A 144,179-nucleotide genomic window follows, 5' to 3' on the forward strand; every position below is an offset into this window, starting at 1 on the left:
CTAAAAAATTGGGTTTGAATCGAATCATAAAGTCTTGAATCGATTAAATAGTTCTAAATATGAAATTCAGGTAGTCATGAAGATTGAACAGATTCATAATCTTTGAATCGATTCAAAGAATTTCAGACGAAGATTGAATCGATTTAAAGAACTTTGGATCAAATCATAACTTCCAGAAACAACTTTGAATCTATTCAAAATATTTTGAATCGATTCAAATGAATAGATTCAGAAAAACTCTGAATCGAACCAATACTTTCCAAAACATATTTGAATCTCTTCAAATGGAGTTTTCATGAGCTAAACACCTAAGAACATTAATGAATCGATCAACATATACATGAGTCGATTCAAAACATTAAAAATAGTTTATTTAACAATTTTTCATGAGTCAAAAGCCCAAGAGCTTGAATGCGTTATATGAGTTGAATCAAATAACTAAAAATGAATTTTGAACACAAAACTTACTCCAACCATCACAACCTTTCTAACAATACACTTATGCTAAGTATGTGATCTAAACTGAGAGGGTGTTGTACAAAAACTAATGGCATCACTCAAAACAAAAATACTATACTTAATCAAAAGTAATCAAAGGCTTAATCAAAAGTAATAGGATATAAACAACTTTCATTTTTATTATATTTAGAGGTTGCAGCACCTTTAACTGTGAATCTTATGCTTCTAAATTGGTCTTGATGTTGAACGCTCATCAACTATGTCAGATCTATTATTGTGGATTGTATTCATTTTAATGTCTGTTTTGATAGTTTAAATTTTTTACATCTTAAGCGTGAGCCAACCAAGATGCCATTCATTTAGCTAAATATGGTCTTTATAATTTGGAATGTATAAGATTGAAGAGTTCCAACATGTATATTTGTAGTTTTGACATTTGATTTATTGCCCAACTTTCATTAATGTACAAAGGACGATTTGGTAAAATACACATATCTCAACAACCTTTCCTGATTATGTACCAAAAAACAACTTTTCCTCAGTAAAAGGGAACCGAGGAAGTAGAAAATAAGACACGTATTTACTCAGTTGGAGTTTGGGAAATGCTGCTCTCACGAAATCTTCTTCGTTCTTCTTCGGTGACCAAATCCTTTTCTTAGCTTCATCAGGTAACCTCGTGCATTTTCTTTTCTTTTTTAGATGGACACTCATTTAATAATAATATGTATTTGTTGGATCTTTTGAAACACACTTTTTCTTGTGTTGTGGAAACATAACACCAAAATAATGGAAACAAAATTAATTCCCTGATTATATTTTCAAGAAAAGTAATATCCGAAACATAGATTATGTTAAAAAAGTAATATCCAAATCATTATTTAAGATGAAATGCAAAAGATAGTAGCAATGGTAACATGATGATTGCAATTAGGTGACCATGATGGTTAGAGATGGCTGTTAGATTAGATCATGTGGTGTTTAGGAAATGTTTGGTGTATTGAGGGTTTTGAAGGACTAAGTCTATAACATATTGACACGCGGTTGTAAATATCGGTCATGGGCTAGGGCGGATTTTTGGCAACGGCCGTGGCTTAAAATGACAGATTTTTTTCTTTCTGCCATAGTCCAGCGTCTGCAATCGATAACACGAAGTAGCGGGTGCTAACTAGTTTATTGTATTTCAACATTGTCCCAGAAATTTTCAACAATAATATTAATTAATATTTCCTTATGCATACATATTTATATCCATTGTTTGTTCCTATTCCATTTAGGGGTTTAGGGCATTGAACAAGGTTTCCACTTAAGTGACTTTGGTGATTTTGTCTCTATCTCTCTCATTGTTGAAAAAAAGTAGGCATTGAAGAGCTAAAAACAACAAGAGTTCTACAACTTGCTGCCATGACTTCTCAACAACAACAACAAGAGTCGAAAACGTTTCCCCTCAAAATCACGGTAGACAAACAAAGCAACAAAGTTGTTTTTGTGGAAGCAACAAAAGACTTTGTTGAGACTCTTTTCAGCTTCCTATCTTTGCCACTTGGTACCATCGTTCGCCTTTTAGCAACCACCAACAACAATGATCGACAAAAACTCTCAGAATCATCACCATTCTTTGGCAACATCAAACACCTTTACCAAACTGTCCAAAACCTCAACTCAGACGACGTTTGGAACAACCCTTTATGTAAGCAAATGTTGCTGCATCCGAGGAATTCATGTGAATCACTATGCAGGAAGTTGTACTTGAATATTGATGATTCTGAACCATCAAGTAAGTTTTATGTCTGTGATTCTTGTAACAAGTTCACTACTTTTCGAAACCTTGACTGCACCTGCGGAAAACCTCCTAATAGACAACCTAAGAATTTGGACTCTGAGGGTCAGGGGAATCATGCCTCTAATGGGGTGTTTGATACAGAAAGTGAACAAATGTTTCTAGTGTCTGATGATTTGAATATTGTGCCAAGTTCCTTGCTGAACTCAATGCAGATGTTGCTGGAATCAGGGATTTCAGACTCAACGCAACTAGAGGAAGTCACACAAAGCATTGGCAAGAAGGAGGTAACTAAGGATGTTGTGTTGTTTTTGTTTGTTGTGTTTCCATTTTTGGCCATTATGCACCCATTCCATTGATTTTTTTTCCACTTGCAAATGACCTTAGGTCATTGTAGAAACAAGATCCTTAACCTATGATTTTAAATTTAGGTGCAGTTTCGTTGTGAATCTATATTGGGGTAAAATGCGGTCGTATTTGCAGTTGCCATTAATGTCGTTGTCGAGGTATCTAAAACCATTACATTGTGGCTGCAATGACAATATTTGTTAGGATATATATAGTTAATACTTGGATTTGACATAGTATGATGTTATCTGTTAGTGATAGAGGTGTCATTAGGAAAGGGAACTAGTTAGAACTTAGAGGAGACTGGTAAATATACAATTTACTCTTGTTGTGTTCCATTGTTCCACCCTACCAAAGTTCTATTTCTCTTTATTCAAGACTCTCTCAAGTATAATTTCTAAACTCCAACTTTCATTCTAACCATTTGTGTTTTAACATTTTATACAGATATTGAACCTCCTGAAGTATACCTTAACCTCTCATGAGCCTCTTACGAATACAATATTGGAAAGTAGCTCAAAGAACAATGATGAACCACGGAACCAATATGTTGATGGAGAAGAATTGGGCAATTATAAGATAAATAAAATGGATATTAAAGTATTGCAAAGCAAATCTCAGAATAAGATCATCATTGCAGAAGCTGATGGAGATTTTATTGACTTCATTTTTGGTTTCCTTACCATTCCATTAGGGTCCATTATAAAGACTTTAATACCCAACAATTTTCCTGGATGCGTTGGTAATTTGTACAACAGTGTGAAGAACTTGGATCCTGTGTCTGAGTTGCTCCATCCTTGTATAGCACCACACTTTGGTTGTCCAAAGCAACCCCTTGACATTCATCCTTTAGAATCCCCTACTTATTATTATGGTATTCATCACAATGATGACGACGATGATTATAATACAATAGAGGAAGTGATTTCTAATTCACATGTATCAATTGTCAATGGGAGAAACGTGATTGAACTCGACCCAAGAGAAGGTGCTGTAGGATTTGTTAAGAGAGCAGCATTATATGTGGTAGGAGATGATCTAGAAGTAAAACCACTTGCTGCTAATTCTTTCCTTTCATATCTGAAAGAATTAAGCCTTCCTCTTGATGATCTTGAAGTGACCGTGATTACCATTGATGAAAGGGAGGTAAGGTGGCTATTATTTAATTAATTACTGAATTTATTACCTTTTTTCTGTTTTTTTTAACCTCTTTGATTCCCTTTAATTGTGGTGTAGGCTTTGTGCTTCCTTCGAGCATTCTTCACATCAAAATTTACCCTGACTAGTGGACTGAGACGTTTTTTACCAGCTTTCAAATGGAAGAGAATTATCTATGAGTTTTAGTTTCTGCTTGTATTTTGAATAATATCTAGAAATCTTGGACCTTGGTTTGTAATATCACTAAATTGTGGTTTTTCTATTCAGTTTTTCTATTCCATGAATTCTAGTTCTGTTACTTTATAGTCTAGTCATGAAATTATCTTGTTCTATATTATCTACTACTGGAAACTCAATCTTGCACTGCTTCTTTGATATATATCCATTTCTTAGAAGGCTTTCAGGAGTAACAATTTTCACTTCTACTTCTCAAGGTTTAGTAAAGCACCTTACTCTTTCATTTTATTTCAATTACACATTTGCCTTTTATTTCTATACCCTGGAAGAAGAAAAAAAAAAAAAAAAAAGAGGAAACGAATTTAGCATTTTACACAATTTGGTTCCAAATGCAATTTATTTGGTAGTATAGATGATATACATTTGCCAGAAACTGATTTTTTTTTTTAGGAAGACTTTCATTATCATTATCATACGACTCTTCGTGGTTGTTTTGTTGAAGGATTAATTGAAGCATAACCCGGAAGTAATTATGCAAATAGAAAAGGCGATAAACTAATAATATTACCTGCATCAATCAAGTTTTATGTCTCTTTCTGAACCATTATGTGTCATTTGTAGTTCTTTGATTTGATTTTAGTATTTGGTATACCATTTATATGCCTGCAATTTATTTAAAAGAAAGAAGATAACGACCATATATCAGTAGTAGAAGAGTTTCAAAACAAAGCAGTAAAACCAGTAGAAGAGTGGCAAAAGCATGTGAAGCTTTTATTGAACTAGCTGATAAAAGTGCTTATCCATGTTCAGTCATGCCATCTTCTGAAGGACTAGCTACTTAGAATCACCAACATATCATTGAAACATTTTGGTGTGCAGCGAGCTATGCATTATGCGCCAAGATAGTCGAATTGGTGGACGCCTAATTATTTGCTGGACCAATTTTCGATGATTACAGTTCTGTTGGTTACTCACTTTTGAAGAAAGAAAAACTTGTATTCTTCAGCCTGATAGGGTTGTGATTGGAAATGGACATGCGTTTCGGTGTGTTTTGACGAAGGATTTTCTTAGTGTGCTTGCGAAGTGCGTCAACCGGAATAAAACCGCTTATGAGAATTATTTTTGGATATTTGTTCCTGAAGGTTTGCCTGTTAAATCTGAATCGACGGAGCCTACGAGGGCTAATGTTCTTTTTTATCATATTCAAATTATGTTGTCTAGTGAAACTGTTGTTATCCCCGAGCCATGATGGTGACCGTTATAGTTCGTTTGAACTGGTCAATGTTGCTCCGAGCACCCCCTCGCGGGGAAGAGGTGTGTTGCGAGTAATGTTGTCAAATGCGGAGTTTGGCCTATATTTGTATTGGGCCTAAGTGTTTTAGCCGATCTAGAACACTTTGTATATATTAATTGTTCCACAAGTTGTCCCAAAAATAGTCGATCAAATAACATTCCCTTTATATCTTTACCTTTTATATGTTTTCACTTTGTTTTCAAAATTTCTTTGATAAAGGTATTTTCTCAAATGGAAAATAAAGTTTTTAAAGAAATTTGTAAAAATATTATAAAACAATTCAAACCTATTTATGGTGTTTTCATGTACCTCTAGTATTAACTTTAAACCTATTATTTTTTTACATTTTTTTTTTTATCCTATGATACTTTTAATTTAAAATAAATGTGTTATTTCCTCTTTAATGCTTTATTTTATTTTTACATCGAATTTTTTTCACCATTCATCATCATCATTATTATTACTACCAAAAAGACGGGCACTCACATGTCAATCTTTCCGTTCTTTTTATTGTGCTAACGTTTGAAAATTATGAGCGGTGTTTTTTATAAAATTTTGATTTTGATTAAAACTGAAAATATAAATGTTTGTCGCTTTCAAATTATAACAAATCAAACTAACCATGATTATCAATGACACCAACAATATAACAAAAAAATATAATCTAAATTCTTATTTTTTTTAATGACACAAACAACAATTTTTATTATAGAAAAAGTTGTTTAAATGTATAATTGGGATAATGAAAATGTATGTATGAATATACTTATCTAGTCTGTTACATTTTTTAAAGGATAAAGAAAAAAATGGAAATATATATACGCATATCGTATTTGTTACACTTTTATTTTAATATTTGAATTTACTCTTATCTATTTGTTATATGTGTTATTTGTATTGAAAGTCGAGGGTAATTTTGGAAAGAGAAAAAACATGCCAAAAAATCCAAAAGAGGCTATTTTCTTTATATATACTATAGAATAAATTATTATTATTATTATTATTATTATTATTATTATTATTATTATTATTATTATTATTATTATTATTATTATTATTATTATTTCTGTTTAGGTACTTTTTCTCCTGGCTATCATGAAAGGATAAAATAAAAATAAAAATAAAAATAATATTAAAAGTTGAACAAACAAATAGAATATTATTTCTATTTAGGGATTGGTTATCCTTGTCTATTATGAAAGGATAAAAAACAAATAAAGAAATATGTTGCAAGTTTAAAAAACAAATAGAATTAGTTAACTTGTCAAAAAAAAAAAATAGAATTAGTTAAAGGGATAGACACGACACATTGATATGCTTTTAAGAGCAACTTTGGTGCTTGTTCTACACACTGTTCTTACAGCACAAGAACACAACAATTTTGTTCTATGCATTGGAGGAGGGTGACCTGGAGGACAGGTTGGAGAACGGTTCCAGTGGGGGAACACGTTCTTGCAGGTTCTGTGTCAGGCAAAAGAAAGCAAAGAGAGAGAAAAGAGGAAAAGAAAAGGAAAAGAAGGGTGGGGAGTGTGGGAGAGTGAGTGACGCTGGGGAAAGAGAAAACATGGGAAATGGAATAAAAATATGTGGGGCCAATTGTGGGACCCTATAATATAAATTAAGAACATAAATATTGTTCTTTGCATTGGAGTAAAAATGAAAGGATGTTCTTAATACACATGTGGCACCTTTGGACCCCACCAAAATGCTTCAAGAACACAAATGTGGTTCTAGCATTGGAGATGCTCTAAGACATTTAACAATAATTTCATTTTTTATGAATGGCGTCATGCAACTCTAGGTGCTGAAACCAATATAAATAAAGTTAACACAGCATGAAACTTTTACTTTAAAAACTATCAGAACAATTTTTTATTTGTTACATGCAAAAGGGGAAAAATATGACTCAAATTTCCAACTGTTTTTACACCTTGATCATATTACTGTCCCTATTTGTTGTTGTAACTAAAGGAAGTAAGTCATTATTTGAACCATTTCAAATTTTCTTCTTTATCTTATACAAACTATTTCATTGTCTTCTAATAACATTTCTTTTGTTCTTTGTTTACATCTCAGGTATTAATGACCCTGTGCCAAGTAAGCGATTTTTCACACCATTTCAAAATCTCTACTTTATCTTATACATAATTTTACATAAAATTTTAATAACATTAATTTCGTGCTATAACTATATAAAGTAAACAAAGCATGAAAAATTAGTTTGAAATTGATCAAACAATTTGTTACTTGCAAAGAAGGACAAATATTGCTCAAATTCCAAATTTGTTTATTAACACTCCCGCAAGTGCATGAGTTCGTCGTCGTAAGAAAGGGAGTATTGTATCCACATAGACCTGTGAATCTCAAGGATACCTTTTTCTCATAAAAACGCAACTAAAAATATTTTGGGTTTTAGAAAGATTAGTGATTATACTTTGATTGAAATATATGGGTTTTATACGTCGATAAAAGGTGTGGGTTGCCTCCCACGAAATCCCTTGTTTAAGGTCATTAGTTTGATCTTTTTCCCTAGGTTTTAAGGAGGAGTTTTAAGGGGAGGATATTGTTATGAAACATGGCATCCATGGATGAAGGAGAGAAAAACTATGAAACTATTGTATTGATAGTAAAGAGTGATATTACAAATGAGTGAAATTATCCCACTAATGGGGTGGTTACAACTATATATATTACTATAGGACTAGTACTACTTGTGAGTAAACTATATCTCTAATATTTTTTTTTTTTTGAATCAAAAACTATATCTCTAATAGATATCCCTTCTTTTTGATTTTTTTTTCCTATCCTTTAATTTCCCAAATTTTTTGTTGCTCTTGGCAGAGTTCTTTTCAAAATCCATGACATATGTACCCACATTTTTCTTTATTCCCTCACTGTTTCCAATTTCAAATGTGTGAACACTTCAACACTTTTGGCGTTGATGATTCTATAAAATTTCTTTAGTATTTTCATTGGAGACATTTTTGGATAGATAAACATTCTGAGGGTTAGTATTTTCCATAGGCCAAATATTAATATTGAGAATGTTCACACTTTATAAATATTTTGAAAAACAAACTATTTTATTAATAATATTGTTCATACAATTGTTATCATACCTTCCTCCTGCATCTGAGGTTGTCACTTGATTGCTTGTTGTTTTTTAATTTATTTTATACATAGTCCATCAAATTTTCCCAAAATGTTGTCACTTGTCATGATGATTAACAAAACAATACAAAGAAAATATAACATAAAAAATTAATAATTATATACTAATAGAGTTAAGGAAAGAAAAATTCCAGTCCCCAACAGTGACACCAAAAATGCACATGTTTTTCGTCGTATTAAAAAGAGTATCATATCCACGTGAACTTGTAAATCTCAAGAATACCTTTAGGAATACAATTAAAAGTATTTTTGGTTTTTAGAAATATTTATGGTTATACACTTTGACTGAAAATATGCAATTGATAAAAATGCACTAGAATGACAGAATTATTGTAGTTCATTATTACAATGAGCAACTCAAATCTTATTCCTCTTTTTTCCCTTGGCTAAACAAACCTAAGAGTTAGAAAATCTCTTTTGTATCAATTAATATATCTCTTGTAATAAAAGAAGTGTCTCACCAAAATGACGCCCTATTCTCATGATTTCTATGTTGGCTCCATCAATTAAGCCTTATACCCATTTCATCCACAAAAAAAAAAATAATACTATGTCATTCTCATGCTTCAAACCTTCTATTTTCTACAACTACCTTCACATTAAGGATATATTAGGTTTAGAATTCTCATAACAAAAGAAAAGAATAAGATTATGGAAGGTTTCTTAATTTGTTGTCTAACCGACGTTCTTAAGCCATTTTTCACACCATTTAAAATTTTATTTATTTTATTTTATACCCAATAATATTTCATTATTTTAATAAGATTTATTTTGTTGTTATTTGACATCCCAGCTTTTATCTCTTGCCAGTATACATCTGACTGTCCAGACAATATTTGTTGGCCTCCTCGAAAAGCGAGGTGCGTTGAACAATATTGTAATTGCGTGTATGCATAACAATCAAGGACATAAAAATTTATTTGATTTATTTTTCACGAAGCGAGCCAAAAGTGTATTGTTACATATTGCATGTACTTTTACCATATATAATTCATGTATCTTATCATAATGTTGCACTCAGTTTCATTTATAATGTTGTAGTGCTTCATTCATCGTAGATGATATAAAAAATAACAATGTCCCTTTATAATTACAATTATGTATTTCAATAAATAAAAGCAATATGTGTTTGTGTATTTATTTTTTCTATTTCTAAATTTAGCATAACATTGTTGATCTATATAAACATTAATCAGTATTTAAAGAATCAATGAGAAGAGGTAAATTAAAATTATTAAAAGCAAATTTTTGTAAACATTTTTTTAGTCTAAAAATGGCACTTAAGTGTCTCTTAATATTGCATCATGAGGAAAATGTACTTATAGTTTAGTTGATGACTCACCATAGTTACCATGTGGTGCTTCACTACTATAAGTATGGTACTAAAGACTCATGTTTAATCAAGAAAGATCACTTTTTCATTCAATGTTAAACTTGGATTATTTTGTTAAAATCTATGTCTGAAGTTTCTCTTTGTTGAAATTTGGGGTCTAACTCATCCTAAGATGAGGATTGCCTCCTCTATATAAACTCTTATCAAGAGTCTTATCTATCCAATGTGGGACTTGGGTTTTTCCCAATACACCACCTCACGCCCCTTGGGTTTTTCCCAATACACCCCCTCGCGCCCAGCACTCTTATCCGATGTGAGACTTGGGTTTTTCCCAATACCCAATACGCCCCCTCGCGCCCAGCACTCTTTGGGCTTGATGCGTGAATCGGTTCTTTGGGCTTGATGCGTGAATCGGTAGGTGGCCCTTGAATTCGACAAGCTCTGATACCATGTTGAAATTTCGGGCCTAACTCATCCTTCTAAAACCAGTTTTTAAGGTGAGGATTGCCTCCTCTATATAAACTCTTATCAAGAGTCTTATCTATCCGATGAGGGACTTGGGTTTTTCCCAATACTCTTCATGTGAAAAAATGTATCACATGATTGAATCAGCATAATGTCACCCCCTAAGATTGTCAAATCAGATAATGATCCTGAATTTTTTTATCCCTAATTTCTATGCTTCTACGAAAGGTCATGTGTTGAAACACCTCGAGAAAATGGAAGAGTTGAGAAAAAGTGTTGACGCATATTGAATGTAGGAATTGCCAAGTCTTTTTGGTCATACGTCGTCTTTCATGCAGTTTTCTTATCAATAGAGTCACTGCTCCCCTTCTCGACCACAATTCACATTAATTATCAAATAGTTCATGACTCTATCGCTAACATAAATACTTTGAAAGTTTTTGACTATTTATGTTATGCATCCATTTTTCAATCCCATAGAACCAAATTGAACCCTAAACACCATATATAGTACCGGCTAGAAGAATGACATTTATACCAAGGTTCAAAACTAAGCTCTCATTGGAATATAGAGCAAAAGTATGAGTAACTTAGCCTCTCAATTGAATAGAATGCTGATAAGCTAGGGTGTTACCAATTAATTAGCGAACCACTCAGCTCAATTGATGTTTGATTAATTTGAAAAGTTAATTGATTGTCACATATTCTGGATAATGTTAAAAACGACATATTGAACTGCTGACTTATGCAACTGCTTCTAGGGCTGACAATGAACCATATCAACTCGAAAATAGTTCGAGACTCCATTTAATAATTTGTTCCCTGAATTAAGTTCATGAACCTAATGAATTGAAAATTAAGTTCGTTAAACAAATGCGTTAAACTTGAATTTCATATAGTTTGACTCGTTTGGTTCATGAGTCAGCTCGATATATCATTTCTCTTAAAAAAATGTGGACCCTGAAAAGAATTACTTATCGATCACAAAATACAAAATGTACTGAAGCGAACCTGCACACCAACAAAGGAAAAAATAATTACAAGAGAAAAAACTGGCCACCCAAAAACAACAAAACAACACGACACCAAAAAATTCCCAACTTGGAGTAGAGATGTCAAAATGGTCCTAATCAATCGGGCCAAGCTATCGAGCCTATATTTCATTAAGGGTAGGGTTGCAAAAGAAACACACGAAAAACGATGTTATATATTTTGGTTAGTCCACCATACTTGTACTTTACAAGGGTCAGTGTAGGCTGGGACACAAGGCATCGAGCCATCTCATTAAAAATATAAAAAATTGTTTAAAAAGAGTTTTGAACGAACATTTTTTAAATATAAATAAATGGCACTAACAAAACAATAAGCCCTTTTCTTATTCTCTCACTTAGCAACCCAGTCTTATGTAGAGGTGTAAGTGGTTTGGACAAAACCAACGAAACCGAAAGTTCAAACCGAACCAAACCAAAAAAATATCCGACCTTGTTTGGTTCGGTTTGAAACCGATCCGAACCAATCGAAACCGATCTAGTTTGGATTGGTTCATGGTTTTTCATTTCGAGATCCGTGAAATCGATGAACCAATCTGATGATAACCACACTCCTTGTTTTACTAATATTATCCTACCTCACACAAACTTATGGTTAGGCCCAAAATTAAACATAAAATACTTTTTAATCCATTCACTCTCTCTCATCTTCATCTCATCTCATCAGTCAGACTCTTTCATTTCTACTAAAAAAGAAACCCTAGTCGTCAACCACACCAAACCCATTGTTCATTGTCACTGGTCACCGCTGAGATCGTTCATCTCTTGGTTAGTTTTATCATGTTTATGCAATTGATTTATACTCATTATATTTCATTGTTTTCCATGTTCATTTTTGTGAGAATATGAATTTTTTTAATTGTATTTTTAAATAAACCGATCAACCGAACCAATCCAAACCGAACCAAACCGATTAGTTTGGTTCGGTTTCTTTTTTGAAAAACAGTGAAAACCGAACCAATCCAAACCGATGAAGGTTTCATCGGTTCGGACATTTTTTTGACTGAAAACCAATCCAAACCGAACCGTTACACCCCTAGTCTTATCTGTGCAACTCTCATTTCTTCTTGTTTGTACTAGATAGCCTATGAGAAAGATATGGCTTCTACTTTGCTAGAGGAGAGATCTTGTGTGTGTGTGTGTGAGTGGGAGAGAGAGAGAGAGAGAGAGAGAAACACATTGTCGTAATCACCGTTCATGAGTTCTCTCTTCATACTTTTGACAGACTTGTCCTCTCTGGGTCGCCACTACTAATAAGAAGACAATAGATCTATAAACCCCTCCACAACCCACCCCACTCAACTAGTAGGAGAACGTATGAAGGTTGTGAAACACCAAAACCCCCAAATCAGATCCATCACTACCAATAACATCAAACACTATTAACCCCTACAGAGAATTAGTTCTACCACCCACCCATAAAGAGAACAATAGTGCCCAAGTTGTTTACGAAAGAACCATTATAAGAAAAGTATTGGATCCTATTAATTAACATTTTACTCAACATCAACCATCTAAGTGAGAACATGTTATCATTCTAGAATTTCAAGTCAGACAATAGAGTTGATTGCCAGACTAGAATAAAACCTAGCTTATACCTACTCCTCACCCCTCAAGAAACAAAAACCTGAAACAACCCATTCAAACTCCTTGGAAAAACCATCTTCCAACCTAACCACCTAGAAACCTGGTCCTCCTAGACACTAACTAACATGTGAAAAACATATGATCCCCAAATTCCATGTTCCCCCTACATAACACACGACGTACTGAACCCCAGACACTAATCTCATGACATATTTGAGAGCACCTTATAGACATTAATTTTATGGTTTACTTGTTCTTTTTTTTAGCATAGTTTATGTATTTTCTTAATATGTTCAGATTTGTTATATGTGTCATTTGAAGATTTGTTTCAAGAGAACGTAATAGATATTTAATATGCAATGAGTGTGTAGCAAGTATTTAATAGTGTTTTACATATATAATTAAAAAAATTAATAGAAATATTACATTGATCTTGATATTTTTAAAATATTCATAATTTTTCAAAAAAAAAATCACATTAACTTTCTCATATTTTTGTGGATTCTAGGGTGAGGGTCCAATTAGGTCCCTCACCGGTGGACCACGAGAAAAAAACCGATAGATGAAATAGATGGTTCTGATTTATTCTATTAAAAATAAGAACATGTACAACTACTCATATCAATCTTATTGGTTTCAACCTATGTTACAATTCATGTTTGTAATTCTCCGTTCGCAATCAGACATGACTCTTTCCTGCAATCATTTGGACACAAACAAGAAAATCTTAAAATTAAATTATGAACTCTAAAATTAAAAAATTTCTTCTTCTTCGAAACAAGAAGGAAAAATGGAACTGATATGGAAGGGAGATTTTTTCGACACAAGCCGTCTTTCTTTCTGCTACTGATTCTTATCACAATTGTGGCGTGAAGTGAAGTAAAGTGAGGGAAACAACGTATCCATACAATTTGATGTTGGGGGTGATTGCAAATGCTTTCAATTTGATGATTTTTTATTTTTACTTTACATCATGAATAGGACTGAAAATGGGAGAATTACCGTTTGTTGAAAAAGAAGAAATTATTTAATTTTAGGATTTCATAACTTTACTTTCAGATTAGATGCAAGATGATTTGAGGGGAAGAACCGTATTTGATTATAGAAGTTGAATTGAAACACCAATTGTAACATAAATTGAAATTGTTCCGGAATAGGATTGAATGTGAGTAGTTGTATATGTTCTCACTTTTAATTTATATAAATCTGAACCATCTATTTTATCTAGCGGTGTTTTTCTCGTGGTCCACCGGTGAGGGACCTAATTGGACCCTCACCCTAGAATCCACCCATATTTGTAGATAAAAAGTTTCTTCCACAAGCATAAATACAGAAAATCCGCAATGGACGATGCAAATTTGTAACATTTGTTTTTTTATTTCAAAAATGTGATGGAGCAACCTAAATTCTTTTTTTGAAATAGGGGGACCGAATATGCAAAATGTTGAACATGGAACTAGGGTCTAGTCCAATCCCACTTCGGACTAATTCTAACACAACTGCGACCCACATACTAACTTAGTGGGGTCTAGAAAGAGTTAGATTCTCTTGCTTGGTCGTTTCAGCATCACCTAAGCTTCCATCACCCACATACTAACTATATATACTACTATAGGACTAATACTACTTGTGAGTAAACTATATCTCTAGTATTTTTTTTTGAATCAAAAACTATATCTCTAAGGCAAATGTTAACTTGTGCCCTCAAGGGCACATGTTAAGGAACTTATTATAGAATTATACGTATCAAAAGTCGTGCATTCAACTTTTTAAAAGTCAAAATATTATGATTTCCAATGCAAAGTTGCTCTTTTTAGGTTCATTAACATGTGCCCTTAGGGCACAAGTTAACATGACCCTATCTCTAATAGATATCCCTTCTTTTTGACTTTTTTTCCTATCCTTTAATTTCCCAAATTTTTTGTTGCTCTTGGCAGAGTTCTTTTCAAAATCCATGACATATGTTCCCACATTTTTCTTTATTCCCTCACTGTTTCCAATTTCAAATGTGTGAACACTTCAACACTTTTGGCGTTGATGATTCTATAAAATTTCTTTAGTATTTTCATTGGAGACATTTTTGGATAGATAAACATTCTGAGGGTTAGTATTTTCCATAGGCCAAATATTAATATTGAGAATGTTCACACTTTATAAATATTTTGAAAAACAAACTATTTTATTAATAATATTGTTCATACAATTGTTATCATACCTTCCTCCTGCATCTGAGGTTGTCACTTGATTGCTTGTTGTTTTTTAATTTATTTTATACATAGTCCATCAAATTTTCCCAAAATGTTGTCACTTGTCATGATGATTAACAAAACAATACAAAGAAAATATAACATAAAAAATTAATAATTATATACTAATAGAGTTAAGGAAAGAAAAATTCCAGTCCCCAACAGTGACACCAAAAATGCACATGTTTTTCGTCGTATTAAAAAGAGTATCATATCCACGTGAACTTGTAAATCTCAAGAATACCTTTAGGAATACAATTAAAAGTATTTTTGGTTTTTAGAAATATTTATGGTTATACACTTTGACTGAAAATATGCAATTGATAAAAATGCACTAGAATGACAGAATTATTGTAGTTCATTATTACAATGAGCAACTCAAATCATATTCCTCTTTTTTCCCTTGGCTAAACAAACCTAAGAGTTAGAAAATCTTTTTTGTATCAATTAATATATCTCTTGTAATAAAAGAAGTGTCTCACCAAAATGACGTCCTATTCTCATGATTTCTATGTTGGCTCGATCAATTAAGCCTTATTACCCATTTCACCCAAAAAATAATAATACTATGTCATTCTCATGCTTCAAACCTTTTATATAGCCTTATATTTTCTACAACTACCTTCACATTAAGGATATATTAGGTTTTGAATTCTCATAACAAAAGAAAAGAATAAGATTATGGAAGGTTTCTTAATTTGTTGTCTAACCGACGTTCTTAAGCCATTTTTCACACCATTTAAAATTTTATTTATTTTATTTTATACCCAATAATATTTCATTATTTTAATAAGATTTATTTTGTTGTTATTTGACATCCCAGCTTTTATCTCTTGCCAGTATACATCTGACTGTCCAGACAATATTTGTTGGCCTCCTCGAAAAGCGAGGTGCGTTGAACAATATTGTAATTGCGTGTATGCATAACAATCAAGGACATACAAATTTATTTGATTTATTTTTCACGAAGCTAGCGAAAAGTGTATTGTTACATATTGCATGTACTTTTACCATATATAATTCATGTATCTTATCATAATGTTGCAGTCAGTTTCATTCATAATGTTGTAGTGCTTCATTCATCGTAGATGATATAAAAAATAGCAATGTCCCTTTATAATTACAATTATGTATTTCAATAAATAAAAGCAATATGTGTTTGTGTATTTATTTTTTCTATTTCTAAATTTAGCATAACATTGTTGATCTATATAAACATTAATCAGTATTTAAAGAATCAATGAGAAGAGGTAAATTAAAATTATTAAAAGCAAATTTTTGTAAACATTTTTTTAGTCTAAAAATGGCACTTAAGTGTCTCTTAATATTGCATCATGAGGAAAATGTACTTATAGTTTAGTTGATGACTCACCATAGTTACCATGTGGTGCTTCACTACTATAAGTATGGTACTAAACACTCATGTTTAATCAAGAAAGATCACTTTTTCATTCAATGTTAAACTTGGATTATTTTGTTAAAATCTATGTCTGAAGTTTCTCTTTGTTGAAATTTGGGGTCTAACTCATCCTAAGGTGAGGATTGCCTCCTCTATATAAACTCTTATCAAGAGTCTTATCTATCCAATGTGGGACTTGGGTTTTTCCCAATACACCACCTCACGCCCCTTGGGTTTTTCCCAATACACCCCCTCACGCCCAGCACTCTTATCTGATGTGAGACTTGGGTTTTTCCCAATACCCAATACGCCCCCTCGTGCCCAGCACTCTTTGGGCTTGATGCGTGAATCGGTTCTTTGGGCTTGATGCGTGAATCGGTAGGTGGCCCTTGAATTCGACAAGCTCTGATACCATGTTGAAATTTAGGGCCTAACTCATCCTTATAAAACCAGTTTTTAAGGTGAGGATTGCCTCCTCTATATAAACTCTTATCAAGAGTCTTATCTATCCGATGTGGGACTTGGGTTTTTCCCAATACTCTTCATGTAAAAAAATATATCACATGATTGAATCAGCATAATGTCACCCCCTAAGATTGTCAAATCAGATAATGATCCTGAATTTTTTTATCCCTAATTTCTATGCTTCTACGAAAGGTCATGTGTTGAAACACCTCGAGAAAATGGAAGAGTTGAGAAAAAGTGTTGACGCATATTGAATGTAGGAATTGCCAAGTCTTTTTGGTCATACGTCGTCTTTCATGCAGTTTTCTTATCAATAGAGTCACTGCTCCCCTTCTCGAGCACAATTCACATTAATTATCAAATAGTTCATGACTCTATCGCTAACATAAATACTTTGAAAGTTTTTGACTATTTATGTTATGCATCCATTTTTCAATCCCATAGAACCAAATTGAACCCTAAACACCATATATAGTACCGGCTAGAAGAATGACATTTATACCAAGGTTCAAAACTAAGCTCTCATTCGAATATAGAGCAAAAGTATGAGTAACTAAGCCTCTCAATTGAATAGAATGCTGATAAGCTAGGGTGTTACCAATTAATTAGCGAACCACTCAGCTCAATTGATGTTTGATTAATTTGAAAAGTTAATTGATTGTCACATATTCTGGATAATGTTAAAAACGACATATTGAACTGCTGACTTATGCAACTGCTTCTAGGGCTGACAATGAACCATATCAACTCGAAAATAGTTCGAGACTCCATTTAATAATTTGTTCCCTGAATTAAGTTCATGAACCTAATGAATTGAAAATTAAGTTCGTTAAACAAATGAGTTAAACTTGAACTTCATATAGTTTGACTCGTTTGGTTCATGAGTCAGCTCGATATATCATTTCTCTTAAAAAAATGTGGACCCTGAAAAGAATTACTTATCGATCACAAAATACAAAATGTACTGAAGCGAACCTGCACACCAACAAAGGAAAAAATAATTACAAGAGAACAAACTGGCCACCCAAAAACAACAAAACAACACGACACCAAAAAATTCCCAACTTGGAGTAGAGATGTCAAAATGGTCCTAATCAATCGGGCCAAGCTATCGAGCCTATATTTCATTAAGGGTAGGGTTGTAAAAGAAACACACGAAAAACGATGTTATATATTTTGGTTAGTCCACCATACTTGTACTTTACAAGGGTCAGTGTAGGCTGGGCCACAAGGCATCGAGCCATCTCATTAAAAATATAAAGAATTGTTTAAAAAGAGTTTTGAACGAACATTTTTTAAATCTAAATAAATGGCACTAACAAAACAATAAGCCCTTTTCTTATTCTCTCACTTAGCAACCCAGTCTTATGTAGAGGTGTAAGTGGTTTGGACAAAACCAACGAAACCGAAAGTTCAAACCGAACCAAACCGAAAAAATATCCGACCTTGTTTGGTTCGGTTTGAAACCGATCCGAACCAATCGAAACCGATCTAGTTTGGATTGGTTCATGGTTTATCATTTCGAGATCCGTGAAACCGATGAACCAATCTGATGATAACCACACTCCTTATTTTACTAATATTATCCTACCTCACACAAACTTATGGTTAGACCCAAAATTAAACATAAAATACTTTTTAATCCATTCACTCTCTCTCATCTTCATCTCCTCTCATCAGTCAGACTCTTTCATTTCTACTAAAAAAGAAACCCTAGTCGTCAACCACACCAAACCCATTGTTCATTGTCACTGGTCACCGCTGAGATCGTTCATCTCTTGGTTAGTTTTATCATGTTTATGCAATTGATTTATACTCATTATATTTCATTGTTTTCCATGTTCATTTTTGTGAGAATATGAATTTTTTTAATTGTATTTTTAAATAAACCGATCAACCGAACCAATCCAAACCGAACCAAACCGATTAGTTTGGTTCGGTTTCTTTTTTGAAAAACAGTGAAAACCGAACCAATCCAAACCGATGAAGGTTTCATCGGTTCGGACATTTTTTTGACTGAAAACCAATCCAAACCGAACCGTTACACCCCTAGTCTTATGTGTGCAACTCTCATTTCTTATTGTTTGTACTAGATAGCCTATGAGAAAGATATGGCTTCTACTTTGCTAGAGGAGAGATCTTGTGTGTGTGTGTGAGTGAGAGAGAGAGAGAGAGAGAGAGAGAAACACATTGTCGTAATCACCGTTCATGACTTCTCTCTTCATACTTTTGACAGACTTGTCCTCTCTGGGTCGCCACTACTAATAAGAAGACAATAGATCTATAAACCCCTCCACAACCCACCCCACTCAACTAGTAGGAGAACGTATGAAGGTTGTGAAACACCAAAACCCCCAAATCAGATCCATCACTACCAAAAACATCAAACACTATTAACCCCTACAGAGAATTAGTTCTACCACCCACCCATAAAGAGAACAATAGTGCCCAAGTTGTTTACGAAAGAACCATTATAAGAAAGGTATTGGATCCTATTAATTAACATTTTACTCAACATCAACCATCTAAATGAGAACATGTTATCATTCTAGAATTTCAAGTCAGACAATAGAGTTGATTGCCGGACTAGAATAAAACCTAGCTTATACCTACTCCTCACCCCTCAAGAAACAAAAACCTGAAACAACCCATTCAAACTCCTTGGAAAAACCATCTTCCAACCTAACCACCTAGAAACCTGGTCCTCCTAGACACTAACTAACATGTGAAAAACATATGATCCCCAAATTCCATGTTCCCCCTACATAACACACAACGTACTGAACCCCAGACACTAATCTCATGACATATTTGAGAGCACCTTATAGACATTAATTTTATGGTTTACTTGTTCTTTTTTTTAGCATAGTTTATGCATTTTCTTAATATGTTAAGATTTGTTATATGTGTCATTTGAAGATTTGTTTCAAGAGAACGTAATAGATATTTAATATGCAATGAGTGCGTAGCAAGTATTTAATAGTGTTTTACATATATAATTAAAAAAATTAATAGAAATATTACATTGATCTTGATATTTTTAAAATATTCACAATTTTTCAAAAAAAAAAATCACATTAACTTTCTCATATTTTTGTGGATTCTAGGGTGAGGGTCCAATTAGGTCCCTCACCGGTGGACCACGAGAAAAAAACCGATAGATGAAATAGATGGTTCTGATTTATTCTATTAAAAATAAGAACATGTACAACTACTCATATCAATCTTATTGGTTTCAACCTATGTTACAATTCATGTTTGTAATTCTCCGTTCGCAATCAGACATGACTCTTTCCTGCAATCATTTGGACACAAACAAGAAAATCTTAAAATTAAATTATGAACTCTAAAATTAAAAAATTTCTTCTTCTTCGAAACAAGAAGGAAAAATGGAACTGATATGGAAGGGAGATTTTTTCGACACAAGCCGTCTTTCTTTCTGCCACTGATTCTTATCACAATTGTGGCGTGAAGTGAAGTAAAGTGAGGGAAACAACGTATCCATACAATTTGATGTTGGGGGTGATTGCAAATGCTTTCAATTTGATGATTTTTTATTTTTACTTTACATCATGAATAGGACTGAAAATGGGAGAATTACCGTTTGTTGAAAAAGAAGAAATTATTTAATTTTAGGATTTCATAACTTTACTTTCAGATTAGATGCAAGATGATTTGAGGGGAAGAACCGTATTTGATTATAGAAGTTGAATTGAAACACCAATTGTAACATAAATTGAAATTGTTCCGGAATAGGATTGAATGTGAGTAGTTGTATATGTTCTCACTTTTAATTTATATAAATCTGAACCATCTATTTTATCTAGCGGTGTTTTTCTCGTGGTCCACCGGTGAGGGACCTAATTGGACCCTCCCCCTAGAATCCACCCATATTTGTAGATAAAAAGTTTCTTCCACAAGCATAAATACAGAAAATCCGCAATGGACGATGCAAATTTGTAACATTTGTTTTTTTATTTCAAAAATGTGATGGAGCAACCTAAATTCTTTTTTTGAAATAGGGGGACCGAATATGCAAAATGTTGAACATGGAACTAGGGTCTAGTCCAATCCCACTTCGGACTAATTCTAACACAACTGCGACCCACATACTAACTTAGTGGGGTCTAGAAAGAGTTAGATTCTCTTGCTTGGTCGTTTCAGCATCACCTAAGCTTCCATCACCCACATACTAACTATATATACTACTATAGGACTAATACTACTTGTGAGTAAACTATATCTCTAGTATTTTTTTTTGAATCAAAAACTATATCTCTAAGGCAAATGTTAACTTGTGCCCTCAAGGGCACATGTTAAGGAACTTATTATAGAATTATACGTATCAAAAGTCGTGCATTCAACTTTTTAAAAGTCAAAATATTATGATTTCCAATGCAAAGTTGCTCTTTTTAGGTTCATTAACATGTGCCCTTAGGGCACAAGTTAACATGACCCTATCTCTAATAGATATCCCTTCTTTTTGACTTTTTTTCCTATCCTTTAATTTCCCAAATTTTTTGTTGCTCTTGGCAGAGTTCTTTTCAAAATCCATGACATATGTTCCCACATTTTTCTTTATTCCCTCACTGTTTCCAATTTCAAATGTGTGAACACTTCAACACTTTTGGCGTTGATGATTCTATAAAATTTCTTTAGTATTTTCATTGGAGACATTTTTGGATGGATAAACATTCTGAGGGTTAGTATTTTCCATAGGCCAAATATTAATATTGAGAATGTTCACACTTTATAAATATTTTGAAAAACAAACTATTTTATTAATAATATTGTTCATACAATTGTTATCATACCTTCCTCCTGCATCTGAGGTTGTCACTTGATTGCTTGTTGTTTTTTAATTTATTTTATACATAGTCCATCAAATTTTCCCAAAATGTTGTCACTTGTCATGATGATTAACAAAACAATACAAAGAAAATATAACATAAAAAATTAATAATTATATACTAATAGAGTTAAGGAAAGAAAAATTCCAGTCCCCAACAGTGACACCAAAAATGCACATGTTTTTCGTCGTATTAAAAAGAGTATCATATCCACGTGAACTTGTAAATCTCAAGAATACCTTTAGGAATACAATTAAAAGTATTTTTGGTTTTTAGAAATATTTATGGTTATACACTTTGACTGAAAATATGCAATTGATAAAAATGCACTAGAATGACAGAATTATTGTAGTTCATTATTACAATGAGCAACTCAAATCATATTCCTCTTTTTTCCCTTGGCTAAACAAACCTAAGAGTTAGAAAATCTCTTTTGTATCAATTAATATATCTCTTGTAATAAAAGAAGTGTCTCACCAAAATGACGTCCTATTCTCATGATTTCTATGTTGGCTCGATCAATTAAGCCTTATTACCCATTTCACCCAAAAAATAATAATACTATGTCATTCTCATGCTTCAAACCTTTTATATAGCCTTATATTTTCTACAACTACCTTCACATTAAGGATATATTAGGTTTTGAATTCTCATAACAAAAGAAAAGAATAAGATTATGGAAGGTTTCTTAATTTGTTGTCTAACCGACGTTCTTAAGCCATTTTTCACACCATTTAAAATTTTATTTATTTTATTTTATACCCAATAATATTTCATTATTTTAATAAGATTTATTTTGTTGTTATTTGACATCCAAGCTTTTATCTCTTGCCAGTATACATCTGACTGTCCAGACAATATTTGTTGGCCTCCTCGAAAAGCGAGGTGCGTTGAACAATATTGTAATTGCGTGTATGCATAACAATCAAGGACATAAAAATTTATTTGATTTATTTTTCACGAAGCTAACCAAAAGTGTATTGTTACATATTGCATGTACTTTTACCATATATAATTCATGTATCTTATCATAATGTTGCACTCAGTTTCATTCATAATGTTGTAGTGCTTCATTCATCGTAGATGATATAAAAAATAACAATGTCCCTTTATAATTACAATTATGTATTTCAATAAATAAAAGCAATATGTGTTTGTGTATTTATTTTTTCTATTTCTAAATTTAGCATAACATTGTTGATCTATATAAACATTAATCAGTTTTTAAAGAAACAAAGAGAAGAGGTAAATTAAAATTATTAAAAGAATTTTTTTGTAAATGGTAGTTAAGTGTCTCTTAATATTGCATTATGAGGAAAATGTACTTATAGTTTAGTGTACAGAGATAACTTGCGTAACAAGTTATCGAATTAGATAGATAGCTCCAAGTATTCTTTAGTTGATACCTCACCATAGTTACCATGTGGTGCTTCACTACTATAAGACTAAACACTCATGTTTAATCAATAAAGATCATTCTTTCATTCAATGTCTTGGACTCACCTGTTTATGTTAAACTTGGATTATTTTGTTAAAATCCATGTCTGAAGTTTCTCTTCATGTCAAAAAATGTATCACATGATTGAATCAGCATAATGTCACCCCCTAAGATTGTCAAACCAGATAATGATCCTGAATTTTTTTATCCCTAATTTATATGCTTCTACGAAAGGTCATGTGTTGAAACACCTCGAGAAAATGGAAGAGTTGAGAAAAAGTATTGACGCATATTGAATGTAGGAGGACTCTTTTATTTCAATCTAAATTGCTAAGTCTTTTTGGTCATATATATGTCGTCGTTCATGCAGTTTTCCTTATCAATAGAGTCACTGCCCCCTTCTCGACCACAAATCAAATTAATTATCAAATAGTTATGACTCTAGCGATATAAATACTTTGAAAGTTTTTGACTATTTATGTTATGCATCCATTTTTTAATCCCATAGAACCAAATTGAACCCTAGACGCTAATCTCATGACATATTTGAGAGCACCCTATAGATATTAATTTGATGGTGATGACATGCTGTCATTACGTAATTTTTAGGATTTATTTTGACATTTTGATAGAGTTCTAAGCAACATTGAGTGTCCAGGAGCAGTTAAAAGCAACAAATTTGGAAGAACTGGAATCAGCCAATCGTACTGCGATTTTCCAATCGCAATGCGATTTCTTGAAGTCAGAAAGCATGTTTTTGAAGGAGCTGGATCGTAATACGATCCATATAATCGTGATACGATTTCAAGAAGGGCTTTAAAGGAAATTAGGGTTCAAAGATGCAATCGTGGTACGATTTCTCTAATCGTGGTACGATTTTGGGCGATCAGAACTTGCCTATTTAAGCTGAAGTCAGTCTCAAACAAAGGGGATTACGATTTTGGAGAGCTAAAGTGCGATTTTAACACCCAGAAGGCTGCAGCGGAGAGGATTTCATCATCTCTAACCCATTTTATGTATGTTTTAATTCTTTCATTGATTATGCTATTTGTAAACTCAATTATGAGTAGCTAAATCTCTTAGACATTAGGTCAGAGATGAATCTATGTAACCCTAATTGATCATATGTTGCTGTGAAACTCTATTGTTTATTAATGAATTTCTAGTCTTTATTCAATTCAATTGTTCTTAATGCATTTTATATCCTGATCAAATATAAACATGATTTTGTGAGAACGAATGACTACTGACCATAGCTTTCGACTTAGACCTAATTGAATTGTTCTAATAAACATGGTTAGTCTAGGAATGGATAATCGTTTATTAGTGATATTAGGTTAACGTTCATAAAGCCTTCAAAGATTATTAGACCACCTAAGGAATTAGGGGCTGTAGTTAAAGAAGAGGGTCCTAACTCAAGGGATTGATTAGGGCTAATTTGTTAACTATCGTGAAACTAGAAAATCGTTAGTAATAATAGGTGCAGTAACCAATTAGGGGAAACATAGAGGATTCGACAGACCTGGTCTCATCTCTCTCATATTTTCTTAATCAAATCTTTATTTTCTGTTACTTGATTTAATTAAAATCAAATCAAATCTACTGCTTAGTGGCAAAACAAAATAAACTTTTATACATCCTATTTTTATAACGCGATTGAATTATTGAAGTTAAAAACAGTCCTCGTGGGATCGATATTTTTACTACTTCGATAGTATTTGGTGCACTTGCCAAACTTCTATCAAGTTTTTGGCGCCGTTGCTGGGGACTGTTGATTTATTTCAACAAGGCAATTACGTTATAATTTAGGATTTCTGCAATTTAATTTTCTATTTTTAATTTTTATTTTTCTGTTTTAGTATTCATTTGATTACTTTGCGTTGTGCAGTGCTACTAAGGTATTTTGCTGTTTATGCGAGGTAAAGTGAGCGCCGACGATCTCGAATTTAATCCAAAAATTGAAAGGACTGCTAGAGCACTCCGGAAAGCTGCCCGTTTGCGAAGGTTATCTCATTCCGTTCCACCGGGTGTTCGAGAACAAATACTGGAGTCACTCTCAACTGAATCTGAAACATCTGCTTCTCCTAAATCTGCAACTATGGAAGGTGAAGGAGTTGTACCACCGCGACCTAAGCTAGGAGACTACGGGTTAGCAACTCATCGCGGTCAACTGACCCATACTTTTCAACCAGCTAACCCTGTTGCTTTCGACATCAAGACAACTGTCCTCAACGGTTTGAGGGACAAACAATTCGATGGGACTGAAGCTATGAGTCCTCATGAACACTTGAGCCGCTTTGCTGAAACTTGCGAGTTTTGTGTGCAACCAGCCACCGTGACTGAAGCACAAAAGAAACTAAGGCTATTTCCTTTCACCTTGACGGGAAGAGCAAAAGATTGGTTGCTAACAATACCCAACAGGACTGTCCAAACATGGGAAGAGTTAGAGCTGAAGTTCCTTGAGAAATATTTCCCTATGTCTAAGTATTGGGAAAAGAAGATGGAGATCTCTAACTTCAAGCAAGGAGAAGGTGAGTCATTATATGATGCTTGGGAGCGATTCAACTTACTTCTTAAGAGATGCCATAATCATGAGTTCACCGAGAAACAGTACCTTCAAATCTTCACTGAGGGGGTAACACCAAACACTAGGATGTTCTTAGATGCTTCCGCGGGAGGTAATCTCAAAAGCAAAATTGATCATGAAGTCCAAGCTTTAATAGAAAACATGGCTGGAAATGAGTATCGTGCTGAAGCTAAGAAGAAGGAAAGAGGAGTGTTTGGGGTGAGTGAACAAACTGTTATCCTTGCTAACCAAGCAGCTATGAACAAACAAATCGAGGCTCTAACTAAGGAGTTTCAAGGCTTCACTTTGGCTCATAAGCAACAACAAGTGGCTGCAATCAAGTGTGACTTATGTGGTGAAGAACATCCCAATGGTGAATGTGTACCAGAAGGTTCTAATGAAGAAGCTAACTACATGGGAGGATATCAAAGGCAAAATCAATACTACACTCCAGGAATCAACAAGCATCCCAATCTAAGCTACTCAAATAACAACGCTTTGAATTCTCAGATGCTTGCTCCTCCACAACAACAACAAAGAAAGCCATCAGCTCTTGAGGAAACTATGATGAACTTTATGAAGATGACTCGAGGAAACTTTGAGGAGATGAAGAAAAGTCAAGAGGCTGAAAGAAAGAACAATGAAGCTTCTAGGAAGATGCTTGAAACTCAATTGGGGCAATTAGCTAAGCAATTGGCTGAACAAAGCAAAGGCGGATTCTCAGGTAACACTAAAGACAACCCTAAGAATGAGTCTTGTAATGCTATTGAATTGAGGAGCAAAAAGGTTTTTACACCTTTAGTTCCAAAAGCTCCAAAGACGGTTGATGATGTAGTAGTTGAGGCGGAGGAAGATGGTGAAGTTGAAAAAAATGATGAGGGTGTAGTTGAAAAAGAAACTGATCATGGAGTAGTTGAAAATGAAAGGAAGAAAAAAATAGAGGGAGAAAAAAGTGAGAAGTTAATTGATGAAGATTCAATCTTGAGGAAGTCAAAGAGTCAAATCTTGAAAGATGGATATAAACCACAAGTTGTTCCATCATATGTGAAGCTTCCATACCCTCACCTTTCCAAGAAGAAAGAAAAGGATGAAGGTCAATTCAAGAAGTTCATGCAACTTTTCTCACAACTTCAGGTGAATATTCCTTTCGGTGAAGCTCTTGATCAAATGTCGTTGTATGCTAAGTTCATGAAGGACTTATTAACTTAACGAAGGAAGCCTAAGGATGATGAGAACATAGCACTTTCTGAGAATTGTAGTGCTATTCTTCAAAAGAAGCTGCCACCTAAGCTGAAGGATCCTGGTGCTTTTACTATCCCTTGTTCCATTGGACCGGTAGATATTGGTAGAGCTTTATGTGATTTGGGAGCAAGTATCAACTTGATGCCTCTTTCAATGATGAAGAAACTTAAGTGTGGGGAGCCAAAACCAACAAGAATGACCATTACTTTAGCTGATCGGTCAATCTCTTATCCTTTCGGTGTGCTTGAAGATGTGCTAGTCAAGGTTAATGACTTGGTGTTTCCGACAGATTTTGTGATTTTAGATATGGCTGAAGATGAAGAAATGCCACTCATTCTAGGAAGACCTTTCCTTGCAACTGGTCGTGCTTTGATTGATATTGAGAAAGGAGAGCTAATGTTGAGATTCCACAAGGAGCAAGTAGTGTTTAATATATTTGAGGCCATGAAGCACAAATATGAAAACCCCAAGTGCTACCGGATTGATGTTGTTGAAGAAATAGTTGAAGATGACTCTTGTGAACATCAACCAACACAACCTCTTGAACGTTCAATTGTGAATTCTATAGTAAGTTGTGAGGATGATGAAGATCTTGAAGTGAGTAATTGTGTCAAGCAGCTAGAAGCAAGCAAGCAAGAGTTGGGACCGGTAAAAATAGAAGAATTAATGGGTAAGTACTCGATGGATGCTCCTATTTTGAGTGGAGAAGGAGAGAAAAATCCAGAATTAAAAGAACTCCATTCTCACTTGAAGTACGTTTTCCTCACCAAAGATGCCTCTAAACCAGTAATCATCAGAAATACCTTGACACCTTTGGAAGAAGAAAAATTAATGAGGGTGTTAAAGGACAATCAAGGAGCTTTGGGGTGGAACATTTCTGATTTGAAGGGTATTAGTCCAGCTTATTGCATGCACAAAATACACATGGAGGCTGAATACAAACCGGTGGTTCAACCTCAAAGGAGACTTAACCCAACAATGAAGGAAGTGGTGAAGAAAGAGGTGCTGAAGTTACTAGATGCAGGTATGATCTACCCTATCTCAGATAGCTCATGGGTGAGTCCAGTTCACGTGGTGCCTAAGAAAGGAGGAATGATGGTGGTGGCTAATGAAAAAATGAATTAATACCCACCCGTACCGTCACTGGTTGGAGAATGTGTAGAAGACTACCGGAGGTTGAATACCGCAACAAGAAAGGACCACTTTCCATTACCATTCATGGATCAAATGATTGAGAGATTGGCTGGCCAAGCCTTTTATTGCTTCTTGGATGGGTATTCGGGGTATAATCAAATTGCAGTGGCTCTGGAAGATCAAGAAAAGACTGCCTTCGCTTGTCCATTTGGTGTGTTTGCTTATCGGAGGATGCTCTTTGGGCTGTGTAATGCGCCGTCGACCTTTCAAAGGTGTATGCTCTCCATCTTCTCTGACATGATAGAGAAGAACGTTGAGGTATTTATGGATGACTTTTCTGTTTTTGGTAAGTCTTTTGATCAATGCTTGTTCCATTTAAATGCTGTACTTAAAAGATGCACCGAAACTAACCTTGTTTTGAATTGGGAAAAATGTCATTTTATGGTAACTGAAGGTATAGTTTTGGGGCATAAAATAAGTGCTAAAGGCATTGAGGTGGACCAAGCTAAGATAGAGGTTATAGAGAAACTTCCACCACCAGTTAATGTTAAAGGAGTAAGGAGTTTCTTGGGGCATGCCGGTTTCTATCGGCGTTTCATAAAAGACTTTTCTAAAATTTCCAAACCCCTCTGTAACCTCTTGGTCAAAGAAAACGAGTTTAATTTTGATTCTGAATGTCTAAATGCTTTTTCTTTGATTAAAAACAAGTTGGTGACTGCACCAATAATCATTATTGCAAGAATTTGATCTTGAGATTCGTGACAAGAAGGGAGTCGAGAATGTGGTAGCTGATCACCTCTCAAGGCTGGAAAATGATGAGGTGACAAAGAAGGAGAAGGCCATCAAGGCTGAATTCCTCGATGAACAGCTGTTTGCTATTGGAGAAAGGCCCTGGTTTGCTGACATGGCGAACTTTAAGGCCGGTAACATAGTTCCTGATGATATGACCTATACTCAGAGGAAAAAGTTCTTCAAAGATGCAAACCACTACTTGTGGGATGATCCTTATCTGTTTAAGGTAGGTACTGATGGTTTGATTAGACGTTGTGTTGCAGGTGAGGAAGCACATAGTATCATGTGGCACTGCCATAGCTCAGCTTATGGAGGCCACCATAGTGGAGAAAGGACAGCTACAAAAGTCTTGCAAAGTGGATTCTGGTGGCCCACACTTTTCAAGGATTGCCACGACTTTGTCACAAGATGTGACAGATGCCAAAGGACAGGTAACATATCAAAGAGGAATGAAATGCCCCTAAAAGGAATCATTGAAGTTGAACCATTTGACTGTTGGGGTATTGATTTTATGGGACCATTCCCTTCCTCTTACTCTTATCTCCATATTCTAGTATGTGCTGATTATGTCACAAAGTGGGTTGAAGCGATACCATGTGTTGCTAATGATGCCAAAACTGTTGTCAACTTCCTTCAGAAGAATATTTTCACTAGATTTGGAACCCCTAGAGTATTGATTAATGATGGGGGGAAGCATTTTTGCAATAATTTTCTTGAAAATGTGCTAAAAAGGTATAACATTAAGCACAAAATTGCAACTCCCTATCACCCACAAACTAGTGGTCAAGTAGAGGTTTCAAACCGACAGCTGAAATAAATTCTAGAGAAAACAATTGCGTCAAATAGGAAAGATTGGTCTAGGAAATTAGATGACGCACTGTGGGCATATAGGACAGCCTTTAAGACTCATCTTGGGTTCTCACCCTATCAGTTAGTCTATGGGAAGGCATGTCATCTTCCAGTCGAGCTAGAGCATAAAGCTTATTGGGCCAATTAAGGCCTTAAATTTTGATCAAGTAGCCGCTGGTAAGAAAAGACTTTTGAAACTTAATGAACTTGAGGAGATGAGGCTTAGAGCGTATGAAAATGCGCTCATCTATAAAGCCAGGACAAAAAGGTATCATGACAAAAACTTAGTGTCTAGGGATATTAACTGTGGACAACTAGTTTTGTTGTATAATTCCAGGTTGAAGCTGTTTCCTGGGAAGCTCAAGTCAAAATGGTCTGGACCATTCTTGGTCAAAAGTGTGTCACCATATGGAGCTGTTGAACTAGTGACACTTGAAGGAGATCGAAGTTTCAAAGTGAATGGACAAAGAGTTAAACCATACCTAGGTGGCGACCTACCAAAAGGAAGGGTGGGACTCATTCTGAAGGACCTCTAAGGATCCTTAGCAGTCAAGCTAGTGACGATAAAGAAGCGCTGTGAGCCTTTTGAAGCCTACCCTGATTTTAATTGTTATATATTATCCATTTCTTAGCCAATTTGAGCCGGTAGGATTAGAACTTTTTGTTCGGTGACAAACTACATTACAAGCCGAGAGACTTTTAGGATTTGTCCCTTAATGTATTTTCTGAGTTAAGGCATTGTAGAATGTTGCTAAAGATTAAGTTTGGGGTTGCTATTGGAATTTGCAACCAATTAAGTTTGGGGTGGGGGTACTAGAGAATAAGAGAACAAAGAATGAAGAATGAACATTATCAATGAAAAATATACACAAAAATGGTGTATGAAAAAAAAAATGAAAATGAATGATGAAAAGAAAGGGACAAAACATTGAAAATCCGAGTAACTTCAAACTCGATTGTCCCTAAGGTTAAAAATATTCTCTAGTACCTTTACATTAATTGTTGTTCCACAAGGTGAATGAATGAAGGATTGAATTTTGTGCTTTAACTTTCGTAGGAATGCCTAACTCAAATTTTGTGTAGCCTACTTATCCAAATATTATCCCACCTTCACCTAAGCCCCGTTATAACCCTTAAAGACCTCAAAGTGTGCATTGACATTGATTTTGATTGACGTTTAGAAACTTTTCAAGCGTATGGTAATATCTAGATTGCATGTCGACTGTGAACCCTATTCAAATTGTTGCGTGGAGTTGTGAATTGGTGGATGCAAACAAGTCAAACTAGCTCATCTTTAGCTAGTAAGGTGATTGAACTTTTTGGATACTATTACTTGATCAGGTATTTGTTATTTTACTGTCGACTGTCAATTTTGCAAATGAATTCCTTGAGGACAAGGAATGGTTTAAGTTTAGGGTTGTGATGACATGCTGTCATTACGTAATTTTTAGGACTTATTTTGACATTTTGATAGAGTTCTAAGCAACATTGAGTGTCCAGGAGCAGTTAAAAGAAACAAATTTGGAAGAACTGGAATCAACCAATCGTACTGCGATTTTCCAATCTCAATGCGATTTCTTGAAGTCAGAAAGCATGTTTTTGAAGGAGCTGGATCGTAATACGATCCATATAATCGTGATACGATTTTAAGAAGGGCTTTAAAGGAAATTAGGGTTCAAAGATGCAATCGTGGTACGATTTCTCTAATCGTGGTACGATTTTGGGCGATCAGAACTTGCCTATTTAAGCTGAAGTCAGTCTCAAACAAAGGGGATTACGATTTTGGAGAGCTAAAGTGCGATTTTAACACCCAGAAGGCTGCAGCGGAGAGGATTTCATCATCTCTAACCCAGTTTATGTATGTTTTAATTCTTTCATTGATTATGCTATTTGTAAACTCAATTATGAGTAGCTAAATCTCTTAGAGATTAGGTCAGATATGAATCTATGTAACCCTAATTGATCATATGTTGCTGTGAAACTCTATTGTTTATTAATGAATTTTTAGTCTTTATTCAATTCAATTGTTCTTAAGGCTTTTTATATCCTGATCAAATATAAACATGATTTTGTGAGAACGAATGACTACTGACCATAGCTTTCGACTTAGACCTAATTGAATTGTTCTAATAAACATGGTTAGTCTAGGAATGGATAATCGTTTATTAGTGATATTAGGTTAACGTTCATAAAACCTTCAAAGATTATTAGACCACCTAAGGAATTAGGGGTTGTAGTTAAAGAAGAGGGTCCTAACTCAAGGGATTGATTAGGGCTAATTTGTTAACTATCGTGAAACTAGAAAATCATTAGTAATAATAGGTACAGTAACCAATTAGGGGAAACATAGATGATTCGACAGACCTGATCTCATCTCTCTCATATTTTCTTAATCAAATCTTTATTTTCTGTTACTTGATTTAATTAAAATCAAATCAAATCTACTTCCTAGTGGCAAAACAAAATAAACTTTTATACATCCTATTTTTGTAACGCGATTGAATTATTGAAGTTAAAAACAGTCCTCGTGGGATCGATATTTTTACTACTTCGATAGTATTTGGTGCACTTGCCAAACTTCTATCAGATGGTTTACTTGTTCTTTTTTTTTTTTAGCATGGTTTATACCTTTTCTTAATATGTTGAGATTTGTTATATGCGGCATTTGAAGATTTGTTTCAAGAGAACGTAATAGATATCTAATATGCAATGAGTGCGTAGCAAGTATTTGATAGTGTTTTGCATATATAATTAAAAATAATTAATAGAAACATTACATTGATCTTGATATTTTTAAAAAATTCATAATTTTTCAATAAAAAAAATTCATATTAACTTTCTCATATTTGTACATAAAAAGTTTCTTCCACAAGCATAAATACAAAAAATCCACAATGGACACGGTGCAAATTTGTAACAGTTGTTTTTTTTATTTAAAAATTGTGATGGAGGGACCTAAATTGTTTTTTTGAAATAGGGTGACCAAATATGCAAAATGTTGAACATGGAACTAGGGTCTTTTCCAATCCCACTTCAGACTAATTCTAAGACAGCTACGACCCGCATACTAACTTAATGGGGTCTAGAAAGAGTTAGATTCTCTTGCTTGGTTGTTTCAACATCACCTAAGCTTCCATCGCCTAAAGTCTAATCATCTATCTGCCAAGGTGTTATCAATCCCATCAATGAATAGAAAAATATGAGATAACTCCTAGGGATTGATCTAGTGGTAAAAATACAGGTCTTGAATCTAAGAAATTCTGGTTTTAAACCCCACTAGTTCCTTTAAAAGGATATAAATATAAATACCTTAATAAATGTTCTTATAGCACAAAGGTCTTTCACCCAAAATATCTTGGATTGGGACACGATTCTCTCACCCAAAATTTTTGCAACAAAAAAACATAGAAAAATATGAATTGAGTATTAAATAATAAGAGTAAATTAGTTGAATGGTGAAATTTAACACATGAAAGGCATACAAGAAGGAAAAAAAATTAGGGTAGCAATATATTTGGACAAAACTTAGGTGCACTTTTAATGGTTCTTATTTAAAAATACTTTTTTTTTGTTATCACAAATTTTGAGAAAATTATAAATTTGAGAAATTTTAATTTAATTAAAAACTATAAGAAAAGAACCCACCAAAGATTTGCTCAATATTGTGTAAAAAAAAAAAAAAAGATTTGCTTGGCATCCACGTTTCATAGCAACCCTATAAACAGTGTGCTTTCTCCCTCTCCCAAGTGGTTATTCTCATCAATCACTTGTTATCCACGCAACCCGTGATTTCTTCTCCCAAATCGTTATTCTCATCGATCACTGGTTTGTTGACGGCAAAGAGATGGAGCTTAGGTCGGTGGTTGAAACCGTTTCTGCCGCTGATGTTGGTGGCGCTCCTCTTTACAACGTTGAAAGCTTACAATGCATTGAAAGCCTTTGCATGCATTGTGGTGAAAACGTATTCTCTCTTTCTCTTAACTTTTTGTTTTCATTCATTGTTTAATTTTCCCATGTCTCACTCAATTCAAATTCTTTTACCATGTTTCTTTTAGGGTACTACAGATTCTTTCATCACTGTCATTCCTCACTTCAGAAAGGTATATTTCCTACTTGTTTGAATTTTCATTCTTTTTTTTTTTTTTTCACTTCATCAAACGCTCAAGCTTTTTCAAAACATGGGTTGGGTTTTCCGGTGCCGGCCCGGTATTCGTTCTTTTAATACTAGGGCTTTATCAAGTTTTCCGCATATTATGAAATTGCGGGTGTTGAACCTAATGTTCAGATTTATAATTTTAACAAAGTTCTTTTAATACTAGAACTTTGATAACTTTGTTTGTGAAAAAACACGATTTGAATTCTGCGTTTGAGGTGTTTGATGAAATGTCTAAACAAGGTGTTGAGCCGGATGTGACTTGTTATAATAATGGATGTTTTTTTCTTACGGGGAAGGTGATTTGTGAGAGGTTATTGAAGGTGGAGATGGTTTTTCCTGGTGTTAGTTATAATGTGAGAGAGGGAGTGGGAGAGGATGAAGATGAATTATTCTCATCTTAGATACTTTCAATAAATGAATTATTAGCATTATCAAATCACATATTGTTGCTGTCTCCTTTTCTATTTCTATCTTTGAAGCACATACACTAGTACTTACACTAGACACGTCAAAACTGGTTAGAATTTAAGAAAATGACTTAATTCAATGTAAACATGTATCTAAGTCGTGTCGATGTCATACACCGACACCTCAACATATTTAATCCGAAGAGTCTCCGTACTTCATTGAATTATATCCATTAATTAATTACTTATGCCTTTTATGCAGACTTGGCTGTCCACTTTCAATTGTCCTCACTGTGGTGAACAGTAAGTTTCTCCCTTAATCAAGAGTTATTTTTTATCTACTTTATAATATTGTTATTATTATTAAATAACCACTTTGAAAGCTTTTAATTGTTTGATATAGCTTTCTAAAAATAAGAAGTGATTTTTATTATTATGGTAAACAAACACAGCTTTAACTTTTCTTAAAAATCCTTAAGTACCAATTTTTTCTTTAATGTGTAACAAATGAGTCCTAAATTGTGTTTTCATTGCAATTCTGTCTATTTGATGTTCCTTCAAGATGTCATATTTCCCCTTTTGTCTTTGTTTATCAATTAGGAACAATGAAGTAATGAATGTTGACGAAATTCAACCGCGTTGTTGTTCTTACACCCTGATGATCCCATTTGGCAATCTAGAGGTTATGTTGATTCAAATTATCTATTATATTATGCTCTCTCTATCTTTCATATTTTGGATTCATAAGTGTGGTTTTAGTTGTCTATTCCACATATTTGTTTGTAAGAGTTCCTTATTGATGACAATTGCTAATGAATGCAGCTGCTCGATAGACAAGTGGTAAAATCGGAGCATGCTAGCATTAAGGTACGTAAGTTAATCTTGCTTAATTGTCTATACATTTTGTAGTTGTAATGATTAATGCATGTAACAGACCTCACATAGAGAAGTATGTTTCTTGTTTGTTTTCATGCTACCAAGTTATGTTTTCAGTTATTGGTTGTCCCCGATTAATCGCAAAGGTCTATTTTATTGATCTTTTATGGATGAGCCTAACTTTTGTTGTACTTTTATCTAGTTCTAAGTAAAGAGGCTAACAATGGCCTAGTTAGTCATTTCTATATCCAGTTTCTCTAACAAAGTGTGCTAAATTTATTTGAATTGTTTATATCTTGGAGAACTTTAATTGCGTGCATGATTGTGCAGATACCAGAATTGGATTTTGAGATCCCGTCAGAGGCTCAACGTGCTAGTGTGTCAACGGTACTTCCATTTTATATATCAATTTTTATTTTCCTACATACCATTGACAGTGTCCATTTGTTTTGCTTGTTCATTTGCCACCGAATACCACTACAGTTGGTTTTGGCCTAAAAGTTATCTTGTACAAAATCATCTAGAATATAATAAACCTTCAATAGATCTGATTACGATTGAATAAAATGTAATGTTCCGTTGTTATTATTTGATTAAAACTTTAGCTCAGGAAAAGAAAAAGATATCCATGTTATACCCCTATTCTATAATTTTTTGTAAGTATCAATCAAAGGAAAGAATCTTGAGTAGATTTCAGAAGCTATAGATTTTCCTTGATTTAATCATATCATAACGTAGGTTGCTTCCTTTCGTTACTTGTTATTTTGTTGCAATGATAATGTGCATATAGTACAATAAACATGTAATTGTGACTTCAAGTAGAATAAACATGATTAGTTTAACATTATTTTTCATATGATTTGACTATATAGCTTTTGGTGTAATTGTAGGTTGAAGGGATACTGATGCGAGCTGCTGATGAACTTCAAGCCCTACAAGAGGAGCGAACAGTACTATTTTTTTTCTGTCCTATACTACTGTTTGGTATAATTTTCTATTTTAATTATTTAGTTCTATATTTTTTACTTTACAGAAAGTGGATCCAGAGACAGCTGAAGCAATTGATCAGTTCTTGGTGAAATTGCGAGCCTGTGCAGCAGCAAAATCATCATTTACATTTATTCTTGATGATCCTGCTGGAAATAGCTCAATTGAAAACCCGTAAGAGATATTTCTTATAAAAAGATTAAAATGTGATTATTGTGTTCTTTGAGTGGACGTTATTTTATACTCGTTTGATTAACTTTTGTATCAGATTGGTTCTCTTCAAATCATTGTATGCATCTGCTAGTTTTTTTTTTTTTTGTAAACCAGTTGGGCCTGTATATGGTGTGTTTTGATATTTGATGAACCTTTTAGTTGCTATTAGTTTATTTAAATGTATGGCATAACTATGTAAATAGGTTTGCACCATCATCTGATCCATCGCTGAAAATCAAGTTTTATGATCGAACTCCTGAGAAACAAGAATCATTGGGATATCACGTGAGGGGAGAACCACACGGATCACTAGGCGCAGCAAAATGTCGCCAAGCCATTGCACAGAGTGATAGTGCAGAAATTGCAGAAGCCTTATTTCGATATTCTTCACCAGAAGAGGTATGATGAACTGTATGGTACTGACTACTTTTTTTCTCAACATTCAGCGTCAAACTAGTGCTTATTGTTTTCTTGGCAGGTGTTTATTTTCCCAGTAACTTGTTGTTGCGGAAGTGAATGTGAGACGAAGATGTTTCCAATTTGTATCCTTTTACCATCTCTTATCTTCCCCTTTTGGTTTATTCTTAACAGTGTTTTACATTTGTTTAGAAGATTTATCCTTCGTTTTAGCATCAATGGAAATCATAGATTAAGATGATTGGCTTGAAGGGTTCGTATTTTGTCTATGCAAGAGCGTACTGTTCTTTTACACGAAATTGAAATCATAAAAAGCGTTGTTCTGTTACAACAATTAAGCTGTTTGCTCTTTTTCTATGTTTCCACCTTTCAAATTTGAAACTTCAGGCACCCTTTTGGTGTGCAGAGATTATTTTTCTTATTACTATGTGTCAGATGAAAAATATCCTGAATTAAATTCTTTTATAATCTATCAAACATCGCTATATATTGAAGCTACTCATTATTACTCAAAGAGCGTAAATAATATTCATTTATGTACCTTGTTATAACAAAGCCTGACACCTTTATATTTTGCTACCAGCCAGTGCTATATTATCATTTTCAGAGTCGGATGAAAAATGTGTCTTATAATTCATCTGTACACGTTTTTGAGCTTAACGATGATGTATAGATATTCCGTACTTCAAAGAAGCAATCGTTATGGCATCCACTTGTGATGTTTGTGCTTACCACAGCAATGAGGTATATCCTGATTTCTTGAGTGTAATTCTTTCTTTCAAGGCTTGATTAATTATTGTTCTTCATCATGCAGGTGAAACCCGGTGGAGAATTTTCAAAAAAAGGAAAATTGATTACGCTTTGTGTGCAAAACATCAAGGACCTAAACCGTCTTGTAATTAAGGTGTGTTGTCTCTATCATAATTTTGACAAATCTCAACACATGTAGTCCATTGATTAATGTTACTTATGTTTTTTTTTTGAAGAAAATTAATGTTACTTGTGTTGAATGGTTAAGTTTGGATCTCATTACAACTAAAAAGGGATCTTTTTCAAGTTTTGCACAGCTATAAGCATCATAACAATTTGTTATTGATCATTTTGGAAGGAACCATGAGAAAACAAACTGTTTGTACGGACTTTTCCTCGGTTGTTTAAATTAGTATGGCACTACATTTGGACGAAACTGTATTTTGTGGTAATTAGTTAGATGCCTAAAATAGCTGGTTAGAGAAGTTTTGTAAAATAAAGATATCCTGATATCGGTGTATGCTGTTTTCAACAATAAACTCAGGGTAATAGTTGTGAAGATAAACTCAGAGGAAATAATTGCATTGATGAACCTGTAAAAAGATGCGGTGTTGATGCAAATTAATGCTCGCTTCATTCTTTTTCCTCCTGAATTTTTGACCCTCTAAATACTATTTATATGTCATTCAACACCTAGAAATTTGTTTTATATCTTTCCATATTTGTCTCTATTCTTATTTTCAAAGCATTGACTAAGTATTTCTTTGGTTTCCCAAGTCTGATACTGGCAGTGTAGAAGTTCCTGAACTTGACTTTTGCTGTCCCACTATCAAAGGAGTTGCAACAACTGTTGATGGTTTAATCAAAAAAATTAGTGAAAGTAAGTGTGCTCTCCCCGTCTCTATATTTTCACACACACATTAATATCAAGTTGGTTTATCCTACAAACAATTTAATTTGAAGTGCTAACCTTTTGCGGAAATGAAAAGGAAAAGACAGGTGATAGTATCCTTAATACTTTTCGTGCTGCACATGAATTGAGTAATCTAATCTCTTAATTATAGTGTTTTAAGTATCATCCACCTGAGCAATCGTTATATCTTCCAATCCAAATTTTCTATATTAAATATGTTGGAACAACCTTCTAAAATGCAAATTCTTATTTATTTTTGCAAAGAAGGATTTCATGTCGTTCTCCTTTCATGCAGTTGCTTATGTTTTTCTTTCTCATGTAGATTATATTATATATCTTTGATTATATATATACATGTGCAGGTCTTGAGACGATGCATTTGTTTACATTAGGAGACAGTGTTGATGAACAAAAAAATAGTAGAAGCAAGTTGCTTGACTTCAAAGACAGGCTAAACAAGGTACCACGTGGATTATACTAAACTGACTTATTGGCTTATATTTATTCCCTTGCATGTATCTCTGGGAAGAGTCGTAGTTCCACATATTTAGTTCATTTATTAGATTACGATAATCTGCCCGTATTTATTACTTATTATGTGTGAATTTCATCTATATTTTACAACTAGGTGAATTTATAAACCTCTCTTATCACATTATATAGTCTTCGAGACCATTTCTTTAATATTCATCTATTCATTATGTGCAGCTTCTTAGCTTGGAGAAACCTTGGACCTTAATTCTCGATGATCCATTAGCTTATACTTTTGTAGAACCTGTGACTGACGATGTTGAAGACAACAAACAATTAACATGTAAGTTTTTCTTCTACACTCCCAGACTACAAGTTTTACTTAATGCGAAGCGGTTTCCATATTTGAAATTGAAATTATTGTCCTTGGGTCTCGTCTCTATTGCACACTTACTAGGGTATTCATATGAAAAAAGTAGGATTAAAACTTTGTTTGTTGAGATAATAGCTTCCTGTGTTTTCTAAGGAGGATTAAAAATAAAAAATAAAAAAATATATACACATTCATACCACTCTTGTTTCATTACCTTATATGCATTTTTCTTATTTAGTGATGGAGTTCTGAGTTTTAACTTTTAACTTCTAGTAAAATTCCTTCATTAATGTACCATAGATTTGACATATCTTAAACTGAAGTAATAAAAATCTAATATACCACCTTGAAGTCGGTGTATAGTATTTATACTTAGCCGCATTGTTCTTCATCCTAATATTATATTCATATTTATGGTTTTCTGTTTTGTCAATTTTATGAACATGCATGGTATCTCCAGATGAGGAGTATGACAGGACATGGGAGCAAGAAGAAGAATTAGGTCTGCATCAAATGGACACCTCTTCTGCTGATGCTGCTTATGATTCATAACATAGGAGTAACCTTGATGAATATGCTTCAAATACCCATTTTTTTATTTTTCTTTTTTTTTTTATTTTTCTAGCAAACCTGATCTCTTAACCCCTGTGGTGTGATCATAATCATAATTAGATTAGGTTGTCAAAAAAGATTATAAAGTTAAAGCTTACACATGAATGTGATGACATGAAACATGTTATTTTGTGTGAATCAGAAGCTGTTTTCTATTATTCGGATTATGGTTTTACGTTAATATAGTTGGTTGATTTTATATCATTTGTTTCAGTTATATTGTATGTGTTACATCGATGTTTTGTATGACTATCAGTGCTTAATAGCCTCATCATCCTTCTACAATACTTCTCTTATAAAGACAGTAATATTTTATAAATTGGTTTATCTTTTAGAAGTTGAGAACTTAAGATCTTGTACAATATTTGTACCAAAAAAAAAAAAGATCTTGTACAATACTGCATTCTGTGAATTTTCAATTTTAGATGCTTAGATGATTTTGTTGTTTCTTTCTCAAGTTTTCTTCAATGCAATTTGTTTTTCAGCAGTGGTTATTTTTCATATGGATATCAGCTAACCAGGTGGATCCCTTATAAATTTTGTGGTATCATATGAATTATAACTAGGTAAAGAGTGTGTTGAAGAATATGTTGCTAACATTATTTATATCACTATTTCGTCTGAATGTTCATGTATATTATTATCTCACCCTTGTTGCATCCAATTTATCAAACATCAACAAAAATAATTTTCTAGTTCTAGATCCTTTTTATAGGTTACCGTGCATGAGGTATAGAACTTTTTTTTTTGGTTTGACAAAGTCATCCATTTTATTATTCTTATTATATTGCATTATTCAATTCAATTAAAATGGATGTGATCATTATCTTTATTTTTACTATCTATCTTTGCTAATGAAGAGTATTCACATCAAACTATAGTTTCCTATACCTTTCTAAAATACTCCTATATCTTATGAATCGAAAGTATGAAGACCATTACTTCTTCAACTGAAAGTTCAGCTAACCGGTTGTTCAGACGACAAAAGTTATCTAACTCTTACAACTTCTCCCTTTTAAAATAACTCAAAATTCAAATAAATGTCTTTGTAAAATGAAATATTTTTCAACGCCTTCAATCTCAGTTCAACTCAAAGGTAACATAGAAAATAATAACCGAAACATTTTCCAAAATGATATTCATCCAACTACCTCATAAGATACTTAGTCCTCCAATAACCAAAGTCGACAAAACAAAGAAGAGTATGCAATTAAAACTTCCATTGATAACTGAGTATGGATTCTGGGGATTTCGGTCACATATATGGAACCTTTGAATTCCACAAAAAGTGAATTTTACTCCCTCCGGTCCTTAAGAAAAAGTTGACATTTTAGATTCATAGAATAATTAATGTATCTTATTATAAATATAGACTAGATACATCAATTACACAATGAATTTAAAAGTCAATTGTTTCTTATAATAAGGACCGGAGGGAGTATTATGGAGTAGGGAAGGGGGTTACCAAATGCAGATATTTGTCTTCATTCTGAGACGAATTTTGTGAACCGATGACATCCACTCCTGGGTTGTAAAAATGTAAAATATTATTGGGAGCAATCGGGCTTGTGAAATGCAGTATGTACAGTCATGAGCAGTGCATCAGATTTTGGAAATTTATTTTGCCTCGATTTCCAGCTTCCTAAGGCAGAACGCTTACGAATTGTAATGATTTTATGGTGCTTATGGAAACAAGGTGCGGTGCATCTTACAAGAGACTTATTATTTCAATGGCTGGCAACAAGAAAAAGTGAGAAGCACAGGCGCAACACTGAGGAAAATATAGTTTGATGGTAACCTACTAATATTTTAGAATTATTAACAAAGTTGTAAATAATGGCAAGACATACATACACGTGCATCAATGACCAAAACAAGCTCCACTTTCAGTTAAATTTTTTGAAATCTTAATCTCTTTTGTAAACTCAATGCTCAACTCAAGAGCTATAACATGTCCTTTGTTCTAGCATGTTATTCCATACCATACACGGCGATCATCACTTTGGTTTCAATGAACTAGTTTCTGTAACAAAGATCGTTGATTACCATAAACTAAAAGGTCCAAGGTTTTCTAGCTATTCTTCATCATTGCAAACTGATATATACAACATTACTACAAGTAACATTAGTTGCTAACAAGAACATTCAATCACATTTTCTACAAGAGAGCTGGTTGAGCAGCAAAATAGGGTAGCAATTTTGGTAGTCAACTCAATATCAGGGCAAGTCAAATTTAGAGCAAGGTTTTGAGGTTCTGAACTTTGGAGGCTTAGCTTTGAATAGAACAGTAACCTTCAATTCAGTTTTCTATGATGTTCTCTCATATTCTTTAACTAAAGATACTATGTGGATAAAATTCCCAAAACTAAACCATATATAGTGAATTATAAAGATGATGATGAACTATGCAGTCAAGTATGTATAGGAGTCACGCGACATTCATATATTAGTAATCAAATCGATTTAATACCTTTTTGTTTTAAACGGCTAAATTTTATCATAAACGAAACCATGCTAAAGACGAGCAAAGTACAACAAAAGCAAATCAATACAATAAGCACAAAAGACACAGGCGCAAGTAATAAAGGAAAACCACAAACAGAAGCCAAACAAACATTAACAGCAAAAGACACATCAGTCCACAACGGAGCAACAGCAGCAGCACAGCACGACACTAGTCCGCAACAGAAAAACAGCAGCAGCACAGCAGAAGTACATCAGATTCCTGAACAGCAAAAAACTCACTGCATTAATTTAACAACTTGATATAATCAATTATAATCGAATGCAAACAAATTACCATTGGCTTGTTCTACAAATATTGTTTCCAAGGCCGTACATCGGATTCTTATATCTTCGGTTTAAAATATGTCAGATTTACAAAACACTAATATAGAAAATTTTATTTCATCAGTACTGTCCTCAAGGAATGACATGATCCACAATTATACAATTATAAAAAATTTCAATAAAAACTATGGTTCTTCAACTTATTGGCAAAACACATTCTCAGAAAAAGTAAATTCCATTATACAAATACACAGAAACAAAGAATTCCCTCTTCAGAACTATGTAAATATAACAAATAATCCCCAAAGTATATAAAATCCACCTATCAATTTAATCTCAGCAATTATAGATTGTATAAGCTAAATAGATGCAGTTTGATATTGACAGATTTCATACATTTTACGAATAATTTAATATTCAGAGAGTAATTTTGGATCACAGTTGAAACACATGCGCAACATCTTCGCTAACTCATCACCACCCGGCAACATGTTTTCTACAAACTTGGATGTAAGATCTTGCAGGCTTTTGATTTCTAACTCAAATGCAGCCATTATGAGACCGCAGAAAGTATCACAATCAACTTTGATGAAATCATCGTCCCAAGCCTTAAGATCATCTTCAGAACTTGAAGCCTCAGTATGCTTCCTACAATACTCAATAACCTTCAGCATACTATTGTTGGGAACGTGAGAAAGTGGGATTTCCCTGTCGGGACAATCCTCCTCGATCATTTTCTTGATTGTTTGTGATTGCGTCGCCATAGCCTCGTCAACCTCAAAGATCTTACCTTCGCTACTCTTTAGTGTGAACTTCTTTGTCGATGACATGATTGTAGGGTTTTGGTGTTTTGGATATTGTGTGTTCTTCCCGTTTTCTAAAATCGCTAACCCTCAATTTGACTCTTTTTCCAAGTTAGAAAAAAGAATAGGTGAGGAGATACTATTTATACTGCTGCGTGAATGAAACTAGGGTTTGGTGTCTTACCCTTTTATCATGCGATTTTTTTTTTTTTTTGGGATAACGGAAGATTTGATTTTGAAAGAGTAGGATATGTTATGTCTTTCTTTCTTCTTCTCTTTTGATTGCATGTAACACCGTAAATCATGGAAGGTATTTTATATAAAAAAAAAAATTATTATGACTAGCAAAAAGATGGGCCGTCTTTCCGCTTTTTTTATTGCGCTAATGTTTTAAAATTTTTAACCGTGTTTTTTGTATGAAATTTTGATTTGGATTAGAACTAAAAATATAAATTTTTGTTGGTTTCAAGTTATAACAAATCAAACTAAACATGATTATTTATTTCAATGACACCAACAATATAACAAAAAAATTCCTTAAAAAAACAATATAACAAAAAAATATAATCTAAATTTTTTTTATGACACCAACAACGATCTTTATTATAGAAAAAGTTGTGTAAGGGTATAATTGACGTAATGAAAAAGTAAGTATAAATTACTCATATAGTTTGTTACACTTTTTAAATGATAAAGAAAAAAAACAAGCATATATATTCATATCGTGTTTGTTACAATTTTTTTATATTTAAATTTATACTTATCTATTTGTTACGTGTTATTTGTATTCAAATTTGAGAACATTTTTATAAAGAAAATCCCAGCCCAAAAAGCTTAAAGGGGTGTTTTATTTATATATATAGTATAAATTAAAATTATATAAATTGAATTGTAACAAACTAAACATATTATTTTTATCTTTTTTACTCCCTCCGTTTTTACTCAAATGTTGTTTTAGAATAGTAACACAAGACTAAAGTAATAAATTTTTTTATTTCTTTTTTCTATTATACCCTCTTTTTAATCCACCAATAAATTTTTATATTTTTGAAACATATTTTCTTACTTCAGTAAAATGTGTATTCTCTTTTTTCAATAAAAAGAGTATAGGCATTATGTAAACAAAAAAAAAAGTGTATAGGCATTCTAATGAATTGAAACGACACAGAATAATAAATCAGAAAGATCAATTAAAATATTAGAAGTAAGTTTAGTGTTAATGATTTACTGATAGTTTCAAGATTAGGATTACAAGAAGTGCAATGTATTCCAAGAATTGTGCATTGGTAACCAAAAGAGTGTGTATGGGAAAGTCATTCAGGGGAAAAAGCAGTGGTATTAATGTTGATGGAAGGGGAAAAATTATTGTTGGAAAGTAGATATTGATGGGGTTGGGGTGGCGTTATGAATTGATGTTAATGGGGTGGAAGGTCGTCATTGATTAGCAGTAATATGGAGGGGAAAAGTAGGAGATTTTTGTCACGGCTTTTTGACCAGTCAAGTACTCAAGTTAGCCTCCCCGCCATATTTAGGGGCAGATTTTCTCGAGAAGGGGTTGGGGGTAATGGTTCCATTTGGATCGGTTTTTGGTCAAAAAATGTCTGGTTTTTCGATTTTTCTATTTTTTGAAAAAAGAAACTAAACCAAATTAATCGGTTTGGTTTGGTTTGGATCGGTATGGTTAATCAGTTTGTAGAAACGAAATAGAGTGTGAGTGATTAGATGAGATGATGATGAGAGAAAATGAATAAATTAAGGAGTATTTTATGTTCGACTTTAATTTTGAGGTTAATAATATGTGTGAGGAAGGATAATATTACTAAAATTGGGGTGAGATTAGCGTCGGTTTGGTTCATCAGTTCATTGGATCTCAAAATTAAAAACCAATACCAAACCTAACTAAATCGGTTTAGGTTGGTTCGGTTTGGTTTTGAACCGAACCAAACAAGGCCGGATAATTGTTCGGTTTGAATTTTCAGTTTCATCGGTTTTTGTCTTAACCACTTACACCCCTAGGGTTATTTATGTACTTCTAATCAGTATTATACCTCACGAATGACCGGATAGTCACTTCGACTCTGTTTGGTAGCGGATAGATGAATGTTTATAGCTGATGACTGATTACTGATAACTTATAATGGATAGCTGATGACTTATAGTTAATAAGCTAGTTAAAGTGTTCGGTAAAATTAACGGTTCAACTAAGTTATAAATATAAAATGACATAAAAAGACATTATTATTTCATAATAAAATTTATATTCATTAATATTTAAGTGTTTATAATTTATTAATTTAATATATTTTTTATGCATTATTATTAGAAAAATATAAAGAGTATCTCCAAAAAAAAAAAAAGTATAAAGAGTAAAAGATTTGGACGTTAAAAAAAAAAGTTTGGCAATAAAATAGAGTTTAGTGAATTTAAGCGAAGAAAAAGTATTAAAAAAAGTGATTTTTTTCTCAGGTAGTTTAGCGGCTAGATTCAAACTTTTCTCAGGTAGTTTAGCGGCTAGATTCAAACATATTATGTGTGGAGAAATGAGGAATCTGGGGTTCGAACCCGACCTCTGCACATAATGTCCCTCGTAACTACCAACTGAGCGCTACATTTACAGGACAAAAAATGTGATCATTTTAACTAGTGATTTAAATGATTTAGACTTAAAAAAAATGTAGACGTGAAATAATATATGAGAAACAATTTAGGCCTAACACCCTTCATAAAAACAATTCAGACCTGACAAAAGAATTTAAACGTCACCAAAAAAAAAAAGTGCCCTTTTTATGAAAAAATTATAACTTAATTCATGAAAAACAATTATTTAAACGGAAGACAATGGTCATTTTTATTTATGAAAAAAAAAACACCTAATATTGCACTAAAAGTATATTGTAATTGCACTGAGACTTCAACAGTAACAACGTAATTATAACTATTATTACAACACATTGTATATTTATGTCGTAATTATATCTATCAGTTAAATTATAATAAATTATAAAGGGTAAAAATGGATTTTACATAAAATAATAAGGGTAAAAATGAAATAAATTTTGATAAGCTATAAGCTATAAGCTCAAATGCTACTTGAAATAAAGTCTAAAAATAAGCTATAAGCTCGTTATAAAAAGACGGTTATCAAACAGGACTTTTTTTTTGTGAGACGAGCTTATAAGCTATCCGCAATAAACTAGTTTCAAGGCCTTGCCAAACAGAGATTTTGTGTCTGTCTCTCCACTCTTTCCACTCTTTTTATTGTGCTAACGATTGAAAATTACGAATGATGATTTTAAACATTTCATTCCAATTTCACCCTCAAACTCTTACAGCTTCCATTTTTCCTTTACATACAATTTTTTTTTTTTTTTTGTGGTAGCCGGGTTTGAACCGCGGACCTTGCTTATATTATGCATTGTCCATACCAACTGAGTTATGCTCATGAGGACACATACTAATTTAATTTGTTTTTTTTCGTATGATCTATGCGGTTGCCCTTTTTACATATTCAATGTCATTTTGTTAGTTTTTCCACTCATTCTCAGACTGCGTCCTCCTAGCATATTCTCCTCCCATTCTAATGTTTTTCATTCAATTTCGTCCATGTTTCGTCTTTGAATTTCACAAATTATCATTAGATCATACTCCATGTCTCGTCCATGTTTGGAGTGTCGTCAAAAACAAGATAATGAGCACATTGAAATTGAAAAACCCAAAACACACATTTGTTTCTGTTTCTTGCATATTGTTTCCTGCCTTTCTCCCAGCGGCTGTAACGATCGGAGTAGATGATTGGAAAAAACTACTAATTTGGTCAGAGTCAAGGTTTTGGTCGGAGGTGGTGCTAGACAATCTTCACGGTTGCTTACGGTGGTTGAAACTTGTTTGTTGCGGTTGAGGGGAGGAGGAGAGGTGGCACTTGCAAAGACACTCTAATGCCCAAGTAAATGAGATTTGAATGAGCTTTTAGGTGAATTCATGGAATGAGAGAACTTACTTGATTTTAGTGAGCTACACCTTATTTATAGGCTTTTGTAAGTAAATATGTCGATGTTTCCTTATGGTAAGATGACCAAACGATCGTTGGACTAGAAGGACGGTTCAAAGGTGCTCTAAATGTGTGATCCTATGTGACGCGACTCTTCCCAAGTGCATGTGAGTCGTAGCATGTGGATGCCTTATTGGACCTTTACCGCAATGGTCGACTCATGGTTGAGAGGACTGAGCATTGACCTGGTCCAGAACAAGAAAAATAGAAAGAACTTAAACTTTTGTTCCCCATCCACGGGTTATGACGATCTTGGACTTGCCAATCCAAAGCCAAAATATTGTGAATCCTTCTCACCAAAGTGGGGACAACTCCGCTAAAATGACAAGTATTTGTAATCATATCTATAAGGATTTTGTAGTTACTCTTCACAATAAACTATGAGATCTCATCTTTTTGATGCATATCCAAGCCAAGGTATATACCAATCTCTGCAGTGCATCGCACGAACAAATATTTTTTGTGTAGCCTTTGATCCATTGTTTGTCTGAGTAACAAATGAGCCCTCCACAATCTAAAATCTATATACTCCCTTTACAAGCGCCATCACAGTTTAGTTTGATCCAACCATCGGAAAGTCTCTTCCAACCAATGTAGATAATCTTTACATAGTTACCAAAAAAGTTTCAATGGTCCGACGAGCCAGCCCTGGGGTTACATTGAACTACTGGTGATGTTTCGTAACTACAACTGCATTAGAAGGACCTTCCGTGCTAGAGGCCTGTTGTGCTTGTTTCTTATCAATGACACAAAACTTTACTCTGAATTTGAATTCTTCATGTTTCTTTGGTTTTTTTCTTTCTAGGATCCAGCTTTCTTGATTCCTTTGTGAGTTCGCTGTGTGTGAAACAAGGGGATATGCACTGTGAAAGTTGCGGCGGCTATTATCAAGGACTTGTTTTTCCTTGAATGTACGTTGCAATGTTGATTATTATGTTCAGATTACGAATTTAATTATTAAGAGAGCTTCAGTATTGACGATTCTGTACTTACTTGGATAATCAAGATATATGTCTGTTTTGCAGCGAGTAAAAGTTTGATTATCTAAAACGGTTATTGACCCTAGATACAATGGATTAGAAAGTCCAGATAAATCAATATTCGTCAAAGATTTGTTCTTGAATACTTTTATTTTCTGGCTTTGTTCATAATATATGAATTGAATTGTGAATATATACTTTTCTGCACCGTTGTTTAGCGAAATAATTTCTGCAGAGCATAGAGCCTCGACCTTGAATTTTGATTTGGTGATCTCTAGTAAATTATTTTTAGTATTTCTTTATCGATTCTAATAACAGATATTTCTAGATTTGTTATTTTTTTTCTTTGGTTTTGCTGGAAAGGTAATCTATAAACACACTTCCATACAGTTTTATCTTTCTCTTGTTTTCTTTGTAATGCTGATACCATTCTTTCTTTCTTTACAACCTGTTTGTCGTAGTATAACTTTTCTAAACATGGGTTTGGTGTACCGCCAAAGCTTCCTTCTTTCTAAGTCACACTGCACCTTCTTAAGTCACCGTCTGAAGTGTATAATTTGGAGATTAGTGTCTTTGCTGATTTGTACTAATCTACTATGAACGACATAACTAGCCTTTAATTTGGCGATCTCTCTACTCAGATTGTGAATTCTTAGAATGTATGATTTCGCGATGCATCTGTGCTTGTCAAGATGAGGTGTTTAATAATATAGATGATTCTGATATACATCTCTCAGCTTGGTTGTCATGCGAGTTTTGTGATACTTCATTCACGATCATTGGCTCTGGTTAAATATAATTTCGTCATGGATAAATCTAATTTCATCGTTGTGTTGTTTTGGATTTTTTTTTCCTTAGGCTTTGATATGGCTTTCTACGTTAAAGGAATTGTGTTCTCTGTGATATCAAGCGTTGGTTTTAGTTTAATATGGCGACGTTTACGGGATTACAACTTATGGTGACTACGGAGGAAATTATGACCGGTTGAAGGTTTACATATACCCTTAATACTATATTTTCTGATTTGATGATAACGGTGTATTAGGTGAATTATGTATCAACTTGTTTTATGAAACTTTGAATGATAGCAATGAAGGATTCAATGATATTTCTAGAAACAAATTAGGAATTGCAGCAACGAACTCATTTAATTCAAAGCTACTATAAAAACAATTCTGGTCAATTTCAAAGAACCCCAAAATGGCTAAAACAATGAAAATTAAAGGGACCTGGGAAATAATAGGCCTAGAAAGAGCAACAAAATCAGCAACATGAGCTCCTTCTTCATTCAAATGTTTCTTCCGCATAGACCTCAAAACGCGCTTGATAGCTTCATTTTCAATTAAGGATTCTCCATGAAAAGAAAAATAAAATGGAACTTTGAATGATTCTTCATGTTTGGACTTTCAGTATTTACTGCTAAAGATTCTTCATGTTTTGACTTCCATAACTATTACAACAGCAACAAAAATAATGCACTGTTAATAATATTTACATAAGATGAGGAAGCAGTATTTACAATGAAACTTTAGGATCTGTAAACTTTAAAGGAAGCCAAGAGTTTGCATTATCTTCAATTTCACGGCAGTGGTATTTCAAAACTCGATCAATGAAAAGTTCGGATTTTGTTATGAGAAAAGGTGCAGTGAAGAACAAACAGCTTCACATTATATCATGTTTTCAATGATATAATAGCAACAGATTATGTGAAAAACAAGAGGAATAAAGATCATGTAAAAACAAGCTTTCTTTGCATAATTGGTGATATTCTAATCAATGACCTTGATTTTTTTTGGATAATGCTTAACTTTACGAAGGGTTTAGAGAACAAACGCACAAAACATATTTTACCCGTTGATTTCAACACCAACAACCACACGTGATTTGTGCCAAAGGGGCAACTTACAGTTTTCGGATAATATTGCCTTTCTTGTTGTGTATTCTTCGTAAAGATCAAAGCATTGTATGTGAAAACTAGCTGAATGAATTTCAACAACATTGGTTTAGAAGAAATTTAAGAATTCTTTGATGTTCCCAACAATTAGTTGTATATTTTTGCCTGAGAGGGAAATTTAAACGATGTTACAAAGGAAAATAATAGTGCATCTAAACAAAGAAAAGCAAGACAGTCAAAGCCTAGGAGAACATTGTTCTACTACTAACTAACTATCCATCAATAAGGCTTGTCAAGATTAATTTGTAATTAGATGATATATAGAACAAGATACAACTTGCAGATCAGACTGTAACAGAATCAGTATATAAGAACCAGCAAACTAAAATAGAAAAACCACAATCCAATTAAGTATTTCATGACTTGAGTTACATAGAAAAACTACCGTCAACTAGGTAAAACCAAAGTCCAAGATCTTCTAGCAAATGTTCAAACCAAGCTCCTTTAGAACATCTCCAAATCAACCAACTAGTTAGTAAAATTTTGTTCTTGTTTAGGCACTTTCAAAAGGTCTCCCGGTCCACTAGTCAGGGAAAATTTTGATCTCAAGAATGCTCGAAGGAAGTTCAAAGCCTGGTTCACAAGTCAAGAGGAATCGAAGAGGTTAATAAAAAGAAAATAATTATAAATTCAGTGATAATGAATAACGACCTTACCTCAGCTTCACCAATGCTTATCTCCTTCACTTCAAGATCATCAAGAGGAAGGCTTAACTCTTTCAAATATGAAAGACGCAAATAATCTGAAAGTTGTTTTACTTTCAGATCATCTCCTACACCATATAATCTTTCTCTCTTCACAAATCCCACAACACCTTCTTCTGACCTGTGGGGGGGATCGAGTGCATTCAAGATTATTGAATAATAATCTGATCGACGTGTCTTGGAAATCACTCTTTCCTCAATATATTCTTCTATTATATGAAAAGTGTTTGGATCTCTCTTTCGCTTTGGTATTCTTCTAGCATAATAATAAGTAGGGTGTTTTACATAAGGAATGTTGAGGGGTTGGTTTGGACAACAAAACTGTGGTGCTATACCAGGATTTAGTAACACAGACTTGGGGTCCAAGTTCTCCACACTCTTGTACAAGTTACCAACACATCTAGCAAGAGAATTAGGTCCCAAAGGGTTTACAATGGAACCTAATGGCATGGTAAGGAAGCTAAAAATGAAGTCAACAAAATCTCCGTTGGCTTCTGCGAATATCATTTTTTTCAGAGATTTACTCTGCACAATCTTAACATCCATCTTACTTCTGTTATTGGTGCAAGGCAATACTCTAACCGTTGGTGCAGATTGCTTAGGTGGGTTGTCTTTATTTATGGAACTACATGCCAAAACTGTATTTGTGAGAGGCTCATTAGAGGTTAAGGAGTACTTGAGTAGGTTCAATATCTATACATCAAAAAGGAAATTATCAATTGCTTTTGGCAGTAATAAATCACAACATTAAGAGTTAGCCCAGGATTGAAAAATTGATTGAAAGAAATATAGATGGAAGAAGAGAAATTTTACTACGTGAAATAATGAGAATAGAAGTGATTAATCCTCCAAAGATTTCAAGTTCTTTCCATTCATGTGAAAGCTCGTAAAATGTACAACATGTGTGCTATTTCTTCTAACATGTCTTAAGGGAAAATATTATTCTGTTACAAAAAAAGTAAATTATCCTCCTCTAACTAATAACTTCTCTAACTGCACTTTTCTTCTCTTAGTATGTCTTCTTTTTTTAGGTTGAAGTACTCGTACTCTTTTTTTATTAGATTCTCATTTGCTTGTCAAATATTAAATCCTAAGATTGTGAATATTAAATTTGGCACAAACTCCTTGTGTTTCATTTAGGTTGAAGTACTCGTACTCTTTTTTTATTATATTTTCTTTTGCTTGTCAAATATTAAATCCTAAGATTGTGAATATTAAATTTGGCACAAACTCCTTGTGTTTCAAATTCGAAATTTAAGATCTATTGAATTTTGGGGTTCCTAACACCAACTGATACGCAACGTCAAATCCTAGTAGTACTATGTTTCCTAAAGGGTAAAACGTGCCACAATTGCAGCCACAGCATAATAAATTTTCAGGTCGCCAAACTACATCATAACGGAAGTTGTGGCAGCATTTATCTATATTTTACCACAATAAATTAAGGCAGCGAAACCAAAAATTAAAATCACGTGGTGAGGTTAATGATTAAGATTGGTCTAAGATCCTATGCAAGTAAATAAAGAACAATGTAATGAGAGGGTATGGGAATTGTGAGATAGATACATATCAAACAAAAAACCACACAATACCATTACCTCCTGCTTGCCAATGTTGTGTGTGACTTCCTCCAGTTGAGTCAAGTCTGAATACCCCAACTCCATCAACAGCTTAAAGTAAGTCACAGAGGAAAATCGCACAATCTTCAAGTCATCAGATACCAGAAACATTGATGCATCTGGTTTGTGACCCTCATAATCCAAATTTCGGGCCTCTCCGTTTGTTGGTTTCCCACAAGCGCAATGAAGGTTTTGAAAAGTAGTGAACTTGTTACAAGAATCACAAACAAAAAACTTATTTGATGGTTCAGTGTCGTCAATATTCAAGAACAGCTTCATGCACAGTGATTCACATGGATTCTTGGGATGCAGCAACATTTGTTTGCAGAAAGGGGTGTTCCAAACATCATCGTCTGAGTTAAGGTTTTCGACAGTTTGGTAGAGGCTTTTGATGTTTTCAAGGAATGGTGTTGATTCTGAGAGTTGTTTTTGTTGATCATTGCTGTTGTTGATGGTGGCTAAAAGGCGAGCAATGGTTGCAAGTGGAAGAGATAGGAAGCTGAAGAGAGTGTCAACGAAATCCTTGTTTGCTTCTGCGAACACCACTTTGTTGCTTTGTTTGTCCACTAAGATTTTGAGGGAAATCGTTTTTGAATGTTGTTGTTTTGGTTGAGAAGTCATGGCAGAAAGTTGTTGAACTCTTCTTGTTGTTTTTGGCTCCCACTATCTTCAACAACGAGTCGCTGTTCAATGCCCTAACCAGAATAACAACAAAAAATGGATAAATATGTATGGTGAAATAACCACCAAAAGGAATAATTACAAACAATGGATATAAATATGTATGGGGAAATATTTAAATTATGTTAAAATTGTTTGTGACAACTGTTGAAATACAAACAATCTGGATTAGTTATTCATTGCGGATTTTGGACCACAGCGAAAAGCCAATTTTAAGCTGTCAATGCTGCTAGCCTTCGCAAATTGGTCATGGCAGTTGTCAACAAATTGGTCATGGCAGTTTTCAAAATCTCAAATATATACCAAAATATAGAGTTAGTTAGTTCTCCAAAATTCTCCCCTAAAAAAACCCTCCAAAATTATCCCTTAAAATAACCTTCCAAAACCCTCAATCCACCAAACATTCCCTAAAAAACACACCCTTTAACAACCATGTTTAACCATCATCAACTTTTTCATTTCATCTTAATGATTTGGAAATTAATTTTTGTAACATAAACTATATATCGGATATTACTTTTATTGAAAATTTGTGGGACAAATGTTGAAATACAGTAGCTTATTTGCAGCAAGCTACTTAGGTCATGTTTGGATAAACCACTTATTTGCAGCTTATAGCACTTAGGGCATTTATTATGATAAGCACTTATGGATCTTGCATAAGCTATTTCTATAGCAATATATCAAAGAAGTTATGAAAATAAGGTGAAAAAAGCTTTTGAAAATTGTGATAACTAGTTTCCAGTATTCAACTTTCGACGACACAAGTAAAAAGGTGTATTTCAATAAATAGAAAATAGATATTATTAATAAACGAAATAGAAAATGCAAAAGCGAGAGTACCTGATGATTCTACGAAGAGGATTTCGTCATCGGCGAAGAAAGGAAAAGAGTTCGTGCGAGATCAATGTTGATTGAGTGTGGGCGTGAGAGTAAAGACGCAAATCAATAGTGATACTCAAAGTTATAAATAAAAATTGTTTTTTTGACTTCAATAACAACATCCAGATAACACCTTGAAGTTAGGAATTTACTCCCAGCGGTAGTTAACTGCCGTTGGCAAATCCGGCAGCAGTTAACTACCGATGGCTAGCTCTCAGCTGCAGTTAACTAGCGCTGGCTCATTTGCACTTAAGTTCGGTTCATCAATTGTGATTTTGCGTTTCAGTCAAAAAAATCGAGACTTATTCGAAATGCTACCGAACTTTGCACATCCTCTATATGTATTTTTATAGAGGTGTCTGTAAAGTTTCGAAGTATTCAGACTAAGTCTCGATTTATTTTGATTTTTCGACCGAACCGTGCAAAATCGTAATTTTTTTCCAAGGGCGAGTACGGAAATGTGACCTAGAGGTTGAACTTTTTCACGATTTTTTGCACTCATATTTGGGACATAAAAAAGACATCTCCCACAAAAAAATTGAATTTTTCGATAAGAGACGAATTAAATATGAATTTTTAACGCTCCTAAAACTCAAGACACCAAAACACCAACCTAGAAATTGAATTTTGAGCTTTTTTTGCAGACACCTCTATAAAAATACATATAGAGAATCTGCAAATTTACGTAGTATTTCGACTAATCCTCAATTTATTTTGAATTTTTTACCGAAACGCGTAAAATCGCAATATTTTTCCAACTGTGCATCCGGAAAAGTTATATAGAGGTTGAATTTTTCATTATTTTTTGCACACATGTTAAGCACATAAAAAAGACTTTTCCCACAAAAAATTAGAATTTTCCGACAACGGACGGATAAAATATGAATTTTTAATGTACCAATAACTCAAGAAACCAAAACATCACAACGTCGACCTAGAAATTAAATTTTGAGCTGGTATTTCGTAGACAGTTTTATTTCCAAACTTCACCTTCAGCAAGCGTAGGTTTTTTTTTTCAAATTTTTTTTCTTTCTCTAGACTGAGATCGGTAAAAAAAAAAAAATCAAATCGCACCATCTCTGTAATAAGTGAATGCCTCTTTTTCTCCAGAAGTTGTCGGAATTATTCGTAATAAGATATTGGCTACAATGGTAAAGGTCTTATCAATAAAATTTCCATTTATTCGAGATCTAGTCATAGGTAGCAATCCATTCTAAAAATACATATAGAGTTAAAATCATAATTAATTCTCTTCCATGAACTGCACTTAAATGCACCAAAGTCAGAAAAGCACTTTTTGTTATAAATAGTGCGGTTCTGATGGAGATGGGTAGGCACTACTCATCAAAAATTAAAATTGCTATTTAGATACATAGTATTTGCTGATATACACCTTAAACCTAAAAAAAAAATGTCCGCAATAGTAATTAACTATTGTTCAGCTCGATATATTTTCACGAAACAAAAATAAAAACAAAATGTAGCAAAAATCATCGAAAGGTCCTTCTCCTTCTTGAAACTTGGTATTGAGTGGCTGAGAGTGTTTCACCTGCAATCTACTGAAGACAACAACATAGGTCTCCGTATCATATACCATTTCACTACAATGTATCCAGAGTATCTCTGTCATGTTCCATTTCAATCAGAACCTCCAGATATGCCACATAAGTAGCTCTCTTTCTACTGGGGGCAATACCTTCATATGTGATGCTCTATATAACCAGGACATGTAACATTGTACAAATAGTTAGGGTGACTATGCCTCCAGATCCCGATTAGTCTCAGTTATAAAGTGTAGAGAAAAATACTGGAAAATCTAATCAACCTCAAAGACAGTTGTAGCAGCTTACTCTGAATGATGCCTCAAAATGGTATGAACATGCTTGTATTGCCTCATCACCCACCATGGCAAGTGGCGATAAATCTTCCCTTAACCACACTTTATCTGTCCTGAATACTTAACCATAAATGATCAAATATAAGTGTTTGACGATGATCGTCATATTACCTCCAGACTATCAAGGAAGATGATGTAGTTGTTCGCTAGCTTGTGGCATTTGCCAATGCGAAGCACATGGCATGTTGATAGAATAGCTTAGATTGATAATATATGGATATATTCCAACAAAATTCTCCATAGCCCAAACCTGAAAAATAAGCACAAATAGAAACCCATAATACAAACACAAATACCTGTTAAATTAAGAATACATATTCAAGTTCAAATATTTACCTACAATAGGATACAATATCCACCCATCGACGATATTTGTGGAGTAGTAGCCTTAGAAAAATAATGATATGGAAATGTTAGATCCATACCACTCCAGGGTTACTCACCAACTGTATCGAGGTCTTGTAGGGACTCAGAAACACCGCCTATATATCCTTGTAGCTCTTGTCTTTGAAGATTGTGCATCTAATGAGATAAAGGATTTGAGCACGTATGGAATATGCCAAATGCTCATCTCTGTCTACATCTCTCCCTTCTACGCCAAGCAAAATTAATTACTTTGGTGTGATGTTTTGAAAATATTTTCTTCATCCATCCAAATGAGATGTGAGCACCCTTCATAATACTGCACACAACAACAACATAATCAAGGTCCAAACTATACAAATCAGATAGAAGAATATTATTGTGTTCTTGAGAGGTTTTTTCCTGATGGTTGACCAACCTACCATGAATCGGGATATGAAGAATACATGACACATCATCCAACATTATGATCATCTTACTAACTGGTAACTGGAAATTGATGGTCTCCTTATGCCATCGTTGAGTTAGAGCCCTACATAGACTTCAATTAACATTGCTAAATGGTGTCACGAGAAGAGGTTGAAGACTGGAAGCCCTAACAGGGTTCCAAAACTAATCTAAATGTAGTGCTTGATGTGGCAATTTAATTATCATCTTGCAATGGTTATGTGTCAGAGTGGTTACTCATGTTTCTAATAAAACAAAGACAATTGAATAAATATCAATCTTAAAAACAGTTGAATTATAAAAAAAAAAAACATAAATACTTCTCCCATCCATATCTATATTGCAATGAGATGAGAGAACTTAGGCAATAAAGAATAATCAGATGGACCACTACCAAATCTCATAAGATTGTTATCCGGTGTCAATGTTTGTGAAAGCCCATGATGGTGTGGTGATGGTGATGGCAGCCGTGGCAAAATATTGTTCTGATGTTCCTCATACCTATCAGGTGTAAGTTCAACCACATGTGACGTGTGTGCCTCATCGTTGTTCTGAATGAGATTCATACATCGATCCCGTTTAGGGGGAGGATTAGCTTAACATTCTCTATGTGATGGAGTTGTGTTGGGTCGTCTGAGAATGCTTAAGCCTACAAACAATGTTGTCAATAGACATAGGCCGGCGGGTGCGACGACCTAGGGCCCATGCCGGTAGGGGGCCCAAATTTTTTTTTTATATGGGAGGAATGTATATAGTGAGACACGGTTTATAAGAGGTATATTTAGCAAAATTCATCAAGAGGCCCCAAACATTGACTAATGTATTGTCAAGATGATGGGCAGACTGAATTCTGTTATTGTTTTGGCCCTTTTTGGTTAGATTTGCTATATACTCGCATATTAATTATAGCTTTCTTTATACACCCTTTTTATACAAAAAAGTGGTCCTCTTGTTCCTAATAATGTGCAAGAAATTGTTGATAGTCTTTTAGACCCTTTGTTTCTAATAATGTGTCTCACTAATTATAAAAATATTGGTGATATTTATTATCGAAGAAATTATATTTTTGTACAAAAAAATGATATTTTATTTTAAAATGGGCCTACTTGTGAAATCAATTTAATCTTTCCCTTATAGGATCCAAAAAAATAAAGTATATTAATATATTAATGTCATCTTGGATTGATTGAAAATATTGTAGAATTAAATTTGAAAATCTAAGATCATGTGAGACACATTCTTGATCATGAAACACAAAGTGAGACACATTTAAGATCATGCGGCCCACCCAAAAATATTTGTTAACAACACACTGATATTGTATCATCACAATGAACTTGATAGAGATGATAAAATTTCAATTGCTATTTTCAAGATCTAAAATTTCAATCTACTTCGCATGTGCTATTTTTCTCTACTTCTACGACTTTTTGTTTTGTTTTGGTTTCAATTGAGTACATTTGATTTATTTTAAGATGTTGCCTTAAAAACATTTGTCTGGTAGTGAATAGCGAAAAAACATTGAAATGAAGAGCTAATAAAATCTCAACAAGGAGCTAAAAAAAGTTTATAATGTATTATGTAAGGAACTCTTTGCTCATACTATGCCTAAGGCCGGCTCCGTCTACGAACATCATCAACCATATACACAAAAAAACTAAACAAATAAAAAATCAATGAAACATTCTATGAAATATTTCATCAATCACCTAAATAAAGGTTAAGTTTGCAGAGATGGCTATCGATAATGAAGATAGAACAAGACTGTAAAGTAACAGCCAGTATATAAGAACCAAAACACTATAAAGAAAAACCACAATCCAAATAAATACTTCATGGCTTGAGTTAATTTAAACTGCAATCCACCAAGTAATTACTATGGAAAAACCGAAAAAGTTACAAGCAAAGGTCCTTTTAAAGACATCCAAATTAACCAAATAGTTTGTTTTTACTGTGATGTCAAATTTGATTCTTGTTTAGGCACTTTCGAAGAAGTGAATTCTTTTTTATGCACATCCAAACCCAGTCCACTAGCCAGTGTAAATTTTGATGTCAAGAATGCTTCAAGGAATCTCAAAGCCTACAACACAAGTAAAGGGAATCCAAGAGGTTAAAATAACAGAAAACAATTTATAAACTTGGTCGTAAAATAATAGCAACCTTACCTCAGCTTCACCAATGCTTATCATCTTCACTTCAAGATCATCAAGAGGAAGACTTAACTCTTTCAAATATGAAAGACGCGAATAAACAGAAAGTGGTTTTACTTTTAGATCATCTCCAACAGCATATAATCCATTTTTCTTCACAAATCCTACAACACCTTTTGACCTGTCGGGGGATCTTGGGTCTAGTGCCATCAAGGATTTCGGACCTATAATTGATTCACGTAACTTAGAAATCACTCCTCCCTTTGTATAATAATTGGACTTGTCTTGATCCCTCTTTCGCTTTGGCGTTCCTAAGCCAAAATAATAAGCTGGCTGTTCTACACGAGGAATGTTGAAGGGTTGGTTTGGAAAACCAACCTCTAGGGGTATACCAGGATTGAGTAACACAGAAACGGGATCCAAGTTCTTCACACTATTGTACAAATTACCAACACATCTAGCAAAAGAGTTAGGTCCCAAAAGCTTTACAATGGACCCGAATGGCATGGTAAGAAAGCTAAAAATGAAGTCAACAAAATCTCCGTTGGCTTCTACAAAGATCATCTTTTTCTGAGATTTACTTTGCACTACCTTAACATCCATTTTACTTCTGTTATTGGTGCAAGGCATTACTCCAACTGTTGGGGCAGATTGCTTAGGTGGGTTGTCTTTGTTCTTGGAGCTACATCCCAAGATTGTATTTGTGAGAGGCTCATTAGTGGTTAAGGTATACTTGAGTAGGTTCAATATCTATAAATCAGAAAGGAAGTGATCAATTTCTTCTTAAAAAAAAATGAAGCAATAAATCACAACATTAAGAATTGAAATTGATTGGACAGGTTAAAACAATAAGGTGAAGCTTCATGATTAAGACGGGTATAAAAAACGTAAAAAAATGTGACGACAAAGGAGAGGGCATAAGTAATTACCTCTTGCTTGCCAATGTTGTGTGTGATTTCCTCTATTTGAGTCAAGTCTGAATACCCGAATTCCTTCAACAGCTGCAAGTATGTCTCATACGAACAAGGCACAATCTTCAAATCATCAGACACCAGAAACGTTTCAGCCACACTAGTCCTATTCAACTGACCCTCAGAATCCAAATTCCATGGCTGTATGCCAGGGGGTTTTCCACAAGTGCAGTTAAGGTTTCGAAAAGTAGTAAACTTGGAACAAGCATGACACACAAAAAATTTATTTGATGTATCAGTATCATCAATATTCAAGAACAACTTCATGCACAGTAAGTCACATGGATTTCTTGGATGCAACAACATATGTTTGCAGAAAGAGTTGTACCAAACATCGTCTGAATTGAGGTCTTGGATGGTTTCGTAGAGGTTTTTGATGTTTTCAAGGAATGGTGATGATTCTGAGAGTTGTTTTTGTTGATCATTGTTGCTGTTGGTGGTGGCTAAAAGGCGGACAATGGTGCCAAGTGGAAGAGATAGGAAGCTGAAAATAGTATCAACAAAGTCTTTTGTTGCTTCCACAAAAACAACTTTGTTCCTTTGTTTGTCCACTAACACTTTCAGGGGAATCGTTTTTGACTCTTCTTGTTGTTCATGTTGAGAAGCCATGGCAGCAAGTATAACTCTTCTTGTTGTTTTTGGCTCAATGCCCTAAAACCCTAGATGGAATAACCCTAAACAATTGATATAAATATGCATGAGGATATATTTATATTATGTTGAAAAATTCTGAAACAAAATTTGAAAGACAATAAACTATTTAGCAACAGCTACTTAGTGTTACCGATAATTATTGTGACCTAAACTTTGTTTGGGATATAATTTTCAAAATTACTTTTTTGTCTGTTGAAAATATCAATCGGGGGGGTTAATTTTGTTTTAGAATTGATCATAACTTTATTTTGGTGTGTTATTATATTTCCACAACACATGAAAAAGTGTAATACAAAAATAGTTCAAACAAAAGATTCAACAAAAGAACTTACCTGATGCTAAGAAGAAGAGTTCCTATCGAGGGAGAAAATCGAAAAGAAGTGTTCGACTGGAAGAAGGAGGCAGCCGAAAGTAAAAAGTGGAGGGAGGGTTTTAAATAGGTTTTGCTATCGTAGATTTCAAAGATTTTATTTTATTTTATTTTATTTTATTTTATTTTTATAATAAGAACGCCTAAGCCCAACAAAGCACAATATTATGGCTTAACAAGAGGGGGAGTAGAAGAAACGCAAGTTAATTAACTAAAAATAATATATCATTAATCACAATATTGCAGAAATCTTAATCTTATACTTTGATATAAGATTTCGGCTATTGTGAATGTTGTGGTTGCCGCAGTGTAAATTAATCACAAAATTTCATAGATCCTATATTATTATATGATACAGAGTGGGAGTGGACCGGGTTGATGAGTAATCGGTGAAAAGTGTAAGACCCGTAATTTTTGAAAATAAATAAATGTTAATAATATAATATTATGCTGCCTAGTTTATTTTAGTTTATGATCAAATAAAAATAAATAATACATTCGACGATGAATTTTTATCGCTACTCGAATATTTTGTGATTTTTGTCGCGATAGCGATGTTGGATAATAAACTTGATTTGGTCCATTGGACTAATCAAGTGTTAGGCCCAATTAGCTAATAAGTGATGTAGCCCATAGAAAGTTCTAGAGTCATGTAGAACTAGATTGGTAGAAATATCATTAAGTGTAGTTGAGAGAAGAGTGTAGAACTCTCATGAGAGAAGTGTGTAGAACACTCTCTTGAAGTGTGTAGAAAGTTATCCTAGGATGTGTCTAGAACTCTCCCTTGGAGCCTATAAAAAGAGGAGAGCTTGTCATTTGTAAATCAAGCAAGCAAACAAGAATCAAAGTATCCTTTCAAGTAATAGAAATTGTTCCTCTCTCAAATATTCTCCTTCTAAATTTCTCACAAAGTTCTCACTATAATATTCTCCTATTTTCCAACAAAGTGGCATCAGAGCTTAGGTTCTGAGAATAAATTATTCCATAGTTATGGCGGTCAATGGAGCGGCATCCTTCCAAGTTCCACTTCTCAAAGGGAGTACCTATGATAATTGGTGCATCAAAATGATGGCTCTTCTTGGAGCACACGATGTTTGGGAGGTTGTTGAAAAAGGCTATACGGAATCACAAGATGAGGATTCCTTAACTAAAGCACAAAGAGACTCTTTGAAGGATTCAAGAAAGAGAGACAAAAAAGCTCTCTTCCTCATCTACCAAGCATTGGATGAAGATGAGTTCGAGAAAATCTCAAATGCAACATCCGCTAAGGAGGCATGGGAGAAGCTTAAAACCTCTTGCCAAGGAGAAGACAAGGTAAAGAAGGTACGTCTCCAAACTTTAAGAGGCGAGTTTGAATCCTTGCATATGAAAGAGTCAGAGTCTATTTCAGAATATTTTTCTAGAGTTATCTCTATCTCAAATCAATTAAAAAGAAACGGTGAAAAGTTAGAAGATGTGAGAATTATGGAGAAGATACTCCGATCATTAGACCCCAAATTTGAGCATATTGTTGTGACAATTGAAGAAACCAAAGATTTAGAGACTATGACAATAGAGCAACTTCAAGGATCTTTGGAAGCTTATGAAGAGAAGCACAAGAAGAAGAAAGAGATCACCGAGAAACTCTTCAAGATGCAACTAAAAGAGAAAGATGAAGGTCAAAGAAATGAGAGGAGCCAACAAAGTCAAGGTAGAGGTCGAGGACGAGGTCGCAGTCGAGGACAATTTGGACGTGGCTACGGTGCGTGTGGTTCAATTTTTTTTTGGAAGCAGTTATGAGAAAGGAGAGACCTCAACTAGAGGACGTGGGAGAGGATATCCAAAATCAAGGTATGACAAATCTCAAACTCAATGCTACAATTGTCACAAGTTTGGGCACTACGATTCAGAGTGTAGATTCTCCAAGAATCCAGTAGAGGAGAAGACCAACTACGTGGAAGAAAAAGACGAGAAATTTGAAACAGTGCTGCTAGCACGTGGAAGTAATGAAGGCATCCATGAAAATTTATGGTGCCTTGACACTGGTGCAAGCAATCATATGTGTGGAAAATGGAGCATGTTCGTGGAGCTTGATGAATCGGTGCATGGAAATATCTCATTTGGCGATGATTCTAAGATTCCAGTGAAAGGCAAAGGTAATATCTTAATTCGCTTGAAAGATGGAAGACATCAATTTATTTCAAATGTCTACTATGTCCCTAATCTGAAGAGCAATATTTTGAGTCTGGGGCAACTGTTAGAAAAAGGTTATGATATTCGCATGAAAGATTCAAGTCTCTCCATCAAAGATGAAAAAAATAATCTCATCACCAAGGTACCAATGTCAAAAAATAGGATGTTCTTCTTGAATATCCAAAATGATGTTGCAAAGTGTCTCAAAGCTTGCTACAATGATGCTTCATGGCTTTGGCATCTCCGATTTGGGCACTTAAATTTTGGAAGCTTAAGCTTGATGGCAAAACAAAATATGGTGAGAGGTCTTCCGTCTATTAACCATCCAGACCAGTTGTGTGAAGGATGTTTACTTGGGAAGCAATTCCGGATGAGTTTTCCAAAGGAGTCAAACTCAAGAGCCAAGAAGCCGCTCGAACTTATACATGCTGACGTATGTGGACCAATCAAGCCATTCTCACTAGGTAAAAACAATTATTTCCTCCTTTTCATTGATGATTTTTCAAGAAAAACATGGGTCTATTTCTTGAAGCAGAAATCAGAAGTCTTTACAACCTTCAAGAAGTTTAAAGCTGTTGTGGAGAAAGAAAATGGTCGACAGATAATAGCTATGCGGACTGGCCGAGGAGGAGAATTCACTTCTAAAGAGTTTCAAGAGTTTTGTGAAGAGAATGGAATCAGACGTCCATTGACAGTTCCAAGATCCCCCCAACAAAATGGTGTGGCAAGAATCGGACAATACTAGACATGGCTCGAAGCATGCTCAAAAGTAAGAAACTACCAAAAGAGTTTTGGGCTGAAGCTGTGGCGTGTGCAGTCTATCTATCTAATCGATCTCCAACTAGGAGTGTGTGGGGAAAGACACCACAAGAAGCATGGAGTGGAAGAAAGCCAGGTATCTCACACTTGAGGGTCTTCGGGAGTGTAGCCCATGTTCACATTCCAGATGAGAAAAGAGCAAAGCTTGATGATAAGAGTGAGAAGTTCATCTTTGTTGGTTACGATCAAAGCTCAAAGGGCTACAAGTTATACATTCCAGACAACAACAAGATTGTAATTAGCCGAGATGTGGTCTTTGATGAAGAAGGAGAATGGGACTTTGGAGCACACAAAAAGGAATACAGTTTCTTTCCCGAATTCGAAGAAGAAACGTCTCAAGAAGTTCAACAAGTGTCCCGTTCACCAACATCACCCACTGCTGAAGATACAAGTAGTGAAAGAATTACGGCGCGCACACGGAGTATTCAAGATCTTTATGATAACACGGAGCCACTATCACAACGAAGGCTTGAAGATCTCTATGAGGAAACAAGAGAGACAGATAACATCACACTATTTTGTCTCTTTGCTGATTGTGAACCCATGAACTTCGAAGAAGCTACGCAAGATAAGAAATGGAGAGATGCAATGGATGAAGAAATCAGATCCATAAAGAAGAACAACACATGGGAACTCGTATCCCTACCCAAAGGGCATAAATCCATCGGTGTCAAATGGGTGTACAAAGCAAAGAAGAATTCAATAGGAGAAATTGAAAGATATAAGGCAAGACTAGTCGCAAAAGGCTACAGTCAAAAGACGGGGATTGATTATGATGAAGTGTTTGCCCCAGTCGCTCGTCTGGAGACCATAAGACTCATAGTCTCCCTAGCAGCTCAACAGAAGTGGAAAATTCACCAGATGGACGTGAAATCTGCCTTCTTAAATGGAGTTCTAGAAGAGGAAGTGTACATCGAACAACCTTTGGGTTACAAGGTGAAAGGACAAGAAGATAAAGTTCTCAAACTAAATAAAGCATTGTATGGTTTGAAACAAGCCCCAAGAGCATGGTACAGTCGAATTGATAACTATTTCAAAGCAAACAACTTTACAAAGTGCCCACACGAGCATGCCATGTACGTCAAGATCAAGAATGGAGATATCTTGGTTGTGTGCATATATGTGGATGACTTGATCCTCACGGGAAACAATCCAAATATGTTTGAGGAATTCAAGAAAACTATGATCAAGGAGTTCGAGATGTCTGATATTGGGCTCATGTCATACTATCTTGGCATAGAGGTAAGGCAGAAAGAGGATGGAATCTTCATTTCCCAACAAAGATATGCAAAGGAGATGCTAAAAAAGTTCAAGATGGATCGTTGTAAACCAATTAGCACACCAGTGGAGTGTGGATTGAAGCTATCAAAGTTTGATGGAGCAGAAAAGGTGGATGCTACCAACTTCAAGAGTTTAGTTGGGAGTTTGAGGTATCTGACATGCACAAGACCTGACATCCTATATGCTACTGGGATCATCAATCGATACATGGATAATCCAACTATTACCCATCTCAAGGCTGCAAAAAGAATTCTTCGCTATATCAAAGGTACAACCGACCTTGGCTTATGGTTCTCATCAGATAAGGACTATAAGTTAGTGGGTTATAGTGACAGTGATTGGGCTGGAGATGGCGATGACCGGAAAAGTACTACCGGCTTTGTGTTCTTCATGGGAAACACATCTTTCACTTGGATGTCGAAGAAGCAACCAATTGTCGCACTTTCGACATGTGAGGCAGAATATGTAGCAGCTACATCATGTGTTTGTCATGCAGTATGGCTTAGGAATCTATTGAAGGAATTGGGAATGCCACAGAAGGAGCCGACCACGATTTTTGTGGACAACAAGTCATCCATCGATCTTGCAAAGAATCCAGTATTCCATGATCGTAGCAAGCATATTGATACTCGCTACCATTACATAAGGGAGTGCATCGAAAGAAAGGATGTCGTACAAGTTGAATATATGAAGTCTCAAGATCAAGTAGCTGACATCTTCACCAAGCCACTCAAGCATGAAGACTTTATCAAGTTGAGAGGTTTACTAGGGATGAGAAATCAAGTTTAAGGGGGGATGTTGGATAATAAACTTGATTTGGTCCATTGGACTAATAAAGTGTTAGGCCCAATTAGCTAATAAGTGATGTAGCCCATAGAAAGTTCTAGAGTCATGTAGAACTAGATTGGTAGAAATATCATTAAGTGCAGTTGAGAGAAGAGTGTAGAACTCTCATGAGAGAAGTGTGTAGAACACTCTCTTGAAGTGTGTAGAAAGTTATCCTAGGATGTGTCTAGAACTCTCCCTTGGAGCCTATAAAAAGAGGAGAGCTTGTCATTTGTAAATCAAGCAAGCAAACAAGAATCGAAGTATCCTTTCAAGTAATAGAAATTGTTCCTCTCTCAAATATTCTCCTTCTAAATTTCTCACAAAGTTCTCACTATAATCTTCTCCTATTTTCCAACAAGCGACTCATGATAAAAATTTTGGAAAATTTCTCGAGAATTTAATTTTCAGTCTCTTCGACAAACGAAAATTTGATCGCGCTTAATTTTTAAAACTAACTCCGTTTTGTGCGGAATTCTTTGTATAGACTCATAAAATTATGTATGATAGATTAATGCGATGAAAATAGTTTTCCGACCGTAATAAAATTATTATATCAAGCTACATCATATAGAATATCCGGATAAAAAGCTATTTTACGATGAAAGTGATTTCAAACATTTTTATCAGTATCATGTATCACCGTCGACCACGGTCATTTACATTTAAAATTATGTGACATGTTATGGAAATGAATGTGAGAATAATCATGATGAGTTTTTTTGATGTAACTAAGTGGTTATGGTCAAGAGAAATTAGTAGAACTTATATTAATTAAGAAATCAAGTGTAAATAGTAAAGTTAATGAAGATTGGCTTTAAGGAAAATATCTACTCTAATTCTTATCCTCTTACTAAGTTACACGGTACACACACATTACATGGTCCAACTCTTTGTTTTTATTTTCACTTATGTTATTGAATTTTTAGAGGCACCTATGTTATATATATATATACAAACCAATGTACAGAGAACAACATTTCTCACTTCACCCTCTCATCTCATTTTTCTTTCTTTTGTCACGGCTCTCTCTCTCCCTTCTCTTTCTATTGTCTTCAATTCTTCTCTCTTCTCTCTAGTTGTTCTCTCATCCTCTTTTTCTTCTCTGTTCTACAAATTTTCTCAAGCCATTTGAGATAGGTAATCACTCATGAAACCTCTACCATTTCCTTGATTTTGATTTCTATTCTCACAAGATGTGTAAAGAATCATAAACACAAACTAGTCTAACTCTTTAAATACTTGGAATTTGTCAACTAAATTTTAGACATAAGCTTCTCTAACATATAGGGATCTATATCCCCAGAATTTCATGAAGAACTAATGATCCTAACTATGCAAACTAAGGCAATGCTCGATTATTCATGAATCACATACACCAGAAAAGGTGAAGAATCCATTTCTCTTGTTTTGCTTTGATTCATGCCGTGTGATTTGGAACTCAAATTTGAATAATCATGAATATAGTTGTGTCTAGAGATTTCTAAAACAAAGCTTTGATAATTTTGATTTAAAGGAGTAATCATATCGAAAACTCATAAACCTTTAGTTCTTTGAATTTCAATAAACTCTAAATTGGAATTGATACAAACATTGAATTTCTACACTTAACCTTAATTGAAAATATATGTATGCCTTTACAAACTTACCACTGTATGCTTTATTTATTTTAACGGAAATCACCCAAGTTCTCTTGTCCATTTTTTTTTTGAAGTTTAAGAGAGAAAAAAAACAAAAGTTTAATCTTTTCTAACTACCCAATGAATCTACTGATGCGATTTTCCTTTTATTTTTCCCACAATTTTCTAATTACTCTAAGTTGGTTATGGACCTATGAAACTTTGATTTTCTTCAAACCAGCACCATGAAAATACTTTCCTTCATATTCACTACAAAACTCAGAGAAAATTCTGTAACTATCTTATTTCATTTTTATTTTGATGATCTAATCTAGTATCATCACAAGAACTATTTATGAAAAAGAAAACAAATATATTCTTGTTTAGTAAAAGAAAATTGATTAGTACGGTTTTATTGTTATAAAAATAAAGTAGAATAATATATTAAACTTATCTCACCTTTTTTCTTTCAATTACTCCGTTCATTTTTTTTATTTAATTGTGAAGTTATTTCACCTCCACCTATATATACGTAAGGACATATTGAACTTTTGATTTTTCAATCACTAACAAAGTAAAATTATGTGAGTAGTGTAAAACAAAAGTGCTAAGTTAATAGGCACATGAGTTGTAGTCATGAACTTTGAAAAGGACATTTGTTTTTAGTGTGAAAATAGATTATGAGGACACCATGGGATCTCGAGACGCTTCCATCTGAGACGACGAAGTTCAGCTTCCCTGATATCTGGACTACCACGTCTTGGGGATTCGACCCGGCGTCAGGACGGGTCACATTTACGGGTAACATACTCACATAGTTGGTAGGTAGAAAGTCTTAGGCTTGATAGAATTGGTGGGTCCAGTACCAACTTTTTGTTATAGAGTTAGAGATCAGCTTAGTACTCTTTTAATTTTGGATAGTACTTTTGAAAGGAAATTCTCCCTCTGCGTATGTAAATTTTTCAGTTGTCATACAAAGCTCTATATAACTATGCCGTTCATTTGGAAAAGGAACCTTTAATTTTTTTTTTGTCAATAAAACTTTATGACTTGTGATTAAAAAGGTTTAACACTTTTCTTTTGTTTAAAAAAAAACAAACACAATTTTTGGTGCTTAAAAAACGGGGCGTTACAAAAAGTGTCCATAAAAGTGATTTTCGATGCTGCGGAAGTAGCTCTCCAGTGCGATGGCGGGTAGTTATCCGAGGAGGGGAAAGGAACCAGAAAAATAGGGTAGTATTCCAACGCTCAAGTCAGTGAGAGAAATAAGGAAGAAAAGTGTGCGAAAACCGTAAATATGATTGTACCTTGGGTGTGGCGCGAAGCAACACTTGTATAGTGTTGCATGGTCAATATTAGACGCAGATGGTTTAAATTTAATCCCATGAAACTTGGCGAGATATGTGAAATGTTGTTAGAGAACACAGATGGTCAATATTAGACGTGATACACTCCTGTGCTTAGAGACGAACATAAGGTCTTATGTCCCGCCCAAAGCGGCAAGGGTTATGAGTTATTGGGCTAATAAAATGGGTTGAAGTCTAGTCTGAAACATTATATAAAAGGAGGCGATCGAATTAATTACGTTGATGTAAGTTAAAATCCAAACCGATCTAAAATAAAACTGCAAATCAATCCAAAAAAACTGAAAACGAAAAAAATCGAATATTTTTTGATGCGTTTGGATTTTGTTTAGTAAAAACCGCTAGGATCGAATCGGATTTCATATCACTTTTTTAAAATCGAATCAAACTAAACTAAAATGCAAAAGTAAATTCTAATAATTATTTATTATTTTATTAATATTATATATTTCATTAATATATTGCTTGTTGGTATTTAATCTTATATATTGCATTATTTTAATCTAAATTATTACTACTTCATATGTTTAAAATATAATCGATCATTTTCATTGTGTAATGTTAATTTTTTAAATACATTTGTGTTATATTTTGCATCAAACCTATTATTTTACTGTGTATATGTAATATTAATAAAAGAATTACATGTTGCACTTTGAATATCCAAAAATCGATCCAAATTAAACCGCATATATTAGGATTGGATCATATCACATTTTTTTAGAATAACTAAACCGAACTGAACCACATGTGACTTTTATTTTAGATCGGTTGACTTTTTGTCTCAAAACCAACCCAAACCAGACCGCGAACACCCTTAGATGTAACACGGCTCAAAATGTTGCTCAAAACATATTTTTCAAATCTGATCGTCATATCCTTTTTAAGCAAAAAAAAAATGTATTAAATTAAGAATGGAAATACATGAAACTAGGGGCAAAACCTAACCAGTCAAAAAAAAAAAAAAGCAAACCCTGAAAGATGATACAATGAAAATACAAATTAAAGGACATACTCAAAAGCGTAATAACAAAACCAGATAACAAAAGAACAAACATTCCATTCACAACCCAACGCGTACGGGAGTGAAACCAAGTTGAAAAAAAAAAAAAAAAGGACGTGAGAACATTTACCATAATCAAGCAAGAGATATCTTCAATAAACCCGAGCCCATGCTTTGAAACTGAACTTTGAATTTGACCGCCAAGAGAGTTGCAGATCCATCAGTCCTTAACTCACCATCGATGACAGCAAGTTTCAATGGTCATCTGAAACAAACATCATCAAAGGTCACTAAAAATATGATAAGCAAGTGAAATTACCCATCTGCCTCCAAAACAATCAGATTCAGCTCGGTGGTGTATCCATTATTCTCTCTCTCTCTCTCTCTGTGTGTCTCTCTCCCTCCCCCCCTCCCCGAACTCTAGTCAAAACACAAGAAACATAACAATTCATTACCAACATGAAAAAAATGAGGTCGCAAATCAGGCAAACAGTCAGTATCATAACCACCACCATCAATGAGATATTGGTACAAAGTGATTAGGAGACCTTGTGATATTCAAGTTTGAAAGATGTTGAACCTTACTACTACACTGAAAGCTGTGTTTAAAACTGTGGCAGGTGGTTTGATAATTACCACAATTTTAAGCCACTCCCATGTTTTCAAAGCTATAAGTTTTCTCCACAGTAATCTCGTTTTAAACTTATACAAATTGTAGTGTGGATTCTCTCTATAGTTTCATCCAACAAAATCGATTCAACTGAAAAGGTGAAGTATTTCTATTAAAATCTGCAACTTGCCATAATTGAATCACATTAGCTTACAAGTTCAATAAGTTTTTTTCAGTGGAAATGGTTTTGATTTCGGAAAACATTTCAAGGTTTGCCATTTTCTTTGGAAACAGTTATCAATTTGAAAACTTAACTATGAAAAAAAAACCAATATTCTTTTTGCATATCTGTATTTGTTTTAGAATGTGGGTTAAATCTAGAGGAAATGGATATTGAAGCATAAATTTTTGAAGCATATAATATTGAACCAAGAATTTTCATGTACAAATGGGTATCTACATGGTTTTGGTTTCTTTCTTGCTTCTGAAATTTTCGGTTCTTGATATCTTTAACCTAGTAATCAAGTTGCTTTCCTTGTTGGTTTTAATCTTAGAGTTTTTTATATCTTGTACAAGTTACTTCTTATATGTGGCTTATCAATAAAACTCTTTTCAGAAACAACAGGAAATTGAAAGTTGAATTTGTGAGAAGCCCTGCCATTCTTTACAGAAAAAACATATATAACTGTCCTGAATATGTTTCTAACATCTTATTTTGTTGCACATTTCACCTACTTTAATTCTTACTGTAACAATATACTCCTGGATGATGTAAAGGAATTAAAGCAAATAGAAATTGTGTACCTAGGCTTATTTTCAAATTTATTAACTAGGATAAGAATAATAATGAATGGTATGTCATTCTTGAATTTCTTTCCTATAAAATAACTTCACTCATAGTTTATGCTGCCACTTGGTATGGAGAATTACGCCTGAAATATTTTTGTGTGATGTGCAAATATTCTTCCTTTGCATACTTGGTGAGATTCTAATCAATGATAATATTTTTGTTCAATTATCAATATTGAGTCCCTCATCTATTGTTAGATATAAAAACTAATTGAGTAAGACTGGAATCAGAGTTAAATGTAAGGGACACGTTTTAGTGGTGCGGGTTCATTTTTCTTATTAACATAGCTCTATTTTGAATATTTCTTTAGGGTTTAAGGATTACGAAGTAAAATAATAGTAAATTTCAACATAAAAAGTAAGGAATAATACAGAAGATTATAATTGTTACTCGTCAAAGCCTTAGAGGACATTGTTCTACTACTAACTTAATAAATATTCATCAATCAAGCAAATCAAGATTAAGTTTGCAGTAGATGATATATAGAACAAAGATACAACTTGGAAACCAGACTATAAAGTAACAATTCAGAAAACTAAATAGATAAACCACAATCCAGTTAAGTCTTTCTTGACTTGAGTACATAAAAACTAATTAAAAAAACTACATCCACTATGTACTTGCAAGGGCAAGCTCCCTTTACAAACCAAGCAATTGTACAAACCAAGCTCCTTTTGCAAACCCCTTTTGCATTTGAACATTCAAAACCAAACTCCAAACGACGGTGTAGAATCCTTTGATGTTCCAAACGACATTGTAGAAGCCGTTGGAGCTCCAAAAGATGGCATAGAAGCTTCCGGTGCTCCAAAAGACGGCGTACCAGAAGATGATGATGGTGCTCCAAACAATGGTGTAGAAGCCGATGACGATGCTCCAAAGGACGGTACTCCAAACAGAGTTGAAGATGCCGGCGATGCTCCAAATGACGACCCTGAAGCTGTATTTGAAGCCGATGTTGGCCCAAAAGTATTCGTAGGAGTAGTAGGAGCATTACCACCAAATAGCGAGCCAACTGTGGCGGAACCGAAAATGGAAGCCGATATCACGCTGAGTAAAGAAGAAGAGGATCCAAAATTGAAGGAAGGAGGTCCTCTAGAAGAGGAAGGAGATGGGAAGAAAGAGGAGGCAAAAGGAGAAGAAGTTGCGGCAGAGGTTGTCAGTGAGGATCCAGATGCGGAGGTGGATGATGAAGGAGGGTGTGAAGTTTTTTCCTTTTGGTTTTGAAATTGAGGAAGGGTTTTGAATGTTTGATTACAAAAGGGGTTTGAGATTTTAGGCAGTTTCGAAAGGTCTCCCAGTCCACGAGTCAAGGTTAATTTTGATGTCAAGAATGCTCCAAGGAAGTTCAAAGCCTGCACCACAAGTAAAGGAAATCAGAGGTTAAAATAACACAATTTTTATAAACATAGTGATAAAATAATAGCATCTTTACCTCAACTTCACCAATGCTTATCAGCTTTACTTCAAGATCATCAAGAGGAAGGCTTAACTCTTTCAAATATGAAAGATGCGAATGAACAGAAAGTGGTTTTGCTTTTAGATCATCTCCTACACAATACAATCCTTCTCTCTTCACAAATCCCACAACACCTAATTTTGACCTGTTGGGGGACCTTGGGTCCAGTGCAATCAAGGACTTTGCATTATAAATTGATTCACGTGACTTAGAAATCACTCCTCCCTCTATTTTTTCTTCTATCACAGTATTACCACTAAAATCCGTCATTATACGATTACCATTATAATCCGCGAAATCTGAGGAATGTTGATCCCTCTTTCTCTTTGGTGTTCCTGTACCATAATAATAAGCAGGGTGTTCAATCTGAGGAATGTTGAGTGGTTGGTTTGGACAACCAAACTGTGGTGCTATACCAGGATTGAGTAACACAGAAACGGGGTTCAACTTCTCCACACTGTTGTACAAATTACCAACACATCCAGAAAAAGAGTTGGGTCCTAAAAGATTTACAACGGATCCTAATGGCATGGTAAGGAAGCTAAAAATGAAGTCAACAAAATCACCGTTGGCTTCTGCAAATATCAGCTTTTTCTGAGATTTACTTTGCACTACCTTAACATTGATTTTACTTCTGTTATTGGTGCAAGGCATTACTCTAACTGTTGATGCAGATTGCTTAGGTAGGTTGTCTTTGTTTTCGGAGCTGCTTTCCAAAATTGTATTTGTGAGAGGCTCATTAGAGGTTAAGGTATACTTGAGTAGTTTCAATATCTGTACATCAAAAAGGAAGTGATCAATAGATTTTTCAAACCAAAAAAATAAGGAAGTAATTAATCACAAATTAACTTCATTAAATTTTCAATAAAGTGATCAATATCCTTCTCAAACTAATTGACTTCCCTAACTGCACTATTCTACTCTTAGTATGTCTTCTTGTTTTGGGTTGAAGTACTTGTACTCTTTTTTTATTATATTCTTTTTTGCTTGTCAAATATTAAATCCTGAGATAGTGATATTAATTAATGTTTTTCCTTTCCGACCGAACCTTAAACTTGGTACAAGCTACTTGTGTTGCAAATTTGAAATTTAAGATCTATTGAATTTTCAGGTTCCTAACACTAACTGATGCACTATGTCAAATCCTAGTACTAGTATATTTCATAAAGAGTGAAACATGTATCAATTCCAGCCACGAATGACATCATAACTGAAGTTGTTGCCGCATTTATCTAAATTTTACCATAATAAAGGTTTACAATAAAAGTAACCACAAATTAAAACCATGAGGTGAAAATTCATGATTAAGATTGGTCTGATATGCTATGCAAGTAAAAAAAATATGTAATGATACAACTTCTGATATAGATACATATCAAACAAAAAACCACACAACAAAATTAATTACCTCCTTCTTGCCAATGTTGTGTGTGACTTCCTCTAGTTGTGTCACGTCTGAATACCCTAATTCCATCAACAGCTGCATGTAAGTCACATACGAACATGGCACAATCTTCAAATCATTAGACACCAGAAACTTTGGTCCATTTTGGGCATCCGCAATATTACTATTCTCTTGACCATCCGAATCCAAATTTCGAGGCTGTTGGTTTGTTGGTTTTCCACAAGTGCAATGAAGGTTTTGAAAAGTAGTGAACTTGTTACAAGAATCACACACAAAAAACTTGTTTGATGGTTCAGTGTCATCAATGTTCAAGAACATCTTCATGCACAGTGATTCACATGGATTCCTGGGATGCAGCAGCATTTGTTTGACAAAAGTTGTGTTCCAAACATCGTCTGAGTATAGGTTTTGGACGGTTTGGTAGAGGTTTTTGATGTTTTCAAGGAATGGTGATGATTCTGAGAGTTGATTTTGTTGATCATTTTCGCTATTGATGGTGGCTATAAGGCGGACAATGGTGCCAAGTGGAAGAGATAGGAAGCTGAAGAGAGTGTCAACAAAATCCTTGGTTGTTTCCGCAATAACAACTTTGTTGCTTTGTTTGTCTACTATGATTTTAAGGGGAATGGTTTTTGACTCTTGTTGTTGTTCGTGTTGAGAAGCCATGTCAGCAAGTAGAACTCTTCGTGTTGTTTTTGGCTCTTCAATGCCCACTTTTTCAACAATGTGTTGCTCTTGTATTTCCTAAACCCCTAAATGGAATAACCACAAACAATGGGTATTAATATATTTGATGAAATTGATTCATATTTCTAGAATATTATAGCTAAAAAAATTACAATGTCCATTAGAGAAAACCAAAATTACTACATGTTTCTAGATTGTTCTATTAATGTCTAAATTAAATTGTAGCTTAGAAACAAAAAGCAAACAAAAGACTAGATTATTCTAGTTCTAGAAGAAACATCTTCAAGCACCTATAAATAGACATATATGGGTGCAATTATATTCAAGCCTTCAATGAGCTAATTACTAATGTGTTGTCTCTTGTCTTATGCTACAAACCCTTCCACCATAAGTATTAAATTCCACTACTAGCTCTCTTCACACTATATATTTTTCCAAGGTGGTATCAGAGCAGCGTTCGCGTTCGGTCATTTACCGATGTAGAAAAATTTGACCTTTCTACTATTACTAAACTAAAAAATTAAGTGTATGACTCAAACACAAAAGTAGTACAGGTAGCCACAAGACCCTACTCTGTTTGAGTTCAAACCCAAAACTAATAAGGCAATAAAGGAGTTTAAGTAGTCTAAGATTTTGGTCCTCTTAAGTTCAAGAACAAATAATTAATGTCGCAAACCTATGACGAATAAGACTCAAGTTTAGAAAGAGCACAACCCAGTCAATAAATAAAAATGGAGACACGTTGCCTCTTATGCTCAACTTGACTACTAGCCTAGGAAGAAAAATATAACTATTAGAGCAAGAGTGAGTCCCTATCATGAGTGACAATGACACTCACCAAAAACTATGAAGCTTTAGTGTTACTTATTAGAAATCATCAACAAGATAGACCAGGAGATTCACATGCAACTAAGCAGCAAGAGTGGTCCTTGTTAGATGTTTTAAACAAGACCAACAAGGAAAATTACTAGAGCAACTAAGGAGCATGAATGGTCCATGTAAGAAGTGTTCAACAAGACTGACTAGGAGAGACGGATTTAGGAGCAATATATTAGGGATTTGAGAGAGGGGTTTGCAATGTGTTTGAAATAATTCAGAGAGAGAGAGATAGAGAGGGAGATTCTAAAGAGGTAAACGATTTGTTGTTGAACATATTAATGTCTCTAATTTTAGGTAAATTTAATGCAAAATATCAATCTATAGTGAAGCAACTCAACATCTCGATAATGATAGTGAATAGGTAAAATTCACTAGTGATAATGGTGTTGGTAATGATAGCGATACAAAGACAAAGAATTGCAATGGTGATAAAAGTTTAGGCGATGTTACCAATGTTGATATAAGAGCTGCGGAGTTTAGTACAAATGAGGAAACCGTAGAATTTTACAAAGCGTATGGACATTCCATGGGTTTGCCGTAAGGAAGGATGATGTGGTAAAAGATCATGAGGGAATAATATTTTTTGCGTGGCGATTATTTTGAAATAAGCAAGGAAAGGGTGAAACTAAAAATAAGAAGAATGAGGATAATAATAGGCAAACCATGTGACTAAATGTCTTAATAGACTTCGAGTAGCCTATTATTTCATTCAAAAGATTAGGAAAGTTACTAATTTCGAGTCTGATCACAACCATGAACTATGTCCTCCACATTTTGTTCAATTGATTCTAAATTATCGGAAATTGAGTGAATCAGATAAAAAGATTGTCAGTGGTTTGCATTCCAAGGTGTAAGAACTTGTCATATACTAGGTTTTTTAATGGGCCAAAAAGGAGGGCGTGAAAATCTTCGATTTATCAAAAAGAACTTGTATAAGTGCACTGGTCATAAAGGAATGGTTCAAATTGAAGGTAGAGATACTTTTGCTACTTTGAGTTATTTTCAAGATAAAGTTGATAACGGTTCAACCTTTTTTTAGAGTTTACCTTTACAGATGATGGACAGTTAGAAAATATTTTTTAGGCAAATTATACCAACAGGCTTGATTTATACCAACAGGCTTGATTATGAATGTTTTGGTGATATTGTTCTCTTTGACACCACTTATAAAAAGAATTGGTGCGGAAAGCCACTTGTAATTTTTACAGGATTCAAACACCATGGGGAAACACCATGGGGAAACGACTATTTTTCCATGTTCTTTAATTTATGATGAAAAAACATAGACATATAAGTGGGTTTTAAATGTTTCCCAAATCCATGTACAACAAACATCCAAAAGCTATTGTTACTGATGGGGATAAATCACTGAGGGAAGCTTAGAGTTGTATTTCCAAATTCAAGGCATCACACTTGTTCATCGCATCTACATCAAAGTTCTCGTGTGCATATAAAAGATCCCAGATTCTTAGAAGTGTTTAACACAATCATGTATTTTAATTACACACCTGAACAATTAGAGTCCGTGTGGAAGAGGGTTGTTGACGGTTATGGTGTATCAAAGAATAAGTAGGTGATTAAAACATGTGATTTGAAGCGAATGTGGGAAAGTGCATACATGCGATACAATTTTGTGTGCGGAGATAGAACGACATCGATATGCGAAGGTGTGAATTCATTTATCAAGAAGTATGTTCAAAACAAAAATAGCCTTGTTGATTTCCTAAATAATTTTGAAAGAGCTATCAAAGACTACAAACATAACCGCAACATCCTCTATCGCCTTTTTGACTTCTTGGAACTTTATAAAAGTGAATATTATTGAAGTTCCATGCTCAAATCCAGGCAAGGAAGTAGTCAACACTGGTTTATAATAAAACAATTTGAAATCAGCCAACAATTCATTCTGTTTGTAGTCTTTGACAGCTCTTTCAAAATTATGTAACAAATCAACAGGGTTATTTTTGTTTTGAACATACTTCTTGATAAATGAATTCACACCTTCGCAAGACTCCACACACAAAATGATCTCGCAAGTACGCACTTGCCCACATTTGCTTCAATTCATAAATTTTAATCACCCACTTATTCTTTGATACACCATAACTGTCAACAACCCTCTTCCACCCAAACTTAAACTGTTCAGGTGTGTAATTAGAATACATGAGTTTGTTAAACTCTTCTTAGAATATGAGATCATATTTATGCACACGAGCTTTTTGATGTAGATGCCATGAACAAAGACGATGCCTTGAATTTGGAAATACAAGTCTAATATCTTCTCTCATTTATTTATATCCATCAGTAACAAACTTTTGGATGTTTGTCATACATGACCTTTGAAAACATATTTATAACTCACTTATAAGTCTATGTTTTTTCGTCACGGATTAAAGCACGTGCAAAAGTGATCGCTTTTTCCCATTGTGGTTGAATCCTGTAAAAATTACAAGTGGCTTGCCATACTTGTTCTTTTTATAAGTTGTATCAAAGAGAACACATCACCAAAACATTTGTATTCAAACCTGCTAGCAGAATCTGCCCAAAATATATTTTCTACCCGTCCATCATCTGTAAAGGTAAACTCTAAAGAAAAAAAAAGTTGAATCATTATCAGTTTTACCCTGAAAATAACTCAAAGTAGCGAAAGTATCCCCACCTACAATTTGAACCCTTCCTTTATGATTAGGGTAGTTATATAGGTCCTTTTTGATAAATCTAAGAATTTCCTGCCCTCCTTTTTGTCCTATTAAAAAACCTATATGACAAGTTCTTACACCTTGAGAATGCAAACCACTGACAATTTGTTTCTCCAATTCACTCAATTTTCAATGATTCGGAATCAAATGAACAAAATGTGGATGACTTAGTTCATGGTAGTGACCGGGCTTGAAATTAGTTACTTTCCTAATTTTCCGAATGAAATCATAGGCTACTTGAAGCCTAGCAAGATATCTGGTTTGCATGGTTTGTCTATTATTATCCTCATTCTTTTTCTTTTTTTTAGTTTCACTCTTTCCTGTTTATTGCAAAGTAATCGTCGTGCAACAATTTATCCCTCATGATTTTTTACCACATCATCATTCCTTACAACAAACCAATGAAAACGTGCATACACTTTGTAAAATTGTATAGCTTATTCCTCTGTGCTAAACTCCACAACACTTATACCATCATTTGTAATTTCTCCTAAACATTTATGACCATTACAATTTTCTATCTTTATATCTCTATTATTAGCAACACCATTATCATTGGTAAGTTCTACCTATTCACTATCATTATCGAGATGTTGAGTTTCTTCATTATAGTTTGACATTTTAAATTAAATTTACCTAAAATAAGAGACAATAATATGTTCAACAATTTAAAATGATCATACACTTATACTAGTATAATATGTTCTGCAAGCTTATTCTTTAATTTGTTCATCAAATAGTAGTTTACATGTTATAACTTGTCTCTCACATCATCTCAAAATGAAGTCTCCTCAACAAAATTAATGGATGGTGGGTATGAAAACCAACATGTGTTTTTTATAGGTATGTCAATTAAAGAATGTAATAAAGAAAGAGATTAGAACCAAAGAAGATACATTTTGCCTTCAAAGTCACCTACTTCTTCAAATTCACTTAACTAAATTATGACAGAACTCACTTTATTTGATTCCTTAAACAAGTACTAGTGCTAGTTGGTAGTTGCTCTCTCTCTCTCTCTCTCTCTCTCTCTCTCTCTCTCTCTCTCTCTCTCTCTCTCTCTCTCCCTCTCTCTCTCTCTCTCTCTTCAAACATCCCATTCCACACTCTCTTCTTTTTTCTTAGTATATTCACTTACTCCCACTCCCACCTCATTTCTATTGTTCACTATTCTACACTCAAAAAACCATCTTCAATATCACTTTATTCCTTCTATTCCATTCACCAATACCTTATCATATATCAATTTTTTAGGTTATTTCTCATTCTCATCACACTCCAAACAAAATTATTACAGAGAAATATGGGAGGAGGAAAATCATGTTGTATATTTTCAAGGCTACTTACAGATAAGGGACTAAAATAGCCCTACTACAGATTATTGAACACTTGTAGTATATGCAGGGCCACTAAACGTTGGATCTTCTTGTGTACAAGAAAAGCTATAATAACCAATTAGTCAGTGAAGGTTCACTAGAACATTTAGTTGGGAAAGAAGCTCTTTGTTTATGACTCGGTACTCCGGAATTTACAACACACACACATACATTGCGTATGAACCACTTGTGTTAGACCTCGTTGGTGCTACACTTCATATCATATTTACTCTTTAAGATAATTCAACTTTTTTATATTATAACTGACTTTAAGATGTGTCTCTCCTAAAATTTTATCATGTCAAAAGGAAAGTTCGGACTTCAAAGAAGAATGTGTGTTCAACAAACAAATCAAATGATATGAAATTAATTGAACCATTTTACTTACAGTTTAAATCAAGGAAAATAAATAGGTCAGCCAAATGTTATGCTATTTATGCCTAGCTACAAAAATATAACTTGTATTTCCTATACAGTATCTGACTAAGTTTTTAATCTCCAAATTTGAGGAGAATACAAACACATGAACTTTTATTAATTTGTTGGTTTAGAGCAGACATACGTTTTATATAAAAGCGTACATAATATAGAAAGAATTTAACCAATGAAAGGATTTCATCCACAATAGTTTTTCCAGTTCTGAATTAAAAGTATACACACCAAGTTCAATATTGGACTGCACAATGAAATCTATACCAACTTTTATCAGCGTGGTTGAATTAAAAATTTCATAGTTGTATCTAAGTATAGGAACAATAACAGCAATCTTCTTACATTTTCATAAAACATTAAAATAATCACAGCCAGTGAATAATTCAATATTCATTAAAACAAACATGAAGAACCCTAAACCCTCAAATCAAACAAAACAATTTGAACCGTTCAAATAGCAATCAAAACGATAAAAAAAAATAAAAATGACTTACGTGCAAATCCGCGAGAGATAAGTTGAATGAGAGGGAAGAAAGGGTTTGAGTGTAGATGAATCAAAATTTGTTTTCCAAGGTTTCCTAATCAATTTTGTCACGTCACAGAGAGAGATTGAACCGTGGGAGAATGAAATGAAAATTAGGGTATTTTCACCAAAGATGAGGCTGTTTTTTATATATATAAAAAATGGCAATTTCTATGGTACACTCGATAATTTTGACTGTACCGGTACACCCATGTATTTAAATGAATAGTTTAATGATTTATTTTGTTTAAAAAAAATATTTTATATTATTTATAATTATAATAATTATATTTTATTTTTCAAAAGTGCCTGCAAAGCAAAATTCAATTTTTTTTTTTAATTTTTATTACTCATAATAGTGAATATTGATTATTTTTTTTCAATAAAATGTTAAACAATTTAGTATAATTCTTATAAAAAATGAAATGATGTTTTTTCTTATGGGATAATATTTTCTAAAATATAAAAGTCGACAAATATCTCTTTATTACATAAAAATTATCGTTAACTTATAGATTTATGAAACAGGTGTACCGGTACACCTTAATTTAAGGGTGTACCGTAGAAACTCCCATAAAAAATTAAATAATAAATATTTTCAAATACAAGGGAGTACATGTGGCTGTTTTTTATTGGTGTCAGGTCACAAGGGTAAAAGCAATAATTAAGAATGGAAAATGCTACTTCTCAAGAAAAATAGCTTCAAGAATTTTTCAAGAAATAGTTGGCAAATTTTAATTGGATGATTTATTTGTCCACTTCCTATTTTTCAGCCACACCTCCTTGAATTATGGTAAATAGTGCATTGTGATTGGCTATTCTTTATTCTTGAAGAATTCTTGATGTTATTTTTCTAGAGATATAGCATTGCTCATTAAGAATTAAATATCAATCAATGAAACTGCCAAGCAGCACAGGATTAAGTTTGCAATAGATATAATTCAAGGAAAACAAAAATCACATTCAAACTAAGAGTTTCAGAACTTGAGTTCATAAAATTAAATAGAAAAACCGCAATCTATTTAAGATGTAGAAACAGAAAGGAAAAGCACAAACTACTGATATTACAAATCTGCTCCAAGATATTGTTCGAAACACAAGCTCTAACTGCAACTGATTGATAATTCAGACTCATTTGAAACATTCCTCAAACCAGCAAACTAGTTTGTTGATGTCAAAGTTAATTCTTGTTTTGGCACATTCAAAAAGACTTCAAGTCCACGAGTCAAGGTAAAATCTGATGTCAAGGAAGCACCAAGGAGGCTCAAAGCCTACACCACATTCCACAAGTGGAGTGAATCAAAGTTGTTAAAATTAAAAAACAGAAGAAAAGAATGATAAATTTAGTAATAAGGAAAATGTTAACAAGTGCCCTTAGAGCACTTGATAAGAGGTTTAAAATAGAAATTTTGTCTTGAAATTTGTGCATTCAACACATTAAAACATCAAAAAGTAACTTTTTCAACATAAAAATTATCAATTGTTTCTATTTTTTGAATCCTTAACAAGTGCCCTTAGGGCACTTGTTAACAAGACCCATAAAATAATGAGTAAATCGTCATTTCGACCCCTAAATGAGTGATCTGGTGTAACTATGGTCCTTCAATGTATTGTAATTGCAAAAACATCTCCGAGTGTGTATTTTGTCGGTAATTTCATCCGACTAAACTAACTAACCAACAAAAGACATATTTGATGAACATTCAAGAACCGTTTTGCAATTTTGATACATTTAATGACTAAATTAGCGTTTAATATAAAATAATTGCCACCTTACCTCAACTTCACCAATGCTTATCACTTTGACTTCAAGATCATCAAGAGGAAGGTTCATTTCTTTTAGATATGTGTTATGAAACATGGCATCCATTGATGAAGGAGAGAAAAGCTTGTGAATTCTTTCTATTGATGGAAAATGAAATGTTACAATATGAGAGAGTTGACCCACTTATGGGGAGGTTACACCTATATATACTAGTGGGACTAATACTAGTGGTAACTAAACTATATATCTCTAATAGTCCCCCTCAAGTTGGAAGGTGTTCAAAACACTTCCAACTTGAAGTGAGAAAATACAAGGAAAGATGCCGGAAATACATCGGCTAAAAAAATCATCAAACAAATGCTTATCCAACAAGAAGCAACCACAACTCAAGGTTGAACCAATTGAAGGAAGAAGCAACCAAGCAACGCTTAACCACCATCCGGTAGAAGCCAATATCAACAAAGCCAATTGAGGCACAACGCTTAACCATCAAGAGTTCTCAAGAACTCAAGATAGAAGCACAAGACAAGAAGAACAAGGATATCCAAAATCAATGATGATATCCAAAAAGAAGTGCAAGGAAGAGCCATAGTCTACAATGGAAGGAGGTCATATACAAGACCAAGGTTCCAAAGATAAAAGTGGTGCCCTTCCAATGCCGAGCCGAGACAAGAAAAACCAAATGCAAGGAAGAGCCATAGTCAACAATGGAAGGAGGTCAAATGTTGAACAAACTTCACACCAAAAGGACCATGAAGCAACAAAACCAAGCTTCCAAAGATAAAAGTGATGCCCTCCTATGCCAAGCCGAGACAAAAAAAAACAATGGCAAACCAATAGAGATGCATAGCCATGTGATGTGTCTTCAAACCATAGAAAACAAATCCATGTTGATGCATTCAAACCATAGGCCAAAACCAATGCTTCCAATAATGAAGCTAAACCAAATCCAAAAAATAGTCTTCAATTGTCACAATAGCCAGAAACAAATAATAGGCCAAATCACAAAGCTACAGAAAGCAACCACTCCAAACAACGATCCAGGACAAAGAAACCATGGAAAAGTAATCAATCCAAGAATCTTCCAACAATCCAAAACTGAGCCAGAATCATAAACCTCACCACCAAGGACATGAAAATGCCATGTAGAACGCATAAAAGAAGGGAGCCAAGTGTTAAAGACAATCTGCCAAAACTGATGAAGAAAGCCACATAGACTTAAGGCGTATAAGGGAGATGCAGATGCAATACCATTCAATCTTACACCATACACTTCGATAAAATCTCTTGAAAAAGTGCCTTAGGTCCACAATGATAGATGGCTAAAAACTGAATGTAACTTGCCAACAAGATATGTTGAAATTGCAATATGAAAGGCAAAATTTAGCAGAAACTGATTTTACTGTAAGATCATTTCCTACATTGTATAATGTTGCTTTCTTCACAAATCCCACATCACCTTCTCTTGGGTCCAGTGCATTCAAGGGTCTTGAATTTAAAACAGATCCATTTGACTTAGAAATCACTCCTTGTTCTGAGTAATAACCACCCCTTGCGTGTCGACTATAATAGTATGTAGTTTGTGCTGGTTGTAAATGAGGAATGCTGAGGGGTTGGTTTGGAAAACCAAATTGTGGGGTTATACCAGGATTGAGTAACACAGAAGTTGGGTCCAAGTTCTCCACACTCTTGTACAAATTACCAACACATCCAGCAAAAGAGTTAGGTCCTAAAAGTTTAACAATGGACCCTAATGGCATGGTAAGGAAGCTAAAAATGAAGTCAACAAAATCTCCATTGGCTTCTGCATAGATTACATTTTTCAGAGACTTACTTTGCATTACTTTAACATTCATTTTCTTGATGTCACTGGTACAAGACAGTACGTTAAATACTGATGCAAATTGGTCAGGTAGGTTGTCTATGTTCTTGGAGCTACTTCCCAAAAATGTATTTGTGAGAGGCTCATGAGAGGTTAAGGTATACTTGAGTAGGTTCAATATCTGTACAAAATGTTAAAACACAAATGGTAAGAACAGTATAAGAAAACCCACCTGTAATCCATCATAAAGAGCTAGGGAAAAGAATTAAAAAATTGATAGAAGGAAAATGGGAGAAATATCTCATTCCTCTAACTACTCATCTTCTCTAACTATACCTCGTATCCTACCATTTTTCTTCTCTTACTTAGTATACATTTTCTTTGAAGTACCATGTTTTTCATATATTCTCTTTTACTTCTCAAAAATAAAATCCAAAGATTAGCATAATTGCTGGTACCTAAAGTTAACATTAACCAATATATCCTAAAGGGTGAAGCATAGTTCTATATTGTAACCACAATTACGGCCACATTTATCCACAATAAAGATTCACAACATAACCGCAACTTCAGTTTAAAATCATGAGGTTAAGATTCATGATTTAACAATACCCAAAGGTCCTATGCAAGTAAAAATAAAGTAATTATGTTCTAACCTCCTGCTTGCCAATGTTGTGTGTGACTTCCTCTAATTGAGTCAAGTCTGAATACCCCAATGGAACCAACATCTCTAAGGAACTTAGCATGGAACTTGGTAAAATCTTCAAATCATCAGACACCAAAAACATTGGTCCACTTTCTCTTACAAAGACTCCATTTGAGGCATAATTCCCCTGTCCCTCAGAATCCCAATTCGTAGGTTGTCTATTAGGAGGTTTTCCACAGGTGCAATCAAGGTTTCGAAAATTGGTGAACTTGTAACAAGAATCACACACAAAAAATTTACTTGACGGCTCCGTGTCATCAACATTCATCAACAGCTTCATGCACAATTCTTCACAGGGATTCCTTGGACGCAGCAACATTTCTTTGCACACATTATTGTTCCAAATATCGTTTGAGTTGATATTTTGGACGATATGATAGAGGTTTTTGATGTTGTCAAGGAATGGTGATGATTCTGAGAGTTGTTGTTGGTCATTGTTGTCGGTCGTGGCTAAAAGGCGAACAATGGTACCAAGTGGCAAAGATAGGAAGCTGAAAAGAGTATCCACAAAGTCTTTTGTTGCTTCCACAAAAACAACTTTGTTGCTTTGTTTGTCCACTAAGATTTTGAGGGGAATTGTTTTTGACAATATTTGTTGTCGTTGATAAGCCATAGCAGTAAGTTGTAGAACTCAACAAAAAAAAAAAAAAAAAACTTAGAACTCAAAATGCAATGGAATATTGGATGACTCTTGTGAGACTTTTAGTAGTATTAGAGATTAAAATATCAACCGTCTTAATCCCAAAAATAGTTATTAAAGTGTAAAAGTCGTAGTTACAATCGGTGGCGTTATTTTGGGAAATGTTAACGAGTGCCTCGATGCAATATTTAAGGACCAAGAGTAGTACTCCCTCCGTCCCAAATTATAAGAAAAAAAATTCATTTTCTTTGTCCCAAATTATAAGCAAAAAAGAACTTTTATCATATTTAATTATGTTTTTTCAAAAAATTATATTTTCCAAAGGAAAATTAAATGCAAATTGCATTCAATTTGCTCTCTTTTTCATTTTCTCTATAATCACATACCAATGAAAATTGTTTCTACATCTTTCTATAAAACTTATTTCAAAGATAACACAAAAAACTATGTTACAAACTACTACTCCCTCCGTTTCAAAATGAGTGTCACTTTAGCCAAAAAAAAATTGTTTCAAAATGAATGTCGTTTTACATTTCCAATACAACTTTAATTTTTTTCTTCCAACTTTACCCTCTCAGATTTTCTCTCACACAATTTTCAATGCAACTTTAAGTTTATCTTTTTCTAATAAAGTAAGGACAGTTTAGTAAAAGCGTTATATCCAATGATTATTTCATTCCATTTCTTAATCTGTGTGTCAAAGCCTAAAGCGACACTCATTTTAAAACGGATGGAGTATGTTTTATTTTTCTTAATAAGTGTGATTTTTTTATTTTTGCTTATAATATGTGTCAAAATAACGCTACCTGCTTGGATGATTGGTTCCCGTCGGAGAATAGTGTAAAAGTCGTAGTTACAATCGGTGGCGTTATTTTGGGAAATGTTAACGAGTGCCTCGATGCAATATTTAAGGACCAAGAGTAGTACGTATTTATGAAAATGTGTGTAATCAATGCATTGAAAATCGAAATATTTAACTTTTTTAAGGAATAATTGTTTATTTTAGAATGTTTAAAGAATGCACCAGAGACACTCGTTAACAAGATTCTATTTTGTAAACGATTTATTAATGATAATAACTTACCAGATAATCTAATTTTACCGTCGGTGTAAAATTATTTTACATTGACAATGCAATGATTTTTTTCTCTATTAATAAATGATTAATTGTGTTACAGGCAATGTTAAAAAAATTATTTACTAAAATACTCTTATTAATCGCCGTTAGTAAAGTTGTTAGATAGATTAAAATACATAAATTAAAGTTTATTATTAAAAATTAGTAAAAGATCTTGTTCGTACAAGTTGTGTAACATTACGCTAGTTATATATTGTAAATATTGTCAAATGCTTAAAGATATCAAAAGAAAATTATCAGCATTAATATACTGTTTTTGTTAAATATTGTCAGTTGCGGATTTTATGTGTTTATATTTGCGAAAGTAAATTTTTATATGCCAATATAAGAAAGTTGATATGATAAACTTTTGAAAATTCTTGACTATATTCAAAATATAAACATTAATGTGATATTTTTATTAAATATATTTTTTTATTTTATATACCACAATCGTTAAATATTTTGACTGCACTCGTTGTAGATATTATGTTTTTATATCTGCAAAAACATATTTTTATGTAGTGCCCATCTTTTGTCATTCCGTTTTTATTGATATGGAACGATAAAATGATAAAAATTGATCATGTGTGAACAGTTATACTAGAAGGAAAAAATATTACATCAATACACAATATTTTACGTAAATAAAATTTGTTTTTACCTCCTATCAATCAACAATATATATATATATATATATATATATATATATATATATATATATATATATATAGACACACACACGTGTATAATATTCAAACTTTTGATCTTATGCACTCTGTCTCAACAACATTTTGATCTTATCCATTCAATATTTTCTTTAAATTTTTATTAAATTTCTAATATTTTATGTAGCAGAAATATCTCAACAAACTACACATAACATTTTCAACAAAGTTTACATATTTACATATATGATCTTATTTTATGATTAAAAAACTTTAATTTGTTTATTTGTTTTTAGGAAAAGAAGTTTCAATTAGTTATTACTAGTCTTTTAGCGTTGTATCATTCAATTAGTTTTTATGTTTAAGGAAAGAAAAGGGTTTGATTAGTTTTTATTTTTGATAAAAAAAAGAGGGTTTGATTAGTTATTATGTTATCTTTTAGCAGCATATTGTAATGCAAATGTTAACTATAAATAAATATATTTTCGTTAATCACATATTTACATATTTTGAGCACAAGCAGGAACCCCAAACCTTCTTTTCATCTAACATTTTTCCTTCTTCAGGTTTGCCAAACATCAATTTTATTATTTCTCACACATATTTATTTTTAAGATATTATTATAATTGTAAATTTAAATAAATTCAATCTAATATACTTACACGTGTATTCGTGCACACAAACTTATAAGACTTATTTAATATCTAACCCGGGCAACGCCGGGTCTCGAAACTAGTTGTTGTTGACTGTTCCCCTTATTGTTGTGAATTGTTCCTATTTTAATGGAACTTAATAACATTTTTAATTGCTTGTCAAAAAAAAAATACATTTTTAATTGATAATTTAAATGAAGAGAAAAAATGAAAGAATTTTTTTTAGTCAAAAGCGTGTGTATATCCTTTATTTATTGGTGCACTATCGTGCATGTCTATCAGTTATTTCTACTGCGCTAACGCAAGTGATTATTTTATTATGTTTGTTTGTATAATTTTGATTATAATTTTTAAATTTTAAAATATTAATGGAAATTATTGATATATTGATTTATAAACAAAATATTGTTAAGACATATAACAAATTATTTTTGAACTCAACATATTTTAGTTTGCCTGCATATAAATAATGATAATTTATTGTTTATTCTAATAGTAATTAGAATAAACAATAAATTTTCTGCATGTTAGGCGTGAAGCCAACCAAGCTGCTCATTATTTAGCTAAATATGCTCTTAAGAATTTAGATTGCATATGGATTGAAGAAACTTCGCCTTGTATTTATGCAGTCTTGGCATTTGATTTATTGCCAGACTATCGTTAATGAAATTGTCGTTAACGTCAAAAAAATAATAGTAATTAGCAATATCATAACATAAATGTATAAATGACATGTTATGTAAAAGAAACAATGCTATGATTTCGATAAAAGAATATCTTTAAAAACCACATTTTTCGTAAAGTCTCCATCTTCTCCTTCTATTTTCCTTCTTTAATGAGATCTTTGTTGAATTCTGAGAAACTCGTCTTGATAAAGCTACATATAATTGACCATGGATGAAAACATGTCGTGGAAGATAGATTCCGACATTGAGAATGGCCTGCCCTTGTGACTTATTTATGGTTATAGCAAAACTTAGTCTAACGGGGGACTGCTTTCTACTAAGCACAAAGGGAAGTCGTGAACTCGCATTTGTTTTTAATTTAATTATGAGCAAGAATGCTCTTTTCCAACATTGTTTCATGTCAGTATTTCAACATCCAACATATTCTTAAAGAAACCACGACATAACAATTGTGTCCCATTACACAGGTCATATCTAAGGTCTATGTTTCGCAATAAAATCAAAGGTGCACCTTTTTTTACCTTTAAAATATGTTGTGTGATACTTCCTTTAGCAATTGTTGAACCATGTATCACTCAACTCCTTTATGCTTTCAAATAATAAACAATATCGTGGGACCAAGCTTGATTGATATGTTACTGAGGGATTTAAATGAGCTCAAGGAATTCTTAAACTCAACTCCTTTATACTTTCTTCAGCCACCTTTTTCGTTCAGCAATTGAGATTTTTGTTTTTTGGTTTAAAGGGGTAATAATGAAAGATTTAGTAAAAGTACCATAAATATATTTAATTCTGAATTTTGATGCAGAGGGCTGAGAGATGTCGAGAAAAACTAAACAATGTAGGAATGAACTATGAACTGTGAGAACCCTACTTATTAATATAATGCTAACAAATCTTTTTCTAAAATATTTTGAGTTTTTTTTTTAGAGAATTTAAAGTCCAATCTTTAACATTATTTTTTGCTCACGTTTGTTACTAATCTTTTTTTTAGAGGATTTAAAGTTCAATCTTTAACAATATTTTTTACTCACGTTTGTTACTAATCTTTTCTTACAGGATTTCAAGTCCAATCTTTAACATTAATTTTTGTTCACCTTTGTTACTAATCTTTTTTTTAGAGGATTTAAAGTTCAATCTTTTTTCTCACGTTTGTATTTAAAATTAAGGGTATTTTTGGAAATAAAAGTCCAACCCAAAAGTGCGGAAAGGGGTAGTTTTCTTTATATATAGTATAGATAAATAAAAAAATTTATTTTAGAGGAGTTATAAATAAATATTAAATATTTTTTAACAGGATCTAATTAGTAAATGGTACTACCTCTGTCCCTCTATATAAGACCCTTTTGTCAAAATCACGGGAATTAAGAAAGTTGATATTTATATCAAAGTTGTTTGTAATCAAAGTTGTTTGTAATCACTATTGATTTTACAATTTTATCCTTTAGAGATAGATATAATTTATGTTTTCAACATGCTATTTATTGCTGATTGAAGAAAAAAGATGTATAATAAATAGGGGCAAGCATGTAAAGAAATAATTAATGTAGTTGAAAATAACAAATGAGTCTTATAAAAAGAGATAATTATTGTCTTTTAAAAGGGTCTTATAATTAGGGACGAAGGTAATATACTACTCCCTCCGGTCACATATATAAGCAAAAAATGACTTTTTAGATACATTGAATAATTAATGTATCTGGTCACATTTATGGGTTAGATACATTAATTATTGGATGTACCTAAAAAGTTGTTTTTTGCTTATATATATGACCGGAGGGAGTATATTATAAAGAGATTCAATGTAGGTCATAAAACCTTTGAAAAAAATGTATTTGATGATAAAAGTGAATTGACTTATTTTCATTAAATAAAATAGAAGTAGACTTTTAATATTTTTTTGACCAAGTTCAAACTTTTTTATTAATTTAATTTATTTTCACGAGTAAAAACATATATTACCCCCTTAGCATAACTTTTAGGCAATATATATAACCAAGCAGCCAACAGATTAACACAAACTCACACCATTGTGATTTCTGAAGTTTGAAAAAATAACAATACAATACAAACAACATGAGATTTCAATCCCTTGTTGTTCTCCTCCTTGTTTTGTTGGCCTCTGCGGCCAGGAATCAAGCTTTACCAGGTGGTTATAGCCCCATCAAGCACCTCAATGATCCACACGTGATCGAAATTGGTAGATTTGCTGTGATCGAATACGACAAGCAAAAAGGGACAGACCTGAAGCTCGAGAAGGTTGTCAAGGGTGAATCAAAAACTATTGCAGGGACCAACAACTACCGTCTCACCATTTCTGCCATCCATGGATCTGAGTCTAAGCCTAACTCTTATAATGTCACTGTGTATGAGGATTCATCGGTTCATTTCAGGAGACTCATTGCCTTTATACCTGTTAATGCTTAAATATTATGTGATTTTATAGCATCATTCCCATGTATGCCTTATTATCATACCAATAAAATTTTATATTTTGTATATCATAATGGATTATGGATCTAATTTTATGATATAACTAGTAAGAGACCCGTGCATTCGAAAATTATTTTGAGAAACAACATAAAAGAGAATAATTTGCATAGAAAATACTTGTACTCAACAAACTATAAGATTTCAAAAACATCTCTGAAAACAACATTGATGGTACACTTCAATGCTTAGTTTTCTTTGTCATGAATTACTATCTTAAGACCTTTTTAGCTCTTTACCCTTGATATTGTCACGTACAATTAACCATGACTAAATATACTCCGAGGAAGATATAAGTATACTTCATTGTTATGATTTTGTGGAAAATTCAACTAGTTTTTTGTACCTTAGTTTTAGCCTTTGAAAGGAAAATTATTAATGTTCTTGAAATTGGAAAAAATGTATTTGATTGAACGAGAAAAAAATATCCAGATTCACAATGTTTTAGTGGCTTAACTATAGACTTGTGTATTGTCAGTACAGATTGACAATGTGTTAATGAGGCAGAGTTCATTTGGTTGGTCATCATATAGAGAGAATATATGGTTTTGGACCGACGTTTTCACTTTCAATTATATTCTGAAACAAGTTTGTCTACTTTCAATTACACCGTTAAACAAGTGTGCAAATGCTATTTGTTGATGTTATTTCAAAAAGATAAAAATTTATATTATATTTGTTATATTGTTGATGTCGTTGATGGGTAACCAAAAATTTCTCTATTATATTACTTTACTGTATTATAAAGGAAATACATGGTTTTAGGATGACTTTGTCACTTCAAATGATACCCTTAAACAAATTTGTCTATAAGAATGTTATTTGTTGGTGTCATTGAAAAATATAAGAATTTTTTTTGCTAAGCCAGGAGAAAGAACAGACATCAAGAGGAAACAACGACAATCCAACTAGGTTGGCACCCTGTTTTGAACCTCATCCTATGCCGCCAATCTAAAACAAATTATTAAAAAAAGAGAAAATTATATACAAGAGGGGACCTAGACTAAAACCCTTCAAAAAGGATAAAAAAAAAAAAAAGAGGGGAAAAAATAAACCACCGTCTAAGAGAATCAGAAACTAGGCAGAATACATCAGTCCCTAAAATATCAGCTAGCAAATCAGGAGTTAACACAGACAACCAAAATGAATTAATGACCCATATTTGCCACCTTATCTGTGCAACATAATGCAGCTCTCGTGTCCAAGTTACCAAAAGCTCGCACATTCCTATAAAATACATTCATTAACATTTCATCATTTTTCCTTTTCAGCAACATTGCTCATATGAATACACATATGGATATTTGGAGAAGCTAGGAATGGAGGGATGCACACTAAACTTGGAAAGGTACCTCTGATAAAAAAGTGTTGCCATAAGCAATAAATGTTGTAGTGATCGGGTCGTTGGAGATGGCTGATCCTTGGAACGAGTTCGATATAGAGGCTTCCCAATCTGAAGTTGCTTTAATTTTTGCTTCTTCTTCTTTGATGAGACAGGTGTAAACGAAAATTTTGCTGCCTCCTTATCATAATTAAGAACGGATCCTACGCCTCAATTCCATATCCTGCTTCATAATCAGATTAATATGTGTTGTTGGCCTATCCTCAAGAGTTCTGACAATGAGACCTTTGAGGTTGAAGAGGCGGTTGTGTTGGAATCGTAGACAATCAAGCACGTGATCGAGGACGACTGTGCCAAAAACGAAATCCCTCTTCCAAACGTAACCAGCAGGATATTGGCAAAGGTTCTTGAGTATTGTAAGAAACATGCCGAGGCTACCAGTCCCAAAGCAAAACCCTCTGAGACTAATCTTAAGGCTTGGGACGATGAGTTTGTCAAGGTTGATCAGGCTACGCGCTTTGAACTCATCTTGGCTGCGAACTACTTAAATATCAAGAGCCTGCTCGAAATTTTATTCCAGGATGTAGCAGAAGTATCAAGGAGAAGAAACTCGAGGAGATTCGCCAGATTTTCAACATTAGAATAAGTTCATTCCAGAGGAAGAGAAGAAAAATCATAATGAAAACAAATCGGCTTTTGAATGATTATGTAACAAATCATCAATTTAGTTAAAGATTTATTTGAGATTATATTCTAACATTTTACAATCTCAGCCAAGGATTTGTCATGTGGATTTATGTTATATATGCTTCGTTTTATTCATCAAAGTATGATCGAAATTTCTGTTTCTCTTTATATATGGAAAGTCTTGGTGATTGGTTCGTGTCTTATTATATTGTTAAAATATGCTCTGTTTGAACTTTGTTGAAGCACATATACACTTGATGTGTTTTGTTCCAAAATATTTTGATAGGTCAAATTTTATTTTATTTCCCTATTGCTTCAAATTCTTATAAAATTGACATTGTGAATTTGTTATGTCCTGCATCATTATTCCCATATGTGTTGTGAAATTGGGAATTTGTGATAGCTACATCAAGCTTTTGGTAGCCTTATATTATGAGCTTGAACTATTTTAAGTGCTTTTGATCAACACACGTGTCCTTGAGGCTTGAGTTATGAACAATTTTATTTATCATGTCAAAAGCATGAATATGTATATTGTTGGTAAAACTTTGAGTTATGGAAAGTGAGTTGTTGTAGTTGATTCTTCATTATCCTATTGTGCAAGTCTTTTTATGCACCTGAGTAGTTAGTAACATTTTCAACCCTTGATTACCCTAGTTGTATATAAATAAGAAGTTTAAGATATTTATAGTTTTAAATCATATTTCCTTTACAATATACTTCAGAATTGCTCATGCGGCAAGCCATACAACTTTGCTACAGGGAGCTTCTGTTTGCTCCATTTCAGATGCTAATAACATAGTCCTCTATGTTTCAAATTCATAAGGGCTATATTATACACTTATCTACTTATGAGATGCATCCCTCTTTTGCTTTGTCTTAAAGTAGTTTTGAAGTTTGAATAATTTGTTTTGATGTCCGTCTTGGCTTGTGTTTGGTACGTTGGTGCGTTAGGGCCATTATTTAGTTACAAGGCTTGATTCTGATATCATTCAGGTGACATGTTTAGCCGGATGAAGTTTGAAACAGATAAACTGGCTTCTATAGTTATTTAGTGCAGTATTGCACTTAAATATGCCTCATTGATATTCATATGATGTGATTAAGGTGACAAGGATTTGATGAAGCCAGGGTGTGCATTGTTATGCTAGAGACCATACAATCCCAGTGACCATGCCTTATTTCAATTGATAATTTTCTGCACATTAACTGAACACATGTTACAAGGACATATTTGATTATTTGTTTATCTAGTACAAAATTGCTTTGGTGCTTCTTTAACTGTACGCATGAAAAGAGTCTTGGAAGTTTTCTTGATTTAATTGACATTATTCAAGAGATGCTATCCGATGATCACAACAAGACTTAATTCATGATGTAGACTTTTTGTTCCCTTTCTATGAGACTTAAAATCACGACACACCGACATTGCTAATAATTTAAGAAAATACATAATTTAATGTAATTATAATGTGTTGGTGTCGTGTCCTACTCCAGGACACGTCTAATACAAGGAGTGTCCATGTTAATAACTTTGATTTTAATCCTCCTTAGCACTGATGCTATCATTAGATATCGTGGTTGGGTCTAACATATCCCCCACAAAACCGGCTTGTGAGGTGAGGATTGCCCCCACTTATAAACACATTGTCAGGCCATCACCTATCCGATGTGGGACTCTTAACACACCCCCTCACGACCAGCACTATTGGGCTTGGTTCGTGGACATAAATGGTGGGTGGCCCGATAGCGGAAACCTGATAGCAGGTGGCCCAATGGATCTTGGAGAGGCTCTGATACCATCTTAGAAATCGTGGTTGGGCCTAACATAACCCCACAAAACCGGCTTGTGAGGTGAGGATTGCCCCCACGTATAAACACATTGTCAGGCCATCACCTATCCGATGTGGGACTCTTAACAGTGTGTGTAAGTCAATTGAAATTATGCTATTGCGATCATTGTTGGTTTGATTATGCTGGAACAAAATGTGTTTAACATTACCCTTTGAGAGTTTTGATGATAACAAGATATTAAAAATTGTCAATTGTATAAGCTAATATTTGTTCAAATGTACAGGATCATAGACAAAAATTTAACATCTTAAATAGGTTCTGGAAGAATAAAAGAGAGCTAAGGAATCAACAAAAAGGAAGCTTGAAGCATCTGAAGAGAAGTGCTCCTGAAGTATAGTGCTCCTGAAGTGATGACGTCATCAGAAGCAAGTTCATCAGAAGCATCTCATCAGAAGCTGAAGATCACCAGAAGCTGAAGTTCATCAAGAGATGCAAGACTTAAAGCTTCAAAGGCTGTTCAATGGATTTAATATCGTCTAAGCATTGCAGAAGACTAGAAGAGTGAAGCAACGGCTAATTTGAAAGGATTTGAAAGCATTGGATGCTTGTTCTTTAAAGAGCGTTGACAAAGTACAATTGTACGAAGTGTACAACCACTACCTCCACTACTCTGTTTTTGTCTTTGCTACAAGACAAGAAAAACAGCTCTGTCTGCAACGATGTTCCTTCACAATTGGAATGGATTTGAAATTGATCCTTCATACGACAATAACCATATCAGGCAAAAGATCATTGGTGATTGATCAAAGCTTCAAAAGACCCTATTTTGATGTGCTGGTAATTCACAACGTCTCTTTCACACCTCTATATAAAGGAGTGAAGACTTAGAGATTTCTTAACAACTTTCATAAGGACTCAACAACAACTTACAAGTGCCAAAACTATGCTGAAATTGTTCTGCATTCAAAAGTTCACTTAGAATTTCTTAACAACTTTCATATCTTAGAAATTCTAGAGTCTTAAGAGTCTGTATCTGATTTGTATTGTGAACACCACTGATTGTATATCAAGTGTTCAACCTCAAACATTTTCCTTTGTAATTCTGTTTGATTAGAAGTCTCTTGCAGTTGTGCTTGAGCATTAGAAGTCTCTTGATTGTGTTCAGGAGCATAGGAAGTCTCTTGCAGTTGTGCTTGAGCAGTTTGAAGTCTCTTGCTAAGTTTAGCAGTGAGCAGTTGTAATCAGATATTACATTTTAGTGAACTCTCCTTGGAAGTGCAAGGGGGACAGGACTACTTCCGGTTTGTGGAAGGAACTTGTATAATTGTTTGTGTCTTTCTTCTTTCTCTCTCTCTGTTTTTATCCGCTGCAAGTTAGTCCTGAACATCACTTCAGAAGTAGAATTCTATCTGCTTCTGATCAGTGTTTTCAGCTTAGGAGAAAACAAAGAAAAAACTAACACAATTCACCCCCCCTGTGTTTTTCTCACCTTCAGATTATTGTTGTGGTTAAATACATGTGTATAAGTTATAGGTTTGAGCTCCGCTAGTGTTTTGGCGAGATTTAAATGCAAATACATTTGTAGGCGTTCTTTGAAATTGGGGGAATATTGCACAAGAACTGCTTGGATGTTGCCTTTCTCTTCAATGATCATGTTGTCTTGTCTTTTTCCTTCAAATTTGTAATTTTATTCCTCTTCTTCCTGACTCTAACCAAAGATTAAAATAAATAACTAAATTTTTATCTCTCTCTCAATTCATTAAACCTTTTTTCCTCTTTAACTCAAATAAAAATCTGGAATCAAAAGGAAACTCAGCTTGCTCTAAGAAAAACATCATCGTCCTTCATAACTACCAAGAGCACGAACTTCTTCTAACACAATTTTCCACGTCAATAACTTGAGTTTTTTATGCCAAATTTTGAAGTATAAGTTGGCATGTTGTCAAAAAAATAATTGGCACCTTAAGAGGATGTTACAAGTACATTTTGAATACAAATTAGAGGAATGTCAACACAGAGATGAGAAAAAGCAATAGTCGACAAGTAATCAAGCAAACACTGATAGAGCTAGTATAATCCCTATGTCATATGGTAATATTTGTATTCAGAGGATTTTCCCATGTTTAGCACACCATGCATGACTGGAAAAAAAAATTGTATATATATTCAGATGGTGATCAAGAAAATCAAGTTAAATGTGTGAATGATTATGAGTTGTGTGTAGACGGTGATAAAGGAAAGGTATTTTCTTTAATTTCATTCTGCTAATATTTAATAACAAATGTTTTATATTTTTTTAATTTTTGGATAAGCAATTAGAAGAGTGTAAATTAATGTTGAAATTTTGGATTAGGGTTTTTTTATGATTGGAGTTTTTTCATGGTAAAATCAATTTTTATAACTCTGCTGAAAAACATTTTGAATTTTACTTTGCTTTCATTAAAAGATAAATTGTAACGAGCCTTTTGGCTATTTGACATGAGTAATAAATATTTGGCTTAATTAATGATGTGGTCCCTTAAGTTATTTGTTGGTTACATTTTAGTCCCATAAGTTATTAACGTTACAATTTGATCCCTTTAAGTCATCTTCCGTCAACCAAATAAATCATCACCGTCAAAACCGTTAAGCCAATGTCTAAGGTGGATACACATTGTAAGTTGTCACGTCACCGTTCACATGTGCCTATTTAACGTTTTGGCAAAAGACTGACGGTGAGGATTTATGTCGCCATCCTCTATCGTCTTTCTGACTGATATGTGTTATGTTACGTTATAACGCAGCATCCTCTATCGTCTTTTTGACAGATAGGAACTTTTTAAAAGTGAATATTTTTGAAGCTCCATACTCAAATCCAAGCAAGGAAGTTGTCAACACAAGTTTATAGTAAATCGATTTGAAATTAGCCAACAATTTATTCTGTTTGTAGTCTTTGACAGCTCTTTCAAAATTATGCAGGAAATTAACAAGGCTATTTTTGTTTTGAACATACTTCTTGATAAATGAATTCACACCTTCGCAAATTGATGCAATTCTAACTCCACACACAAAATGGTTTCGCAAGTATGCACTTGCCCACATTCACTTCAATTCATAAGTTTTAATCACCCACTTATTCTTTAATACACCATAACTGTCAACAACCCTCTTCCATTCAGACTCAAACTGTTCATGTGTGTAATTAGAATACATGAGTTTGTTAAACTCTTATAAGAATATGGGGTCTTTTATATGAACATAAGCATTTTGATGTAGATGCCATGAACAAAGACGGTGCCTTCAATTTGGAAATACAAGTCTAATAGCTTCTCTCATTTATTTATCTCCATCAACAACAGCCGCTTTTGGATGTTTGTCATACATGACTGTACTTGCAAAAGTACCGTAAGGATTCTACGGTTAGAAATCGTATACTATGGTTTTAAGCTGATTATTGGATGCCTTGGGAATGCTCCCAAGAGTGGTATTTATAGCCTGTCGTGGGCTTGGGCTTTGGTTACTTGGTTTCCAAGTAACAGGGGTATTTACGTATTTATGGGAGTTTTAGGCGGTTTCTAGAAGGCCAATGGGCCAACGCCTTTAGCGGAGCGCGCCAGGCCCTAGGGGGTCCTTCTAGAGGGCGCCCATGCCCTTCTGGAGGCTCTACGCCCCTTAAGGATGTTTTGGAGTCCTTCTGGAGGTCCTCTAGGACCCCAGGAATATTATGACGGTCCACAGCCCCCCAAGCACAAGTCTTGGGACAAGGCGAAGTGATGATGACAAAGGAGTGGACTTTCTGAAGGTCATTTAAGTCCTTTTAGGAATATCATGACGGTCCACAGCCCCCCAAGCACAAGTCTTGGGACAAGGCGAAGTGATTAGTACGCCTGATGTCAGTTTTGGGTGATCGCCCGTTTTGGGCGTTCACTGATTTACGCGTAGGGCCTTGCTTGGAGTTTTGGCGACGTTTTTCGTGTGGAGATCAACGATAGCTCGTCTTCTGAACGTTTCGTATTCTCTTCGTCCCCGATGATCGCCACGTGTCAAGATCTAATGATGTTGTTCCACTCAATCGTTTCAGACACGCTTCCCGAGGCGATCTTACCTCTTTAAAGGACGTGTTTGGCTTTTCACTCATTTTCATTTCCTTGCTTCGTTTGCGGTGATCAAGCTTCTTTCTTCTAACTCTCTTCGGGCTTAAGCGGCTTCAGCAGATTTTTCTATTCTTCCTTCACAGGTATTCTTCAATTCCTTAACCCCTTTCAAACTTTACTTTATTTGTTACGCTTCGTGAGAGTTCTAAATTAGGTATGGTGTTGATTAGGGAGTGTGACGAGAAAGGGAGATTGGTTCGACCCATTGATCCAGTTGAGAAAAACCGTTTGAGGAAGGAATGCTTGAAACATGCTACTGGTCCCGATGGGATAATAAACTGGGATACTTACTATGATGGTTTATTCGGGGAGGAGTTGTTTAGCGATTTATCTAGTGAATCCAGTGCCAATTCGGGTAGTGATAGTGATTGTGTGTTTTTGTCTGCCACTTCAGGGACGAATCATAAGGAGGACGAGTGCTAGGAGATTCGTCCGTTTCAGGCTCCCTTAGGGTTGGTTGGAGACGAAAACGCTTTTAGGTCAACAGAAATGGCCTCATTTGCCGAGGAAGTACGGTTGGAAGAGTCTCTGTTCGTTGATGTTTCTGCTCTTGACAGCTTCAGGAGCAAGTTTGACATCTCTGCGACTGGACGAGAGGAGGATGTGGTTTTATTGTCCTGCGATCCTGACGAGCGCGCGTGTGCCCAAGAGATGATGGGCGAGGGCGACGAGTCCTACTTCGTCTATACCGCGTTTTTGGAGGAGTTTGGCGTGAAAATTCCTTTCACGCCCTTTGAGATGGACGTCTTGAGGCTCCTCAATGTGGCGCCTACTCAAATACGCCCTAACAGTTGGGCGTTTATTCGCGCCTTCGAGGTTCTGTGCAAATCCCTGGGTTTCGAGCCTGCGGTGGGGGTGTTCTTCCACTTCTATGGGACCAAAGACGTTAACAAGGGTACGTGGATCTCTATTTCGGCTCATTCTGGAAAAAGGCTTTTTCCTACTTATGCATGTAACTTTAAGAAAGAGTGGCGAGATACATTTGTTAGGGTACAGGGTGCACCGAAATGCTCTACGTCTTCTGTGTTGGTGAATGGAGTACCCAAGTTTCCACTTAGGTGGACTAGCACTCCTTTGGCTGTGAAAGGTTACGTTCGTGAGGCCATGTCGCCCTATGAGCGTGCACTTGTGGATTTTTTGGAGGAGGCCCCTTTACTCAATATTCATGAGCTGTTAAATTGGGAGGGCGACATGGTTCGTCTGAATGCTTATTTACGTGAGTGTTCTCTTAATTACTTATGTTGGGCTTTGTTTAGGGATTATCATATGTTTTTACTCACTGGATGTACTTGGTTTTCTTTTCAGAGGAGATGTTGCCCCTCATTGGAGCAGAGATGAGGAAGTATCTCGCCGAGGTCGAGAGGAGCAAGAACCCTGATGGCTATGTGTCCAGCAGCCCGGCGGGTGTCTCCTTAAGGAAGCTAAAACGCAAAGAGCCTTCTGGAAAGGGCGAGGCTGGGGTTATAGAGGTGGATGATCTGGAGGGCGCTGGTGGGGCACACAACGTTGTTGCTATTGAATCTCCTTCGTCCAAAAAGGCGAGGACAACACGAGGTGTTAAGGGCGTTGGAGGTCGCCCTCCGTCTGGGAAGGAAGTTGGTGGGACGTCGCTGAACGATGAGGTTATGGAGTCTTTCTGGCACTCTGAGTTCGACATTCGTCGGTATGTTTTTGTTTTTTCTTTTGGTTGCCTCTTAGTTATTTTCTTCATTTGTCTGAGAGTCGACTCATTATGGCGTTAATGTCTGGTGCCTTGTAGGTACACGAAAGAACAAGTGCCATTTGCAAAGGTTGATGTCGAAGCTGGAGTGAAGGCCAAGTGTAGTGACTTGGTGGCTGACATTGGCACTGCTGCCTTGAGGACCTTGTTGCTGACTCACTGCCTGGAGGTTAAACAGGATTTAGTGGAGAAAAAATACAAAGACGCGGCTGAGGACGTTGAGAAATGGAAGCATAATTCCACTGGGCTAGATGGGCGCCTGAAGGAGGCGTTGAAGGATAAGAAGGCCGCCGAAGACGCTCTGGAAGAGATGAAGAAGGCCAAAGAGGCGGCAGAGGCGGAGAGGGATGAGACTAAGTCCGCTTTAGAGAAGTCTGAGGTAGCTGTGGATGAGGGGAGGCGAGCTCTTGCGATTTACTTTGAAGATGGCTTCAGGCGTGCTAAGGAGCAGGCGCTTTTCTTCAATCCTGAGGCCAAACTGGAAGAGCTCGATCCTTTGACGACGAGTGATTCCTGCTAGTCCTGATCATTTTTATGGTTTTTTGTAACTTTAAATCATGGCGACTTACTACAGCGCCTTTGTGAACAATTTAAATTTAATGTTGGTTTTCTTTTGAATTTTGTATGAAACTCTTTGGTTTTTAATTTATGACGCACTTTGATGATTGCACTCGTCTCGGTCTGCTGTTTGTTTTTACTGTCTTTATGTTGTGTGATTGCCCTCTTGATGTGATTGCCGAGGTTCGACTTGTTTGGTCCTATTTTATAAGGTTAATGCTGCGTTAGCCGAAATTACGCAGGCTTTGCGACTATCATAGCCCCTTCGGGGTTGACGTAAATTACCTTTGTCAGAGCCCCTGGACGGGAGTCGGTGACCTTTTATTTACAATGATATTTTATTTCGAAAGTGAGATTACAGAAGTGGCTTAGACCATGTTCGCCGCCTTGCTTTGAGGGTTTTGGGGCCTACATTAATTTCTTGTTAGGCGAGTTTTTGCTCCAAGGTTGACGAGTCTGCTTTGATTTGGCGAGACCCTTCAGAGCCTTGCTTAAAGGTTGACGGGCTCGCAGGTCCTTCAGACCTCTCTTCAGTTTGTCAGAGCCTTGCTTAAAGGTTGACTATTTCGACTTGGCGAGACCCTTCAGAGCCTTGCTTAAAGGTTGACGGGCTCGCAGGTCCTTTGGACCTCTCTTCAGTTTTGTCAGAGCCTTGCTTAAAGGTTGACTATTTCGACTTGGCGAGACCCTTCAGAGCCTTGCTTAAAGGTTGACGGGCTCTAGGCATGGCAACAAAACCCATACCCGCGGTTACCCGCCCAAACCAAACCCAATCTGACGGGTTTTCCCCGTTTTGACTGGGTTTGGGTATGGGTATGGGTTTTCCCCGATTTCAAAACATGGGTATGGGACGGGTAACGGGTATATAGGTACCCACCCCGAACCCATACCCAAACCCGTCCCAAATGTAAAAATTTAATTTATGTTGATATGTCATGTTATTTTGTTTGATAATTGTCATGTTAATAAAAACTATCATTGATATTTAAAGTATCAACTAAATCATTCCATCTAACAATTGTTAAAATGAGCGTATTGTTCGATAATGTATTACAACGTTGCTCTTGGGAATGAAAAAAACTTCTATTTTTTTTATTAACAACAATTATTCAATGCGGGGACGGGGATGGGGCAGGGATACCCAAACCCGTCAGGTACGGGGATGGGATTCAATTTCTCATCCCCGTTGGGTATGGGTAGGGTAACGGGTAAGTATATGAGAATCGGGTATGGGGACGGGGAAGGTAAAACCCGTCCCCACCCCGCCCCATTGCCATGCCTAACGGGCTCGCAGGTCCTTTGGACCTCTCTTCAGTTTGTCAGAGCCTTGCTTAAAGGTTGACTATTTCGACTTGGCGAGACCCTTCAGAGCCTTGCTTAAAGGTTGACGGGCTCGCAGGTCCTTTGGACCTCTCTTCAGTTTTGTCAGAGCCTTGCTTAAAGGTTGACTATTTCGACTTGGCGAGACCCTTCAGAGCCTTGCTTAAAGGTTGACGGGCTCGCAGGTCCTTTGGACCTCTCTTCAGTTTTGTCAGAGCCTTGCTTAAAGGTTGACTATTTTGACTTGGCGAGACCCTTCAGAGCCTTGCTTAAAGGTTGACGGGCTCGCAGGTCCTTTGGACCTCTCTTCAGTTTTGTCAGAGCCTTGCTTAAAGGTTGACTATTTCGACTTGGCGAGACCCTTCAGAGCCTTGCTTAAAGGTTGACGGGCTCGCAGGTCCTTTGGACCTCTCTTCAGTTTTGTCAGAGCCTTGCTTAAAGGTTGACTATTTCGACTTGGCGAGACCCTTCAGAGCCTTGCTTAAAGGTTGACGGGCTCGCAGGTCCTTTGGACCTCTCTTCAGTTTTGTCAGAGCCTTGCTTAAAGGTTGACTATTTCGACTTGGCGAGACCCTTCAGAGCCTTGCTTAAAGGTTGACGGGCTCGCAGGTCCTTCGGACCTCTCTTCAGTTCTGGTGGACAACGAAGTTTTATCTGTAATGAAAAAATAAACAGTGGCGAGCAGACAAGATATATGAAAGGAATAGGCGCCTCGTTAAAAACCCCTGCCCTTGCAGGGGAAAAGAGTGCTACCTAAACCCCGTAATATTAATGGTGTTTAGAGATAACATTTGGTGTTGCGTTTGCATACATCATTATTGTTGAAAATACTTAGTGATAGAAATATAAATAACAGAAAATTAACTATAGTAGTGTCTTAGATTAGCCACGTTCCAGGTACGAGGTACTGCCTCTCCACTTAGTTCATCCAATTTGTACGCTCCGTGATTGCACTTCTCCCGTATTCTATACGGTCCCTCCCAGTTTGGGAAAAGTTTTCCTATCCTGGTTGGGGCGACGACTTGCTTCAGAACCAGGTCGCCTTCCTTCATTTCTCTAGGTATTACTCTGGAGTTGTAGCGGCGGACTGCTCTTTGTTTGGCGGCGAACTGCCTGATGTGAGCTTGTTCTCTGACCTCATCAATGATATCCATGCTGACTGCCAAACCTACGTTATTTGCTTCTTCAGAAAAGGACTCTCATCGCCAAGTGGGAGTATCTATTTCCACTGGGAGCATGGCGTCTGTACCATACACCATTGTGAATGGCGTTTCCATGGTCGTAGAGTGGGGAGTTGTGTGATAAGACCATAGTACCTCATGGAGTTGTTCTTCCCAGAGACTTTTGGCGGCTTCTAGCTTCTTTTTGATTCCGTTGAGGATAACTTTATTAGCGGATTCAGCTTGTCCGTTTGCTTGTGGGTGAATTATAGAGACGAATTTCGTTTGTACTCCCAAGTGCTTGCAAAAATCTATCACTGTTGAACTTGCGAATTGAGTTCCATTGTCTGACACTATGCATTTCGGAAGGCCAAAACGGCATATGATCTTTTTCCAATAAAACTTCTTGATTCTCTCTGCTGTTATTTTGGCGACTGCTTCTGCTTCAATCCACTTGGTGAAGTAGTCTACTCCGACTATGAGGAACTTAAGTTGTCCTGGTGCAAGAGGAAATGGCCCGACGATGTCAACTGCCCACTTGTGGAAAGGCCACGGAGAATAAACAGAAGTCAACTCTTGAGCTGGGGCGTGCTGCTTATCTGAAAATCTTTGACATTTGTCACATTTTTTGACGAATTCGGAACTGTCTTGAAGCATGGTGGGCCAGAAATATCCAGCTCGAAGAAGCTTTGCGGCTAAGGCGCGGCCCCCGATATGGCTTCCACACACTCCTTCGTGTACCTCCAGAAGAACCAGGTGAGTCTCGTCCTCGCCTAGGCAGCGTAATAAAGGAGTCGTTCGTCCACGCCTATATAACTTACCGGAAACTAGGACAAATTTTAAAGCTCGCCTTTTGACTGTTTGTTCCTCTTCGCTATTGACGGGCGTGAATGAACCGGTCAGGTATCTTAGTATTGGTCCCATCCAGCCTTCTTCGCTTTCGGTGATGCGATGGACTTCTTCTATCTTCGTGCTGGGAGCAGTGACCACCTCCTGGATAACGGTCTTGTTGTTCCCAGGTCGCTTGGTGCTGGCGAGCTTTGCCAATAAGTCTGCCCTGGAGTTTTCTTCTCGTGGCACGTAAATTGCTTCGAAGAATGTGAAGCGTTTGGCGAGGTACTGTACCTTAGCCAGATATCTGGAAAGTTGGGCGTCCTTTGTCTGATATTCGCCCGAGATCTGACTGGTTATGAGTTGGGAGTCACTCTTGGCTCTTAAATTTTCAGCCCCCATTTCCTGGGCCAAAGTCATGCCGGCGATCAGTGCTTCGTATTCAGCTTGGTTGTTGCTTGCTTTGAATTCGAACCTGAGGGATTGTTCTATGAGAATATCGTCTGGTCCTTCCAAAACTACGCCTGCACCACTGCCCTTCAAGTTGGAAGAACCGTCCACGGATAGGAGCCATACGAAAGGGGCCTTTTCCTGAGCTGGCGAGGAAAGCTCTACGACGAAATCCGCCAAGACTTGGGATTTGATGCTTCCTCGAGGGACAAATTGTACGTCGTACTCAGATAGTTCAATGGACCATGCTACCATTCTTCCTGCCAAGTCTGGCTTCCCAAGTACTTGCTTGATGGGGTAGTCGGATTCTACGACAATCTTGTGGCTCTGGAAGTATGGTCGTAGCTTCCTCGCCGTCGTTACTACGGCCAGAGCTAGTCGCTCTATCTTCTGATATCGTAACTTTGCGCCTTTAAGCACCCTGCTGACGAAGTAAATTGGTTGTTCTCCTGTTTCTGATTCTTCTACCAAAACTGTGCTCATGGCGTTTTCTGAGACCGCCAAATATAAGAATAAGACGGCGCCTGAACTGGGTCTTTGGAGAACCGGCGAGCTTGACAAAAAACTCTTTATCTGCCGGAAAGCCTCCTCACATTCTGGCGTCCACTCAATTTTTTCCTTCTTCTTGATGGAAGCGAAGAAAGAGAAAGCCTTGTCTCCAGCGCAGGATAAAAAACGAGATAATGCTGCTAATCTTCCTGTGAGTTGTTGTACTTCTTTGATGCATGAGGGCTTCTCATGTTGATGATCGCCTGACACTTCTCGGGATTTGCTTCGATACCTCTTCTGGTTAAGAGGAAACCTAAAAATTTTCCCGCCTGTACTCCGAAGGAACACTTTGATGGATTCAAACGAATTCTGTATTTTCGAACCTGGCTCAGAATTTCTTCGAGGTCGTCTGCGTGACTACGCCCTTCTTTTGTTTTTGCTACTAGATCATCAATATATACTTCTAGATTGCGCCCTATCTGCTGAGAGAAAGCTGTGTCCATAGATCGTTGGAAAGTGGCGCCTGCGTTCTTGAGGCCGAAAGACATGACCTCATAGTGATAGTTCTTGGTGTTGGTCATGAACGCCGTTTTTGGAGCGTCCAGGGGGTCCATACGTATCTGGCTGTAGCCGGAATAAGCGTCCATAAAGCTCAGGGTTTTGTATCCAGAGGCACTGTCGATTAGGTGATCAATGTTGGGGAGGGGATAAGGGTCTTTAGGACACGCCATGTTTAGATCAGTGTAATCTACGCACATTCTCCACTTCCCGTTAGCTTTCTTTACGAGGACTGTATTGGCCAACCAGGTAGGGTACTTTATTTCACTTATGAAGTGGGCGTCTACCAACTTTTTTACTTCGTCGTCTACCGCCTTTCTTCTTTCTTCGCCCATTTTCCTTTTTCGCTGAACAACTGGTTTTACGCCGGGCTTTATTGACAAATGGTGGCATGCTATGTCAGGATCCATTCCTAGCATTTCAGATGGGCTCCAGGCAAAGAGATCCAGATTCCTTCGCAGCAAGTTTATCAGGGTGGTTTCTTCCTCAGGGTTTAGGGACGTACCGATCTTCATGGTGTGATGAGTTTCTGGTCCAATAGAGATTTCCTTTAAGTCTTCGGTGGGCTCCAGGCGTTCCTGTAGAAAATCTTCCCTGGGGTCTAGGTCGATCATGTTAACCTCGTGTGTTATCTCGTTATTGGGCTTCTTCTTTGTTTTCTGCAGGCGCAAACTATTGTGGTAGCATTCTCTAGCAATTTTCTGATCGCCTCGGATGGTTCCGACTTTCCCATCATTCAACGGATATTTCATCACTAAGAATTTAGTGGACAAGAATGCTCCCAGGAGGTTGAAAGATGGCCGCCCTATGATAATATTGTAAGAACTAGGCGAGTTGATCACGAGGTACCTGACGCGAATGGTTTTGGCATGAGAACCACTTCCGAAAGTTGTTTTTAGGGTGATATAGCCCCTTACATGAACCTGCTCGCCCGTAAATCCCGCCAGCATCCCTTTGAAAGGTTGTAGTTGTTCCGGGTCCAAACCCATTCGATCAAAGGTGTCATAGTATAGTATATCGGCCGAGCTGCCTGGGTCTATTAAGACTCTCTTCACATCCCAGTTAAAGATCTGCAGGGTGATGACCATAGGGTCGTCATCGTGTGGCACAATGTCTCGGTAATCTCTGGCTGAAAAGGAAATGTCGGGCTCACGCTGCTGATCATGCTCCTCGTACTCTTGGCACAACATCACCTGGCGCACGTACTTCTTCCGGGATGAACTTGACTCGCCTCCTCCAGCGAAACCGCCAGATATAGTGTTCAACGTGTGCCTTTTTTCCTCGGCGACTTCTTCCTTCTTGCTCGCCTTTGGCCCTTCATCCCGTCTGTCCCGCGCGTATCCCCGCAATTTTCCGCTCTGGATTAGTTTCTCGATTTCGCGGCGAAGATGTATGCACGAGTCGGTGTCATGGCCCCTGAGTTTGTGATACTTGCACCACTTGTCCCTGTCTTCTCCCATGGTGGTGCGTTGTGTCGGGGGCGGCTCTGGGATCAGTTTTGTTTCGTAGATTTCTTTCATGATGCGCTCTGGTTTTGTGTTCAAGGGGGTGAAGTTCTCCAAGTTCGGCTTGCGATAGTAGGGATTGAAAGGCCGTTTGTCTGTTCCTCTGTAGGGGGCGCGGTCCCTGCCGCCTGGCGGTGGGTAAGGACGCCGTTCTGAATTGTTGGGCGCACGTTCCCTTGCGTCTCTTGCTTTCTTCTCAGCGTTACTTTCTTGCCCTTTGATGTAGCATTCTGCCCTGGCCATGATTTCTTCCATGGAGTCGGCGGGCTTCTGGGCCAGGGACTCGTTGAATTGTCCTGCTCTTAGACCGTTCTGGAAAGCTCCCACGAACACCTCTAGGTTAGGGTTGGTTACCTTTATGGTCGTGTCGTTGAATCTGGCTAAATAATCCCAAAGGGATTCGTTGTGCCCCTGGCGTACGTTAAATAGGCTGGTTGCTGAAACTTTGCGGTGGCGGCTGGCGGAGAATTGCTGGGTAAGTTTCCTGGTCATGTCTTGATAACTGAGGATGGAGAATCGTGGAAGGCTCATGTACCATCGTAGGGCGGCATCGGAAAAAGTACCCGCCAGCAGTTTGCACTTGAGGGAGTCTGGAGCTCCGACTACGGCCATCCGAGTGTTGAAGGCCGTAACGTGTTCCATGGGATCACTCTTGCCGTCGAAAACGGAGAGGTGGGGAGGTTTGAAGTTCTCTGGGACTGGCGCGTCCCAGATTTCGGCGGACAGAGGTTGTGGTTCGGGATCGTCCGTCTCGCCCTGATTCGACTCCTCCTTTTCCTCTAATTGTTTCTGTTGAATGTTCTCCATCGAAGCTTGCAAGGCATCGTTTCGATCTTGCAGTTGGGCGAGTTGGGTTCGCATAGACTCCAACTCTTCCAGTGTTGCCATGAGGAGAGGTTTTTCTCTAAACCGTACGTGGGGTGCGATTTAGGTTGGTTAAGAGGGGCTAGGGTTTCTAAATCGCAAGGGAATTTTACGATTCAGAGGTCTAGTTTTAGGGTTTCCGATCTGGCGATTCAGAAACGTGGTCAAGGTTAGTTTTACCTTTTCCCACAGACGGCGCCAACTGTACTTGCAAAAGTACCGTAAGGATTCTAGGGTTAGAAATCGTATACTAGGGTTTTAAGCTGATTATTGGATGCCTTGGGAATGCTCCCAAGAGTGGTATTTATAGCCTGCCGTGGGCTTGGGCTTTGGTTACTTGGTTTCCAAGTAACAGGGGTATTTACGTATTTATGGGAGTTTTAGGCGGTTTCTAGAAGGCCAATGGGCCAACGCCTTTAGCGGAGCGCGCCAGGCCCTGGGGGGTCCTTCTGGAGGGCGCCCATGCCCTTCTGGAGGCTTTACGCCCCTTAAGGATGTTTTGGAGTCCTTCTGGAGGTCCTCTAGGACCCCAGGAATATTATGACGGTCCAATGACCTTTGAAAACATATTTAAAACTCACTTATATGTCTCTGTTTTTTATCACAAATTAAAGCACATGCAAAAATGGTCGCTTTTTCCTGGTGGTTGAATCCTGTAAAAATTACAAGTGGCTTACCATACCTGTTCCTTTTATAAGTAGCATAAATGAGAACACATCACCAAAACGTTCAAAGTCAAACCTGCTGGCAGAATCTGACAAAAAATATTTTCTAACCGTCCATCATCTATAAAGGTAAACTTTGAGAAAAAAGGTTAAATCACCATCTGTAATTTCACCTAAACTTTTATGACCATTTCAATTCTCTATCTTTGTATCTCTATCATTACCAACACCATTATCACCGATGAGTTATACCTATTCACTATCATTATGGAGATGTTGAGTTGCTTCACTGTAGATTGACATTTTAAATTAAATTTACTTAAAATAAGAGACAATAATTTGTTCGCTAATTTAAAACTTACCTCATTGAACTACTGGAAAAAAAATTAAAATGACCATACACCTATACTAGTATAATATGTCCAACAAGCTTATTGTTTAATTTATTCATCAAATAATTGTTTACATGTACTCTCACATCATCTCAAAATGAAGCGTCCTCAACAAAATTAATGGATTGTGGGTATGAAAACCAGCATCTGTTTTTTTTATAGGTATGCCAATTAATCCTATCCTATCCTATTTTTTTTTTTTTAAGGAAAGAAGCTTATATCATTTCATTACTTAAAATGTGTTCAATACAATCTGGTATTTTTACCAAAATCTGGAAACTAGCTGAAGATGTGGCCTCCTTAGCTAATCTATGGGCTACCTCATTTGCTTGTCTCCTTACAAACTCAACACTAGAGTGATGAGTCATAGATAGTCTAATTTAATGCTTTATTTAGTTTAGTTTTATTTAAGATTTGATTTAATTATATTGCATTTTATTTCCTTTTAGAATATTTTACTTTAAATTGTCTTTTATTTTATTTTAGGAACGAATATATGGTGGAAGGTGTCTTGGAGCAAAAGAAAGAGGACTGGAGCAAATACAGTGCGAAAATACAAAGATACGGAACAAAAATATGTTCCCACCAAGTCAGAAGCTTGGCACGGCCAGTGCCAACATGTGGCACGGCCGTGCCACCTCCAGAAGCCCCTTTTGCTGCTTTTTCTTCGGGCCCAAGTTACCCTGTTGCAGCTTTACTGTTTTACCCTTTTAGTTGCTTAGTTTCTAAGTCGATTGTAAAGCTATAAATAGAGTAGCTCTCCACCATAAACATTCACCTTTTTACTTTGTTTATTTCAAGTATTATTTCAATAAAAAGTCTTTATTTCCTTTTTACTTTCTTTGCAATTTATTTTACTGTTTATCTCTCTTCTTCCCCCATGTCTACGATGAACATGAGTGAGTAGACTTCTTCGTCTTGGGATTGTTGGGGAGTCTAATGACTCAATCCTAAACAAAACAAGCCTAAACCCTAATTTCTATGTAACCCTAATTTCTAATCTAGATTCACCGTCTTAACGTGGATTAACAATTATCAAACTGTGGAAGCGAAAGCGGAGGGTTTGATAATCGTTAATCCATCATCCCAAACATCAATTCATAAAGCGAGAGCGGAGTCTTGATGTTGGAACAAGTGAATCTAGACAATAATTGCAAAACAGTGAAATAGTCTTTGCAATTATTGAGACAAAGAGTGGTTTCAATCCTCTATGCATCTTCTAGCAATCATGTCAGCGAAATAGGCTTGGTTGCTAGAAGTAAACTCTCACCGGACTTTCATCGGAAAGGTGAGGGGCTAAGGGAAACCGGTCTTTAGAAATTAGTGTGTAAACCATGAAATTAGATGTTTAGGTCTTGTCTAGTGAAGGATTTGTCATTATGATAAACCAATGGTCCCGAGGCCCCTTTATTGTTATTGTTTTTACCTTCAGCAATAAAACTCCCTTTTTCTAACTTTCTCTCCTCTAATCATTCACTAAAAGTTAATTAAGTTGAACAACTCCCTAGCGGAACGATACTCTTACTTACTACTATTACTTCGATAGGCCGTGCACTTGCGGTTTGGCCCTATCATAGAGTTGACATAATATTGTTCAAAGATAGTTTTACAATTATGGATAATCATCCCAAATTTTGTAACATCTTGACATGCAGATGAAAAACTATCCACCACTTTTTTGTTACATTGTGATGATCATTACCCATAATTAATTTTAAAAAAATTAAAATAAATTAAATTAAATTTTGCAAAATGATCATTATGCACATAAAATTAAGGAGAGCATGAGTTTTAAAGAGGACTATTATAAAATTTTACTGTATGTCAACTTTCATATATTGTTAGTAGATTGAAAGGCGCACTAGGAAAAAAAAAAAAAAAGGCGTACTAGAAGATACATTTTGCCTTCAAAATCACCTACTTCTTCAAAGTCACTAACTTCTCCTAAATCCTAATACTCCCTCCGTTTCAAAATACATGTCCAAGTCTGTTATACCCTAATTTTGGACCTAAAAATACTTGTTCAATTCTTCTTTTCTTGCATTATAAGTCATTTGATATGTATCTGGTCAATTACATTTCTCTCTGCATTTTATTTCAATGTTATTTGCAAAAATTCATGAAAAAGGGTATTTTAGTCATTTCCTGCATTCAACTCATTTTAATCCTTGAAAATTGTTTGAGTCTTTTAAATTGGTTTGTATAAATCCTTGTTTCAATATCATGTCAAAATTCATTTCAAAAAATATCAGTTGAGTCATTTTTAGTCAGTTTAGCCCCTAGGGGCATTTTAGTCATTTCTCATGTTAAAATTTGTTTCAGTCTTTGAAAAATGGTTTGAGTCTTTTCATTTGGTTAGAATAAGTCTTTGTTTCATTTTATGTCAAAATCCATTTCAAAAATTGCATTTAAAGTCATCTCGAGTCAATTTTGCCCCTAGGGGCATTTTAGTCTTTTCACGTGTTAAAACCCTGTTTAAATTTTAAAAATTGTCTCTGAGTCTTTTGATTCGCTTGTATGAATTCTTGCTTTAATTCCCTGTTAAAAATCCATTTTAAAATTTCATCTGAGTCATTTTAGTCGTTTTAAGCCCCTAGGGGCATTTTGGTCATTTCACATGATATCTCTGTTTCATTTTAATCTGCTTTGTTGTTTTTAATCGTCTCGCTTTACGTTAATTTTCAATTTACTTTTTCAACTCAATTTTAGTTTTAATTTTCATTTCGGTCCTCGTACTTTTGTTATTTGCATTTTAATCCCTTTTTAAGTCGAAGTCAAGGTTTGTTACAAGTCAAGTGCCACATGGCATTGTTTCATTGGTCCAAGCATTTCCACATCACCTATAAATAGGTCAAAGTTGGTCAAGGTTCATGGAACTAGTCATTTTTTACACACTAATTATTTTTCAATCATTTTTTCACAAGAAAATCACAAAGTTTATTTTCTCTCATTTTTTTTCTCTTCTAACAACTTTCTCTCTCTTCTAACTAACTTTTCCACCATAGCCAAAAAGCTTCAAAACCTCCATAACCAAACCTTCAACCACCACTCTCCACCCAAACAACCACCACAACCAACTTTCTTCATCACCTATAACCACCACACTCCACTGCCCTAACCGAATTTCTCTACCAATTCTACCGTCGTAACCACAATTCAAATTCGCGAATTTTGAAATCACAATTCAAGAAGAGTTACTTCACATCATCACCAAATTCTGCAGCAACTTCTTCTGTTATTGGTGTTCTTTTTCGTGATCAAAATGGTAGATATCATCACGTGATTTTGACAGATTTTGGTGAAGTGATTCTTTCGGCAAGTGCAATTGGAAGCTCGCAGCACCTTTATCTCAGTGGAATGGGACCTAGGCCTTATCTTTCTTCACAGAATTCCAACGGCACAGCACTTACTGTATATAGGTCGATTTCTATATGATAATCCACATAAGGGAATCACAATTCTGCCTTTGGTTCCACTAGAAGTTTCGTTTATACAAGTTGTAGGAATAACGGATTCAGTGCTTGCAAGAACGTCATTGGAGCACATAGGATTTCTTGGAAGTTTCATTCATCAATCGAACAGCAAGAAGGAGTGAAAGGTCCAGAAACAAAGCAGAACCGAATCATTATCCTCATCAGAGATTCGAAAGCTTCCGGGAGGAGGTAATTTCGCATTTTCGTTCTTGAGGCCTGTTCGTTAGATCTAGCTTCATGCGATTTTGTTTTGGAATTTTTGAATAGAGATTTGAATAGAGGAGAAGAAGAGGGTTTGGGTGGTGTATTTTTTTTTGGAAACAAAGCTCCGACGCGGCGGCTCTCCGGCCGACCACCGCGTCGGAGCAACTCCGACCACCGCTTCCACCTTCTTCTCCGGTGAGCTGTTTCAGTGAGAAGAGAGAGAGTTTTCTTTGTGTTTAATGGTAGAGAGAGGATTTAATTTTAAGAATGAATCAATTTGGCAGAAGCAGGCTTATATACTACTACTAACCCATGCCACTATCCAAACCCATGGGTTGAACCGACCCAGTAGGGTTTACCCAAGCCCATTGCTACTTCCTACAGCCCATAACTGTCTCATGCCATGCCTGCTACGTGAACCCCCCCCTTTTCCTGCATGTTTCACTAATTTCTCGCTGTTTACACCCCCCGCATGTTTCAAAATCTTTGATAAAATTCCTAAAAAATTTTCATGTATTCTTGATCATTTTCTTGACATTTTTTGGTGTTTTTATGTGTTAAATCTTGGTTAAAAAATATGTAGCATTTTCTTGTTAAAAGTTTACCATTTTTTGTTGAAAATTGTGAAATTTTACATGTGTTTGTGTCTAAAAATTCTCTAAAAAATTCAAAAAAAATTCATACATATTTCTTGATAGTTTTGTGGTATTTTTGTGATAATTGTTGCATGTTAAAATTGATAAAAATATATGTGGAGTTTTCTTGTGATTTTATGTTACTTTTTGATGATTTCTTGTGAAAATTTTGCATGATCTTGGCCCTTAATCTTGAATATTTGATATGGAGCCTTGTTATATGAGTTTTATGAAAATGGTGACTTTGAATCCATGAAATTGGTGCTGTTTGTGAATATTTCATTAATGCCTTGTGTTCCAAGTTTTGTTTGTGAATAAATAATGTGAAATTTGCCTAATTTTTTGTCTTAAAAGCTTGGTAATGTATATTCCTTTAATCCTCTTTGTGAAAATTGAATTGAAATTCTTGGGAAACCCTTTGAAATATGAGGATTATAGGTCATATTCAAGCCTTGCATTGGTGATGATTTTTTAGGCCTATTTCACATTTGTTTTTGCTTGTTTTTCTTATGTTAATTCTCTTACTCTTGTTATGATAGCTTTGACTTGCTTCATATCTTGTGCTACTAACTTTTTGTTTCATGTTTCATTCATCCATGAGCATTTCATCTCCCTCTTATATTCTTAGTCCTTACTTTCTTGCAATTTAATTTGTACAAAGATTTAGAATGTAAAACTTAGGAAATTTTGTAATATTTTTTTCCTTATGCAATTTTAATTTCTTGGCAAAGAGGCCATAGAATGTACCTAGGGTGTGATGTAAAGGACAATGGACTCTAATGATGTACACCGACACAAGCACCGACACATGCACACACATCACTTTAGATATAGCTAGAATATGCATGTTTAGATGTATGTTTAGGATTGTATGTTTAGATGAATGTTTAGGCTTTATACTTAGAAAAATCAATTTCCAAAAAACTTGAACAATATCACTCAAACTATTTTCTTAATAAACCTTGGGGTCCAAAACCCCATTGAATTTTCCTTTTATTTTCTTAATCAAAAATCCAATGAAAATAATCATGTTTAGACCATATTTTGCAAATGACTAATTCAACCTCACAATTTCATAAATCTCATGCCCTTGAGGCCTCTCTCTCATTCTTCAAAACTCCATTTTCAAACTTAAAATCAACCAACAAAAACAAAAACATTTTTTTGGGAGAGAACTACGGTGGATTTGATCCCTTAAACGGGTACGTAGGCAGGGAATCAAAATTCCTTCAATTCAACTAAAATAAAAATCCAAAAACATTCTTCTCCCTCCAATTCTTCATTTAGTAAGTCTTAGGCTTAATATTTTCTTTCAAAATAGCATTTAAAAATAAAGCGCGCGCGTAGAAATTAAAGACGGTTCCTATAGGTTACTATAGTCGTTATGGGTGCCTAACACCTTCCCGTAGCGAAAACAACTCCCGGACCTCGATTCTCAAGGGTTTTGCTTACTTTTTCCCTTCCCAAGAAAAAATAAGATATCACCGGTTTAAAAGGTTCAAACGTAATCAATGTTTGACACCCGAAAACCAAGATAAAACAGCTGGCGACTTCACTAGGGAGATTCGAGAGTTACGCCTAGTCTTTATTTCCACGCTTGCGCTTGTATTTTTACTTGCTTCTTTTACTTGTTTTCCTATGTGAATAAATGTTTAATTTCTTGCAAACGTGTGGGGTGAGAATATCAAAAGTCCTGCACCCGGGCTGAGTGAACTTAGGATTTAGGAGGGATATAATCGACAATTCATTCCGGGGGTTGCCTCGTGTTTGGATTATGCGATCAATCCCACATAGCTGAGGCATTTTGGGGGTGATGTTGTCGGCGCGTGTACGTCGCGTTTAGGCACTTTGCTTCTAATTGTTCTATGACGCTATGAACCGTAGATAACCAAACCCATCCATGGCCATTTTCTAGGACGTAGTGCGGAGGCTAAACCGAGTGTCGTCTCGAGTTTTAGTCGTCACGCGATACTACACTCAAGTTAGATCTTCCACGTATAATCATGGAGCGAGAGTTGTCTCGTGGCACCATGAGATACGTCGGAGAGGTTGCAACTTGGGAACCTTTTTAGAACCCGGTTACTATTATCCTAAAACCCTAGTTTCACCGGACACCGTGTCCACCCATGACTCCTCGACTTTGAACTTCAAACCCACCATGTTTTCTCCGAACTTGAACATAATCATGCATTCATGCATACATGCATACATGCATAAACCTTTTGTCATGCATTGTTATCGAAGGGCTTAGACAAGTTGAAATTGTAAACATTATAGGGATGAAGATGACTAAGTCCTACAAGTTCAAGGAAGTGGATTTGGCTAGTTTGAGGGATTTGGCACTCAAGATTGAGGATCCGACTGGTTTCCGACGCCGTTACGGGGCTTTACTCCCTATTCTCCATACTAATGTGGATGAGAAGCTTGTGCACACTCTAGTGCAATTCTATGATCCGGGGTATCGGTGCTTCACTTTCCCAGACTTTCAGTTGGTGCCTACTCTAGAGGCTTATTCTTCCTTGACGGGTTTATCTATTGCTAAGAGGGTACCTTTCTCAGGACCTGAAAATCCTCTTCCTCCATTGGTTATTGCTAAGGATCTCTATCTCAAGATCACCGATGTCTCCAAGAATCTTGTTACTAAAGCACATATCCGAGGGTTCACTTCAATGCACGATACTGCGACTATGAGTCCGACTCTGAGGACGATGCTTCCACTTCCTATGCTTGAGGATTTCCATTTTTTCTGTTGTTATTTCCATTTGTTTACGATGAAATTGTCTTGTAAAACTATATGTTGATTGTTTGTTTCCCGTTTATGTCAATTGTTGTTTAGTAATGTTTACAAGTTCATAATTTGTCTAAAACCCTTCGATAACACAAAAAGAGTCTTTTCGCATTTGCATATCATGCATCATATGCATCATTCATCGGTCACAAATGGCTTCCCGTGCTCATTGTCTCCTGGTTCTTCTGCCGCAGTCTGAAAGGTGGCTCGTACTCGCAAAGTCTACCAACCAGATAGAGTTTATCAGACAAGATTGTACAAGAGAAGAAACATGGCTAACCTTGAGGAAGAGAATGCCAGCCCCTCGGGCCAGCCCATTAAAGAGTCTAATCTGGACGAAATCCTGAGACTTATCAAGAAAAGTGACTATAAGATTGTTGACCAGCTGCTACAGACTCCTTCAAAGATATCCATCCTGTCTCTGCTCATGAGCTCTGAGGCTCATAGGAAAGTGTTAATGAAGATACTCGAGCAAGCTTATGTTGACCACGAGGTCTCTGTGGATCAGTTTGATGGGATAGTGAGTAATATTACTGCCTGCAACAACTTGGGGTTCGGTGACGATGAGCTCCCTGAAGCAGGGAAACGCCACAACTTGGCTCTACATATCTCAGTACATTGTGGATCTGACCTCATATCCAACGTATTGGTAGACACTGGATCGTCTCTGAATGTAATGCCCGAATCCACACTAAGGCAATTAAGTCATCACGGAATTTCCCTGAGGGGTAGCAGCTATCTGGTTAAAGCTTTTGATGGATCCCGCAAGGATGTTCTCGGAGGTAGACTTGCCAATTACCATTGGTCCTGAGACATTCCAAATCACTTTCCAAGTCATGGACATCAATGCTTCTTACAGCTGTCTCCTCGGAAGGCCGTGGATTCATGACGCTGGAGCAGTCACTTCTACTTTGCATCAGAAGCTCAAGTTCATGAGAAACGGTAAGATTGTCACTGTACACGGTGAAGAGGCATTTCTGGTTAGCCAAGTATCATCTTTCTCTTGTGTTGAAGCAGGGTCCGCTGAAGGGACGTCGTTTCAAGGTTTGACCGTTGAGGGTGCAGAACCCCGGAGGGCTGGTACTAGTATGGCTTCACTGAAAGACGCCCAGAAGGCTGTTCAAGCAGGGCAAGCTGCAGGCTGGGGCAAAGTAATTCAGATTTTGGAAAACAAGCGTAAAGAGGGCCTTGGATTCTCCCCGACATCTGCTGTTTCGAAGGGAACCTTCTACAGTGCTGGGTTCATCAATGCTATTACTGAAGATGCTGCCGAAAGAAGCCACGTGCCTACATTTGTTATACCAGGAGGCACTGTGAGAAATTGGGAGGCCATTGATGTTCCTTTGGTCATGCATGCTTCCATGTAATGTGTCTTGTTGCTCATGTTTCTTCGTTTTCAAAGTAACAATCCTTTCGCTCTGCCCAAGGCGAAAGTGATATCATTGTAAGGGCATGTTTGTTTCGGCATTGCCGTTATCAATAAAAAGTTGTCGTCTTTCTCGCGACTCTTTGTTTTTTACTTTTTAGTGCCTTTTTCTTGGAAATAATGGTAATGCCAGAAAAAACCAAAACATCTGTATTTTCTTATTAATTTCAAAAATCTGCATGAAAAAAAACTTTTTTCTAAAAATCATCCCCAATCATATTATGCAGATTGAACCATAATAAACCCGTTGAACACAGTGACCCTATGGTTCCTCCAAATTTTGAATTCCCTGTATATGAAGCTGAAGATGAGGATGATGATGAAGAGATACCGTATGAGATCACTCGATTGCTTGAGCAAGAAAGAAGAGCCATTCAGCCTCACCAGGAAGAGATTGAGCTTATCAACCTGGGTACTGAAGAAAACAAGCGAGAGATCAAGATTGGTGCTGCACTTGAGCCAGAAGTGAAAAGGAAAATCATTCAGCTTCTCCATGATTATCCAGATGTCTTTGCATGGTCCTATGAAGATATGCCGGGTCTAGATCCCAAGATTGTGGAACATCGGATACCGACAAGACCTGAATGTCCTCCTGTCAAACAGAAATTGAGAAGGTCTCGTCCAGACATGGCTCTTAAGATCAAGGCTGAAGTGCAGAAGCAAATTGATGCGGGCTTCCTCATGACAGCTGAATATCCTGAGTGGATTGCCAACATCGTACCAGTACCAAAGAAAGATGGCAAAGTTCGAATGTGTGTTGATTACAGAGATCTGAATAAAGCCAGTCCAAAGGATAACTTCCCATTGCCTCACATTGATGTGCTTGTTGACAGTACTGCTCAATCCAAAGTGTTCTCCTTCATGGATGGTTTCTCTGGTTATAATCAGATACGAATGTCTCCTGAAGATAGAGAAAAGACGTCGTTCATCACTCCGTGGGGAACGTTCTGTTATAAAGTAATGCCGTTTGGCTTGATAAATGCTGGTGCTACCTATCAAAGGGGTATGACCACTCTGTTTCATGATATGATTCACAAGGAAATTGAAGTATATGTTGATGATATGATTGTGAAGTCAAGTGATGAAGAGCAGCATGTTGTGTATTTGAAAAAGATGTTTGAAAGACTGAGAAAGTACAAGCTGCGATTGAACCCTAACAAGTGCACATTTGGTGTAAGATCTGGAAAGTTGCTAGGCTTCATTGTCAGTCAAAGAGGCATTGAAGTTGATCCTGACAAAGTCCGAGCCATCAGAGAGATGCCGGTCCCTCAAACTGAGAAGCAAGTCAGAGGTTTCCTCGGACGTCTGAATTATATCTCAAGATTCATATCTCACATGACTACTACTTGTGGACCAATTTTCAAATTGCTCAGAAAGAATCAGCCTGTTGTATGGGATGACGAATGTCAGGAAGCTTTTGACAGCATTAAAGAATACCTGTTGGAACCACCTATCCTTGTCCCACCAGTGGAAGGAAGGCCTTTGATTATGTATCTGTCAGTATTAGATGATTCTGTGGGTTGTGTTCTCGGTCAACAAGATGAGACTGGTAAGAAAGAGCATGCTATCTACTATCTGAGCAAGAAGTTCACCGACTGTGAGACTCGGTATACAATGCTTGAAAAGACCTGTTGTGCCTTAGCCTGGGCTGCCAAACGCCTGCGGCATTATATGGTGAATCATACCACTTGGTTGATATCCCGAATGGATCCAATCAAGTACATCTTTGAAAAACCTGCTGTTACTGGAAAGATTGCGCGTTGGCAAATGTTGTTGTCTGAATATGACATTGTATACAAAGCTCAGAAAGCAATCAAAGGAAGTGTCCTTGCGGAGCATCTTGCTTGCCAACCTCTTGATGATTACCAGCCAATTAAGTTTGATTTCCCTGATGAAGAGATTATGTATCTGAAAGCAAAAGACTGTGAAGAACCACTGATCAATGAAGGGCCGGACCCCAACAGCAAATGGGGATTGGTGTTTGATGGTGCTGTTAATGCTTACGGTAAAGGAATTGGAGCTATCATTGTGACTCCGCAGGGGCACCACATTCCTTTCACCGCTCGAATAACCTTTGACTGCACAAACAACATAGCTGAATATGAAGCGTGCATCATGGGCGTTGAAGAAGCCCTTGACCTGAGAATCAAACACCTTGACATCTATGGAGATTCTGCACTTGTTATCAATCAGATAAAGGGTGAATGGGAAACTCATCATGAGAAGCTGATCCCATACCGTGACTATGCAAGACGTCTGTTGACATACTTTACAAAGGTTGAGCTACACCACATCCCTCGGGATGAAAATCAGATGGCTGACGCTCTTGCTACTCTGTCTTCCATGTTTCGGGTGAACCATTGGAATGATGTGCCTGTGATCAAAGTACAACGTCTTGATAGACCCGCTCATGTGTTCACCATTGAAAATATGCCAGATCAAGCTGACAAAGATGTGAATGATAAAAAGCCTTGGTATTACAACATCAAGCAATTCTTGCAGAATCGTGAATATCCACCTGGTGCTTCCAACAGAGATAAAAAGACCTTGAGACGATGGGCTAGCAGATTCCTTCTGGACGGAGAAGTCCTATACAAGAGGAACTACGACATGGTCCTGTTGAGGTGTGTTGACAAACAGGAAGCTGAGAAATTGATGCATGATGTACATGACGGTACTTTTGGGACCCATGCTTCGGGTCACACCATGTCAAGAAAACTGTTAAGAGCCGGCTATTACTGGATAACAATGGAACATGACTGCAACAAACATGCCAAAAGATGCCACAAATGTCAAGTTTATGCTGACAAGATTCATGTGCCTCCGCATGCTCTCAATGTTATATCTTCCCCATGGCCTTTCTCTATGTGGGGCATTGACATGATCGGAAGAATTGAACCGAAGGCTTCCAATGGACACCGTTTCATTCTAGTGGCAATTGACTACTTCACCAAGTGGGTTGAAGCTGCTTCCTATGCCAATGTGACCAAGCAAGTGGTTGTCAAGTTTATCAAGAATAACATCATCTGTCGATATGGTGTTCCCAACAAGATCATCACTGACAATGGTTCCAATCTGAACAATAACATGGTGCAAGCTCTATGTGAAGAATTCAAAATTGAACATCACAACTCTTCCCCTTATAGACCTCAGATGAATGGTGCAGTCGAGGCCGCTAACAAGAACATCAAGAAGATTGTTCAGAAGATGGTCACCACTTACAAAGACTGGCATGAAATGCTACCTTTTGCCCTGCATGGTTACCGTACTACAGTGCGCAGTTCAACCGGGGCAACTCCTTTCTCTCTTGTATATGGTATGGAAGCAGTTCTCCCTCTGGAAGTGGAGATTCCATCTCTTCGAGTAATCATGGAAGCAAAATTAACTGAGGCTGAATGGTGTCAAAGTCGTTACGATCAATTGAATCTGATTGAAGAGAAACGTATGGATGCTATGGCTCATGGACAGTTGTATCAAGTGCGAATGAAGAATGCTTTTGACAAGAAAGTCCGACCTCGAGAATTCAAGGAAGGCGAACTTGTATTGAAAAGAAGGATAAGTCAGCAACCCGACCCAAGGGGCAAGTGGACACCTAACTATGAAGGTCCTTATGTTATCAAGAAGGCTTTCTCTGGTGGTGCTTTGATTCTTACACACATGGATGGTGTTGAGCTTCCAAATCCTGTTAATGCCGATATAGTCAAGAAATACTTTGTCTAGAAAGAAAAGAACAGCGTGGTAGGTCGAAAACCCGAAAGGGCGGCCTAGGCAAAAATGCGCTTCCCGGTGGATCGAAAACCCGAAAGGGCGATCCAGGCAAAAGTTAGGGACAAAAAATGAATATGAAAAAGCTCGCTGAGATTGTACGCAACTCAGGCAAGAATGAGCGCCTCGATGAGCCGAAAACCCGAAAGGGCGGTTCATGCAAAAATGAGGTTGATAAAAGACAAGTAACTATATCTGGCAAATCACCATCACCCCTTGGGGCATCTGCAACTGTCAATGATCTTCTGCATCAGAGGCTTCTGTACTTGTGAATTCAAAATTTCTATGAAATGTAGCGGTCATCGTGTTCAATGTATCACCAACCAATAAAATTACCATTTTCCAAGCTTTGTAAATCCGTGAAGCCATGCCTTTGGCTGACTTTCACTCTTCTACATCAATTTGAGCCTTTCTATTGTTTGAAACTCTATTTTTCTTTCCACTTTCAATGCTATATACAAAACATTTTCTTTCTATTCTGATAATGTTAATGTCTGAAACAAACATTTTTGAAAATTGAAAAATCTTTTTCTGTCTATTTTGAAAGCAAACCTGAGCAATAAAGTACATTTCAATGAAACATGCATGAATGAATGAATGTCAATGTCTATTTCAATACATGTTACAAGCAGGTTACTCCCCAGGATGATCTGTGGTCAATGGCAAGAATGAAAAAAATAGAATGAAAATGAAAAATGAAAAATGAAAAGCTCGCTAAGTTGAAAACCCGAAAGGGCGGCTTAGGCAAAAATGAGCACCCCGCTGATTGACAACCTATGAAGGCAATTCAGGCAAAAATGGGGCAATGAAGAGAATCTATTCCCCGGTGAATCGAAAACCCGAAAGGGCGGTTCAGGCAAAAATGGGGTTGAAAATGAAAGAATGAAAGAATGAAAAGAATATTGAAAAGCATTGACCACAGATGCGAACATCCAATGATTACCCAGCGCTGACACGCCTAGCAACGGCGACCTGTATCCAAGAACCTTCCAAGGGTCCTCCTTTACAAGTTTTATTGCCCTCAGCCATGGTTTTAATACGTCTCGCAACGACGGTCTCCCCAAAGAGGTTTTTCCCCTATGAATATGTCGCAGCACGAGCCACTACGTGCCCAATCTTCCAATGTCTTGTCTGCCTTTGTGAAATTTTCTTGTCAAGTTACAAACCAATCATGCATTTCAAGCATTCATACATGCATAATCATGCATTTTATGTGCTCATACATCCAATAACCTTGCTACACCATGCATACATGTTGCCTATCCAACTCTCAACTGTCAAACTCAATTCCAACTGTCAATTTCAATTCCAATTGTCAAATTCAAAGCAATTTTCAATCTCAATTTCAGTTTCAACTGTCGAATTCGAAGCAATTTCCAACCTCCAATGTCAATTCCAATCTCAATTCCAACTGTCAACTGTCAAATTCAACTCAATTTCAATTGTCAAATTCGATGCAATCTCAACTTCCCAATCTCAATTCCAAACCATGTCAAATGTCAATGTCAAATGTCAATGTCAATTTCAATTGCCAAGCCAATGTCAATGTCAATGTCAATTTCAATTGCCAAGCCAATGTCAATGTCAATGTCAATGTCAATGTCAATGTCAATTTCAATTTCCAAGCCAATGTCAATGTCAATGTCAATTTCAACTTTCAATTCAATTCAAATCAATGTCAATTTACTCTTGGGCCAACAAAAATGGTCATGTCTATTTTCAAACCAGGTCAATGACAATGTACCCTCAATTGGTATCTTGTTAAACCAGACTCTCAATTTGTATCTTGTTACTGGTCAAGTGCCAGGTTCAGTCCAAAAAAGAACCACTTGTACCTGCTTATATACCTATGCTTCCGGACAAACGGCAAGTTCGATAGAACAGTTTGTACCCAGCTTATGTTCTGTTATCGGTCAAACGGCAAGTTCGATAGAACAGTTTGTACCCAGCTCATGCTTTGTTATCAGTCAGACGGCAAGTTCAATCTGAAGAACAGTTTGTACCCAGCTTATGCTTTGTTATCGGTCAAACGACAAGTTCGATCTAAGAGAACAGTCTGCACTCTCCCACATGATGTGGTGATAATCCAACAAGCAAGTTCGATCCAAAGAAACAGCTTGTATCAACCCTTTTGTCTATGTCTCCAGCCAAACGGCCAGTTCGATCCGAAGAACAGTTTGTGTCTGTCTATCTGCTTGTATTTTCAATCAAGTGTCAAGTTCGATCCAAAGAATAGCTTGTATCTGCCTATATGTCTATGTTTCCGATCAAGTGTCAAGTTCGATCCAAAGAACAGCTTGTATCTGCCTATATGTCTATGTTTCCGGTCAAGTGCCAAGTTCGATCCAAAGAACAGCTTGTACCTGTCTATTTGTTGCCCGTTCTTTCTACCTTGATGTCTATAAATCCCTTGGTGGTGTGACACAGCCCGTAGATTCCGGTTCGATTGTCTTGCATTCATAAATGAAATGTTGCATGGCATTCATGTTGTTTGAAAATCGGAAAGTGTATTTTTATGTCCAAAAGCAGTGCAAATGTTAATATTTAAGTATCTTCGTCCCGTCAATTCAAAGACTTCGTCTCTGGACTCCCCGGACAAAGAAACTTAAATAGGGGCAGCTGTTATACCCTAATTTTGGACCTAAAAATACTTGTTCAATTCTTCTTTTCTTGCATTATAAGTCATTTGATATGTATCTGGTCAATTACATTTCTCTCTGCATTTTATTTCAATGTTATTTGCAAAAATTCATGAAAAAGGGTATTTTAGTCATTTCCTGCATTCAACTCATTTTAATCCTTGAAAATTGTTTGAGTCTTTTAAATTGGTTTGTATAAATCCTTGTTTCAATATCATGTCAAAATTCATTTCAAAAAATATCAGTTGAGTCATTTTTAGTCAGTTTAGCCCCTAGGGGCATTTTAGTCATTTCTCATGTTAAAATTTGTTTCAGTCTTTGAAAAATGGTTTGAGTCTTTTCATTTGGTTAGAATAAGTCTTTGTTTCATTTTATGTCAAAATCCATTTCAAAAATTGCATTTAAAGTCATCTCGAGTCAATTTTGCCCCTAGGGGCATTTTAGTCTTTTCACGTGTTAAAACCCTGTTTAAATTTTAAAAATTGTCTCTGAGTCTTTTGATTCGCTTGTATGAATTCTTGCTTTAATTCCCTGTTAAAAATCCATTTTAAAATTTCATCTGAGTCATTTTAGTCGTTTTAAGCCCCTAGGGGCATTTTGGTCATTTCACATGATATCTCTGTTTCATTTTAATCTGCTTTGTTGTTTTTAATCGTCTCGCTTTACGTTAATTTTCAATTTACTTTTTCAACTCAATTTTAGTTTTAATTTTCATTTCGGTCCTCGTACTTTTGTTATTTGCATTTTAATCCCTTTTTAAGTCGAAGTCAAGGTTTGTTACAAGTCAAGTGCCACATGGCATTGTTTCATTGGTCCAAGCATTTCCACATCACCTATAAATAGGTCAAAGTTGGTCAAGGTTCATGGAACTAGTCATTTTTTACACACTAATTATTTTTCAATCATTTTTTCACAAGAAAATCACAAAGTTTATTTTCTCTCATTTTTTTTCTCTTCTAACAACTTTCTCTCTCTTCTAACTAACTTTTCCACCATAGCCAAAAAGCTTCAAAACCTCCATAACCAAACCTTCAACCACCACTCTCCACCCAAACAACCACCACAACCAACTTTCTTCATCACCTATAACCACCACACTCCACTGCCCTAACCGAATTTCTCTACCAATTCTACCGTCGTAACCACAATTCAAATTCGCGAATTTTGAAATCACAATTCAAGAAGAGTTACTTCACATCATCACCAAATTCTGCAGCAACTTCTTCTGTTATTGGTGTTCTTTTTCGTGATCAAAATGGTAGATATCATCACGTGATTTTGACAGATTTTGGTGAAGTGATTCTTTCGGCAAGTGCAATTGGAAGCTCGCAGCACCTTTATCTCAGTGGAATGGGACCTAGGCCTTATCTTTCTTCACAGAATTCCAACGGCACAGCACTTACTGTATATAGGTCGATTTCTATATGATAATCCACATAAGGGAATCACAATTCTGCCTTTGGTTCCACTAGAAGTTTCGTTTATACAAGTTGTAGGAATAACGGATTCAGTGCTTGCAAGAACGTCATTGGAGCACATAGGATTTCTTGGAAGTTTCATTCATCAATCGAACAGCAAGAAGGAGTGAAAGGTCCAGAAACAAAGCAGAACCGAATCATTATCCTCATCAGAGATTCGAAAGCTTCCGGGAGGAGGTAATTTCGCATTTTCGTTCTTGAGGCCTGTTCGTTAGATCTAGCTTCATGCGATTTTGTTTTGGAATTTTTGAATAGAGATTTGAATAGAGGAGAAGAAGAGGGTTTGGGTGGTGTATTTTTTTTTGGAAACAAAGCTCCGACGCGGCGGCTCTCCGGCCGACCACCGCGTCGGAGCAACTCCGACCACCGCTTCCACCTTCTTCTCCGGTGAGCTGTTTCAGTGAGAAGAGAGAGAGTTTTCTTTGTGTTTAATGGTAGAGAGAGGATTTAATTTTAAGAATGAATCAATTTGGCAGAAGCAGGCTTATATACTACTACTAACCCATGCCACTATCCAAACCCATGGGTTGAACCGACCCAGTAGGGTTTACCCAAGCCCATTGCTACTTCCTACAGCCCATAACTGTCTCATGCCATGCCTGCTACGTGAACCCCCCCCTTTTCCTGCATGTTTCACTAATTTCTCGCTGTTTACACCCCCCGCATGTTTCAAAATCTTTGATAAAATTCCTAAAAAATTTTCATGTATTCTTGATCATTTTCTTGACATTTTTTGGTGTTTTTATGTGTTAAATCTTGGTTAAAAAATATGTAGCATTTTCTTGTTAAAAGTTTACCATTTTTTGTTGAAAATTGTGAAATTTTACATGTGTTTGTGTCTAAAAATTCTCTAAAAAATTCAAAAAAAATTCATACATATTTCTTGATAGTTTTGTGGTATTTTTGTGATAATTGTTGCATGTTAAAATTGATAAAAATATATGTGGAGTTTTCTTGTGATTTTATGTTACTTTTTGATGATTTCTTGTGAAAATTTTGCATGATCTTGGCCCTTAATCTTGAATATTTGATATGGAGCCTTGTTATATGAGTTTTATGAAAATGGTGACTTTGAATCCATGAAATTGGTGCTGTTTGTGAATATTTCATTAATGCCTTGTGTTCCAAGTTTTGTTTGTGAATAAATAATGTGAAATTTGCCTAATTTTTTGTCTTAAAAGCTTGGTAATGTATATTCCTTTAATCCTCTTTGTGAAAATTGAATTGAAATTCTTGGGAAACCCTTTGAAATATGAGGATTATAGGTCATATTCAAGCCTTGCATTGGTGATGATTTTTTAGGCCTATTTCACATTTGTTTTTGCTTGTTTTTCTTATGTTAATTCTCTTACTCTTGTTATGATAGCTTTGACTTGCTTCATATCTTGTGCTACTAACTTTTTGTTTCATGTTTCATTCATCCATGAGCATTTCATCTCCCTCTTATATTCTTAGTCCTTACTTTCTTGCAATTTAATTTGTACAAAGATTTAGAATGTAAAACTTAGGAAATTTTGTAATATTTTTTTCCTTATGCAATTTTAATTTCTTGGCAAAGAGGCCATAGAATGTACCTAGGGTGTGATGTAAAGGACAATGGACTCTAATGATGTACACCGACACAAGCACCGACACATGCACACACATCACTTTAGATATAGCTAGAATATGCATGTTTAGATGTATGTTTAGGATTGTATGTTTAGATGAATGTTTAGGCTTTATACTTAGAAAAATCAATTTCCAAAAAACTTGAACAATATCACTCAAACTATTTTCTTAATAAACCTTGGGGTCCAAAACCCCATTGAATTTTCCTTTTATTTTCTTAATCAAAAATCCAATGAAAATAATCATGTTTAGACCATATTTTGCAAATGACTAATTCAACCTCACAATTTCATAAATCTCATGCCCTTGAGGCCTCTCTCTCATTCTTCAAAACTCCATTTTCAAACTTAAAATCAACCAACAAAAACAAAAACATTTTTTTGGGAGAGAACTACGGTGGATTTGATCCCTTAAACGGGTACGTAGGCAGGGAATCAAAATTCCTTCAATTCAACTAAAATAAAAATCCAAAAACATTCTTCTCCCTCCAATTCTTCATTTAGTAAGTCTTAGGCTTAATATTTTCTTTCAAAATAGCATTTAAAAATAAAGCGCGCGCGTAGAAATTAAAGACGGTTCCTATAGGTTACTATAGTCGTTATGGGTGCCTAACACCTTCCCGTAGCGAAAACAACTCCCGGACCTCGATTCTCAAGGGTTTTGCTTACTTTTTCCCTTCCCAAGAAAAAATAAGATATCACCGGTTTAAAAGGTTCAAACGTAATCAATGTTTGACACCCGAAAACCAAGATAAAACAGCTGGCGACTTCACTAGGGAGATTCGAGAGTTACGCCTAGTCTTTATTTCCACGCTTGCGCTTGTATTTTTACTTGCTTCTTTTACTTGTTTTCCTATGTGAATAAATGTTTAATTTCTTGCAAACGTGTGGGGTGAGAATATCAAAAGTCCTGCACCCGGGCTGAGTGAACTTAGGATTTAGGAGGGATATAATCGACAATTCATTCCGGGGGTTGCCTCGTGTTTGGATTATGCGATCAATCCCACATAGCTGAGGCATTTTGGGGGTGATGTTGTCGGCGCGTGTACGTCGCGTTTAGGCACTTTGCTTCTAATTGTTCTATGACGCTATGAACCGTAGATAACCAAACCCATCCATGGCCATTTTCTAGGACGTAGTGCGGAGGCTAAACCGAGTGTCGTCTCGAGTTTTAGTCGTCACGCGATACTACACTCAAGTTAGATCTTCCACGTATAATCATGGAGCGAGAGTTGTCTCGTGGCACCATGAGATACGTCGGAGAGGTTGCAACTTGGGAACCTTTTTAGAACCCGGTTACTATTATCCTAAAACCCTAGTTTCACCGGACACCGTGTCCACCCATGACTCCTCGACTTTGAACTTCAAACCCACCATGTTTTCTCCGAACTTGAACATAATCATGCATTCATGCATACATGCATACATGCATAAACCTTTTGTCATGCATTGTTATCGAAGGGCTTAGACAAGTTGAAATTGTAAACATTATAGGGATGAAGATGACTAAGTCCTACAAGTTCAAGGAAGTGGATTTGGCTAGTTTGAGGGATTTGGCACTCAAGATTGAGGATCCGACTGGTTTCCGACGCCGTTACGGGGCTTTACTCCCTATTCTCCATACTAATGTGGATGAGAAGCTTGTGCACACTCTAGTGCAATTCTATGATCCGGGGTATCGGTGCTTCACTTTCCCAGACTTTCAGTTGGTGCCTACTCTAGAGGCTTATTCTTCCTTGACGGGTTTATCTATTGCTAAGAGGGTACCTTTCTCAGGACCTGAAAATCCTCTTCCTCCATTGGTTATTGCTAAGGATCTCTATCTCAAGATCACCGATGTCTCCAAGAATCTTGTTACTAAAGCACATATCCGAGGGTTCACTTCAATGCACGATACTGCGACTATGAGTCCGACTCTGAGGACGATGCTTCCACTTCCTATGCTTGAGGATTTCCATTTTTTCTGTTGTTATTTCCATTTGTTTACGATGAAATTGTCTTGTAAAACTATATGTTGATTGTTTGTTTCCCGTTTATGTCAATTGTTGTTTAGTAATGTTTACAAGTTCATAATTTGTCTAAAACCCTTCGATAACACAAAAAGAGTCTTTTCGCATTTGCATATCATGCATCATATGCATCATTCATCGGTCACAAATGGCTTCCCGTGCTCATTGTCTCCTGGTTCTTCTGCCGCAGTCTGAAAGGTGGCTCGTACTCGCAAAGTCTACCAACCAGATAGAGTTTATCAGACAAGATTGTACAAGAGAAGAAACATGGCTAACCTTGAGGAAGAGAATGCCAGCCCCTCGGGCCAGCCCATTAAAGAGTCTAATCTGGACGAAATCCTGAGACTTATCAAGAAAAGTGACTATAAGATTGTTGACCAGCTGCTACAGACTCCTTCAAAGATATCCATCCTGTCTCTGCTCATGAGCTCTGAGGCTCATAGGAAAGTGTTAATGAAGATACTCGAGCAAGCTTATGTTGACCACGAGGTCTCTGTGGATCAGTTTGATGGGATAGTGAGTAATATTACTGCCTGCAACAACTTGGGGTTCGGTGACGATGAGCTCCCTGAAGCAGGGAAACGCCACAACTTGGCTCTACATATCTCAGTACATTGTGGATCTGACCTCATATCCAACGTATTGGTAGACACTGGATCGTCTCTGAATGTAATGCCCGAATCCACACTAAGGCAATTAAGTCATCACGGAATTTCCCTGAGGGGTAGCAGCTATCTGGTTAAAGCTTTTGATGGATCCCGCAAGGATGTTCTCGGAGGTAGACTTGCCAATTACCATTGGTCCTGAGACATTCCAAATCACTTTCCAAGTCATGGACATCAATGCTTCTTACAGCTGTCTCCTCGGAAGGCCGTGGATTCATGACGCTGGAGCAGTCACTTCTACTTTGCATCAGAAGCTCAAGTTCATGAGAAACGGTAAGATTGTCACTGTACACGGTGAAGAGGCATTTCTGGTTAGCCAAGTATCATCTTTCTCTTGTGTTGAAGCAGGGTCCGCTGAAGGGACGTCGTTTCAAGGTTTGACCGTTGAGGGTGCAGAACCCCGGAGGGCTGGTACTAGTATGGCTTCACTGAAAGACGCCCAGAAGGCTGTTCAAGCAGGGCAAGCTGCAGGCTGGGGCAAAGTAATTCAGATTTTGGAAAACAAGCGTAAAGAGGGCCTTGGATTCTCCCCGACATCTGCTGTTTCGAAGGGAACCTTCTACAGTGCTGGGTTCATCAATGCTATTACTGAAGATGCTGCCGAAAGAAGCCACGTGCCTACATTTGTTATACCAGGAGGCACTGTGAGAAATTGGGAGGCCATTGATGTTCCTTTGGTCATGCATGCTTCCATGTAATGTGTCTTGTTGCTCATGTTTCTTCGTTTTCAAAGTAACAATCCTTTCGCTCTGCCCAAGGCGAAAGTGATATCATTGTAAGGGCATGTTTGTTTCGGCATTGCCGTTATCAATAAAAAGTTGTCGTCTTTCTCGCGACTCTTTGTTTTTTACTTTTTAGTGCCTTTTTCTTGGAAATAATGGTAATGCCAGAAAAAACCAAAACATCTGTATTTTCTTATTAATTTCAAAAATCTGCATGAAAAAAAACTTTTTTCTAAAAATCATCCCCAATCATATTATGCAGATTGAACCATAATAAACCCGTTGAACACAGTGACCCTATGGTTCCTCCAAATTTTGAATTCCCTGTATATGAAGCTGAAGATGAGGATGATGATGAAGAGATACCGTATGAGATCACTCGATTGCTTGAGCAAGAAAGAAGAGCCATTCAGCCTCACCAGGAAGAGATTGAGCTTATCAACCTGGGTACTGAAGAAAACAAGCGAGAGATCAAGATTGGTGCTGCACTTGAGCCAGAAGTGAAAAGGAAAATCATTCAGCTTCTCCATGATTATCCAGATGTCTTTGCATGGTCCTATGAAGATATGCCGGGTCTAGATCCCAAGATTGTGGAACATCGGATACCGACAAGACCTGAATGTCCTCCTGTCAAACAGAAATTGAGAAGGTCTCGTCCAGACATGGCTCTTAAGATCAAGGCTGAAGTGCAGAAGCAAATTGATGCGGGCTTCCTCATGACAGCTGAATATCCTGAGTGGATTGCCAACATCGTACCAGTACCAAAGAAAGATGGCAAAGTTCGAATGTGTGTTGATTACAGAGATCTGAATAAAGCCAGTCCAAAGGATAACTTCCCATTGCCTCACATTGATGTGCTTGTTGACAGTACTGCTCAATCCAAAGTGTTCTCCTTCATGGATGGTTTCTCTGGTTATAATCAGATACGAATGTCTCCTGAAGATAGAGAAAAGACGTCGTTCATCACTCCGTGGGGAACGTTCTGTTATAAAGTAATGCCGTTTGGCTTGATAAATGCTGGTGCTACCTATCAAAGGGGTATGACCACTCTGTTTCATGATATGATTCACAAGGAAATTGAAGTATATGTTGATGATATGATTGTGAAGTCAAGTGATGAAGAGCAGCATGTTGTGTATTTGAAAAAGATGTTTGAAAGACTGAGAAAGTACAAGCTGCGATTGAACCCTAACAAGTGCACATTTGGTGTAAGATCTGGAAAGTTGCTAGGCTTCATTGTCAGTCAAAGAGGCATTGAAGTTGATCCTGACAAAGTCCGAGCCATCAGAGAGATGCCGGTCCCTCAAACTGAGAAGCAAGTCAGAGGTTTCCTCGGACGTCTGAATTATATCTCAAGATTCATATCTCACATGACTACTACTTGTGGACCAATTTTCAAATTGCTCAGAAAGAATCAGCCTGTTGTATGGGATGACGAATGTCAGGAAGCTTTTGACAGCATTAAAGAATACCTGTTGGAACCACCTATCCTTGTCCCACCAGTGGAAGGAAGGCCTTTGATTATGTATCTGTCAGTATTAGATGATTCTGTGGGTTGTGTTCTCGGTCAACAAGATGAGACTGGTAAGAAAGAGCATGCTATCTACTATCTGAGCAAGAAGTTCACCGACTGTGAGACTCGGTATACAATGCTTGAAAAGACCTGTTGTGCCTTAGCCTGGGCTGCCAAACGCCTGCGGCATTATATGGTGAATCATACCACTTGGTTGATATCCCGAATGGATCCAATCAAGTACATCTTTGAAAAACCTGCTGTTACTGGAAAGATTGCGCGTTGGCAAATGTTGTTGTCTGAATATGACATTGTATACAAAGCTCAGAAAGCAATCAAAGGAAGTGTCCTTGCGGAGCATCTTGCTTGCCAACCTCTTGATGATTACCAGCCAATTAAGTTTGATTTCCCTGATGAAGAGATTATGTATCTGAAAGCAAAAGACTGTGAAGAACCACTGATCAATGAAGGGCCGGACCCCAACAGCAAATGGGGATTGGTGTTTGATGGTGCTGTTAATGCTTACGGTAAAGGAATTGGAGCTATCATTGTGACTCCGCAGGGGCACCACATTCCTTTCACCGCTCGAATAACCTTTGACTGCACAAACAACATAGCTGAATATGAAGCGTGCATCATGGGCGTTGAAGAAGCCCTTGACCTGAGAATCAAACACCTTGACATCTATGGAGATTCTGCACTTGTTATCAATCAGATAAAGGGTGAATGGGAAACTCATCATGAGAAGCTGATCCCATACCGTGACTATGCAAGACGTCTGTTGACATACTTTACAAAGGTTGAGCTACACCACATCCCTCGGGATGAAAATCAGATGGCTGACGCTCTTGCTACTCTGTCTTCCATGTTTCGGGTGAACCATTGGAATGATGTGCCTGTGATCAAAGTACAACGTCTTGATAGACCCGCTCATGTGTTCACCATTGAAAATATGCCAGATCAAGCTGACAAAGATGTGAATGATAAAAAGCCTTGGTATTACAACATCAAGCAATTCTTGCAGAATCGTGAATATCCACCTGGTGCTTCCAACAGAGATAAAAAGACCTTGAGACGATGGGCTAGCAGATTCCTTCTGGACGGAGAAGTCCTATACAAGAGGAACTACGACATGGTCCTGTTGAGGTGTGTTGACAAACAGGAAGCTGAGAAATTGATGCATGATGTACATGACGGTACTTTTGGGACCCATGCTTCGGGTCACACCATGTCAAGAAAACTGTTAAGAGCCGGCTATTACTGGATAACAATGGAACATGACTGCAACAAACATGCCAAAAGATGCCACAAATGTCAAGTTTATGCTGACAAGATTCATGTGCCTCCGCATGCTCTCAATGTTATATCTTCCCCATGGCCTTTCTCTATGTGGGGCATTGACATGATCGGAAGAATTGAACCGAAGGCTTCCAATGGACACCGTTTCATTCTAGTGGCAATTGACTACTTCACCAAGTGGGTTGAAGCTGCTTCCTATGCCAATGTGACCAAGCAAGTGGTTGTCAAGTTTATCAAGAATAACATCATCTGTCGATATGGTGTTCCCAACAAGATCATCACTGACAATGGTTCCAATCTGAACAATAACATGGTGCAAGCTCTATGTGAAGAATTCAAAATTGAACATCACAACTCTTCCCCTTATAGACCTCAGATGAATGGTGCAGTCGAGGCCGCTAACAAGAACATCAAGAAGATTGTTCAGAAGATGGTCACCACTTACAAAGACTGGCATGAAATGCTACCTTTTGCCCTGCATGGTTACCGTACTACAGTGCGCAGTTCAACCGGGGCAACTCCTTTCTCTCTTGTATATGGTATGGAAGCAGTTCTCCCTCTGGAAGTGGAGATTCCATCTCTTCGAGTAATCATGGAAGCAAAATTAACTGAGGCTGAATGGTGTCAAAGTCGTTACGATCAATTGAATCTGATTGAAGAGAAACGTATGGATGCTATGGCTCATGGACAGTTGTATCAAGTGCGAATGAAGAATGCTTTTGACAAGAAAGTCCGACCTCGAGAATTCAAGGAAGGCGAACTTGTATTGAAAAGAAGGATAAGTCAGCAACCCGACCCAAGGGGCAAGTGGACACCTAACTATGAAGGTCCTTATGTTATCAAGAAGGCTTTCTCTGGTGGTGCTTTGATTCTTACACACATGGATGGTGTTGAGCTTCCAAATCCTGTTAATGCCGATATAGTCAAGAAATACTTTGTCTAGAAAGAAAAGAACAGCGTGGTAGGTCGAAAACCCGAAAGGGCGGCCTAGGCAAAAATGCGCTTCCCGGTGGATCGAAAACCCGAAAGGGCGATCCAGGCAAAAGTTAGGGACAAAAAATGAATATGAAAAAGCTCGCTGAGATTGTACGCAACTCAGGCAAGAATGAGCGCCTCGATGAGCCGAAAACCCGAAAGGGCGGTTCATGCAAAAATGAGGTTGATAAAAGACAAGTAACTATATCTGGCAAATCACCATCACCCCTTGGGGCATCTGCAACTGTCAATGATCTTCTGCATCAGAGGCTTCTGTACTTGTGAATTCAAAATTTCTATGAAATGTAGCGGTCATCGTGTTCAATGTATCACCAACCAATAAAATTACCATTTTCCAAGCTTTGTAAATCCGTGAAGCCATGCCTTTGGCTGACTTTCACTCTTCTACATCAATTTGAGCCTTTCTATTGTTTGAAACTCTATTTTTCTTTCCACTTTCAATGCTATATACAAAACATTTTCTTTCTATTCTGATAATGTTAATGTCTGAAACAAACATTTTTGAAAATTGAAAAATCTTTTTCTGTCTATTTTGAAAGCAAACCTGAGCAATAAAGTACATTTCAATGAAACATGCATGAATGAATGAATGTCAATGTCTATTTCAATACATGTTACAAGCAGGTTACTCCCCAGGATGATCTGTGGTCAATGGCAAGAATGAAAAAAATAGAATGAAAATGAAAAATGAAAAATGAAAAGCTCGCTAAGTTGAAAACCCGAAAGGGCGGCTTAGGCAAAAATGAGCACCCCGCTGATTGACAACCTATGAAGGCAATTCAGGCAAAAATGGGGCAATGAAGAGAATCTATTCCCCGGTGAATCGAAAACCCGAAAGGGCGGTTCAGGCAAAAATGGGGTTGAAAATGAAAGAATGAAAGAATGAAAAGAATATTGAAAAGCATTGACCACAGATGCGAACATCCAATGATTACCCAGCGCTGACACGCCTAGCAACGGCGACCTGTATCCAAGAACCTTCCAAGGGTCCTCCTTTACAAGTTTTATTGCCCTCAGCCATGGTTTTAATACGTCTCGCAACGACGGTCTCCCCAAAGAGGTTTTTCCCCTATGAATATGTCGCAGCACGAGCCACTACGTGCCCAATCTTCCAATGTCTTGTCTGCCTTTGTGAAATTTTCTTGTCAAGTTACAAACCAATCATGCATTTCAAGCATTCATACATGCATAATCATGCATTTTATGTGCTCATACATCCAATAACCTTGCTACACCATGCATACATGTTGCCTATCCAACTCTCAACTGTCAAACTCAATTCCAACTGTCAATTTCAATTCCAATTGTCAAATTCAAAGCAATTTTCAATCTCAATTTCAGTTTCAACTGTCGAATTCGAAGCAATTTCCAACCTCCAATGTCAATTCCAATCTCAATTCCAACTGTCAACTGTCAAATTCAACTCAATTTCAATTGTCAAATTCGATGCAATCTCAACTTCCCAATCTCAATTCCAAACCATGTCAAATGTCAATGTCAAATGTCAATGTCAATTTCAATTGCCAAGCCAATGTCAATGTCAATGTCAATTTCAATTGCCAAGCCAATGTCAATGTCAATGTCAATGTCAATGTCAATGTCAATTTCAATTTCCAAGCCAATGTCAATGTCAATGTCAATTTCAACTTTCAATTCAATTCAAATCAATGTCAATTTACTCTTGGGCCAACAAAAATGGTCATGTCTATTTTCAAACCAGGTCAATGACAATGTACCCTCAATTGGTATCTTGTTAAACCAGACTCTCAATTTGTATCTTGTTACTGGTCAAGTGCCAGGTTCAGTCCAAAAAAGAACCACTTGTACCTGCTTATATACCTATGCTTCCGGACAAACGGCAAGTTCGATAGAACAGTTTGTACCCAGCTTATGTTCTGTTATCGGTCAAACGGCAAGTTCGATAGAACAGTTTGTACCCAGCTCATGCTTTGTTATCAGTCAGACGGCAAGTTCAATCTGAAGAACAGTTTGTACCCAGCTTATGCTTTGTTATCGGTCAAACGACAAGTTCGATCTAAGAGAACAGTCTGCACTCTCCCACATGATGTGGTGATAATCCAACAAGCAAGTTCGATCCAAAGAAACAGCTTGTATCAACCCTTTTGTCTATGTCTCCAGCCAAACGGCCAGTTCGATCCGAAGAACAGTTTGTGTCTGTCTATCTGCTTGTATTTTCAATCAAGTGTCAAGTTCGATCCAAAGAATAGCTTGTATCTGCCTATATGTCTATGTTTCCGATCAAGTGTCAAGTTCGATCCAAAGAACAGCTTGTATCTGCCTATATGTCTATGTTTCCGGTCAAGTGCCAAGTTCGATCCAAAGAACAGCTTGTACCTGTCTATTTGTTGCCCGTTCTTTCTACCTTGATGTCTATAAATCCCTTGGTGGTGTGACACAGCCCGTAGATTCCGGTTCGATTGTCTTGCATTCATAAATGAAATGTTGCATGGCATTCATGTTGTTTGAAAATCGGAAAGTGTATTTTTATGTCCAAAAGCAGTGCAAATGTTAATATTTAAGTATCTTCGTCCCGTCAATTCAAAGACTTCGTCTCTGGACTCCCCGGACAAAGAAACTTAAATAGGGGCAGCTGTTATACCCTAATTTTGGACCTAAAAATACTTGTTCAATTCTTCTTTTCTTGCATTATAAGTCATTTGATATGTATCTGGTCAATTACATTTCTCTCTGCATTTTATTTCAATGTTATTTGCAAAAATTCATGAAAAAGGGTATTTTAGTCATTTCCTGCATTCAACTCATTTTAATCCTTGAAAATTGTTTGAGTCTTTTAAATTGGTTTGTATAAATCCTTGTTTCAATATCATGTCAAAATTCATTTCAAAAAATATCAGTTGAGTCATTTTTAGTCAGTTTAGCCCCTAGGGGCATTTTAGTCATTTCTCATGTTAAAATTTCTTTCAGTCTTTGAAAAATGGTTTGAGTCTTTTCATTTGGTTAGAATAAGTCTTTGTTTCATTTTATGTCAAAATCCATTTCAAAAATTGCATTTAAAGTCATCTCGAGTCAATTTTGCCCCTAGGGGCATTTTAGTCTTTTCACGTGTTAAAACCCTGTTTAAATTTTAAAAATTGTCTCTGAGTCTTTTGATTCGCTTGTATGAATTCTTGCTTTAATTCCCTGTTAAAAATCCATTTTAAAATTTCATCTGAGTCATTTTAGTCGTTTTAAGCCCCTAGGGGCATTTTGGTCATTTCACATGATATCTCTGTTTCATTTTAATCTGCTTTGTTGTTTTTAATCGTCTCGCTTTACGTTAATTTTCAATTTACTTTTTCAACTCAATTTTAGTTTTAATTTTCATTTCGGTCCTCGTACTTTTGTTATTTGCATTTTAATCCCTTTTTAAGTCGAAGTCAAGGTTTGTTACAAGTCAAGTGCCACATGGCATTGTTTCATTGGTCCAAGCATTTCCACATCACCTATAAATAGGTCAAAGTTGGTCAAGGTTCATGGAACTAGTCATTTTTTACACACTAATTATTTTTCAATCATTTTTTCACAAGAAAATCACAAAGTTTATTTTCTCTCATTTTTTTTCTCTTCTAACAACTTTCTCTCTCTTCTAACTAACTTTTCCACCATAGCCAAAAAGCTTCAAAACCTCCATAACCAAACCTTCAACCACCACTCTCCACCCAAACAACCACCACAACCAACTTTCTTCATCACCTATAACCACCACACTCCACTGCCCTAACCGAATTTCTCTACCAATTCTACCGTCGTAACCACAATTCAAATTCGCGAATTTTGAAATCACAATTCAAGAAGAGTTACTTCACATCATCACCAAATTCTGCAGCAACTTCTTCTGTTATTGGTGTTCTTTTTCGTGATCAAAATGGTAGATATCATCACGTGATTTTGACAGATTTTGGTGAAGTGATTCTTTCGGCAAGTGCAATTGGAAGCTCGCAGCACCTTTATCTCAGTGGAATGGGACCTAGGCCTTATCTTTCTTCACAGAATTCCAACGGCACAGCACTTACTGTATATAGGTCGATTTCTATATGATAATCCACATAAGGGAATCACAATTCTGCCTTTGGTTCCACTAGAAGTTTCGTTTATACAAGTTGTAGGAATAACGGATTCAGTGCTTGCAAGAACGTCATTGGAGCACATAGGATTTCTTGGAAGTTTCATTCATCAATCGAACAGCAAGAAGGAGTGAAAGGTCCAGAAACAAAGCAGAACCGAATCATTATCCTCATCAGAGATTCGAAAGCTTCCGGGAGGAGGTAATTTCGCATTTTCGTTCTTGAGGCCTGTTCGTTAGATCTAGCTTCATGCGATTTTGTTTTGGAATTTTTGAATAGAGATTTGAATAGAGGAGAAGAAGAGGGTTTGGGTGGTGTATTTTTTTTTGGAAACAAAGCTCCGACGCGGCGGCTCTCCGGCCGACCACCGCGTCGGAGCAACTCCGACCACCGCTTCCACCTTCTTCTCCGGTGAGCTGTTTCAGTGAGAAGAGAGAGAGTTTTCTTTGTGTTTAATGGTAGAGAGAGGATTTAATTTTAAGAATGAATCAATTTGGCAGAAGCAGGCTTATATACTACTACTAACCCATGCCACTATCCAAACCCATGGGTTGAACCGACCCAGTAGGGTTTACCCAAGCCCATTGCTACTTCCTACAGCCCATAACTGTCTCATGCCATGCCTGCTACGTGAACCCCCCCCTTTTCCTGCATGTTTCACTAATTTCTCGCTGTTTACACCCCCCGCATGTTTCAAAATCTTTGATAAAATTCCTAAAAAATTTTCATGTATTCTTGATCATTTTCTTGACATTTTTTGGTGTTTTTATGTGTTAAATCTTGGTTAAAAAATATGTAGCATTTTCTTGTTAAAAGTTTACCATTTTTTGTTGAAAATTGTGAAATTTTACATGTGTTTGTGTCTAAAAATTCTCTAAAAAATTCAAAAAAAATTCATACATATTTCTTGATAGTTTTGTGGTATTTTTGTGATAATTGTTGCATGTTAAAATTGATAAAAATATATGTGGAGTTTTCTTGTGATTTTATGTTACTTTTTGATGATTTCTTGTGAAAATTTTGCATGATCTTGGCCCTTAATCTTGAATATTTGATATGGAGCCTTGTTATATGAGTTTTATGAAAATGGTGACTTTGAATCCATGAAATTGGTGCTGTTTGTGAATATTTCATTAATGCCTTGTGTTCCAAGTTTTGTTTGTGAATAAATAATGTGAAATTTGCCTAATTTTTTGTCTTAAAAGCTTGGTAATGTATATTCCTTTAATCCTCTTTGTGAAAATTGAATTGAAATTCTTGGGAAACCCTTTGAAATATGAGGATTATAGGTCATATTCAAGCCTTGCATTGGTGATGATTTTTTAGGCCTATTTCACATTTGTTTTTGCTTGTTTTTCTTATGTTAATTCTCTTACTCTTGTTATGATAGCTTTGACTTGCTTCATATCTTGTGCTACTAACTTTTTGTTTCATGTTTCATTCATCCATGAGCATTTCATCTCCCTCTTATATTCTTAGTCCTTACTTTCTTGCAATTTAATTTGTACAAAGATTTAGAATGTAAAACTTAGGAAATTTTGTAATATTTTTTTCCTTATGCAATTTTAATTTCTTGGCAAAGAGGCCATAGAATGTACCTAGGGTGTGATGTAAAGGACAATGGACTCTAATGATGTACACCGACACAAGCACCGACACATGCACACACATCACTTTAGATATAGCTAGAATATGCATGTTTAGATGTATGTTTAGGATTGTATGTTTAGATGAATGTTTAGGCTTTATACTTAGAAAAATCAATTTCCAAAAAACTTGAACAATATCACTCAAACTATTTTCTTAATAAACCTTGGGGTCCAAAACCCCATTGAATTTTCCTTTTATTTTCTTAATCAAAAATCCAATGAAAATAATCATGTTTAGACCATATTTTGCAAATGACTAATTCAACCTCACAATTTCATAAATCTCATGCCCTTGAGGCCTCTCTCTCATTCTTCAAAACTCCATTTTCAAACTTAAAATCAACCAACAAAAACAAAAACATTTTTTTGGGAGAGAACTACGGTGGATTTGATCCCTTAAACGGGTACGTAGGCAGGGAATCAAAATTCCTTCAATTCAACTAAAATAAAAATCCAAAAACATTCTTCTCCCTCCAATTCTTCATTTAGTAAGTCTTAGGCTTAATATTTTCTTTCAAAATAGCATTTAAAAATAAAGCGCGCGCGTAGAAATTAAAGACGGTTCCTATAGGTTACTATAGTCGTTATGGGTGCCTAACACCTTCCCGTAGCGAAAACAACTCCCGGACCTCGATTCTCAAGGGTTTTGCTTACTTTTTCCCTTCCCAAGAAAAAATAAGATATCACCGGTTTAAAAGGTTCAAACGTAATCAATGTTTGACACCCGAAAACCAAGATAAAACAAAGTCAACAACTTCACATATGCCAATGCACAATTTTGACCGTTAATATCTTTAATTATCTAAACTAAAAAATTAAAAAAATTTAATATTTTGAAAATATTTGTCGAGACAAATCAAACAACATCCTACATGCTAATATTTGTATTTATACATTAGTAAAAAAGTATGGTCAAAGTAAGTCAAGTGAATAGTACACATTGCAAAAATTGGACATGTATTTTGAAACGGAGGGAGTACTAAATTATGACAGAACTCACTTACTTCCCCAAAGTCACTAATTAATTAATACAAAAACAAGTAGCAGTGCTAGTCGCTCTCTCTCTAGCCATGTAGTGAGGTATGCAATGCATATTCACCAACCACTTCCAATTTTCAAACATCCCATTCGACACTCTCTTCTTTCTTCTTAGTATGAAAAACTATACACTTTTTTAAAATTAATTTATTTTAATTTAATTTTTTTTTTTTTTCAAACTTATGCAGGAAATCAACAAGGCTATTTTTGTTTTGAACATACTTCATGATAAATGAATTCACACTTTCGCATATCGATGTCGTTCTATCTCCACACACAAATGATCTCGCATGTATGCACCTACCCACATTTGCTTCAATTCATATGTTTTAATCACCTACTTATTCTTTGATACACCATAACCAAGGGCGGGCCTGGACTCGGAAAATCACTGGGGCACATTTTTTGTATCAAATAATAAAATATCACTGGGGCCTACTTGATCCACATATTTCACACTTTTTGATATGTCAAATAGATAGACTCTAATGCTATAGTTGACCTAATTCATGCTTACAAAACCCTTTTTTTTTTAAGATACAAAACCGACTTTTCAAGTGTTTTTTATTCATGATTCATGCTATATTGAGTTTTTCCCACTATTTTCAACCATCCATTTTGTTATAATTCCCGATTAACAACGCATAAACACAATGGAAAAATATGATAAAACTAACCAAGACAAACAAGAAGGAACAAACATCATCGAAACTCATAAAATTCAAGAGAGAATAAAAACACACAATATAATATCAAGAGGCTTTGGAGCATCCCTATCAGAACCACGACTTATCAATGCTATAATTGAAAGGAGAAGCTATAAGAGCTGCAATTCTCTTGCAAGCATACTCGGCATATCAATGCTATAATGGAATATATGATCAATCAAAATCACCAAATCATCATTCACACCAACTCCTCCTCCCTTACCCATATACTCCATCAATTTAACAGACCCATCATCACTTGCTACTGTTGATGAAGATGAAGAAGAATTATCCAAGGCGTATAGTGGTTTTACTCTTGTTCTGAACTCAGAAACTGAAGCCATTGTTGGAGTGAAGAACGATTGATTCTGCATAACTTAAAAAAAAAAAATTGGGCCTGGGCTGGTGTGGCACTTGCCACACTAGGCCCAGGCTAGGTCCGCCCCTGACCATAACCGTCAACAACCCTCTTCCACTCTGACTTAAACTGCTCATGTGTGTAATTAGAATACATGAATCAGTCAAACTTTTCTAAGAATTTGGGATCTTTTATATGCACACGAGCATTTTGATGTAGATGCCATAAACAAAGGAGATGAGCATTTTGATGTAGATGCCATATACAAAGGAGATGCTTTGAATTTGCAAATACAACTCTAACAGCTTCCTTCATTGATTTATCCCCATCAGCAACAACTGCTTTTGGATGTTTGTCATACATGGCTTTTGAAAACTTATTTATCGCCCACTTATATGTCTCTGTTTTTTCATCATAAATTAAAGAACATGCAAAAATAGTCGTTTCCCCATGGTGGTTGAATCATGTAAAAATTACAGGTGGCTGGCCATACCTATTCTTTTTATAAGTGGTGTCGAAGATAACAACATCACCAAACATTCAAAATCAAGCCTGCCGACAGAATCTGCCCAAAAAATATTTTCTAACCGTCCATCATCTGTAAAAATATGATAGATCCAAGATTTTCCTGCCCTCCTTTTTAGCCCATTAAAAATATGACAGGTTCTTACACCTTGAGAATGCAAACCACTAACAATCTGTGTATCCGATTCACTCAATTTCCGATTATTCAGAATCAAATGAACAAAATGTGGAGGACTTAGTGTATGGTTGTGATCAGGCTCAAAATTAGTAACTTTCCTAATCTTCTTAATGAAAT

The 144,179-nt window shown here is 35.9% G+C and overlaps 8 protein-coding genes, 3 long non-coding RNA genes and 1 pseudogene across 11 annotated transcripts; 5 read left to right on the forward strand and 7 right to left on the reverse strand.

Moving 5' to 3' along the window:
• The first annotated feature begins 950 nt into the window (after positions 1-950).
• LOC146926466 (uncharacterized) lies at positions 951-4,102 on the forward strand. Its single transcript, XM_085758814.1, has 4 exons — positions 951-1,127; positions 1,734-2,523; positions 3,032-3,730; positions 3,821-4,102. Exons 2-4 carry the CDS (start codon positions 1,861-1,863, stop codon positions 3,926-3,928), a joined length of 1,470 nt encoding a protein of 489 aa, XP_085614940.1. The 5' UTR covers positions 951-1,127; positions 1,734-1,860; the 3' UTR covers positions 3,929-4,102.
• Positions 4,103-6,967: 2,865 nt separating this feature from the next.
• On the forward strand, positions 6,968-9,520 carry LOC146926467 (uncharacterized). The gene is made up of 3 exons (XR_015034135.1): positions 6,968-7,187; positions 7,290-7,310; positions 9,178-9,520. It is a non-coding gene; the product is annotated as an uncharacterized LOC146926467 (long non-coding RNA).
• A 23,937-nt stretch (positions 9,521-33,457) lies between these two features.
• On the forward strand, positions 33,458-40,178 carry LOC146926468 (uncharacterized). The gene is made up of 16 exons (XM_085758815.1): positions 33,458-33,760; positions 33,855-33,899; positions 34,625-34,665; positions 34,963-35,044; positions 35,185-35,229; positions 35,569-35,625; positions 36,129-36,188; positions 36,272-36,399; positions 36,642-36,837; positions 36,917-36,980; positions 37,529-37,599; positions 37,670-37,759; positions 38,383-38,485; positions 38,881-38,978; positions 39,227-39,332; positions 39,823-40,178. Exons 1-16 carry the CDS (start codon positions 33,644-33,646, stop codon positions 39,912-39,914), a joined length of 1,395 nt encoding a protein of 464 aa, XP_085614941.1. The 5' UTR covers positions 33,458-33,643; the 3' UTR covers positions 39,915-40,178.
• Positions 40,179-42,396: 2,218 nt separating this feature from the next.
• Positions 42,397-43,732, reverse strand: LOC146926469 (uncharacterized). The gene is made up of 2 exons (XR_015008128.1): positions 43,161-43,732; positions 42,397-42,699 (listed from the first exon to the last, which is right to left on the reverse strand). It is a non-coding gene; the product is annotated as an uncharacterized LOC146926469 (long non-coding RNA).
• A 7,075-nt stretch (positions 43,733-50,807) lies between these two features.
• Positions 50,808-54,504, reverse strand: LOC146926470 (uncharacterized). The gene is made up of 4 exons (XM_085708086.1): positions 54,397-54,504; positions 52,852-53,567; positions 51,206-51,946; positions 50,808-51,122 (listed from the first exon to the last, which is right to left on the reverse strand). The coding sequence occupies exons 2-4, from the start codon at positions 53,491-53,493 to the stop codon at positions 51,018-51,020; spliced, it is 1,488 nt and encodes a 495-aa protein (XP_085564212.1). The 5' UTR covers positions 53,494-53,567; positions 54,397-54,504; the 3' UTR covers positions 50,808-51,017.
• A 4,547-nt stretch (positions 54,505-59,051) lies between these two features.
• On the reverse strand, positions 59,052-60,872 carry LOC146926471 (uncharacterized). The gene is made up of 3 exons (XM_085708085.1): positions 60,222-60,872; positions 59,308-60,042; positions 59,052-59,222 (listed from the first exon to the last, which is right to left on the reverse strand). The coding sequence occupies exons 1-3, from the start codon at positions 60,870-60,872 to the stop codon at positions 59,091-59,093; spliced, it is 1,518 nt and encodes a 505-aa protein (XP_085564211.1). The 3' UTR covers positions 59,052-59,090.
• Positions 60,873-72,218: 11,346 nt separating this feature from the next.
• LOC146926472 (uncharacterized) lies at positions 72,219-75,446 on the reverse strand. Its single transcript, XM_085708087.1, has 3 exons — positions 74,695-75,446; positions 73,263-74,060; positions 72,219-73,182 (listed from the first exon to the last, which is right to left on the reverse strand). The coding sequence occupies exons 1-3, from the start codon at positions 75,355-75,357 to the stop codon at positions 72,532-72,534; spliced, it is 2,112 nt and encodes a 703-aa protein (XP_085564213.1). The 5' UTR covers positions 75,358-75,446; the 3' UTR covers positions 72,219-72,531.
• A 6,998-nt stretch (positions 75,447-82,444) lies between these two features.
• LOC146926473 (uncharacterized) lies at positions 82,445-86,190 on the reverse strand. The gene is made up of 4 exons (XM_085706914.1): positions 85,528-86,190; positions 84,421-85,052; positions 83,062-83,131; positions 82,445-82,555 (listed from the first exon to the last, which is right to left on the reverse strand). Exons 1-4 carry the CDS (start codon positions 86,188-86,190, stop codon positions 82,445-82,447), a joined length of 1,476 nt encoding a protein of 491 aa, XP_085563040.1.
• On the reverse strand, positions 83,158-84,413 carry LOC146926474 (uncharacterized). Its single transcript, XR_015034136.1, has 2 exons — positions 84,074-84,413; positions 83,158-83,987 (listed from the first exon to the last, which is right to left on the reverse strand). It is a non-coding gene; the product is annotated as an uncharacterized LOC146926474 (long non-coding RNA).
• A 5,147-nt stretch (positions 86,191-91,337) lies between the features above and the next one.
• LOC146926475 (cysteine proteinase inhibitor 5 pseudogene) lies at positions 91,338-91,841 on the forward strand (annotated as a pseudogene).
• Positions 91,842-93,242: 1,401 nt separating this feature from the next.
• On the forward strand, positions 93,243-93,820 carry LOC146926476 (SKP1-like protein 6). Its single transcript, XM_085706915.1, has 2 exons — positions 93,243-93,329; positions 93,497-93,820. Exons 1-2 carry the CDS (start codon positions 93,243-93,245, stop codon positions 93,818-93,820), a joined length of 411 nt encoding a protein of 136 aa, XP_085563041.1.
• A 10,765-nt stretch (positions 93,821-104,585) lies between these two features.
• LOC146926477 (uncharacterized) lies at positions 104,586-109,267 on the reverse strand. The gene is made up of 2 exons (XM_085706916.1): positions 106,700-109,267; positions 104,586-106,613 (listed from the first exon to the last, which is right to left on the reverse strand). Exons 1-2 carry the CDS (start codon positions 109,265-109,267, stop codon positions 104,586-104,588), a joined length of 4,596 nt encoding a protein of 1,531 aa, XP_085563042.1.
• Between the last annotated feature and the right edge of the window lie 34,912 nt (positions 109,268-144,179).

Source organism: Medicago sativa, chromosome 4 (genome assembly GCF_051527215.1).
Source record: "Medicago sativa cultivar Bolivia chromosome 4, Bolivia_mono, whole genome shotgun sequence".
In the NCBI taxonomy this organism is placed as follows: domain Eukaryota; kingdom Viridiplantae; phylum Streptophyta; class Magnoliopsida; order Fabales; family Fabaceae; genus Medicago; species Medicago sativa.

Excerpts from the sequence above, each read along its gene's own strand:
- LOC146926466 (XM_085758814.1), top strand. The coding sequence starts at position 1,861 with ATGACTTCTCAACAACAACAACAAGAGTCGAAAACGTTTCCCCTCAAA. Across the intron at positions 2,524-3,031 it reads AAAGCATTGGCAAGAAGGAG|ATATTGAACCTCCTGAAGTA; the intron begins GTAACTAAGGAT and ends CATTTTATACAG. Across the intron at positions 3,731-3,820 it reads TTACCATTGATGAAAGGGAG|GCTTTGTGCTTCCTTCGAGC; the intron begins GTAAGGTGGCTA and ends ATTGTGGTGTAG.
- LOC146926468 (XM_085758815.1), top strand. The coding sequence starts at position 33,644 with ATGGAGCTTAGGTCGGTGGTTGAAACCGTTTCTGCCGCTGATGTTGGT. Across the intron at positions 34,666-34,962 it reads TGTCCTCACTGTGGTGAACA|GAACAATGAAGTAATGAATG; the intron begins GTAAGTTTCTCC and ends TTTATCAATTAG. Across the intron at positions 36,981-37,528 it reads GACGAAGATGTTTCCAATTT|ATATTCCGTACTTCAAAGAA; the intron begins GTATCCTTTTAC and ends GATGATGTATAG.
- LOC146926470 (XM_085708086.1), bottom strand. The coding sequence starts at position 53,493 with ATGACTTCTCAACCAAAACAACAACATTCAAAAACGATTTCCCTCAAA. Across the intron at positions 51,947-52,851 it reads ACAACATTGGCAAGCAGGAG|ATATTGAACCTACTCAAGTA; the intron begins GTAATGGTATTG and ends TTTGATGTATAG. Across the intron at positions 51,123-51,205 it reads TAAGCATTGGTGAAGCTGAG|GCTTTGAACTTCCTTCGAGC; the intron begins GTAAGGTCGTTA and ends CTTGTGAACCAG.
- LOC146926471 (XM_085708085.1), bottom strand. The coding sequence starts at position 60,872 with ATGGCTTCTCAACATGAACAACAAGAAGAGTCAAAAACGATTCCCCTG. Across the intron at positions 60,043-60,221 it reads ACAACATTGGCAAGCAAGAG|ATATTGAACCTACTCAAGTA; the intron begins GTAATTACTTAT and ends TCTGATTTATAG. Across the intron at positions 59,223-59,307 it reads TAAGCATTGGTGAAGCTGAG|GCTTTGAGATTCCTTGAAGC; the intron begins GTAAGGTTGCTA and ends CTTGTGTTGTAG.
- LOC146926472 (XM_085708087.1), bottom strand. The coding sequence starts at position 75,357 with ATGGCTTCTCAACACGAACAACAACAAGAGTCAAAAACCATTCCCCTT. Across the intron at positions 74,061-74,694 it reads ACAACATTGGCAAGAAGGAG|ATATTGAAACTACTCAAGTA; the intron begins GTAATTAATTTT and ends TTTGATGTACAG. Across the intron at positions 73,183-73,262 it reads TAAGCATTGGTGAAGTTGAG|GCTTTGAACTTCCTTGGAGC; the intron begins GTAAAGATGCTA and ends CTTGTGGTGCAG.
- LOC146926473 (XM_085706914.1), bottom strand. The coding sequence starts at position 86,190 with ATGGCTTATCAACGACAACAAATATTGTCAAAAACAATTCCCCTCAAA. Across the intron at positions 83,132-84,420 it reads TCTGCTAAATTTTGCCTTTC|ATATCTAAAAGAAATGAACC; the intron begins ATATTGCAATTT and ends GTTTCATAACAC. Across the intron at positions 82,556-83,061 it reads TAAGCATTGGTGAAGTTGAG|GCTTTGAGCCTCCTTGGTGC; the intron begins GTAAGGTGGCAA and ends AATGTGGTGTAG.
- LOC146926476 (XM_085706915.1), top strand. The coding sequence starts at position 93,243 with ATGGCTGATCCTTGGAACGAGTTCGATATAGAGGCTTCCCAATCTGAA. Across the intron at positions 93,330-93,496 it reads CTTCTTCTTTGATGAGACAG|ACAATCAAGCACGTGATCGA; the intron begins GTGTAAACGAAA and ends TTGGAATCGTAG.
- LOC146926477 (XM_085706916.1), bottom strand. The coding sequence starts at position 109,267 with ATGGCAACACTGGAAGAGTTGGAGTCTATGCGAACCCAACTCGCCCAA. Across the intron at positions 106,614-106,699 it reads TCGAAGAAATTCTGAGCCAG|AAGAGGTATCGAAGCAAATC; the intron begins GTTCGAAAATAC and ends CCTCTTAACCAG.